Raw genomic sequence first — 142,864 nt, forward strand, 5'->3', positions numbered from 1 at the left:
AGCTATCGCACGGAGGGAAAGAACTTTGGGAGATGGGGGAGGCAGGACATAGGGTAATCCAGGAGAAAGCTATAGCAAGCTTGGGAAAGAACTTTTGGAGATCAGAGGAGGCAGGACAGAGGGGAATCCAGTTGGGAGCATCACAAGATGGGGCAAGAAGTTTGGGAGATGGGGGAGGCAGGACAGAGGGGAATCTAGGAGAAATTTATAGCAAGCTGGGGAAAGAACTTTGGGAAATCGGAGTAGGCAGGACAGAGGGGAATCCAGGAGAAAGCTGTTGCACGCTGGGGAAAGAACTTTGGGAGATCGCAGTAGGCAGGACAGAGGGGAATCCAGGAGAAATCTATCGCACGCTGGAGAAAGAACTTTGGGAGATCGGAGGAGGCAGGACAGAGGGGAATCCAGGAGAAAGCTGTTGCACGCTGGGGAAAGAACTTTGGGAGATCTGAGGAGGCAGGACAGAGGGGAATCAAGGAGAAATCTATCGCAAGCTGTGGAAAGAACTTTGGGAGATGGGGGAGGCAGGACAGAGGGGAATCCAGGAGAAAGCTGTTGCACGCTGGAGAAAGAACTTTGGGAGATCTGAGGAGGCAGGACAGAGGGGAATCCAGGAGAAAGCTATCGCAAGCTGGGGAAAGAACTTTGGGAGGTCGCAGTAGGCAGGACAGAGGGGAATCCAGGAGAAAGCTATAGCAAGCTGGGGAAAGAACTTTGGGAAATCGGAGGAGGCAGGGCAGAGGGGAATCCAGGAGAAAGCTGTTGCACGCTGGGGAAAGAACTTTGGGAGATCTGAGGAGGCAGGACAGAGGGGAATCCAGGAGAAAGCTGTTGCACGCTGGGGAAAGAACTTTGGGAGATCTGAGGAGGCAGGACAGAGGGGAATCAAGGAGAAAGCTATCACACGGAGGGAAAGAACTTTGGGAGATCGGAGTAGGCAGGACAGAGGGGAATCCAGGAGAAATCTATCGCAAGCTGGGGAAAGAACTTTGGGAGATGGGGGAGGCAGGACAGAGGGTAATCCAGGAGAAAGCTATAGCAAACTGGGGAAAGAACTTTGGGAGGTCGGAGGAGGCAGGACAGAGGGGAAATAAATAGAAAGCTATCACACGCTAGGGAAAGAACTTTGGGAGATCGGAGTAGGCAGGACAGAGGGGAATCCAGGAGAAAGCTATAGCAAGCTGGGGAAAGAACTTTGGGAAATTGGAGGAGGCAGGACAGAGGGGAATCCAATAGAAAGCTATCACACACTGGGGGAAAGAAGTTTGGGAGATGGGGGAGGCAGGACAGAGGGGAATCCAGGAGAAAGCTATAGCAAACTGGGGAAAGAACTTTGGGAAATCGGAGGAGGCAGGACAGAGGGGAATCCAGGAGAAAGCTATAGCAAGCTGGGGAAAGAACTTTGGGAGATGGGGGAGGCAGGACAGAGGGGAATCCAATAGAAAGCTATCGTACTCTAGGGAAAGAACTTTCGGAGATCTGAGGAGGCAGGACAGAGGGGAATCCAGTTGGGAGCATCGCAAGATGGGGAAAGAAGTTTGGGAGATGGGGGAGGCAGGACAGAGGGGAATCCAGGAGAAAGCTATAGCAAACTGGGGAAAGAACTTTGGGAAATCGGAGGAGGCAGGACAGAGGGGAATCCAATAGAAAGCTATCGTACTCTAGGGAAAGTACTTTCGGAGATCTGAGGAGGCAGGACAGAGGGGAATCCAGTAGGGAGCATCACAAGATGGGGAAAGAACTTTGGGAAATCGCAGTAGGCAGGACAGAGGGGAATCCAGTAGAAAGCTATCGCATGCTGGGGAAAGGACCTTGGGAGAGGGCAAGACAGAGGGGAATCCAGTAGAAAACTATCGCACGCTGGGGGAGGGAGGTTGGGATATCGGAGAGGGCAAGACAGAGGGGAATCCAGTAGAAAACTATCGCACGCTGGGGGAGGGAGGTTGGGATATCGGAGAGGGCAAGACAGAGGGGAATCCAGGAGAAAGCTATAGCAAACTGGAGAAAGAACTTTGGGAAATCGGAGGAGGCAGGACAGAGGGGAAATCAATAGAAAGCTATCGTACTCTAGGGAAAGAACTTCGGGAGATCTGAGGACTCAGGACGGAGGGGAATTCAGGCGAAAGCTATAACACACTGGGGGGAAAGAAGTTTGGGAGATGGGGGAGGCAGGACAAAGGGGAATCCAGGAGAAATCTATCAAGGAGAAATCTATCCACGCTAGGGAAAGAACTTTGGGAGATCGGAGTAGGCAGGACAGAGGGGAATCCAGGAGAAAGCTATAGCAAACTGGGGAAAGAACTTTGGGAAATCGGAGGAGGCAAGATAGAGGGGAAATCAATAGAAAGCTATTACACGCTGGGGAAAGAACTTTGGGAGATGAGAGAGGCAGGACAGAGGGGAATCCAGGAGAAAGCTATTGCACGCTGGGGAAAGAACTTTGGGAGGTCGGAGGAGGCAGGACAGAGGGGAATCCAGAAGAAATCTATCGCAAGCTGTGGAAAGAACTTTGGGAGATGGGGGAGGCAGGACAGAGGGGAAATCAATAGAAAGCTATCGCACAGTAGGGAAAGAACTTTGGGAGGTGGGGGAGGCAGAACAGAGGGGAATCCAGGAGAAAGCTATCGCAAGCTTGGGAAAGAACTTTCGGAGATCAGAGGAGGCAGGACAGAGGGGAATCCAGTTGGGAGCATCACAAGATGGGGAAAGAAGTTTGGGAGATGGGGGAGGCAGGACAGAGTGGAATCTCGGAGAAAGCTATAGCAAACTGGGGAAAGAACTTTGGGAGATCGGAGTAGGCAGGACAGAGGGGAATCCAGGAGAAAGCTATAGCAAGCTGGGGAAAGAACTTTGGGAAATCGGAGTAGGCAGGACAGAGGGGAATCCAGGAGAAATCTATCGCACGCTGGAGAAAGAACTTTGGGAGATTGGAGGAGGCAGGACAGAGGGGAATCCAGGAGAAAGCTGTTGCACGCTGGGGAAAGAACTTTGGGAAATCTGAGGAGGTAGGACAGAGGGGAATCCAGGAGAAATCTATCCAGGAGAAATCTATCGCATGCTAGGGAAAGAACTTTGGGAGATCGCAGTAGGCAGGACGGAGGGGAATCCAGGAGAAATCTATCGCACGCTAGGGAAAGAACTTTGGGAGATCAGAGGAGGCAGGACGGAGGGGAATTCAGGCGAAAGCTATCACACACTGGGGGAAAGAAGTTTGGGAGATGGGGGAGGCAGGACAGAGGGGAATGCAGGAGAAAGCTATAGCAAACTGAGGAAAGAACTTTGGGAAATCGGAGGAGGCAGGACAGAGGGGAATCCAATAGAAAGCTATCACACACTAGGGAAAGAACTTCGGGAGATCTGAGGACTCAGGACGGAGGGGAATTCAGGCGAAAGCTATCACACACTGGGGGAAAGAAGTTTGGGAGATGGGGGAGGCAGGACAGAGGGGAATCCAGGAGAAAGCTATAGCAAACTGGGGAAAGAACTTTGGGAAATCGGAGGAGGCAGGACAGAGGGGAAATAAATAGAAAGCTATCACACGCTAGGGAAAGAACTTTGGGAGATCGGAGTAGGCAGGACAGAGGGGAATCCAGGAGAAAGCTATAGCAAGCTGGGGAAAGAACTTTGGGAAATTGGAGGAGGCAGGACAGAGGGGAATCCAATAGAAAGCTATCACACGCTAGGGAAAGAACTTTTGGAGATGGGGGAGGCAGGACAGAGGGGAATCCAGGAGAAAGCTATAGCAAACTGGGGAAAGAACTTTGGGAAATTGGAGGAGGCAGGACAGAGGGGAATCCAGGAGAAAGCTATAGCAAACTGGGGGAAAACCCTTGGGAGGCCTGAGGAGGTAGAACAGAGGCGAATTCAGAAGAAAGCTATTGCAACGCTGGGGGAAAGAACTTTGGGAGATGGGGGAGGCAGGACAGAGGGGAATCCAGGAGGGAGCATCACAAGATGGGGAAAGAACTTTGGGAGATGGGGGAGGCAGGACATAGGGTAATCCAGGAGAAAGCTATCGCAAGCTTGGGAAAGAACTTTCGGAGATCAGAGGAGGCAGGACAGAGGGGAATCCAGTTGGGAGCATCACAAGATGGGGCAAGAAGTTTGGGAGATGGGGGAGGCAGGACAGAGGGGAAATCAATAGAAAGCTATCGCACAGTAGGGAAAGAACTTTGGGAGGTGGGGGAGGCAGAAAAGAGGGGAATCCAATAGAAAGCTATCACACTCTAGGGAAAGAACTTTCGGAGATCTGAGGAGGCAGGACAGAGGGGAATCCAGGAGAAAGCTATCGCACGGTAGGGAAAGAAGTTTGGGAGATGGGGGAGGCAGGACAGAGGGGAATCTAGGAGAAAGCTATAGCAAACTGGGGAAAGAACTTTGGGAAATCAGAGGAGGCTGGACAGAGGGGAAATCAATAGAAACCTATCGCACTCTAGGGAAAGAACTTTCGGAGATCTGAGGAGGCACGACAGAGGGGAATCCAGTTGGGAGCATCGCAAGATGGGGAAAGAACTTTGGGAAATCGGAGGAGGCAGGACAAAGGGGAATCCAGGAGAAATCTATCGCACGCTAGGGAAAGAACTTTGGGAGATCGGAGTAGGCAGGACAGAGGGGAATCCAGGAGAAATCTATCGCACGCTAGGGAAAGAACTTTGGGAAATCGGAGGAGGCAGGACAGAGGGGAATCCAGGAGAAATCTATCCAGGAGAAATCTATCGCACGCTAGGGAAAGAACTTTGGGAGATCGCAGTAGGCAGGACAGAGGGGAATCCAGGAGAAATCTATCGCACGCTGGAGAAAGAACTTTGGGAGATCGGAGGAGGCAGGACAGAGGGGAATCCAGGAGAAAGCTGTTGCACGCTGGGGAAAGAACTTTGGGAGATCTGAGGAGGCAGGACAGAGGGGAATCCAGGAGAAAGCTATCGCACGGAGGGAAAGAACTTTGGGAGATCGGAGTAGGCAGGACAGAGGGGAATCCAGGAGAAATCTATCGCAAGCTGGGGAAAGAACTTTGGGAGATGGGGGAGGCAGGACAGAGGGGAATCCAGGAGGGAGCATCACAGGATGGCGAAAGAACTTTGGGAGATGGGGGAGGCAGGACTGTGGGGAATTAAGAAGAATGCTATCGCAGGCTGGGGGAAAATCTTTGGGAGACCTGAGGAGATAGAACAGAGGGGAATTGAGAAGAAAGCTATTGAAACGCTGGGGAAAGAACTTTGGGAGATGGGGGAGGCAGGACAGAGGGTAATCCAGAAGAAATCTATCGCAAGCTGGGGAAAGAACTTTGGGAGATCTGAGGAGGCAGGACAGAGGGGAATCCAGGAGGGAGCATCACAGGATGGGCAAAGAACTTTGGGAGATGGGGGAGGCAGGACAGAGGGGAATCCAGTTGGGAGCATCGCAAGATGGGGAAAGAAGTTTGGGAGATGGGGGAGGCAGGACAGAGGGGAATCCAGGAGAAAGCTATAGCAAACTGGGGAAAGAACTTTGGGAAATCGGAGGAGGCAGGACAGAGGGGAATCCAGGAGAAAGCTATCATACACTGGGGAAAGAACTTTCGGAGATGGGGGAGGCAGGACAGAGGGGAATCTAGGAGAAAGCTATAGCAAGCTGGGGAAATAACTTTGGGAAATTGGAGGAGGCAGGACAGAGGGGAATCCAATAGAAAGCTATCGTACTCTAGGGAAAGTACTTTCGGAGATCTGAGGAGGCAGGACAGAGGGGAATCCAGTAGGGAGCATCACAAGATGGGGAAAGAACTTTGGGAAATCGCAGTAGGCAGGACAGAGGGGAATCCAGGAGAAATCTATCGAACGCTGGAGAAAGAACGGAGGAGGCAGGACAGAGGGGAATCCAGGAGAAAGCTGTTGCACGCTGGGGAAAGAACTTTGGGAGATCTGAGGAGGTAGGACAGAGGGGAATCCCGGAGAAAGCTATCGCACGGAGGGAAAGAACTTTGGGAGATGGGGGAGGCAGGACATAGGGTAATCCAGGAGAAAGCTATAGCAAGCTTGGGAAAGAACTTTTGGAGATCAGAGGAGGCAGGACAGAGGGGAATCCAGTTGGGAGCATCACAAGATGGGGCAAGAAGTTTGGGAGATGGGGGAGGCAGGACAGAGGGGAATCTAGGAGAAATTTATAGCAAGCTGGGGAAAGAACTTTGGGAAATCGGAGTAGGCAGGACAGAGGGGAATCCAGGAGAAATCTATCGCACGCTAGGGAAAGAACTTTGGGAGATCGCAGTAGGCAGGACAGAGGGGAATCCAGGAGAAATCTATCGCACGCTGGAGAAAGAACTTTGGGAGATCGGAGGAGGCAGGACAGAGGGGAATCCAGGAGAAAGCTGTTGCACGCTGGGGAAAGAACTTTGGGAGATCTGAGGAGGCAGGACAGAGGGGAATCAAGGAGAAATCTATCGCAAGCTGTGGAAAGAACTTTGGGAGATGGGGGAGGCAGGACAGAGGGGAATCCAGGAGAAAGCTGTTGCACGCTGGAGAAAGAACTTTGGGAGATCTGAGGAGGCAGGACAGAGGGGAATCCAGGAGAAAGCTATCGCAAGCTGGGGAAAGAACTTTGGGAGATCTGAGGAGGCAGGACAGAGGGGAATCCAGGAGAAAGCTGTTGCACGCTGGAGAAAGAACTTTGGGAGATCTGAGGAGGCAGGACAGAGGGGAATCCAGGAGAAAGCTATCGCAAGCTGGGGAAAGAACTTTGGGAGATCTGAGGAGGCAGGACAGAGGGGAATCCAGGAGGGAGCATCACAGGATGGGGAAAGAAGTTTGGGAGATGGGGGAGGCAGGACAGAGGGGAATCCAGGAGAAAGCTATAGCAAACTGGGGAAAGAACTTTGGGAAATCGGAGGAGGCAGGACAGAGGGGAAATCAATAGAAAGCTATCACACGCTAGGGAAAGAACTTTGGGAGATCGGAGTAGGCAGGACAGAGGGGAATCTAGGAGAAAGCTATAGCAAACTGGGGAAAGAACTTTGGGAAATCGGAGGAGGCAGGACAGAGGGGAATCCAATAGAAAGCTATAGTACTCTAGGGAAAGAACTTTCGGAGATATGAGGAGGCAGGACAGAGGGGAATCCAGGAGAAAGCTATAGCAAACTGGGGGGAAATCCTTGGGAGGCCTGAGGAGGTAGAACAGAGGCGAATTCAGAAGAAAGCTATTGCAACGCTGGGGGAAAGAACTTTGGGAGATGGGGGAGGCAGGACAGAGGGGAATCCAGGAGGGAGCATCACAAGATGGGGAAAGAACTTTGGGAGATGGGGGAGGCAGGACAGAGAGTAATCCAGGAGAAAGCTATCGCAAGCTGGGGAAAGAACTTTGGGAAATCGGAGGAGGCAAGATAGAGGGGAAATCAATAGAAAGCTATCACACACTGGGGAAAGAACTTTGGGAGATGAGAGAGGCAGGACAGAGGGGAATCCAGGAGAAAGCTATTGCACGCTGCGGAAAGAACTTTGGGAGGTCGGAGGAGGCAGGACAGAGGGTAATCCAGGAGGGAGCATCACATGCTGGGGGAAAGAACTTTGGGAGATGGGGGAGGCAGGACAGAGGGGAATCCAGGAGAAAGCTATAGCAAACTGGGGAAAGAACTTTGGGAGATCTGAGGAGGCAGGACAGAGGGGAATCCAGGAGGGAGCATCACAGGATGGCTAAAGAACTTTGGGAGATGGGGGAGGCAGGACTGTGGGGAATTCAGAAGAAAGCTATCGCAGGCTGGGGGAAAATCTTTGGGAGACCTGAGGAGATAGAACAGAGGGGAATTCAGAAGAAAGCTATTGAAACGCTGGGGAAAGAACTTTGGGAGATGGGGGAGGCAGGACAGAGGGTAATCCAGAAGAAATCTATCGCAAGCTGGGGAAAGAACTTTGGGAGATCTGAGGAGGCAGGACAGAGGGGAATCCAGGAGGGAGCATCACAAGATGGGGAAAGAACTTTGGGAGATGGGGGAGGCAGGACAGAGGGGAATCCAGTTGGGAGCATCGCAAGATGGGGAAAGAAGTTTGGGAGATATGAGGAGGCAGGACAGAGGGGAATCCAGGAGAAAGCTATAGCAAACTGGGGAAAGAACTTTGGGAAATCGGAGGAGGCAGGACAGAGGGGAATCCAGGAGAAAGCTATAGCAAGCTGGGGAAAGAACTTTGGGAGATGGGGGAGGCAGGACAGAGGGGAATCCAATAGAAAGCTATCGTACTCTAGGGAAAGAACTTTCGGAGATCTGAGGAGGCAGGACAGAGGGGAATCCAGTTGGGAGCATCGCAAGATGGGGAAAGAAGTTTGGGAGATGGGGGAGGCAGGACAGAGGGGAATCCAGGAGAAAGCTATAGCAAACTGGGGAAAGAACTTTGGGAAATCGGAGGAGGCAGGACAGAGGGGAATCCAATAGAAAGCTATCGTACTCTAGGGAAAGTACTTTCGGAGATCTGAGGAGGCAGGACAGAGGGGAATCCAGTAGGGAGCATCACAAGATGGGGAAAGAACTTTGGGAAATCGCAGTAGGCAGGACAGAGGGGAATCCAGTAGAAAGCTATCGCATGCTGGGGAAAGGACCTTGGGAGAGGGCAAGACAGAGGGGAATCCAGTAGAAAACTATCGCACGCTGGGGGAGGGAGGTTGGGATATCGGAGAGGGCAAGACAGAGGGGAATCCAGTAGAAAACTATCGCACGCTGGGGGAGGGAGGTTGGGATATCGGAGAGGGCAAGACAGAGGGGAATCCAGGAGAAAGCTATAGCAAACTGGGGAAAGAACTTTGGGAAATCGGAGGAGGCAGGACAGAGGGGAAATCAATAGAAAGCTATCGTACTCTAGGGAAAGAACTTCGGGAGATCTGAGGACTCAGGACGGAGGGGAATTCAGGCGAAAGCTATAACACACTGGGGGGAAAGAAGTTTGGGAGATGGGGGAGGCAGGACAAAGGGGAATCCAGGAGAAATCTATCAAGGAGAAATCTATCCACGCTAGGGAAAGAACTTTGGGAGATCGGAGTAGGCAGGACAGAGGGGAATCCAGGAGAAAGCTATAGCAAACTGGGGAAAGAACTTTGGGAAATCGGAGGAGGCAAGATAGAGGGGAAATCAATAGAAAGCTATTACACGCTGGGGAAAGAACTTTGGGAGATGAGAGAGGCAGGACAGAGGGGAATCCAGGAGAAAGCTATTGCACGCTGGGGAAAGAACTTTGGGAGGTCGGAGGAGGCAGGACAGAGGGGAATCCAGAAGAAATCTATCGCAAGCTGTGGAAAGAACTTTGGGAGATGGGGGAGGCAGGACAGAGGGGAAATCAATAGAAAGCTATCGCACAGTAGGGAAAGAACTTTGGGAGGTGGGGGAGGCAGAACAGAGGGGAATCCAGGAGAAAGCTATCGCAAGCTTGGGAAAGAACTTTCGGAGATCAGAGGAGGCAGGACAGAGGGGAATCCAGTTGGGAGCATCACAAGATGGGGAAAGAAGTTTGGGAGATGGGGGAGGCAGGACAGAGTGGAATCTCGGAGAAAGCTATAGCAAACTGGGGAAAGAACTTTGGGAGATCGGAGTAGGCAGGACAGAGGGGAATCCAGGAGAAAGCTATAGCAAGCTGGGGAAAGAACTTTGGGAAATCGGAGTAGGCAGGACAGAGGGGAATCCAGGAGAAATCTATCGCACGCTGGAGAAAGAACTTTGGGAGATTGGAGGAGGCAGGACAGAGGGGAATCCAGGAGAAAGCTGTTGCACGCTGGGGAAAGAACTTTGGGAAATCTGAGGAGGTAGGACAGAGGGGAATCCAGGAGAAATCTATCCCGGAGAAATCTATCGCATGCTAGGGAAAGAACTTTGGGAGATCGCAGTAGGCAGGACGGAGGGGAATCCAGGAGAAATCTATCGCACGCTAGGGAAAGAACTTTGGGAGATCAGAGGAGGCAGGACGGAGGGGAATTCAGGCGAAAGCTATCACACACTGGGGGAAAGAAGTTTGGGAGATGGGGGAGGCAGGACAGAGGGGAATGCAGGAGAAAGCTATAGCAAACTGAGGAAAGAACTTTGGGAAATCGGAGGAGGCAGGACAGAGGGGAATCCAATAGAAAGCTATCACACACTAGGGAAAGAACTTCGGGAGATCTGAGGACTCAGGACGGAGGGGAATTCAGGCGAAAGCTATCACACACTGGGGGAAAGAAGTTTGGGAGATGGGGGAGGCAGGACAGAGGGGAATCCAGGAGAAAGCTATAGCAAACTGGGAAAGAACTTTGGGAAATCGGAGGAGGCAGGACAGAGGGGAAATAAATAGAAAGCTATCACACGCTAGGGAAAGAACTTTGGGAGATCGGAGTAGGCAGGACAGAGGGGAATCCAGGAGAAAGCTATAGCAAGCTGGGGAAAGAACTTTGGGAAATTGGAGGAGGCAGGATAGAGGGGAATCCAATAGAAAGCTATCACACGCTAGGGAAAGAACTTTGGGAGATGGGGGAGGCAGGACAGAGGGGAATCCAGGAGAAAGCTATAGCAAACTGGGGAAAGAACTTTGGGAAATTGGAGGAGGCAGGACAGAGGGGAATCCAGGAGAAAGCTATAGCAAACTGGGGGAAAACCCTTGGGAGGCCTGAGGAGGTAGAACAGAGGCGAATTCAGAAGAAAGCTATTGCAACGCTGGGGGAAAGAACTTTGGGAGATGGGGGAGGCAGGACAGAGGGGAATCCAGGAGGGAGCATCACAAGATGGGGAAAGAACTTTGGGAGATGGGGGAGGCAGGACATAGGGTAATCCAGGAGAAAGCTATCGCAAGCTTGGGAAAGAACTTTCGGAGATCAGAGGAGGCAGGACAGAGGGGAATCCAGTTGGGAGCATCACAAGATGGGGCAAGAAGTTTGGGAGATGGGGGAGGCAGGACAGAGGGGAAATCAATAGAAAGCTATCGCACAGTAGGGAAAGAACTTTGGGAGGTGGGGGAGGCAGAAAAGAGGGGAATCCAATAGAAAGCTATCACACTCTAGGGAAAGAACTTTCGGAGATCTGAGGAGGCAGGACAGAGGGGAATCCAGGAGAAAGCTATCGCACGGTAGGGAAAGAAGTTTGGGAGATGGGGGAGGCAGGACAGAGGGGAATCTAGGAGAAAGCTATAGCAAACTGGGGAAAGAACTTTGGGAAATCAGAGGAGGCTGGACAGAGGGGAAATCAATAGAAACCTATCGCACTCTAGGGAAAGAACTTTCGGAGATCTGAGGAGGCACGACAGAGGGGAATCCAGTTGGGAGCATCGCAAGATGGGGAAAGAACTTTGGGAAATCGGAGGAGGCAGGACAAAGGGGAATCCAGGAGAAATCTATCGCACGCTAGGGAAAGAACTTTGGGAGATCGGAGTAGGCAGGACAGAGGGGAATCCAGTAGGGAGCATCACAAGATGGGGAAAGAAGTTTGGGAGATGGGGGAGGCAGGACAGAGGGTAATCCAGGAGAAAGCTATTGCAAGCTTGGGAAAGAACTTTCGGAGATCAGAGGAGGCAGGACAGAGGGGAATCCAGTTGGGAGCATCACAAGATGGGGAAAGAAGTTTGGGAGATGGGGGAGGCAGGACAGAGTGGAATCTCGGAGAAAGCTATAGCAAACTGGGGAAAGAACTTTGGGAGATCGGAGTAGGCAGGACAGAGGGGAATCCAGGAGAAAGCTATAGCAAGCTGGGGAAAGAACTTTGGGAAATCGGAGTAGGCAGGACAGAGGGGAATCCAGGAGAAATCTATCGCACGCTGGAGAAAGAACTTTGGGAGATTGGAGGCGGCAGGACAGAGGGGAATCCAGGAGAAAGCTGTTGCACGCTGGGGAAAGAACTTTGGGAAATCTGAGGAGGTAGGACAGAGGGGAATCCAGGAGAAATCTATCCAGGAGAAATCTATCGCATGCTAGGGAAAGAACTTTGGGAGATCGCAGTAGGCAGGACGGAGGGGAATCCAGGAGAAATCTATCGCACGCTAGGGAAAGAACTTTGGGAGATCAGAGGAGGCAGGACGGAGGGGAATTCAGGCGAAAGCTATCACACACTGGGGGAAAGAAGTTTGGGAGATGGGGGAGGCAGGACAGAGGGGAATGCAGGAGAAAGCTATAGCAAACTGAGGAAAGAACTTTGGGAAATCGGAGGAGGCAGGACAGAGGGGAATCCAATAGAAAGCTATCACACACTAGGGAAAGAACTTCGGGAGATCTGAGGACTCAGGACGGAGGGGAATTCAGGCGAAAGCTATAACACACTGGGGGGAAAGAAGTTTGGGAGATGGGGGAGGCAGGACAAAGGGGAATCCAGGAGAAATCTATCAAGGAGAAATCTATCCACGCTAGGGAAAGAACTTTGGGAGATCGGAGTAGGCAGGACAGAGGGGAATCCAGGAGAAAGCTATAGCAAACTGGGGAAAGAACTTTGGGAAATCGGAGGAGGCAAGATAGAGGGGAAATCAATAGAAAGCTATTACACGCTGGGGAAAGAACTTTGGGAGATGAGAGAGGCAGGACAGAGGGGAATCCAGGAGAAAGCTATTGCACGCTGGGGAAAGAACTTTGGGAGGTCGGAGGAGGCAGGACAGAGGGGAATCCAGAAGAAATCTATCGCAAGCTGTGGAAAGAACTTTGGGAGATGGGGGAGGCAGGACAGAGGGGAAATCAATAGAAAGCTATCGCACAGTAGGGAAAGAACTTTGGGAGGTGGGGGAGGCAGAACAGAGGGGAATCCAATAGAAAGCTATCACACTCTAGGGAAAGAACTTTCGGAGATCTGAGGAGGCAGGACAGAGGGGAATCCAGGCGAAAGCTATCACACACTGGGGGAAAGAAGTTTGGGAGATGGGGGAGGCAGTACAGAGGGGAATCCAGGAGAAAGCTATAGCAAACTGGGGAAAGAACTTTGGGAAATCGGAGGAGACAGGACTGAGGGGAAATCAATAGAAAGCTATCGTACTCTAGGGAAAGAACTTCGGGAGATCTGAGGACTCAGGACGGAGGGGAATTCAGGCGAAAGCTATAACACACTGGGGGGAAAGAAGTTTGGGAGATGGGGGAGGCAGGACAAAGGGGAATCCAGGAGAAATCTATCCATGCTAGGGAAAGAACTTTGGGAGATCGGAGTAGGCAGGACAGAGGGGAATCCAGGAGGGAGCATCACACGCTGGGGGAAAGAACTTTGGGAGATGGGGGAGGCAGGACAGAGGGGAATCCAGGAGGGAGCATCACAAGATGGGGAAAGAACTTTGGGAGATGGGGGAGGCAGGACAGAGGGGAATCCAATAGAAAGCTATCGTACTCTAGGGAAAGAACTTTCGGAGATATTAGGAGGCAGGACAGAGGGGAATCCAGGAGAAAGCTATAGCAAACTGGGGAAAGAACTTTGGGAAATCGGAGGAGGCAAGTTAGAGGGGAAATCAATAGAAAGCTATCACACACTGGGGAAAGAACTTTGGGAGATGAGAGAGGCAGGACAGAGGGGAATCCAGGAGAAAGCTATTGCACGCTGGGGAAAGAACTTTGGGAGGTCGGAGGAGGCAGGACAGAGGGGAATCCAGGAGGGAGCATCACGTGCTGGGGGAAAGAACTTTGGGAGATGGGGGAGGCAGGACAGAGGGGAAATCAATAGAAAGCTATCGCACGGTAGAGAAAGAACTTTGGGAGGTGGGGGAGGCAGAACAGAGGGGAATCCAATAGAAAGCTATCACACTCTAGGGAAAGAACTTTCGGAGATCAGAGGAGGCAGGACAGAGGGGAATCCAGTAGGGAGCATCACAAGATGGGGAAAGAACTTTGGGAGATGGGGGAGGCAGGACATAGGGTAATCCAGGAGAAAGCTATAGCAAGCTTGCGAAAGAACTTTTGGAGATCAGAGGAGGCAGGACAGAGGGGAATCCAGTTGGGAGCATCACAAGATGGGGCAAGAAGTTTGGGAGATGGGGGAGGCAGGACAAAGGGGAATCCAGGAGAAAACTATCAAGGAGAAATCTATCCATGCTAGGGAAAGAACTTTGGGAGATCGGAGTAGGCAGGACAGAGGGGAATCCAGGAGAAAGGTATAGCAAACTGGGGAAAGAACTTTGGGAAATCGGAGGAGGCAAGATAGAGGGGAAATCAATAGAAAGCTATCACACACTGGGGAAAGAACTTTGGGAGATGAGAGAGGCAGGACAGAGGGGAATCCAGGAGAAAGCTATTGCACGCTGGGGAAAGAACTTTGGGAGGTCGGAGGAGGCAGGACAGAGGGGAATCCAGGAGAAAGCTATAGCAAACTGGGGAAAGAACTTTGGGAAATCGGAGGAGGCAGGACAGAGGGAAAATCAATAGAAAGCTATCACACGCTAGGGAAAGAACTTTGGGAGATCGGAGTAGGCAGGACAGAGGGGAATCCAGGAGAAAGCTATAGCAAGCTGGGGAAAGAACTTTGGGAAATCGGAGGAGGCAGGACAGAGGGGAATCCAGGAGAAATCTATCCAGGAGAAATCTATCGCACTCTAGGGAAAGAACTTTGGGAGATCGCAGTAGGCAGGACAGAGGGGAATCCAGGAGAAATCTATCGCACGCTGGAGAAAGAACTTTGGGAGATCTGAGGAGGCAGGACAGAGGGGAAATCAATAGAAACCTATCGCACTCTAGGGAAAGAACTTTCGGAGATCAGAGGAGGCAGGGCAGAGGGGAATACAGTTGGGAGCATCACAAGATGGGGCAAGAAGTTTGGGAGATGGGGGAGGCAGGACAGAGGGGAATCGAGGAGAAATTTATAGCAAGCTGGGGAAAGAACTTTGGGAAATCGGAGTAGGCAGGACAGAGGGGAATCCAGGAGAAATCTATCGCACGCTAGGGAAAGAACTTTGGGAGATCGCAGTAGGCAGGACAGAGGGGAATCCAGGAGAAAGCTATAGCAAGCTGGGGAAAGAACTTTGGGAAATCGGAGGAGGCAGGGCAGAGGGGAATCCAGGAGAAAGCTGTTGCACGCTGGGGAAAGAACTTTGGGAGATCTGAGGAGGCAGGACAGAGGGGAATCCAGGAGAAAGCTGTTGCACGCTGGGGAAAGAACTTTGGGAGATCTGAGGAGGCAGGACAGAGGGGAATCAAGGAGAAAGCTATCACACGGAGGGAAAGAACTTTGGGAGATCGGAGTAGGCAGGACAGAGGGGAATCCAGGAGAAATCTATCGCAAGCTGGGGAAAGAACTTTGGGAGATGGGGGAGGCAGGACAGAGGGTAATCCAGGAGAAAGCTATAGCAAACTGGGGAAAGAACTTTGGGAGGTCGGAGGAGGCAGGACAGAGGGTAATCCAGGAGAAAGCTATCGCAAGCTGGGGAAAGAACTTTGGGAGATCTGAGGTGGCAGGACAGAGGGGAATCCAGGTGGGAGCATCACAGGATGGCGAAAGAACTTTGGGAGATGGGGGAGGCAGGACTGTGGGGAATTCAGAAGAAAGCTATCGCAGGCTGGGGGAAAATCTTTGGGAGACCTGAGGAGATAGAACAGAGGGGAATTCAAAAGAAAGCTATTGAAACGCTGGGGAAAGAACTTTGGGAGATGGGGGAGGCAGGACAGAGGGAAATCCAGGAGAAAGCTATAGCAAGCTGGGGAAAGAACTTTGGGAAATCGGAGGAGGCAGGACAGAGGGGAAATCAATAGAAAGCTATCACACGCTAGGGAAAGAACTTTTGGAGATCGGAGTAGGCAGGACAGAGGGGAATCCAGGAGAAAGCTATAGCAAACTGGGGAAAGAACTTTGGGAAATCGGAGGAGGCAGGACAGAGGGGAATCCAATAGAAAGCTATCGTACTCTAGGGAAAGTACTTTCGGAGATCTGAGGAGGCAGGACAGAGGGGAATCCAGTAGGGAGCATCACAAGATGGGGAAAGAACTTTGGGAAATCGCAGTAGGCAGGACAGAGGGGAATCCAGTAGAAAGCTATCGCATGCTGGGGAAAGGACCTTGGGAGAGGGCAAGACAGAGGGGAATCCAGTAGAAAACTATCGCACGCTGGGGGAGGGAGGTTGGGATATCGGAGAGGGCAAGACAGAGGGGAATCCAGTAGAAAACTATCGCACGCTGGGGGAGGGAGGTTGGGATATCGGAGAGGGCAAGACAGAGGGGAATCCAGGAGAAAGCTATAGCAAACTGGGGAAAGAACTTTGGGAAATCGGAGGAGGCAGGACAGAGGGGAAATCAATAGAAAGCTATCGTACTCTAGGGAAAGAACTTCGGGAGATCTGAGGACTCAGGACGGAGGGGAATTCAGGCGAAAGCTATAACACACTGGGGGGAAAGAAGTTTGGGAGATGGGGAAGGCAGGACAAAGGGGAATCCAGGAGAAATCTATCCATGCTAGGGAAAGAACTTTGGGAGATCGGAGTAGGCAGGACAGAGGGGAATCCAGGAGGGAGCATCACACGCTGGGGGAAAGAACTTTGGGAGATGGGGGAGGCAGGACAGAGGGGAATCCAGGAGAAATCTATCAGGGAGAAATCTATCCACGCTAGGGAAAGAACTTTGGGAGATCGGAGTAGGCAGGACAGAGGGGAATCCAGGAGAAAGCTATAGCAAACTGGGGAAAGAACTTTGGGAAATCGGAGGAGGCAAGATAGAGGGGAAATCAATAGAAAGCTATTACACGCTGGGGAAAGAACTTTGGGAGATGAGAGAGGCAGGACAGAGGGGAATCCAGGAGAAAGCTATTGCACGCTGGGGAAAGAACTTTGGGAGGTCCGAGGAGGCAGGACAGAGGGGAATCCAGAAGAAATCTATCGCAAGCTGTGGAAAGAACTTTGGGAGATGGGGGAGGCAGGACAGAGGGGAAATCAATAGAAAGCTATCGCACAGTAGGGAAAGAACTTTGGGAGGTGGGGGAGGCAGAACAGAGGGGAATCCAGGAGAAAGCTATCGCAAGCTTGGGAAAGAACTTTCGGAGATCAGAGGAGGCAGGACAGAGGGGAATCCAGTTGGGAGCATCACAAGATGGGGAAAGAAGTTTGGGAGATGGGGGAGGCAGGACAGAGTGGAATCTCGGAGAAAGCTATAGCAAACTGGGGAAAGAACTTTGGGAAATCGGAGTAGGCAGGACAGAGGGGAATCCAGGAGAAATCTATCGCACGCTGGAGAAAGAACTTTGGGAGATTGGAGGAGGCAGGACAGAGGGGAATCCAGGAGAAAGCTGTTGCACGCTGGGGAAAGAACTTTGGGAAATCTGAGGAGGTAGGACAGAGGGGAATCCAGGAGAAATCTATCCAGGAGAAATCTATCGCATGCTAGGGAAAGAACTTTGGGAGATCGCAGTAGGCAGGACGGAGGGGAATCCAGGAGAAATCTATCGCACGCTAGGGAAAGAACTTTGGGAGATCAGAGGAGGCAGGACGGAGGGGAATTCAGGCGAAAGCTATCACACACTGGGGGAAAGAAGTTTGGGAGATGGGGGAGGCAGGACAGAGGGGAATGCAGGAGAAAGCTATAGCAAACTGAGGAAAGAACTTTGGGAAATCGGAGGAGGCAGGACAGAGGGGAATCCAATAGAAAGCTATCACACACTAGGGAAAGAACTTCGGGAGATCTGAGGACTCAGGACGGAGGGGAATTCAGGCGAAAGCTATCACACACTGGGGGAAAGAAGTTTGGGAGATGGGGGAGGCAGGACAGAGGGGAATCCAGGAGAAAGCTATAGCAAACTGGGGAAAGAACTTTGGGAAATCGGAGGAGGCAGGACAGAGGGGAAATAAATAGAAAGCTATCACACGCTAGGGAAAGAACTTTGGGAGATCGGAGTAGGCAGGACAGAGGGGAATCCAGGAGAAAGCTATAGCAAGCTGGGGAAAGAACTTTGGGAAATTGGAGGAGGCAGGACAGAGGGGAATCCAATAGAAAGCTATCACACGCTAGGGAAAGAACTTTGGGAGATGGGGGAGGCAGGACAGAGGGGAATCCAGGAGAAAGCTATAGCAAACTGGGGAAAGAACTTTGGGAAATTGGAGGAGGCAGGACAGAGGGGAATCCAGGAGAAAGCTATAGCAAACTGGGGGAAAACCCTTGGGAGGCCTGAGGAGGTAGAACAGAGGCGAATTCAGAAGAAAGCTATTGCAACGCTGGGGGAAAGAACTTTGGGAGATGGGGGAGGCAGGACAGAGGGGAATCTAGGAGAAATTTATAGCAAGCTGGGGAAAGAACTTTGGGAAATCGGAGTAGGCAGGACAGAGGGGAATCCAGGAGAAAGCTGTTGCACGCTGGGGAAAGAACTTTGGGAGATCGCAGTAGGCAGGACAGAGGGGAATCCAGGAGAAATCTATCGCACGCTGGAGAAAGAACTTTGGGAGATCGGAGGAGGCAGGACAGAGGGGAATCCAGGAGAAAGCTGTTGCACGCTGGGGAAAGAACTTTGGGAGATCTGAGGAGGCAGGACAGAGGGGAATCAAGGAGAAATCTATCGCAAGCTGTGGAAAGAACTTTGGGAGATGGGGGAGGCAGGACAGAGGGGAATCCAGGAGAAAGCTGTTGCAGGCTGGAGAAAGAACTTTGGGAGATCTGAGGAGGCAGGACAGAGGGGAATCCAGGAGAAAACTATCGCAAGCTGGGGAAAGAACTTTGGGAGATCTGAGGAGGCAGGACAGAGGGGAATCCAGGAGAAAGCTGTTGCACGCTGGAGAAAGAACTTTGGGAGATCTGAGGAGGCAGGACAGAGGGGAATCCAGGAGAAAGCTATCGCAAGCTGGGGAAAGAACTTTGGGAGATCTGAGGAGGCAGGACAGAGGGGAATCCAGGAGGGAGCATCACAGGATGGGGAAAGAAGTTTGGGAGATGGGGGAGGCAGGACAGAGGGGAATCCAGGAGAAAGCTATAGCAAACTGGGGAAAGAACTTTGGGAAATCGGAGGAGGCAGGACAGAGGGGAAATCAATAGAAAGCTATCACCCGCTAGGGAAAGAACTTTGGGAGATCGGAGTAGGCAGGACAGAGGGGAATCTAGGAGAAAGCTATAGCAAACTGGGGAAAGAACTTTGGGAAATCGGAGGAGGCAGGACAGAGGGGAATCCAATAGAAAGCTATAGTACTCTAGGGAAAGAACTTTCGGAGATATGAGGAGGCAGGACAGAGGGGAATCCAGGAGAAAGCTATAGCAAACTGGGGGCAAATCCTTGGGAGGCCTGAGGAGGTAGAACAGAGGCGAATTCAGAAGAAAGCTATTGCAACGCTGGGGGAAAGAACTTTGGGAGATGGGGGAGGCAGGACAGAGGGGAATCCAGGAGGGAGCATCACAAGATGGGGAAAGAACTTTGGGAGATGGGGGAGGCAGGACAGAGAGTAATCCAGGAGAAGGCTATCGCAAGCTGGGGAAAGAACTTTGGGAAATCGGAGGAGGCAAGATAGAGGGGAAATCAATAGAAAGCTATCACACACTGGGGAAAGAACTTTGGGAGATGAGAGAGGCAGGACAGAGGGGAATCCAGGAGAAAGCTATTGCACGCTGCGGAAAGAACTTTGGGAGGTCGGAGGAGGCAGGACAGAGGGGAATCCAGGAGGGAGCATCACATGCTGGGGGAAAGAACTTTGGGAGATGGGGGAGGCAGGACAGAGGGGAATCCAGGAGAAAGCTATAGCAAACTGGGGAAAGAACTTTGGGAGATCTGAGGAGGCAGGACAGAGGGGAATCCAGGAGGGAGCATCACAGGATGGCTAAAGAACTTTGGGAGATGGGGGAGGCAGGACTGTGGGGAATTCAGAAGAAAGCTATCGCAGGCTGGGGGAAAATCTTTGGGAGACCTGAGGAGATAGAACAGAGGGGAATTCAGAAGAAAGCTATTGAAACGCTGGGGAAAGAACTTTGGGAGATGGGGGAGGCAGGACAGAGGGTAATCCAGAAGAAATCTATCGCAAGCTGGGGAAAGAACTTTGGGAGATCTGAGGAGGCAGGACAGAGGGGAATCCAGGAGGGAGCATCACAAGATGGGGAAAGAACTTTGGGAGATGGGGGAGGCAGGACAGAGGGGAATCCAGTTGGGAGCATCGCAAGATGGGGAAAGAAGTTTGGGAGATATGAGGAGGCAGGACAGAGGGGAATCCAGGAGAAAGCTATAGCAAACTGGGGAAAGAACTTTGGGAAATCGGAGGAGGCAGGACAGAGGGGAATCCAGGAGAAACCTATAGCAAGCTGGGGAAAGAACTTTGGGAGATGGGGGAGGCAGGACAGAGGGGAATCCAATAGAAAGCTATCGTACTCTAGGGAAAGAACTTTCGGAGATCTGAGGAGGCAGGACAGAGGGGAATCCAGTTGGGAGCATCGCAAGATGGGGAAAGAAGTTTGGGAGATGGGGGAGGCAGGACAGAGGGGAATCCAGGAGAAAGCTATAGCAAACTGGGGAAAGAACTTTGGGAAATCGGAGGAGGCAGGACAGAGGGGAAATAAATAGAAAGCTATCACACGCTAGGGAAAGAACTTTGGGAGATCAGAGTAGGCAGGACAGAGGGGAATCCAGGAGAAAGCTATAGCAAGCTGGGGAAAGAACTTTGGGAAATTGGAGGAGGCAGGACAGAGGGGAATCCAATAGAAAGCTATCACACGCTAGGGAAAGAACTTTGGGAGATGGGGGAGGCAGGACAGAGGGGAATCCAGGAGAAAGCTATAGCAAACTGGGGAAAGAACTTTGGGAAATTGGAGGAGGCAGGACAGAGGGGAATCCAATAGAAAGCTATCGTACTCTAGGGAAAGAACTTTCGGAGATATGAGGAGGCAGGACAGAGGGGAATCCAGGAGAAAGCTATAGCAAACTGGGGGAAAACCCTTGGGAGGCCTGAGGAGGTAGAACAGAGGCGAATTCATAAGAAAGCTATTGCAACGCTGGGGGAAAGAACTTTGGGAGATGGGGGAGGCAGGACAGAGGGGAATCCAATAGAAAGCTATCGTACTCTAGGGAAAGAACTTTCGGAGATATGAGGAGGCAGGACAGACGGGAATCCAGGAGAAAGCTATAGCAAACTGGGGAAAGAACTTTGGGAAATCGGAGGAGGCAAGATAGAGGGAAAATCAATAGAAAGCTATCTCACACTGGGGAAAGAACTTTGGGAGGTCGGAGGAGGCAGGACAGAGGGGAATCCAGGAGGGAGCATCACATGCTGGGGGAAAGAACTTTGGGAGATGGGGGAGGCAGGACAGAGGGGAAATCAATAGAAAGCTATCGCACGGTAGGGAAAGAACTTTGGGAGGTGGGGGAGGCAGAACAGAGGGGAATCCAATAGAAAGCTATCACACTCTAGGGAAAGAACTTTCGGAGATCAGAGGAGGCAGGACAGAGGGGAATCCAGTAGGGAGCATCACAAGATGGGGAAAGAACTTTGGGAGATGGGGGAGGCAGGACAGAGGGGAATCCAATAGAAAGCTATCACACTCTAGGGAAAGAACTTTAGGAGATCAGAGGAGGCAGGACAGAGGGGAATCCAGTTGGGAGCATCACAAGATGGGGCAAGAACTTTGGGAGATCGGAGTAGGCAGGACAGGGGGAATCCAGGAGAAAGCTATAGCAAACTGGGGAAAGAACTTTGGGAAATCGGAGGAGGCAAGATAGAGGGAAAATCAATAGAAAGCTATCTCACACTGGGGAAAGAACTTTGGGAGATGAGAGAGGCAGGACAGAGGGGAATCCAGGAGAAAGCTATTGCACGCTGGGGAAAGAACTTTGGGAGGTCGGAAAGAGGCAGGACAGAGGGGAATCCAGGAGGGAGCATCACATGCTGGGGGAAAGAACTTTGGGAGATGGGGGAGGCAGGACAGAGGGGAAATCAATAGAAAGCTATCGCACGGTAGGGAAAGAACTTTGGGAGGTGGGGGAGGCAGAACAGAGGGGAATCCAATAGAAAGCTATCACACTCTAGGGAAAGAACTTTCGGAGATCAGAGGAGGCAGGACAGAGGGGAATCCAGTAGGGAGCATCACAAGATGGGGAAAGAACTTTGGGAGATGGGGGAGGCAGGACAGAGGGGAATCCAGGAGAAATCTATCGCAAGCTGGGGATAGAACTTTGGGAGATGGGGGAGGCAGGACAGAGGGGAATCCAGGAGAAATCTATCGCAAGCTGGGGATAGAACTTTGGGAGATGGGGGAGGCAGGACAAAGGGGAATCCAGGAGAAAACTATCAAGGAGAAATCTATCCATGCTAGGGAAAGAACTTTGGGAGATGAGAGAGGCAGGACAGAGGGGAATCCAGGAGAAAGCTATTGCACGCTGGGGAAAGAACTTTGGGAGGTCGGAGGAGGCAGGACAGAGGGGAATCCAGGAGGGAGCATCACACGCTGGGGGAAAGAACTTTGGGAGATGGGGGAGGCAGGACAGAGGGGAATCCAATAGAAAGCTATCGTACTCTAGGGAAAGAACTTTCGGAGATCAGAGGAGGCAGGACAGAGGGGAATCCAGTAGGGAGCATCACAAGATGGGGAAAGAACTTTGGGAAATCGCAGTAGGCAGGACAGAGGGGAATCCAGGAGAAAGCTATAGCAAGCTGGGGAAAGAACTTTGGGAAATCGGAGGAGGCAGGACAGAGGGGAATCCAGGAGAAATCTATCCAGGAGAAATCTATCGCACGCTAGGGAAAGAACTTTGGGAGATCGCAGTAGGCAGGACAGAGGGGAATCCAGGAGAAATCTATCGCACGCTGGAGAAAGAACTTTGGGAGATCGGAGGAGGCAGGACAGAGGGGAATCCAGGAGAAAGCTGTTGCACGCTGGGGAAAGAACTTTGGGAGATCTGAGGAGGCAGGACAGAGGGGAATCCAGGAGAAAGCTATCGCACGGAGGGAAAGAACTTTGGGAGATCGGAGTAGGCAGGACAGAGGGGAATCCAGGAGAAATCTATCGCAAGCTGGGGAAAGAACTTTGGGAGATGGGGGAGGCAGGACAGAGGGGAATCCAGGAGAAAGCTATAGCAAACTGGGGAAAGAACTTTGGGAGATGAGAGAGGCAGGACAGAGGGTAATCCAGGAGAAAGCTATCGGAAGCTGGGGAAAGAATTTTGGGAGATCTGAGGAGGCAGGACAGAGGGGAATCCAGGAGGGAGCATCACAGGATGGCGAAAGAACTTTGGGAGATGGGGGAGGCAGGACTGTGGGGAATTAAGAAGAATGCTATCGCAGGCTGGGGGAAAATCTTTGGGAGACCTGAGGAGATAGAACAGAGGGGAATTCAGAAGAAAGCTATTGAAACGCTGGGGAAAGAACTTTGGGAGATGGGGGAGGCAGGACAGAGGGTAATCCAGAAGAAATCTATCGCAAGCTGGGGAAAGAACTTTGGGAGATCTGAGGAGGCAGGACAGAGGGGAATCCAGGAGGGAGCATCACAGGATGGGCAAAGAACTTTGGGAGATGGGGGAGGCAGGACAGAGGGGAATCCAGTTGGGAGCATCGCAAGATGGGGAAAGAAGTTTGGGAGATGGGGGAGGCAGGACAGAGGGGAATCCAGGAGAAAGCTGTTGCACGCTGGAGAAAGAACTTTGGGAGATCTGAGGAGGCAGGACAGAGGGGAATCCAGGAGAAAGCTATCGCAAGCTGGGGAAAGAACTTTGGGAGATCTGAGGAGGCAGGACAGAGGGGAATCCAGGAGGGAGCATCACAGGATGTGGAAAGAAGTTTGGGAGATGGGGGAGGCAGGACAGAGGGGAATCCAGGAGAAAGCTATAGCAAACTGGGGAAAGAACTTTGGGAAATCGGAGGAGGCAGGACAGAGGGGAAATCAATAGAAAGCTATCACACGCTAGGGAAAGAACTTTGGGAGATCGGAGTAGGCAGGACAGAGGGGAATCTAGGAGAAAGCTATAGCAAACTGGGGAAAGAACTTTGGGAAATCGGAGGAGGCAGGACAGAGGGGAATCCAATAGAAAGCTATAGTACTCTAGGGAAAGAACTTTCGGAGATATGAGGAGGCAGGACAGAGGGGAATCCAGGAGAAAGCTATAGCAAACTGGGGGGAAATCCTTGGGAGGCCTGAGGAGGTAGAACAGAGGCGAATTCAGAAGAAAGCTATTGCAACGCTGGGGGAAAGAACTTTGGGAGATGGGGGAGGCAGGACAGAGGGGAATCCAGGAGGGAGCATCACAAGATGGGGAAAGAACTTTGGGAGATGGGGGAGGCAGGACAGAGAGTAATCCAGGAGAAAGCTATCCCAAGCTGGGGAAAGAACTTTGGGAAATCGGAGGAGGCAAGATAGAGGGGAAATCAATAGAAAGCTATCACACACTGGGGAAAGAACTTTGGGAGATGAGAGAGGCAGGACAGAGGGGAATCCAGGAGAAAGCTATTGCACGCTGTGGAAAGAACTTTGGGAGGTCGGAGGAGGCAGGACAGAGGGGAATCCAGGAGGGAGCATCACATGCTGGGGGAAAGAACTTTGGGAGATGGGGGAGGCAGGACAGAGGGGAATCCAGGAGAAAGCTATAGCAAACTGGGGAAAGAACTTTGGGAGATCTGAGGAGGCAGGACAGAGGGGAATCCAGGAGGGAGCATCACAGGATGGCTAAAGAACTTTGGGAGAGGGGGGAGGCAGGACTGTGGGGAATTCAGAAGAAAGCTATCGCAGGCTGGGGGAAAATCTTTGGGAGACCTGAGGAGATAGAACAGAGGGGAATTCAGAAGAAAGCTATTGAAACGCTGGGGAAAGAACTTTGGGAGATGGGGGAGGCAGGACAGAGGGTAATCCAGAAGAAATCTATCGCAAGCTGGGGAAAGAACTTTGGGAGATCTGAGGAGGCAGGACAGAGGGGAATCCAGGAGGGAGCATCACAAGATGGGGAAAGAACTTTGGGAGATGGGTGAGGCAGGACAGAGGGGAATCCAGTTGGGAGCATCGCAAGATGGGGAAAGAAGTTTGGGAGATATGAGGAGGCAGGACAGAGGGGAATCCAGGAGAAAGCTATAGCAAACTGGGGAAAGAACTTTGGGAAATCGGAGGAGGCAGGACAGATGGGAATCCAGGAGAAAGCTATAGCAAGCTGGGGAAAGAACTTTGGGAGATGGGGGAGGCAGGACAGAGGGGAATCCAATAGAAAGCTATCGTACTCTAGGGAAAGAACTTTCGGAGATCTGAGGAGGCAGGACAGAGGGGAATCCAGTTGGGAGCATCGCAAGATGGGGAAAGAAGTTTGGGAGATGGGGGAGGCAGGACAGAGGGGAATCCAGGAGAAAGCTATAGCAAACTGGGGAAAGAACTTTGGGAGGTCGGAGGAGGCAGGACAGAGAGTAATCCAGGAGAAAGCTATCGCAAGATGGGGAAAGAACTTTGGGAAATCGGAGGAGGCAGGACAAAGGGGAATCCAGGAGAAATCTATCGCACGCTAGGGAAAGAACTTTGGGAGATCGGAGTAGGCAGGACAGAGGGGAATCCAGGAGAAATCTATCGCACGCTAGGGAAAGAACTTTGGGAAATCGGAGGAGGCAGGACAGAGGGGAAATAAATAGAAAGCTATCACACGCTAGGGAAAGAACTTTGGGAGATCAGAGTAGGCAGGACAGAGGGGAATCCAGGAGAAAGCTATAGCAAGCTGGGGAAAGAACTTTGGGAAATTGGAGGAGGCAGGACAGAGGGGAATCCAATAGAAAGCTATCACACGCTAGGGAAAGAACTTTGGGAGATGGGGGAGGCAGGACAGAGGGGAATCCAGGAGAAAGCTATAGCAAACTGGGGAAAGAACTTTGGGAAATTGGAGGAGGCAGGACAGAGGGGAATCCAATAGAAAGCTATCGTACTCTAGGGAAAGAACTTTCGGAGATATGAGGAGGCAGGACAGAGGGGAATCCAGGAGAAAGCTATAGCAAACTGGGGGAAAACCCTTGGGAGGCCTGAGGAGGTAGAACAGAGGCGAATTCATAAGAAAGCTATTGCAACGCTGGGGGAAAGAACTTTGGGAGATGGGGGAGGCAGGACAGAGGGGAATCCAGGAGGGAGCATCACAAGATGGGGAAAGAACTTTGGGAGATGGGGGAGGCAGGACAGAGAGTAATCCAGGAGAAAGCTATCGCAAGCTGGGGAAAGAACTTTGGGAAATTGGAGGAGGCAGGACAGAGGGGAATCCAATAGAAAGCTATCGTACTCTAGGGAAAGAACTTTCGGAGATATGAGGAGGCAGGACAGACGGGAATCCAGGAGAAAGCTATAGCAAACTGGGGAAAGAACTTTGGGAAATCGGAGGAGGCAAGATAGAGGGAAAATCAATAGAAAGCTATCTCACACTGGGGAAAGAACTTTGGGAGGTCGGAGGAGGCAGGACAGAGGGGAATCCAGGAGGGAGCATCACATGCTGGGGGAAAGAACTTTGGGAGATGGGGGAGGCAGGACAGAGGGGAAATCAATAGAAAGCTATCACACTCTAGGGAAAGAACTTTCGGAGATCAGAGGAGGCAGGACAGAGGGGAATCCAGTAGGGAGCATCACAAGATGGGGAAAGAACTTTGGGAGATGGGGGAGGCAGGACAGAGGGGAATCCAGTTGGGAGCATCACAAGATGGGGCAAGAACTTTGGGAGATCGGAGTAGGCAGGACAGAGGGGAATCCAGGAGAAAGCTATAGCAAACTGGGGAAAGAACTTTGGGAAATCGGAGGAGGCAAGATAGAGGGAAAATCAATAGAAAGCTATCTCACACTGGGGAAAGAACTTTGGGAGATGAGAGAGGCAGGACAGAGGGGAATCCAGGAGAAAGCTATTGCACGCTGGGGAAAGAACTTTGGGAGGTCGGAGGAGGCAGGACAGAGGGGAATCCAGGAGGGAGCATCACATGCTGGGGGAAAGAACTTTGGGAGATGGGGGAGGCAGGACAGAGGGGAAATCAATAGAAAGCTATCGCACGGTAGGGAAAGAACTTTCGGAGGTGGGGGAGGCAGAACAGAGGGGAATCCAATAGAAAGCTATCACACTCTAGGGAAAGAACTTTCGGAGATCAGAGGAGGCAGGACAGAGGGGAATCCAGTAGGGAGCATCACAAGATGGAGAAAGAACTTTGGGAGATGGGGGAGGCAGGACAGAGGGGAATCCAGGAGAAAGCTATCGCAAGCTTGGGAAAGAACTTTCGGAGATCAGAGGAGGCAGGACAGAGGGGAATCCAGTTGGGAGCATCACAAGATGGGGCAAGAAGTTTGGGAGATGGGGGAGGCAGGACAAAGGGGAATCCAGGAGAAAACTATCAAGGAGAAATCTATCCATGCTAGGGAAAGAACTTTGGGAGATCGGAGTAGGCAGGACAGAGGGGAATCCAGGAGAAAGCTATAGCAAACTGGGGAAAGAACTTTGGGAGGTCGGAGGAGGCAAGATAGAGGGAAAATCAATAGAAAGCTATCTCACACTGGGGAAAGAACTTTGGGAGGTCGGAGGAGGCAGGACAGAGGGGAATCCAGGAGGGAGCATCACATGCTGGGGGAAAGAACTTTGGGAGATGGGGGAGGCAGGACAGAGGGGAAATCAATAGAAAGCTATCACACTCTAGGGAAAGAACTTTCGGAGATCAGAGGAGGCAGGACAGAGGGGAATCCAGTAGGGAGCATCACAAGATGGGGAAAGAACTTTGGGAGATGGGGGAGGCAGGACAGAGGGGAATCCAGTTGGGAGCATCACAAGATGGGGCAAGAACTTTGGGAGATCGGAGTAGGCAGGACAGAGGGGAATCCAGGAGAAAGCTATAGCAAACTGGGGAAAGAACTTTGGGAAATCGGAGGAGGCAAGATAGAGGGAAAATCAATAGAAAGCTATCTCACACTGGGGAAAGAACTTTGGGAGATGAGAGAGGCAGGACAGAGGGGAATCCAGGAGAAAGCTATTGCACGCTGGGGAAAGAACTTTGGGAGGTCGGAGGAGGCAGGACAGAGGGGAATCCAGGAGGGAGCATCACATGCTGGGGGAAAGAACTTTGGGAGATGGGGGAGGCAGGACAGAGGGGAAATCAATAGAAAGCTATCGCACGGTAGGGAAAGAACTTTCGGAGGTGGGGGAGGCAGAACAGAGGGGAATCCAATAGAAAGCTATCACACTCTAGGGAAAGAACTTTCGGAGATCAGAGGAGGCAGGACAGAGGGGAATCCAGTAGGGAGCATCACAAGATGGAGAAAGAACTTTGGGAGATGGGGGAGGCAGGACAGAGGGGAATCCAGGAGAAAGCTATCGCAAGCTTGGGAAAGAACTTTCGGAGATCAGAGGAGGCAGGACAGAGGGGAATCCAGTTGGGAGCATCACAAGATGGGGCAAGAAGTTTGGGAGATGGGGGAGGCAGGACAAAGGGGAATCCAGGAGAAAACTATCAAGGAGAAATCTATCCATGCTAGGGAAAGAACTTTGGGAGATCGGAGTAGGCAGGACAGAGGGGAATCCAGGAGAAAGCTATAGCAAACTGGGGAAAGAACTTTGGGAGGTCGGAGGAGGCAGGACAGAGGGGAATCCAGGAGGGAGCATCACATGCTGGGGGAAAGAACTTTGGGAGATGGGGGAGGCAGGACAGAGGGGAAATCAATAGAAAGCTATCGCACGGTAGGGAAAGAACTTTCGGAGGTGGGGGAGGCAGAACAGAGGGGAATCCAATAGAAAGCTATCACACTCTAGGGAAAGAACTTTCGGAGATCAGAGGAGGCAGGACAGAGGGGAATCCAGTAGGGAGCATCACAAGATGGGGAAAGAACTTTGGGAGATGGGGGAGGCAGGACATAGGGTAATCCAGGAGAAATCTATCGCAAGCTGGGGATAGAACTTTGGGAGATGGGGGAGGCAGGACAGAGGGGAATCCAGGAGAAAGCTATCGCAAGCTTGGGAAAGAACTTTCGGAGATCAGAGGAGGCAGGACAGAGGGGAATCCAGTTGGGAGCATCACAAGATGGGGCAAGAAGTTTGGGAGATGGGGGAGGCAGGACAAAGGGGAATCCAGGAGAAAACTATCAAGGAGAAATCTATCCATGCTAGGGAAAGAACTTTGGGAGATGAGAGAGGCAGGACAGAGGGGAATCCAGGAGAAAGCTATTGCACGCTGGGGAAAGAACTTTGGGAGGTCGGAGGAGGCAGGACAGAGGGGAATCCAGGAGGGAGCATCACACGCTGGGGGAAAGAACTTTGGGAGATGGGGGAGGCAGGACAGAGGGGAATCCAATAGAAAGCTATCGTACTCTAGGGAAAGAACTTTCGGAGATCAGAGGAGGCAGGACAGAGGGGAATCCAGTAGGGAGCATCACAAGATGGGGAAAGAACTTTGGGAAATCGCAGTAGGCAGGACAGAGGGGAATCCAGGAGAAATCTATAGAAAGCTGGAGAAAGAACGGAGGAGGCAGGACAGAGGGGAATCCAGGAGAAAGCTATAGCAAACTGGGGAAAGAACTTTGGGAGGTCGGAGGAGGCAGGACAGAGGGTAATCCAGAAGAAATCTATCGCAAGCTGGGGAAAGAACTTTGGGAGATCTGAGGAGGCAGGACAGAGGGGAATCCAGGAGGGAGCATCACAGGATGGGGAAAGAACTTTGGGAGATGGGGGAGGCAGGACAGAGGGGAATCCAGGAGAAAGCTATAGCAAACTGGGGAAAGAACTTTGGGAAATCGGAGGAGGCAGGACAGAGGGGAATCCAATAGAAAGCTATCGTACTCTAGGGAAAGTACTTTCGGAGATCTGAGGAGGCAGGACAGAGGGGAATCCAGGAGGGAGCATCACAAGATGGGGAAAGAACTTTGGGAAATCGCAGTAGGCAGGACAGAGGGGAATCCAGGAGAAATCTATCGAACGCTGGAGAAAGAACGGAGGAGGCAGGACAGAGGGGAATCCAGGAGAAAGCTGTTGCACGCTGGGGAAAGAACTTTGGGAGATCTGAGGAGGTAGGACAGAGGGGAATCCAGGAGAAAGCTATCGCACGGAGGGAAAGAACTTTGGGAGATCGGAGTAGGCAGGACAGAGGGGAATCCAGGAGAAATCTACCGCAAGCTGGGGAAAGAACTTTGGGAGATGGGGGAGGCAGGACAGAGGGGAATCCAGTTGGGAGCATCACAAGATGGGGCAAGAAGTTTGGGAGATGGGGGAGGCAGGACAGAGGGGAATCGAGGAGAAAGCTATAGCAAACTGGGGAAAGAACTTTGGGAAATCAGAGGAGGCTGGACAGAGGGGAAATCAATAGAAACCTATCGCACTCTAGGGAAAGAACTTTCGGAGATCTGAGGAGGCAGGACAAAGGGGAATCCAGGAGAAATCTATCAAGGAGAAATCTATCGCACGCTAGGGAAAGAACTTTGGGAGATCGGAGGAGGCAGGACAAAGGGGAATCCAGGAGAAATCTATCAAGGAGAAATCTATCGCACGCTAGGGAAAGAACTTTGGGAGATCGGAGTAGGCAGGACAGAGGGGAATCCAGGAGAAATTTATAGCAAGCTGGGGAAAGAACTTTGGGAAATCGGAGTAGGCAGGACAGAGGGGAATCCCGGAGAAATCTATCGCACGCTGGAGAAAGAACTTTGGGAGATCGGTGGAGGCAGGACAGAGGGGAATCCAGGAGAAAGCTGTTGCACGCTGGGGAAAGAACTTTGGGAGATCTGAGGAGGCAGGACAGAGGGGAATCCAGGAGAAATTTATAGCAAGCTGGGGAAAGAACTTTGGGAGATCTGAGGAGGCAGGACAGAGGGGAATCCAGGAGAAAGCTATCGCACGGAGGGAAAGAACTTTGGGAGATCGGAGTAGGCAGGACAGAGGGGAATCCAGGAGAAATCTATCGCAAGCTGGGGATAGAACTTTGGGAGATGGGGGAGGCAGGACAGAGCGGAATCCAGGAGAAAGCTATAGCAAACTGGGGAAAGAACTTTGGGAGATGGGGGAGGCAGGACAGAGGGGAATCCAGGAGAAAGCTATAGCAAACTGGGGAAAGAACTTTGGGAAATTGGAGGAGGCAGGACAGAGGGGAATCCAGGAGAAAGCTATAGCAAACTGGGGGAAAACCCTTGGGAGGCCTGAGGAGGTAGAACAGAGGCGAATTCAGAAGAAAGCTATTGCAACGCTGGGGGAAAGAACTTTGGGAGATGGGGGAGGCAGGACAGAGGGGAATCCAGGAGGGAGCATCACAAGATGGGGAAAGAACTTTGGGAGATGGGGGAGGCAGGACATAGGGTAATCCAGGAGAAAGCTATCGCAAGCTTGGGAAAGAACTTTCGGAGATCAGAGGAGGCAGGACAGAGGGGAATCCAGTTGGGAGCATCACAAGATGGGGCAAGAAGTTTGGGAGATGGGGGAGGCAGGACAGAGGGGAAATCAATAGAAAGCTATCGCACAGTAGGGAAAGAACTTTGGGAGGTGGGGGAGGCAGAAAAGAGGGGAATCCAATAGAAAGCTATCACACTCTAGGGAAAGAACTTTCGGAGATCTGAGGAGGCAGGACAGAGGGGAATCCAGGAGAAAGCTATCGCACGGTAGGGAAAGAAGTTTGGGAGATGGGGGAGGCAGGACAGAGGGGAATCTAGGAGAAAGCTATAGCAAACTGGGGAAAGAACTTTGGGAAATCAGAGGAGGCTGGACAGAGGGGAAATCAATAGAAACCTATCGCACTCTAGGGAAAGAACTTTCGGAGATCTGAGGAGGCAGGACAGAGGGGAATCCAGTTGGGAGCATCGCAAGATGGGGAAAGAACTTTGGGAAATCGGAGGAGGCAGGACAAAGGGGAATCCAGGAGAAATCTATCGCACGCTAGGGAAAGAACTTTGGGAGATCGGAGTAGGCAGGACAGAGGGGAATCCAGGAGAAATCTATCGCACGCTAGGGAAAGAACTTTGGGAAATCGGAGGAGGCAGGACAGAGGGGAAATCAATAGAAAGCTATCACACGCTAGGGAAAGAACTTTTGGAGATCGGAGTAGGCAGGACAGAGGGGAATCCAGGAGAAAGCTATAGCAAGCTGGGGAAAGAACTTTGGGAAATCGGAGGAGGCAGGACAGAGGGGAATCCAGGAGAAATCTATCCAGGAGAAATCTATCGCACGCTAGGGAAAGAACTTTGGGAAATTGGAGGAGGCAGGACAGAGGGGAATCCAATAGAAAGCTATCACACGCTAGGGAAAGAACTTTGGGAGATGGGGGAGGCAGGACAGAGGGGAATCCAGGAGAAAGCTATAGCAAACTGGGGAAAGAACTTTGGGAAATTGGAGGAGGCAGGACAGAGGGGAATCCAATAGAAAGCTATCGTACTCTAGGGAAAGAACTTTCGGAGATATGAGGAGGCAGGACAGAGGGGAATCCAGGAGAAAGCTATAGCAAACTGGGGGAAAACCCTTGGGAGGCCTGAGGAGGTAGAACAGAGGCGAATTCATAAGAAAGCTATTGCAACGCTGGGGGAAAGAACTTTGGGAGATGGGGGAGGCAGGACAGAGGGGAATCCAGGAGGGAGCATCACAAGATGGGGAAAGAACTTTGGGAGATGGGGGAGGCAGGACAGAGAGTAATCCAGGAGAAAGCTATCGCAAGCTGGGGAAAGAACTTTGGGAAATTGGAGGAGGCAGGACAGAGGGGAATCCAATAGAAAGCTATCGTACTCTAGGGAAAGAACTTTCGGAGATATGAGGAGGCAGGACAGACGGGAATCCAGGAGAAAGCTATAGCAAACTGGGGAAAGAACTTTGGGAAATCGGAGGAGGCAAGATAGAGGGAAAATCAATAGAAAGCTATCTCACACTGGGGAAAGAACTTTGGGAGGTCGGAGGAGGCAGGACAGAGGGGAATCCAGGAGGGAGCATCACATGCTGGGGGAAAGAACTTTGGGAGATGGGGGAGGCAGGACAGAGGGGAAATCAATAGAAAGCTATCGCACGGTAGGGAAAGAACTTTGGGAGGTGGGGGAGGCAGAACAGAGGGGAATCCAATAGAAAGCTATCACACTCTAGGGAAAGAACTTTCGGAGATCAGAGGAGGCAGGACAGAGGGGAATCCAGTAGGGAGCATCACAAGATGGGGAAAGAACTTTGGGAGATGGGGGAGGCAGGACAGAGGGGAATCCAATAGAAAGCTATCACACTCTAGGGAAAGAACTTTAGGAGATCAGAGGAGGCAGGACAGAGGGGAATCCAGTTGGGAGCATCACAAGATGGGGCAAGAACTTTGGGAGATCGGAGTAGGCAGGACAGAGGGGAATCCAGGAGAAAGCTATAGCAAACTGGGGAAAGAACTTTGGGAAATCGGAGGAGGCAAGATAGAGGGAAAATCAATAGAAAGCTATATCACACTGGGGAAAGAACTTTGGGAGATGAGAGAGGCAGGACAGAGGGGAATCCAGGAGAAAGCTATTGCACGCTGGGGAAAGAACTTTGGGAGGTCGGAGGAGGCAGGACAGAGGGGAATCCAGGAGAAAGCTATAGCAAACTGGGGAAAGAACTTTGGGAAATCCGAGGAGGCAGGACAGAGGGGAAATCAATAGAAAGCTATCACACGCTAGGGAAAGAACTTTGGGAGATCGGAGTAGGCAGGACAGAGGGGAATCCAGGAGAAATCTATAGCACGCTAGGGAAAGAACTTTGGGAGATCGCAGTAGGCAGGACAGAGGGGAATCCAGGAGAAATCTATCGCACGCTGGAGAAAGAACTTTGGGAGATCGGAGGAGGCAGGACAGAGGGGAATCCAGGAGGAAGCTGTTGCACGCTGGGGAAAGAACTTTGGGAGATCTGAGGAGGCAGGACAGAGGGGAATCCAGGAGAAAGCTATCGCAAGCTGGGGAAAGAACTTTGGGAGGTCGGAGGAGGCAGGACAGAGGGTAATGCAGGAGAAAGCTATCGCAAGCTGGGGAAAGAACTTTGGGAGATCTGAGGAGGCAGGACAGAGGGGAATCCAGGAGGGAGCATCACAGGATGGGGAAAGAACTTTGGGAGATGGGGGAGGCAGGACAGAGGGGAATCCAATAGAAAGCTATCGTACTCTAGGGAAAGAACTTTCGGAGATATGAGGAGGCAGGACAGAGGGGAATCCAGGAGAAAGCTATAGCAAACTGGGGAAAGAACTTTGGGAAATCGGAGGAGGCAAGATAGAGGGGAAATCAATAGAAAGCTATCACACACTGGGGAAAGAACTTTGGGAGATGAGAGAGGCAGGACAGAGGGGAATCCAGGAGAAAGCTATTGCACGCTGGGGAAAGAACTTTGGGAGATGGGGGAGGCAGGACAGAGGGGAATCCAGGAGGGAGCATCACACGCTGGGGGAAAGAACTTTGGGAGATGGGGGAGGCAGGACAGAGGGGAAATCAATAGAAAGCTATCGCACGGTAGGGAAAGAACTTTGGGAGGTGGGGGAGGCAGGACAGAGGGGAATCCAGTTGGGAGCATCACAAGATGGGGCAAGAAGTTTGGGAGATGGGGGAGGCAGGACAGAGGGGAATCGAGGAGAAAGCTATAGCAAACTGGGGAAAGAACTTTGGGAAATCAGAGGAGGCTGGACAGAGGGGAATCCAATAGAAAGCTATCGTACTCTAGGGAAAGAACTTTCGGAGATCAGAGGAGGCAGGACAGAGGGGAATCCAGTAGGGAGCATCACAAGATGGGGAAAGAACTTTGGGAAATCGCAGTAGGCAGGACAGAGGGGAATCCAGGAGAAATCTATCGAAAGCTGGAGAAAGAACGGAGGAGGCAGGACAGAGGGGAATCCAGGAGAAAGCTGTTGCACGCTGGGGAAAGAACTTTGGGAGATGGGGGAGGCAGGACAGAGGGGAATCCAGTTGGGAGCATCACAAGATGGGGAAAGAAGTTTGGGAGATGGGGGAGGCAGGACAGAGGGGAATGGAGGAGAAAGCTATAGCAAACTGGGGAAAGAACTTTGGGAAATCAGAGGAGGCTGGACAGAGGGGAAATCAATAGAAACCTATCGCACTCTAGGGAAAGAACTTTCGGAGATCTGAGGAGGCAGGACAGAGCGGAATCCAGGAGAAAGCTATAGCAAACTGGGGAAAGAACTTTGGGAGGTCGGAGGAGGCAGGACAGAGGGTAATCCAGAAGAAATCTATCGCAAGCTGGGGAAAGAACTTTGGGAGATCTGAGGAGGCAGGACAAAGGGGAATCCAGGAGGGAGCATCACAGGATGTTGAAAGAACTTTGGGAGATGGGGGAGGCAGGACAGAGGGGAATCCAGGAGAAAGCTATAGCAAACTGGGGAAAGAACTTTGGGAAATCGGAGGAGGCAGGACAGAGGGGAATCCAATAGAAAGCTATCGTACTCTAGGGAAAGTACTTTCGGAGATCTGAGGAGGCAGGACAGAGGGGAATCCAGGAGGGAGCATCACAAGATGGGGAAAGAACTTTGGGAAATCGCAGTAGGCAGGACAGAGGGGAATCCAGGAGAAATCTATCGAACGCTGGAGAAAGAACGGAGGAGGCAGGACAGAGGGGAATCCAGGAGAAAGCTGTTGCACGCTGGGGAAAGAACTTTGGGAGATCTGAGGAGGTAGGACAGAGGGGAATCCAGGAGAAATTTATAGCAAGCTGGGGAAAGAACTTTCGGAGATCTGAGGAGGCAGGACAAAGGGGAATCCAGGAGAAATCTATCAAGGAGAAATCTATCGCACGCTAGGGAAAGAACTTTGGGAGATCGGAGGAGGCAGGACAAAGGGGAATCCAGGAGAAATCTATCAAGGAGAAATCTATCGCACGCTAGGGAAAGAACTTTGGGAGATCGGAGTAGGCAGGACAGAGGGGAATCCAGGAGAAATTTATAGCAAGCTGGGGAAAGAACTTTGGGAAATCGGAGTAGGCAGGACAGAGGGGAATCCCGGAGAAATCTATCGCACGCTGGAGAAAGAACTTTGGGAGATCGGTGGAGGCAGGACAGAGGGGAATCCAGGAGAAAGCTGTTGCACGCTGGGGAAAGAACTTTGGGAGATCTGAGGAGGCAGGACAGAGGGGAATCCAGGAGAAATTTATAGCAAGCTGGGGAAAGAACTTTGGGAGATCTGAGGAGGCAGGACAGAGGGGAATCCAGGAGAAAGCTATCGCACGGAGGGAAAGAACTTTGGGAGATCGGAGTAGGCAGGACAGAGGGGAATCCAGGAGAAATCTATCGCAAGCTGGGGATAGAACTTTGGGAGATGGGGGAGGCAGGACAGAGCGGAATCCAGGAGAAAGCTATAGCAAACTGGGGAAAGAACTTTGGGAGATGGGGGAGGCAGGACAGAGGGGAATCCAGGAGAAAGCTATAGCAAACTGGGGAAAGAACTTTGGGAAATTGGAGGAGGCAGGACAGAGGGGAATCCAGGAGAAAGCTATAGCAAACTGGGGGAAAACCCTTGGGAGGCCTGAGGAGGTAGAACAGAGGCGAATTCAGAAGAAAGCTATTGCAACGCTGGGGGAAAGAACTTTGGGAGGTGGGGGAGGCAGGACAGAGGGGAATCCAGGAGGGAGCATCACAAGATGGGGAAAGAACTTTGGGAGATGGGGGAGGCAGGACATAGGGTAATCCAGGAGAAAGCTATCGCAAGCTTGGGAAAGAACTTTCGGAGATCAGAGGAGGCAGGACAGAGGGGAATCCAGTTGGGAGCATCACAAGATGGGGCAAGAAGTTTGGGAGATGGGGGAGGCAGGACAGAGGGGAAATCAATAGAAAGCTATCGCACAGTAGGGAAAGAACTTTGGGAGGTGGGGGAGGCAGAAAAGAGGGGAATCCAATAGAAAGCTATCACACTCTAGGGAAAGAACTTTCGGAGATCTGAGGAGGCAGGACAGAGGGGAATCCAGGAGAAAGCTATCGCACGGTAGGGAAAGAAGTTTGGGAGATGGGGGAGGCAGGACAGAGGGGAATCCAGGAGAAAGCTATAGCAAACTGGGGAAAGAACTTTGGGAAATCAGAGGAGGCTGGACAGAGGGGAAATCAATAGAAACCTATCGCACTCTAGGGAAAGAACTTTCGGAGATCTGAGGAGGCAGGACAGAGGGGAATCCAGGAGAAATCTATCGCACGCTAGGGAAAGAACTTTGGGAGATCGGAGTAGGCAGGACAGAGGGGAATCCAGGAGAAATCTATCGCACGCTAGGGAAAGAACTTTGGGAAATCGGAGGAGGCAGGACAGAGAGGAAATCAATAGAAAGCTATCACACGCTAGGGAAAGAACTTTTGGAGATCGGAGTAGGCAGGACAGAGGGGAATCCAGGAGAAAGCTATAGCAAGCTGGGGAAAGAACTTTGGGAAATCGGAGGAGGCAGGACAGAGGGGAATCCAGGAGAAATCTATCCAGGAGAAATCTATCGCACGCTAGGGAAAGAACTTTGGGAGATCGCAGTAGGCAGGACAGAGGGGAATCCAGGAGAAATCTATCGCACGCTGGAGAAAGAACTTTGGGAAATCGGAGGAGGCAGGACAAAGGGGAATCCAGGAGAAATCTATCGCACGCTAGGGAAAGAACTTTGGGAAATTGGAGGAGGCAGGACAGAGGGGAATCCAATAGAAAGCTATCACACGCTAGGGAAAGAACTTTGGGAGATGGGGGAGGCAGGACAGAGGGGAATCCAGGAGAAAGCTATAGCAAACTGGGGAAAGAACTTTGGGAAATTGGAGGAGGCAGGACAGAGGGGAATCCAATAGAAAGCTATCGTACTCTAGGGAAAGAACTTTCGGAGATATGAGGAGGCAGGACAGAGGGGAATCCAGGAGAAAGCTATAGCAAACTGGGGGAAAACCCTTGGGAGGCCTGAGGAGGTAGAACAGAGGCGAATTCATAAGAAAGCTATTGCAACGCTGGGGGAAAGAACTTTGGGAGATGGGGGAGGCAGGACAGAGGGGAATCCAGGAGGGAGCATCACAAGATGGGGAAAGAACTTTGGGAGATGGGGGAGGCAGGACAGAGAGTAATCCAGGAGAAAGCTATCGCAAGCTGGGGAAAGAACTTTGGGAAATTGGAGGAGGCAGGACAGAGGGGAATCCAATAGAAAGCTATCGTACTCTAGGGAAAGAACTTTCGGAGATATGAGGAGGCAGGACAGACGGGAATCCAGGAGAAAGCTATAGCAAACTGGGGAAAGAACTTTGGGAAATCGGAGGAGGCAAGATAGAGGGAAAATCAATAGAAAGCTATCTCACACTGGGGAAAGAACTTTGGGAGGTCGGAGGAGGCAGGACAGAGGGGAATCCAGGAGGGAGCATCACATGCTGGGGGAAAGAACTTTGGGAGATGGGGGAGGCAGGACAGATGGGAAATCAATAGAAAGCTATCGCACGGTAGGGAAAGAACTTTGGGAGGTGGGGGAGGCAGAACAGAGGGGAATCCAATAGAAAGCTATCACACTCTAGGGAAAGAACTTTCGGAGATCAGAGGAGGCAGGACAGAGGGGAATCCAGTAGGGAGCATCACAAGATGGGGAAAGAACTTTGGGAGATGGGGGAGGCAGGACAGAGGGGAATCCAATAGAAAGCTATCACACTCTAGGGAAAGAACTTTAGGAGATCAGAGGAGGCAGGACAGAGGGGAATCCAGTTGGGAGCATCACAAGATGGGGCAAGAACTTTGGGAGATCGGAGTAGGCAGGACAGAGGGGAATCCAGGAGAAAGCTATAGCAAACTGGGGAAAGAACTTTGGGAAATCGGAGGAGGCAAGATAGAGGGAAAATCAATAGAAAGCTATCTCACACTGGGGAAAGAACTTTGGGAGATGAGAGAGGCAGGACAGAGGGGAATCCAGGAGAAAGCTATTGCACGCTGTGGAAAGAACTTTGGGAGGTCGGAGGAGGCAGGACAGAGGGGAATCCAGGAGGGAGCATCACAAGATGGGGAAAGAACTTTGGGAGATGGGGGAGGCAGGACAGAGGGGAATCCAGGAGAAAGCTATAGCAAACTGGGGAAAGAACTTTGGGAAATCGGAGGAGGCAGGACAGAGGGGAAATCAATAGAAAGCTATCACACGCTAGGGAAAGAACTTTGGGAGATCGGAGTAGGCAGGACAGAGGGGAATCCAGGAGAAATCTATCGCACGCTGGAGAAAGAACTTTGGGAGATCGGAGGAGGCAGGACAGAGGGGAATCCAGGAGGAAGCTGTTGCACGCTGGGGAAAGAACTTTGGGAGATCTGAGGAGGCAGGACAGAGGGGAATCCAGGAGAAAGCTATCGCACGGAGGGAAAGAACTTTGGGAGATCGGAGTAGGCAGGACAGAGGGGAATCCAGGAGAAATCTATCGCAAGCTGGGGAAAGAACTTTGGGAGGTCGGAGGAGGCAGGACAGAGGGTAATGCAGGAGAAAGCTATCGCAAGCTGGGGAAAGAACTTTGGGAGATCTGAGGAGGCAGGACAGAGGGGAATCCAGGAGGGAGCATCACAGGATGGGGAAAGAACTTTGGGAGATGGGGGAGGCAGGACAGAGGGGAATCCAATAGAAAGCTATCGTACTCTAGGGAAAGAACTTTCGGAGATATGAGGAGGCAGGACAGAGGGGAATCCAGGAGAAAGCTATAGCAAACTGGGGAAAGAACTTTGGGAAATCGGAGGAGGCAAGATAGAGGGGAAATCAATAGAAAGCTATCACACACTGGGGAAAGAACTTTGGGAGATGAGAGAGGCAGGACAGAGGGGAATCCAGGAGAAAGCTATTGCACGCTGGGGAAAGAACTTTGGGAGATGGGGGAGGCAGGACAGAGGGGAATCCAGGAAGGAGCATCACACGCTGGGGGAAAGAACTTTGGGAGATGGGGGAGGCAGGACAGAGGGGAAATCAATAGAAAGCTATCGCACGGTAGGGAAAGAACTTTGGGAGGTGGGGGAGGCAGAACAGAGGGGAATCCAATAGAAAGCTATCACACTCTAGGGAAAGAACTTTCGGAGATCAGAGGAGGCAGGACAGAGGGGAATCCAGTAGGGAGCATCACAAGATGGGGAAAGAACTTTGGGAGATGGGGGAGGCAGGACAGAGGGGAATCCAGTTGGGAGCATCACAAGATGGGGCAAGAACTTTGGGAGATGGGGGAGGCAGGACAGAGGGGAATCCAGGAGAAAGCTATAGCAAACTGGGGAAAGAACTTGGGGAAATCGGAGGAGGCAGGACAGAGGGGAAATCAATAGAAAGCTATCACACGCTAGGGAAAGAACTTTGGGAGATCGGAGGAGGCAGGACAGAGGGGAATCCAGGAGAAATCTATCCAGGAGAAATCTATCACACGCTAGGGAAAGAACTTTGGGAGATCGTAGTAGGCAGGACAGTGGGGAATCCAGGAGAAATCTACCGCACGCTGGAGAAAGAACTTTGGGAGATCGGAGTAGGCAGGACAGAGGGGAATCCACGAGAAAGCTATAGCAAACTGGGGAAAGAACTTTGGGAAATCGGAGAAGGCAAGATAGAGGGAAAATCAATAGAAAGCTATCTCACACTGGGGAAAGAACTTTGGGAGGTCGGAGGAGGCAGGACAGAGGGGAATCCAGGAGGGAGCATCACATGCTGGGGGAAAGAACTTTGGGAGATGGGGGAGGCAGGACAGAGGGGAAATCAATAGAAAGCTATCGCACGGTAGGGAAAGAACTTTGGGAGGTGGGGGAGGCAGAACAGAGGGGAATCCAATAGAAAGCTATCACACTCTAGGGAAAGAACTTTCGGAGATCTGAGGAGGCAGGACAGAGGGGAATCCAGGAGGGAGCATCACAAGATGGGGAAAGAACTTTGGGAAATCGCAGTAGGCAGGACAGAGGGGAATCCAGGAGAAATCTATCGAACGCTGGAGAAAGAACGGAGGAGGGAGGACAGAGGGGAATCCAGGAGAAAGCTGTTGCACGCTGGGGAAAGAACTTTGGGAGATCTGAGGAGGTAGGACAGAGGGGAATCCAGGAGAAAGCTATCGCACGGAGGGAAAGAACTTTGGGAGATCGGAGTAGGCAGGACAGAGGGGAATCCAGGACAAATCTACCGCAAGCTGGGGAAAGAACTTTGGGAGATGGGGGAGGCAGGACAGAGGGGAATCCAGTTGGGAGCATCACAAGATGGGGCAAGAAGTTTGGGAGATGGGGGAGGCAGGACAGAGGGGAATCGAGGAGAAAGCTATAGCAAACTGGGGAAAGAACTTTGGGAAATCAGAGGAGGCTGGACAGAGGGGAAATCAATAGAAACCTATCGCACTCTAGGGAAAGAACTTTCGGAGATCTGAGGAGGCAGGACAGAGGGGAATCCAGTTGGGAGCATCGCAAGATGGGGAAAGAACTTTGGGAAATCGGAGGAGGCAGGACAAAGGGGAATCCAGGAGAAATCTATCAAGGAGAAATCTATCGCACGCTAGGGAAAGAACTTTGGGAGATCGGAGTAGGCAGGACAGAGGGGAATCCAGGAGAAATCTATCGCACGCTAGGGAAAGAACTTTGGGAAATTGGAGGAGGCAGGACAGAGGGGAATCCAATAGAAAGCTATCACACGCTAGGGAAAGAACTTTGGGAGATGGGGGAGGCAGGACAGAGGGGAATCCAGGAGAAAGCTATAGCAAACTGGGGAAAGAACTTTGGGAAATTGGAGGAGGCAGGACAGAGGGGAATCCAATAGAAAGCTATCGTACTCTAGGGAAAGAACTTTCGGAGATATGAGGAGGCAGGACAGAGGGGAATCCAGGAGAAAGCTATAGCAAACTGGGGGAAAACCCTTGGGAGGCCTGAGGAGGTAGAACAGAGGCGAATTCATAAGAAAGCTATTGCAACGCTGGGGGAAAGAACTTTGGGAGATGGGGGAGGCAGGACAGAGGGGAATCCAGGAGGGAGCATCACAAGATGGGGAAAGAACTTTGGGAGATGGGGGAGGCAGGACAGAGAGTAATCCAGGAGAAAGCTATCGCAAGCTGGGGAAAGAACTTTGGGAAATTGGAGGAGGCAGGACAGAGGGGAATCCAATAGAAAGCTATCGTACTCTAGGGAAAGAACTTTCGGAGATATGAGGAGGCAGGACAGACGGGAATCCAGGAGAAAGCTATAGCAAACTGGGGAAAGAACTTTGGGAAATCGGAGGAGGCAAGATAGAGGGAAAATCAATAGAAAGCTATCTCACACTGGGGAAAGAACTTTGGGAGGTCGGAGGAGGCAGGACAGAGGGGAATCCAGGAGGGAGCATCACATGCTGGGGGAAAGAACTTTGGGAGATGGGGGAGGCAGGACAGAGGGGAATCCAGGAGGGAGCATCACATGCTGGGGGAAAGAACTTTGGGAGATGGGGGAGGCAGGACAGAGGGGAAATCAATAGAAAGCTATCACACTCTAGGGAAAGAACTTTCGGAGATCTGAGGAGGCAGGACAGAGGGGAATCCAGTTGGGAGCATCACAAGATGGGGCAAGAAGTTTGGGAGATGGGGGAGGCAGGACAGAGTGGAATCTCGGAGAAAGCTATAGCAAACTGGGGAAAGAACTTTGGGAAATCGGAGGAGGCAGGACAGAGGGGAAATCAATAGAAAGCTATCGCACGGTAGGGAAAGAACTTTGGGATGTGGGGGAGGCAGGACAGAGGGTAATCCAGGAGAAAGCTATCGCAAGCTTGGGAAAGAACTTTCGGAGATCTGAGGAGGCAGGACAGAGGGGAATCCAGTTGGGAGCATCGCAAGATGGGGAAAGAAGTATGGGAGATGGGGGAGGCAGGAAAGAGGGGAATCCAGGAGAAAGTTATAGCAAACGGGAAAGAACTTTGGGAAATCGGAGGAGGCAGGACAGAGGGGAATCCAGGAGAAAGCTATCATACACTGGGGAAAGAACTTTCGGAGATGGGGGAGGCAGGACAGAGGGGAATCTTGGAGAAAGCTATAGCAAGCTGGGGAAATAACTTTGGGAAATTGGAGGAGGCAGGACAGTGGGGAATCCAATAGAAAGCTATCGTACTCTAGGGAAAGTACTTTCGGAGATCTGAGGAGGCAGGACAGAGGGGAATCCAGTAGGGAGCATCACAAGATGGGGAAAGAACTTTGGGAAATCGGAGGAGGCAAGACAAAGGGGAATCCAGGAGAAATCTATCAAGGAGAAATCTATCGCACGCTAGGGAAAGAACTTTGGGAGATCGGAGTAGGCAGGACAGAGGGGAATCCAGGAGAAAGCTATAGCAAGCTGGGGAAAGAACTTTGGGAAATCGGAGTAGGCAGGACAGAGGGGAATCCAGGAGAAATCTATCGCACGCTGGAGAAAGAACTTTGGCAGGACAGAGGGGAATCCAATAGAAAGCTATCACACACTAGGGAAAGAACTTCGGGAGATCTGAGGACTCAGGACGGAGGGGAATTCAGGCGAAAGCTATCACACACTGGGGGAAAGAAGTTTGGGAGATGGGGGAGGCAGGACAGAGGGGAAATCAATAGAAAGCTATCGCACGGTAGGGAAAGAACTTTGGGAGGTGGGGGAGGCAGAACAGAGGGGAATCCAATAGAAAGCTATCACACTCTAGGGAAAGAACTTTCGGAGATCTGAGGAGGCAGGACAGAGGGGAATCCAGGAGAAAGCTATCGCAAGCTTGGGAAAGAACTTTCGGAGATCAGAGGAGGCAGGACAGAGGGAAATCCAGGAGAAAGCTATCGCAAGCTTGGGAAAGAACTTTCGGAGATCAGAGGAGGCAGGACAGAGGGAAATCCAGGAGAAAGCTATCATATACTGGGGAAAGAACTTTCGGAGATGGGGGAGGCAGGACAGAGGGGAATCTAGGAGAAAGCTATAGCAAGCTGGGGAAATAACTTTGGGAAATTGGAGGAGGCAGGACAGTGAGGAATCCAATAGAAAGCTATCGTACTCTAGGGAAAGTACTTTCGGAGATCTGAGGAGGCAGGACAGAGGGGAATCCAGTAGGGAGCATCACAAGATGGGGAAAGAACTTTGGGAAATCGGAGGAGGAAAGACAAAGGGGAATCCAGGAGAAATCTATCAAGGAGAAATCTATCGCAAGGCACGCTAGGGAAAGAACTTTGGGAGATCGGAGTAGGCAGGACAGAGGGGAATCCAGGAGAAAGCTATAGCAAGCTGGGGAAAGAACTTTGGGAGATCGCAGTAGGTAGGATAAAGGGGAATCCAGGAGAAATCTATCGCACGCTGGAGAAAGAACTTTGGGAGATCGGAGGAGGCAGGACAGAGGGGAATCCAGGAGAAAGCTATCGCATGGAGGGAAAGAACTTTGGGAGATGGGCGAGGCAGGACAGAGGGGAATCCAGGAGAAAGCTATTGCACGCTGGGGAAAGAACTTTGGGAGGTCGGAGGAGGCAGGACAGAGGGTAATGCAGGAGAAAGGTATCGCAAGCTGGGGAAAGAACTTTGGGAGATCTGAGGAGGCAGGACAGAGGGGAATCCAATAGAAAGCTATCACACACTAGGGAAAGAACTTCGGGAGATCTGAGGACTCAGGACGGAGGGGAATTCAGGCGAAAGCTATCACATAAAATTGGGGAAAGAAGTTTGGGAGATGGGGGAGGCAGGACAGAGGGGAATCCAGGAGAAAGCTATCATATACTGGGGAAAGAACTTTCGGAGATGGGGGAGGCAGGACAGTGGGGAATCCAATAGAAAGCTATCGTACTCTAGGGAAAGTACTTTCGGAGATCTGAGGAGGCAGGACAGAGGGGAATCCAGTAGGGAGCATCACAAGATGGGGAAAGAACTTTGGGAAATCGGAGGAGGAAAGACAAAGGGGAATCCAGGAGAAATCTATCAAGGAGAAATCTATCGCAAAGCAAGCTAGGGAAAGAACTTTGGGAGATCGGAGTAGGCAGGACAGAGGGGAATCCAGGAGAAAGCTATTGCACGCTGGGGAAAGAACTTTGGGAGGTCGGAGGAGGCAGGACAGAGGGGAATCCAATAGAAAGCTATCACACACTAGGGAAAGAACTTTGGGAGATCTGAGGAGGCAGGACAGAGGGGAATTCAGAAGAAAGCTATCGCAGGCTCGGGGAAAATCTTTTGTAGACCTGAGGAGGTAGAGCAGAGGGGAATTCAGAAGAAAGCTATTGAAACGCTGGGGAAAGAACTTTGGGAGATGGGGGAGGCAGGACAGAGGGGAATCCAGTTGGGAGCATCACAAGATGGGGAAAGAAGTTTGGGAGATGGGGGAGGCAGGACAGAGGGTAATCCAGGAGAAAGCTATAGCAAACTGGGGAAAGAACTTTGGGAGATCTGAGGAGGCAGGACAGAGGGGAATTCAGAAGAAAGCTATCGCAGGCTCGGGGAAAATCTTTTGTAGACCTGAGGAGGTAGAACAGAGGGGAATTCAGAAGAAAGCTATTGAAACGCTGGGGAAAGAACTTTGGGAGATGGGGGAGGCAGGACAGAGGGGAATCCAGTTGGGAGCATCACAAGATGGGGAAAGAAGTTTGGGAGATGGGGGAGGCAGGACAGAGGGTAATCCAGGAGAAAGCTATCGCAAGCTGGGGAAAGAACTTTGGGAGATCTGAGGAGGCAGGACAGAGGGGAATCCAGGAGGGAGCATCACAGGATGTGGAAAGAACTTTGGGAGATGGGGGAGGCAGGACAGAGGGGAATCCAGGAGGGAGCATCACAGGATGGGGAAAGAACTTTGGGAGATGGGGGAGGCAGGACTGTGTGGAATTCAGAAGAAAGCTATAGCAAACTGGGGAAAGAACTTTGGGAGATGAGAGAGGTAGGACAGAGGGGAAATCAATAGAAAGCTATCACACGCTAGGGAAAGAACTTTTGGAGATCAGAGGAGGCAGGGCAGAGGGGAATCCAGTTGGGAGCATCACAAGATGGGGAAAGAAGTTTGGGAGATGGGGGAGGCAGGACAGAGGGGAATGCAGGAGAAAGCTATAGCAAGCTGGGGAAAGAACTTTGGGAGATCGCAGTAGGCAGGATAAAGGGGAATCCAGGAGAAATCTATCGCATGGAGGGAAAGAACTTTGGGAGATGGGGGAGGCAGGACAGAGGGGAATGCAGGAGAAAGCTATAGCAAGCTGGAGAAAGAACTTTGGGAGATCGGAGGAGGCAGGACAGAGGGGAATCCAGGAGAAAGCTATCGCATGGAGGGAAAGAACTTTGGGAGATGGGCGAGGCAGGACAGAGGGGAATCCAGGAGAAAGCTATTGCACGCTGGGGAAAGAACTTTGGGAGATCTGAGGAGGCAGGACAGAGGGGAATTCAGAAGAAAGCTATCGCAGGCTCGGGGAAAATCTTTTGTAGACCTGAGGAGGTAGAACAGAGGGGAATTCAGAAGAAAGCTATTGAAACGCTGGGGAAAGAACTTTGGGAGATGGGGGAGGCAGGACAGAGGGGAATCCAGTTGGGAGCATCACAAGATGGGGAAAGAAGTTTGGGAGATGGGGGAGGCAGGACAGAGGGTAATCCAGGAGAAAGCTATCGCAAGCTGGGGAAAGAACTTTGGGAGATCTGAGGAGGCAGGACAGAGGGGAATCCAGGAGGGAGCATCACAGGATGTGGAAAGAACTTTGGGAGATGGGGGAGGCAGGACAGAGGGGAATCCAGGAGGGAGCATCACAGGATGGGGAAAGAACTTTGGGAGATGGGGGAGGCAGGACTGTGTGGAATTCAGAAGAAAGCTATAGCAAACTGGGGAAAGAACTTTGGGAGATGAGAGAGGTAGGACAGAGGGGAAATCAATAGAAAGCTATCACACGCTAGGGAAAGAACTTTTGGAGATCAGAGGAGGCAGGGCAGAGGGGAATCCAGTTGGGAGCATCACAAGATGGGGAAAGAAGTTTGGGAGATGGGGGAGGCAGGACAGAGGGGAATGCAGGAGAAAGCTATAGCAAGCTGGGGAAAGAACTTTGGGAGATCGCAGTAGGCAGGATAAAGGGGAATCCAGGAGAAATCTATCGCATGGAGGGAAAGAACTTTGGGAGATGGGGGAGGCAGGACAGAGGGGAATGCAGGAGAAAGCTATAGCAAGCTGGAGAAAGAACTTTGGGAGATCGGAGGAGGCAGGACAGAGGGGAATCCAGGAGAAAGCTATCGCATGGAGGGAAAGAACTTTGGGAGATGGGCGAGGCAGGACAGAGGGGAATCCAGGAGAAAGCTATTGCACGCTGGGGAAAGAACTTTGGGAGGTCGGAGGAGGCAGGACAGAGGGTAATGCAGGAGAAAGCTATCGCAAGCTGGGGAAAGAACTTTGGGAGATCTGAGGAGGCAGGACAGAGGGGAATCCAATAGAAAGCTATCACACACTAGGGAAAGAACTTCGGGAGATCTGAGGACTCAGGACGGAGGGGAATTCAGGCGAAAGCTATCACACAAAATTGGGGAAAGAAGTTTGGGTGATGGGGGAGGCAGGACAGAGGGGAATCCAGGAGAAAGCTATCATATACTGGGGAAAGAACTTTCGGAGATGGGGGAGGCAGGACAGTGGGGAATCCAATAGAAAGCTATCGTACTCTAGGGAAAGTACTTTCGGAGATCTGAGGAGGCAGGACAGAGGGGAATCCAGTAGGGAGCATCACAAGATGGGGAAAGAACTTTGGGAAATCGGAGGAGGAAAGACAAAGGGGAATCCAGGAGAAATCTATCAAGGAGAAATCTATCGCAAGGCACGCTAGGGAAAGAACTTTGGGAGATCGGAGTAGGCAGGACAGAGGGGAATCCAGGAGAAAGCTATTGCACGCTGGGGAAAGAACTTTGGGAGGTCGGAGGAGGCAGGACAGAGGGGAATCCAATAGAAAGCTATCACACACTAGGGAAAGAACTTTGGGAGATCTGAGGAGGCAGGACAGAGGGGAATTCAGAAGAAAGCTATCGCAGGCTCGGGGAAAATCTTTTGTAGACCTGAGGAGGTAGAACAGAGGGGAATTCAGAAGAAAGCTATTGAAACGCTGGGGAAAGAACTTTGGGAGATGGGGGAGGCAGGACAGAGGGGAATCCAGTTGGGAGCATCACAAGATGGGGAAAGAAGTTTGGGAGATGGGGGAGGCAGGACAGAGGGTAATCCAGGAGAAAGCTATCGCAAGCTGTGGAAAGAACTTTGGGAGATCTGAGGAGGCAGGACAGAGGGGAATCCAGGAGGGAGCATCACAGGATGGGGAAAGAACTTTGGGAGATGGGGGAGGCAGGACAGAGGGGAATCCAGGAGAAAGCTATCGCAAGCTGGGGAAAGAACTTTGGGAGATCTGAGGAGGCAGGACAGAGGGGAATCCAGGAGGGAGCATCACAGGATGGGGAAAGAACTTTGGGAGATGGGGGAGGCAGGACTGTGTGGAATTCAGAAGAAAGCTATAGCAAACTGGGGAAAGAACTTTGGGAGATGAGAGAGGTAGGACAGAGGGGAAATCAATAGAAAGCTATCACACGCTAGGGAAAGAACTTTTGGAGATCAGAGGAGGCAGGGCAGAGGGGAATCCAGTTGGGAGCATCACAAGATGGGGAAAGAAGTTTGGGAGATGGGGGAGGCAGGACAGAGGGGAATGCAGGAGAAAGCTATAGCAAGCTGGGGAAAGAACTTTGGGAAATCGGAGGAGGCAGGACAGAGGGGAATCCAGGAGAAAGCTATCATACACTGGGGAAAGAACTTTCGGAGATGGGGGAGGCAGGACAGAGGGGAATCTTGGAGAAAGCTATAGCAAGCTGGGGAAATAACTTTGGGAAATTGGAGGAGGCAGGACAGTGGGGAATCCAATAGAAAGCTATCGTACTCTAGGGAAAGTACTTTCGGAGATCTGAGGAGGCAGGACAGAGGGGAATCCAGTAGGGAGCATCACAAGATGGGGAAAGAACTTTGGGAAATCGGAGGAGGCAAGACAAAGGGGAATCCAGGAGAAATCTATCAAGGAGAAATCTATCGCACGCTAGGGAAAGAACTTTGGGAGATCGGAGTAGGCAGGACAGAGGGGAATCCAGGAGAAAGCTATAGCAAGCTGGGGAAAATCTTTTGTAGACCTGAGGAGGTAGAACAGAGGGGAATTCAGAAGAAAGCTATTGCAACGCTGGGGGAAAGAACTTTGGGAGATGGGGGAGGCAGGACAAAGGGGAATCCAGGAGAAAACTATCAAGGAGAAATCTATCCATGCTAGGGAAAGAACTTTGGGAGATCGAAGTAGGCAGGACAGAGGGGAATCCAGGAGAAAGCTATAGCAAACTGGGGAAAAAACTTTGGGAAATCGGAGGAGGGAAGATAGAGGGGAAATCAATAGAAAGCTATCTCACACTGGGGAAAGAACTTTGGGAGATGAGAGAGGTAGGACGGAGGGGAATCCAGGAGGGAGCATCACACGCTGGGGGAAAGAACTATGGGAGATGGGGGACGCAGGACAGAGGGGAAATCAATAGAAAGCTATCGCACGGTAGGGAAAGAACTTTGGGAGGTGGGGGGGGGCAGAACAGAGGGGAATCCAATAGAAAGCTATCACACTCTAGGGAAAGAACTTTCGGAGATCAGAGGAGGCAGGACAGAGGGGAATCCAGTAGGGAGCATCACAAGATGGGAAAGAACTTTGGGAGATGGGGGAGGCAGGACATAGGGTAATCCAGGAGAAAGCTATCGCAAGCTTGGGAAAGAACTTTCGGAGATCAGAGGAGGCAGGACAGAGGGGAATCCAGTTGGGAGCATCACAAGATGGGGCAAGAACTTTGGGAGATGGGGGAGGCAGGACAGAGGGGAATCCAGGAGAAAGCTATAGCAAACTGGGGAAAGAACTTTGGGAAATCGGAGGAGGCAGGACAGAGGGGAAATCAATAGAAAGCTATCACACGCTAGGGAAAGAACTTTGGGAGATCGGAGTAGGCAGGACAGAGGGGAATCCAGGAGAAATCTATCGCACGCTAGGGAAAGAACTTTGGGAGATCGCAGTAGGCAGGACAGAGGGGAATCCAGGAGAAATCTATCGCACGCTGGAGAAAGAACTTTGGGAGATCGGAGGAGGCAGGACAGAGGGGAATCCAGGAGAAAGCTGTTGCACGCTGGGGAAAGAACTTTGGGAGATCTGAGGAGGCAGGACAGAGGGGAATCCAGGAGAAATCTATCGCAAGCTGGGGAAAGAACTTTGGGAGGTCGGAGGAGGCAGGACAGAGGGTAATGCAGGAGAAAGCTATCGCAAGCTGGGGAAAGAACTTTGGGAGATCTGAAGAGGCAGGACAGAGGGGAATCCAGGAGGGAGCATCACAGGATGGGGAAAGGACTTTGGGAGATGGGGGAGGCAGGACAGAGGGCAATCCAATAGAAAGCTATCGTACTCTAGGGAAAGAACTTTCGGAGATATGAGGAGGCAGGACAGACGGGAATCCAGGAGAAAGCTATAGCAAACTGGGGAAAGAACTTTGGGAAATCGGAGGAGGCAAGATAGAGGGGAAATCAATAGAAAGCTATCACACACTGGGGAAAGAACTTTGGGAGATGAGAGAGGCAGGACAGAGGGGAATCCAGGAGAAAGCTATTGCACGCTGGGGAAAGAACTTTGGGAGGTCGGAGGGGGCAGGACAGAGGGTAATCCAGGAGGGAGCATCACACGCTGGGGGAAAGAACTTTGGGAGATGGGGGAGGCAGGACAGAGGGGAAATCAATAGAAAGCTATCGCACGGTAGGGAAAGAACTTTGGGATGTGGGGGAGGCAGAACAGAGGGGAATTCAATAGAAAGCTATCACACTCTAGGGAAAGAACTTTTGGAGATCTGAGGAGGCAGGACAGAGGGGAATCCAGTAGGGAGCATCACAAGATGGGGAAAGAAGTTTGGGAGATGGGGGAGGGAGGACAGAGGGTAATCCAGGAGAAAGCTATCGCAAGCTTGGGAAAGAACTTTCGGAGATCAGAGGAGGCAGGACAGAGGGGAATCCAGTTGGGAGCATCACAAGATGGGGAAAGAAGTTTGGGAGATGGGGGAGGCAGGACAGAGTGGAATCTCGGAGAAAGCTATAGCAAACTGGGGAAAGAACTTTGGGAAATCGGAGGAGGCAGGACAGAGGGGAAATCAATAGAAAGCTATCGCACGGTAGGGAAAGAACTTTGGGATGTGGGGGAGGCAGGACAGAGGGTAATCCAGGAGAAAGCTATCGGAAGCTGGGGAAAGAATTTTGGGAGATCTGAGGAGGCAGGACAGAGGGGAATCCAGTTGGGAGCATCGCAAGATGGGGAAAGAAGTATGGGAGATGGGGGAGGCAGGAAAGAGGGGAATCCAGGAGAAAGTTATAGCAAACGGGAAAGAACTTTGGGAAATCGGAGGAGGCAGGACAGAGGGGAAATCAATAGAAAGCTATCACACGCTAGAGAAAGAACTTTCGGAGATCAGAGGAGGCAGGACAGAGGGGAATCCAGTTGGGAGCATCACAAGATGGGGAAAGAAGTTTGGGAGATGGGGGAGGCAGGACAGAGGGGAATGCAGGAGAAAGCTATAGCAAGCTGGGGAAAGAACTTTGGGAAATCGGAGGAGGCAGGACAGAGGGGAATCCAATAGAAAGCTATCACACACTAGGGAAAGAACTTCGGGAGATCTGAGGACTCAGGACGGAGGGGAATTCAGGCGAAAGCTATCACACACTGGGGGAAAGAAGTTTGGGAGATGGGGGAGGCAGGACAGAGGGGAATCCAGGAGAAAGCTATAGCAAACTGGGGAAAGAACTTTGGGAAATCTGAGGAGGCAGGACAGAGGGGAAATCAATAGAAAGCTATCACACGCTAGGGAAAGAACTTTTGGAGATCAGAGGAGGCAGGACTGAGGGGAATCCAGTAGGGAGCATCACAAGATGGGGAAAGAAGTTTGGGAGATGGGGGAGGCAGGACAGTGGGGAATCCAGGAGAAAGCTATCGCAGGCTGGGGGAAAATCCTTGGGAGGCCTGAGGAGGTAGAACAGAGGGGAATTCAGAAGAAAACTATTGCAACGCTGGGGGAAAGAACTTTGGGAGATGGGGGAGGCAGGACAAAGGGGAATCCAGGAGAAAACTATCAAGGAGAAATCTATCCATGCTAGGGAAAGAACTTTGGGAGGTCGGAGGAGGCAGGACAGAGGGGAATCCACGAGAAAGCTATAGCAAACTGGGGAAAGAACTTTGGGAAATCGGAGGAGGCAAGATAGAGGGGAAATAATTAGAAAGCTATCACACACTGGGGAAAGAACTTTGGGAGATGAGAGAGGCAGCACAGAGGGGAATCCAGGAGAAAGCTATTGCACGCTGGGGAAAGAACTTTGGGAGGTCGGAGGGGGCAGGACAGAGGGGAATCCAGGAGGGAGCATCACACGCTGGGGGAAAGAACTTTGGGAGATGGGGGAGGCAGGACAGAGGGGAAATCAATAGAAAGCTATCACACGCTAGGGAAAGAACTTTCGGAGATCAGAGGAGGCAGGACAGAGGGGAATCCAGTTGGGAGCATCACAAGATGGGGAAAGAAGTTTGGGAGATGGGGGAGGCAGGACAGAGGGGAATCTCGGAGAAAGCTATAGCAAGCTGGGGAAAGAACTTTGGGAAATCGGAGGAGGCAGGACAGAGGGGAATCCAATAGAAAGCTATCACACACTAGGGAAAGAACTTCGGGAGATCTGAGGACTCAGGAAGGAGGGGAATTCAGGCGAAAGCTATCACACACTGGGGGAAAGAACTTTGGGAGATGGGGGAGGCAGGACAGAGGGGAATCCAGGAGAAAGCTATAGCAAACTCGGGAAAGAACTTTGGGAAATCTGAGGAGGCAGGACAGAGGGGAAATCAATAGAAAGCTATCACACGCTAGGGAAAGAACTTTTGGAGATCAGTGGAGGCAGGACAGAGGGGAATCCAGTTGGGAGCATCACAAGATGGGGAAAGAAGTTTGGGAGATGGGGGAGGCAGGACAGTGGGGAATCCAGGAGAAAGCTATCGCAGGCTGGGGGAAAATCCTTGGGAGGCCTGAGGAGGTAGAACAGAGGGGAATTCAGAAGAAAGCTATTGCAACGCTGGGGGAAAGAACTTTGGGAGATGGGGGAGGCAGGACAAAGGGGAATCCAGGAGAAAACTATCAAGGAGAAATCTATCCATGCTAGGGAAAGAACTTTGGGAGATCGGAGTAGGCAGGACAGAGGGGAATCCACGAGAAAGCTATAGCAAACTGGGGAAAGAACTTTGGGAAATCGGAGGAGGCAAGATAGAGGGGAAATAATTAGAAAGCTATCACACACTGGGGAAAGAACTTTGGGAGATGAGAGAGGCAGCACAGAGGGGAATCCAGGAGAAAGCTATTGCACGCTGGGGAAAGAACTTTGGGAAATCGGAGGAGGCAAGATAGAGGGGAAATAATTAGAAAGCTATCACACACTGGGGAAAGAACTTTGGGAGATGAGAGAGGCAGCACAGAGGGGAATCCAGGAGAAAGCTATTGCACGCTGGGGAAAGAACTTTGGGAGGTCGGAGGGGGCAGGACAGAGGGTAATCCAGGAGGGAGCATCACACGCTGGGGGAAAGAACTTTGGGAGATGGGGGAGGCAGGACAGAGGGGAAATCAATAGAAAGCTATCGCACGGTAGGGAAAGAACTTTGGGATGTGGGGGAGGCAGAACAGAGGGGAATTCAATAGAAAGCTATCACACTCTAGGGAAAGAACTTTTGGAGATCTGAGGAGGCAGGACAGAGGGGAATCCAGTAGGGAGCATCACAAGATGGGGAAAGAAGTTTGGGAGATGGGGGAGGCAGGACAGAGGGGAATCCAGGAGAAAGCTATCACACTCTAGGGAAAGAACTTTTGGAGATCTGAGGAGGCAGGACAGAGGGGAATCCAGTAGGGAGCATCACAAGATGGGGAAAGAAGTTTGGGAGATGGGGGAGGCAGGACAGAGGGTAATCCAGGAGAAAGCTATCGCAAGCTTGGGAAAGAACTTTCGGAGATCAGAGGAGGCAGGACAGAGGGGAATCCAGTTGGGAGCATCACAAGATGGGGAAAGAAGTTTGGGAGATGCGGGAGGGAGGACAGAGTGGAATCTCGGAGAAAGCTATAGCAAACTGGGGAAAGAACTTTGGGAAATCGGAGGAGGCAGGACAGAGGGGAAATCAATAGAAAGCTATCGCACGGTAGGGAAAGAACTTTGGGATGTGGGGGAGGCAGGACAGAGGGTAATCCAGGAGAAAGCTATCGCAAGCTTGGGAAAGAACTTTCGGAGAATGAGGAGGCAGGACAGAGGGGAATCCAGTTGGGAGCATCGCAAGATGGGGAAAGAAGTATGGGAGATGGGGGAGGCAGGAAAGAGGGGAATCCAGGAGAAAGTTATAGCAAACGGGAAAGAACTTTGGGAAATCGGAGGAGGCAGGACAGAGGGGAAATCTATAGAAAGCTATCACACGCTAGGGAAAGAACTTTCGGAGATCAGAGGAGGCAGGACAGAGGGGAATCCAGTTGGGAGCATCACAAGATGGGGAAAGAAGTTTTGTGATGCTCCCTACTGGATTTCCCCTCTTGTGATGATCTTGTGATGCTCCCTACTGGATTTCCCCTCTGTCCTGCCTCCTCCGATCTCCCAAAGTTCTTTCCCTAGCGTGCGATAGATTTCTCCTGGATTCCCCTCTGTCCTGCCTCCTCCGATTTCCCAAAATTCTTTCCCCAGCTTGCTATAAATTTCTCCTGGATTCCCCTCTGTCCTGCCTACTCCGATCTCCCAAACTTCTTGCCCCATCTTGTGATGCTCCCAACTGGATTCCCCTCTGTCCTGCCTCCTCTGATCTCCGAAAGTTCGTTCCCAAGCTTGCGATAGCTTTCTCCTGGATTACCCTATGTCCTGCCTCCCCCATCTCCCAAAGTTCTTTCCCCATCTTGTGATGCTCCCTACTGGATTCCCCTCTGCCCTGCCTCCACTGATCTCCGAAAGTTCTTTCCCTAGAGTGTGATAGCTTTCTATTGGATTCCCCTCTGTTCTGCCTCCCCCACCTCCCAAAGTTCTTTCCCTACCGTGCGATAGCTTTCTATTGATTTCCCCTCTGTCCTGCCTCCCCAATCTCCCAAAGTTCTTTCCCCCAGCGTGTGATGCTCCCTCCTGGATTCCCCTCTGTCCTGCCTACTCCGATCTCCCAAACTTCTTGCCCCATCTTGTGATGCTCCCAACTGGATTCCCCTCTGTCCTGCCTCCTCTGATCTCCGAAAGTTCGTTCCCAAGCTTGCGATAGCTTTCTCCTGGATTACCCTATGTCCTGCCTCCCCCATCTCCCAAAGTTCTTTCGAAATCTATCGCACGCTGGAGAAAGAACTTTGGGAGATCGGAGTAGGCAGGACAGAGGGGAATCCAGGAGACATCTATCGCAAGCTGGGGAAAGAACTTTGGGAAATCGGAGGAGGCAAGATAGAGGGGAAATAATTAGAAAGCTATCACACACTGGGGAAAGAACTTTGGGAGATGAGAGAGGCAGCACAGAGGGGAATCCAGGAGAAAGCTATTGCACGCTGGGGAAAGAACTTTGGGAGGTCGGAGGGGGCAGGACAGAGGGTAATCCAGGAGGGAGCATCACACGCTGGGGGAAAGAACTTTGGGAGATGGGGGAGGCAGGACAGAGGGGAAATCAATAGAAAGCTATCGCACGGTAGGGAAAGAACTTTGGGATGTGGGGGAGGCAGAACAGAGGGGAATTCAATAGAAAGCTATCACACTCTAGGGAAAGAACTTTTGGAGATCTGAGGAGGCAGGACAGAGGGGAATCCAGTAGGGAGCATCACAAGATGGGGAAAGAAGTTTGGGAGATGGGGGAGGGAGGACAGAGGGTAATCCAGGAGAAAGCTATCGCAAGCTTGGGAAAGAACTTTCGGAGATCAGAGGAGGCAGGACAGAGGGGAATCCAGTTGGGAGCATCACAAGATGGGGAAAGAAGTTTGGGAGATGGGGGAGGCAGGACAGAGTGGAATCTCGGAGAAAGCTATAGCAAACTGGGGAAAGAACTTTGGGAAATCGGAGGAGGCAGGACAGAGGGGAAATCAATAGAAAGCTATCGCACGGTAGGGAAAGAACTTTGGGATGTGGGGGAGGCAGGACAGAGGGTAATCCAGGAGAAAGCTATCGGAAGCTGGGGAAAGAATTTTGGGAGATCTGAGGAGGCAGGACAGAGGGGAATCCAGTTGGGAGCATCGCAAGATGGGGAAAGAAGTATGGGAGATGGGGGAGGCAGGAAAGAGGGGAATCCAGGAGAAAGTTATAGCAAACGGGAAAGAACTTTGGGAAATCGGAGGAGGCAGGACAGAGGGGAAATCAATAGAAAGCTATCACACGCTAGAGAAAGAACTTTCGGAGATCAGAGGAGGCAGGACAGAGGGGAATCCAGTTGGGAGCATCACAAGATGGGGAAAGAAGTTTGGGAGATGGGGGAGGCAGGACAGAGGGGAATGCAGGAGAAAGCTATAGCAAGCTGGGGAAAGAACTTTGGGAAATCGGAGGAGGCAGGACAGAGGGGAATCCAATAGAAAGCTATCACACACTAGGGAAAGAACTTCGGGAGATCTGAGGACTCAGGACGGAGGGGAATTCAGGCGAAAGCTATCACACACTGGGGGAAAGAAGTTTGGGAGATGGGGGAGGCAGGACAGAGGGGAATCCAGGAGAAAGCTATAGCAAACTGGGGAAAGAACTTTGGGAAATCTGAGGAGGCAGGACAGAGGGGAAATCAATAGAAAGCTATCACACGCTAGGGAAAGAACTTTTGGAGATCAGAGGAGGCAGGACTGAGGGGAATCCAGTAGGGAGCATCACAAGATGGGGAAAGAAGTTTGGGAGATGGGGGAGGCAGGACAGTGGGGAATCCAGGAGAAAGCTATCGCAGGCTGGGGGAAAATCCTTGGGAGGCCTGAGGAGGTAGAACAGAGGGGAATTCAGAAGAAAACTATTGCAACGCTGGGGGAAAGAACTTTGGGAGATGGGGGAGGCAGGACAAAGGGGAATCCAGGAGAAAACTATCAAGGAGAAATCTATCCATGCTAGGGAAAGAACTTTGGGAGATCGGAGTAGGCAGGACAGAGGGGAATCCAGGAGAAAGCTATAGCAAACTGGGGAAAGAACTTTGGGAGGTCGGAGGAGGCAGGACAGAGGGGAATCCACGAGAAAGCTATAGCAAACTGGGGAAAGAACTTTGGGAAATCGGAGGAGGCAAGATAGAGGGGAAATAATTAGAAAGCTATCACACACTGGGGAAAGAACTTTGGGAGATGAGAGAGGCAGCACAGAGGGGAATCCAGGAGAAAGCTATTGCACGCTGGGGAAAGAACTTTGGGAGGTCGGAGGGGGCAGGACAGAGGGGAATCCAGGAGGGAGCATCACACGCTGGGGGAAAGAACTTTGGGAGATGGGGGAGGCAGGACAGAGGGGAAATCAATAGAAAGCTATCACACGCTAGGGAAAGAACTTTCGGAGATCAGAGGAGGCAGGACAGAGGGGAATCCAGTTGGGAGCATCACAAGATGGGGAAAGAAGTTTGGGAGATGGGGGAGGCAGGACAGAGGGGAATCTCGGAGAAAGCTATAGCAAGCTGGGGAAAGAACTTTGGGAAATCGGAGGAGGCAGGACAGAGGGGAATCCAATAGAAAGCTATCACACACTAGGGAAAGAACTTCGGGAGATCTGAGGACTCAGGAAGGAGGGGAATTCAGGCGAAAGCTATCACACACTGGGGGAAAGAACTTTGGGAGATGGGGGAGGCAGGACAGAGGGGAATCCAGGAGAAAGCTATAGCAAACTCGGGAAAGAACTTTGGGAAATCTGAGGAGGCAGGACAGAGGGGAAATCAATAGAAAGCTATCACACGCTAGGGAAAGAACTTTTGGAGATCAGTGGAGGCAGGACAGAGGGGAATCCAGTTGGGAGCATCACAAGATGGGGAAAGAAGTTTGGGAGATGGGGGAGGCAGGACAGTGGGGAATCCAGGAGAAAGCTATCGCAGGCTGGGGGAAAATCCTTGGGAGGCCTGAGGAGGTAGAACAGAGGGGAATTCAGAAGAAAGCTATTGCAACGCTGGGGGAAAGAACTTTGGGAGATGGGGGAGGCAGGACAAAGGGGAATCCAGGAGAAAACTATCAAGGAGAAATCTATCCATGCTAGGGAAAGAACTTTGGGAGATCGGAGTAGGCAGGACAGAGGGGAATCCACGAGAAAGCTATAGCAAACTGGGGAAAGAACTTTGGGAAATCGGAGGAGGCAAGATAGAGGGGAAATAATTAGAAAGCTATCACACACTGGGGAAAGAACTTTGGGAGATGAGAGAGGCAGCACAGAGGGGAATCCAGGAGAAAGCTATCGCAAGCTTGGGAAAGAACTTTCGGAGAATGAGGAGGCAGGACAGAGGGGAATCCAGTTGGGAGCATCACAAGATGGGGAAAGAAGTTTTGTGATGCTCCCTACTGGATTTCCCCTCTTGTGATGATCTTGTGATGCTCCCTACTGGATTTCCCCTCTGTCCTGCCTCCTCCGATCTCCCAAAGTTCTTTCCCTAGCGTGCGATAGATTTCTCCTGGATTCCCCTCTGTCCTGCCTCCTCCGATTTCCCAAAATTCTTTCCCCAGCTTGCTATAAATTTCTCCTGGATTCCCCTCTGTCCTGCCTACTCCGATCTCCCAAACTTCTTGCCCCATCTTGTGATGCTCCCAACTGGATTCCCCTCTGTCCTGCCTCCTCTGATCTCCGAAAGTTCGTTCCCAAGCTTGCGATAGCTTTCTCCTGGATTACCCTATGTCCTGCCTCCCCCATCTCCCAAAGTTCTTTCCCCATCTTGTGATGCTCCCTACTGGATTCCCCTCTGCCCTGCCTCCACTGATCTCCGAAAGTTCTTTCCCTAGAGTGTGATAGCTTTCTATTGGATTCCCCTCTGTTCTGCCTCCCCCACCTCCCAAAGTTCTTTCCCTACCGTGCGATAGCTTTCTATTGATTTCCCCTCTGTCCTGCCTCCCCAATCTCCCAAAGTTCTTTCCCCCAGCGTGTGATGCTCCCTCCTGGATTCCCCTCTGTCCTGCCTACTCCGATCTCCCAAACTTCTTGCCCCATCTTGTGATGCTCCCAACTGGATTCCCCTCTGTCCTGCCTCCTCTGATCTCCGAAAGTTCGTTCCCAAGCTTGCGATAGCTTTCTCCTGGATTACCCTATGTCCTGCCTCCCCCATCTCCCAAAGTTCTTTCGAAATCTATCGCACGCTGGAGAAAGAACTTTGGGAGATCGGAGTAGGCAGGACAGAGGGGAATCCAGGAGACATCTATCGCAAGCTGGGGAAAGAACTTTGGGAAATCGGAGGAGGCAAGATAGAGGGGAAATAATTAGAAAGCTATCACACACTGGGGAAAGAACTTTGGGAGATGAGAGAGGCAGCACAGAGGGGAATCCAGGAGAAAGCTATTGCACGCTGGGGAAAGAACTTTGGGAGGTCGGAGGGGGCAGGACAGAGGGTAATCCAGGAGGGAGCATCACACGCTGGGGGAAAGAACTTTGGGAGATGGGGGAGGCAGGACAGAGGGGAAATCAATAGAAAGCTATCGCACGGTAGGGAAAGAACTTTGGGATGTGGGGGAGGCAGAACAGAGGGGAATTCAATAGAAAGCTATCACACTCTAGGGAAAGAACTTTTGGAGATCTGAGGAGGCAGGACAGAGGGGAATCCAGTAGGGAGCATCACAAGATGGGGAAAGAAGTTTGGGAGATGGGGGAGGGAGGACAGAGGGTAATCCAGGAGAAAGCTATCGCAAGCTTGGGAAAGAACTTTCGGAGATCAGAGGAGGCAGGACAGAGGGGAATCCAGTTGGGAGCATCACAAGATGGGGAAAGAAGTTTGGGAGATGGGGGAGGCAGGACAGAGTGGAATCTCGGAGAAAGCTATAGCAAACTGGGGAAAGAACTTTGGGAAATCGGAGGAGGCAGGACAGAGGGGAAATCAATAGAAAGCTATCGCACGGTAGGGAAAGAACTTTGGGATGTGGGGGAGGCAGGACAGAGGGTAATCCAGGAGAAAGCTATCGGAAGCTGGGGAAAGAATTTTGGGAGATCTGAGGAGGCAGGACAGAGGGGAATCCAGTTGGGAGCATCGCAAGATGGGGAAAGAAGTATGGGAGATGGGGGAGGCAGGAAAGAGGGGAATCCAGGAGAAAGTTATAGCAAACGGGAAAGAACTTTGGGAAATCGGAGGAGGCAGGACAGAGGGGAAATCAATAGAAAGCTATCACACGCTAGAGAAAGAACTTTCGGAGATCAGAGGAGGCAGGACAGAGGGGAATCCAGTTGGGAGCATCACAAGATGGGGAAAGAAGTTTGGGAGATGGGGGAGGCAGGACAGAGGGGAATGCAGGAGAAAGCTATAGCAAGCTGGGGAAAGAACTTTGGGAAATCGGAGGAGGCAGGACAGAGGGGAATCCAATAGAAAGCTATCACACACTAGGGAAAGAACTTCGGGAGATCTGAGGACTCAGGACGGAGGGGAATTCAGGCGAAAGCTATCACACACTGGGGAAAGAAGTTTGGGAGATGGGGGAGGCAGGACAGAGGGGAATCCAGGAGAAAGCTATAGCAAACTGGGGAAAGAACTTTGGGAAATCTGAGGAGGCAGGACAGAGGGGAAATCAATAGAAAGCTATCACACGCTAGGGAAAGAACTTTTGGAGATCAGAGGAGGCAGGACTGAGGGGAATCCAGTAGGGAGCATCACAAGATGGGGAAAGAAGTTTGGGAGATGGGGGAGGCAGGACAGTGGGGAATCCAGGAGAAAGCTATCGCAGGCTGGGGGAAAATCCTTGGGAGGCCTGAGGAGGTAGAACAGAGGGGAATTCAGAAGAAAACTATTGCAACGCTGGGGGAAAGAACTTTGGGAGATGGGGGAGGCAGGACAAAGGGGAATCCAGGAGAAAACTATCAAGGAGAAATCTATCCATGCTAGGGAAAGAACTTTGGGAGATCGGAGTAGGCAGGACAGAGGGGAATCCAGGAGAAAGCTATAGCAAACTGGGGAAAGAACTTTGGGAGGTCGGAGGAGGCAGGACAGAGGGGAATCCACGAGAAAGCTATAGCAAACTGGGGAAAGAACTTTGGGAAATCGGAGGAGGCAAGATAGAGGGGAAATAATTAGAAAGCTATCACACACTGGGGAAAGAACTTTGGGAGATGAGAGAGGCAGCACAGAGGGGAATCCAGGAGAAAGCTATTGCACGCTGGGGAAAGAACTTTGGGAGGTCGGAGGGGGCAGGACAGAGGGGAATCCAGGAGGGAGCATCACACGCTGGGGGAAAGAACTTTGGGAGATGGGGGAGGCAGGACAGAGGGGAAATCAATAGAAAGCTATCACACGCTAGGGAAAGAACTTTCGGAGATCAGAGGAGGCAGGACAGAGGGGAATCCAGTTGGGAGCATCACAAGATGGGGAAAGAAGTTTGGGAGATGGGGGAGGCAGGACAGAGGGGAATCTCGGAGAAAGCTATAGCAAGCTGGGGAAAGAACTTTGGGAAATCGGAGGAGGCAGGACAGAGGGGAATCCAATAGAAAGCTATCACACACTAGGGAAAGAACTTCGGGAGATCTGAGGACTCAGGAAGGAGGGGAATTCAGGCGAAAGCTATCACACACTGGGGGAAAGAAGTTTGGGAGATGGGGGAGGCAGGACAGAGGGGAATCCAGGAGAAAGCTATAGCAAACTGGGGAAAGAACTTTGGGAAATCTGAGGAGGCAGGACAGAGGGGAAATCAATAGAAAGCTATCACACGCTAGGGAAAGAACTTTTGGAGATCAGAGGAGGCAGGACTGAGGGGAATCCAGTAGGGAGCATCACAAGATGGGGAAAGAAGTTTGGGAGATGGGGGAGGCAGGACAGTGGGGAATCCAGGAGAAAGCTATCGCAGGCTGGGGGAAAATCCTTGGGAGGCCTGAGGAGGTAGAACAGAGGGGAATTCAGAAGAAAACTATTGCAACGCTGGGGGAAAGAACTTTGGGAGATGGGGGAGGCAGGACAAAGGGGAATCCAGGAGAAAACTATCAAGGAGAAATCTATCCATGCTAGGGAAAGAACTTTGGGAGATCGGAGTAGGCAGGACAGAGGGGAATCCAGGAGAAAGCTATAGCAAACTGGGGAAAGAACTTTGGGAGGTCGGAGGAGGCAGGACAGAGGGGAATCCACGAGAAAGCTATAGCAAACTGGGGAAAGAACTTTGGGAAATCGGAGGAGGCAAGATAGAGGGGAAATAATTAGAAAGCTATCACACACTGGGGAAAGAACTTTGGGAGATGAGAGAGGCAGCACAGAGGGGAATCCAGGAGAAAGCTATTGCACGCTGGGGAAAGAACTTTGGGAGGTCGGAGGGGGCAGGACAGAGGGGAATCCAGGAGGGAGCATCACACGCTGGGGGAAAGAACTTTGGGAGATGGGGGAGGCAGGACAGAGGGGAAATCAATAGAAAGCTATCACACGCTAGGGAAAGAACTTTCGGAGATCAGAGGAGGCAGGACAGAGGGGAATCCAGTTGGGAGCATCACAAGATGGGGAAAGAAGTTTGGGAGATGGGGGAGGCAGGACAGAGGGGAATCTCGGAGAAAGCTATAGCAAGCTGGGGAAAGAACTTTGGGAAATCGGAGGAGGCAGGACAGAGGGGAATCCAATAGAAAGCTATCACACACTAGGGAAAGAACTTCGGGAGATCTGAGGACTCAGGAAGGAGGGGAATTCAGGCGAAAGCTATCACACACTGGGGGAAAGAACTTTGGGAGATGGGGGAGGCAGGACAGAGGGGAATCCAGGAGAAAGCTATAGCAAACTCGGGAAAGAACTTTGGGAAATCTGAGGAGGCAGGACAGAGGGGAAATCAATAGAAAGCTATCACACGCTAGGGAAAGAACTTTTGGAGATCAGTGGAGGCAGGACAGAGGGGAATCCAGTTGGGAGCATCACAAGATGGGGAAAGAAGTTTGGGAGATGGGGGAGGCAGGACAGTGGGGAATCCAGGAGAAAGCTATCGCAGGCTGGGGGAAAATCCTTGGGAGGCCTGAGGAGGTAGAACAGAGGGGAATTCAGAAGAAAGCTATTGCAACGCTGGGGGAAAGAACTTTGGGAGATGGGGGAGGCAGGACAAAGGGGAATCCAGGAGAAAACTATCAAGGAGAAATCTATCCATGCTAGGGAAAGAACTTTGGGAGATCGGAGTAGGCAGGACAGAGGGGAATCCACGAGAAAGCTATAGCAAACTGGGGAAAGAACTTTGGGAAATCGGAGGAGGCAAGATAGAGGGGAAATAATTAGAAAGCTATCACACACTGGGGAAAGAACTTTGGGAGATGAGAGAGGCAGCACAGAGGGGAATCCAGGAGAAAGCTATTGCACGCTGGGGAAAGAACTTTGGGAAATCGGAGGAGGCAAGATAGAGGGGAAATAATTAGAAAGCTATCACACACTGGGGAAAGAACTTTGGGAGATGAGAGAGGCAGCACAGAGGGGAATCCAGGAGAAAGCTATTGCACGCTGGGGAAAGAACTTTGGGAGGTCGGAGGGGGCAGGACAGAGGGTAATCCAGGAGGGAGCATCACACGCTGGGGGAAAGAACTTTGGGAGATGGGGGAGGCAGGACAGAGGGGAAATCAATAGAAAGCTATCGCACGGTAGGGAAAGAACTTTGGGATGTGGGGGAGGCAGAACAGAGGGGAATTCAATAGAAAGCTATCACACTCTAGGGAAAGAACTTTTGGAGATCTGAGGAGGCAGGACAGAGGGGAATCCAGTAGGGAGCATCACAAGATGGGGAAAGAAGTTTGGGAGATGGGGGAGGCAGGACAGAGGGTAATCCAGGAGAAAGCTATCGCAAGCTTGGGAAAGAACTTTCGGAGATCAGAGGAGGCAGGACAGAGGGGAATCCAGTTGGGAGCATCACAAGATGGGGAAAGAAGTTTGGGAGATGCGGGAGGGAGGACAGAGTGGAATCTCGGAGAAAGCTATAGCAAACTGGGGAAAGAACTTTGGGAAATCGGAGGAGGCAGGACAGAGGGGAAATCAATAGAAAGCTATCGCACGGTAGGGAAAGAACTTTGGGATGTGGGGGAGGCAGGACAGAGGGTAATCCAGGAGAAAGCTATCGCAAGCTTGGGAAAGAACTTTCGGAGAATGAGGAGGCAGGACAGAGGGGAATCCAGTTGGGAGCATCGCAAGATGGGGAAAGAAGTATGGGAGATGGGGGAGGCAGGAAAGAGGGGAATCCAGGAGAAAGTTATAGCAAACGGGAAAGAACTTTGGGAAATCGGAGGAGGCAGGACAGAGGGGAAATCTATAGAAAGCTATCACACGCTAGGGAAAGAACTTTCGGAGATCAGAGGAGGCAGGACAGAGGGGAATCCAGTTGGGAGCATCACAAGATGGGGAAAGAAGTTTGGGAGATGGGGGAGGCAGGACAGAGGGGAGTGCAGGAGAAAGCTATAGCAAGCTGGGGAAAGAACTTTGGGAAATCGGAGGAGGCAGGACAGAGGGGAATCCAATAGAAAGCTATCACACACTAGGGAAAGAACTTCGGGAGATCTGAGGACTCAGGACGGAGGGGAATTCAGGCGAAAGCTATCACACACTGGGGGAAAGAAGTTTGGGAGATGGGGGAGGCAGGACAGAGGGGAATCCAGGAGAAAGCTATAGCAAACTGGGGAAAGAACTTTGGGAAATCTGAGGAGGCAGGACAGATGGGAAATCAATAGAAAGCTATCACACGCTAGGGAAAGAACTTTTGGAGATCAGAGAAGGCAGGACAGAGGGGAATCCAGTTGGGAGCATCACAAGATGGGGAAAGAAGTTTGGGAGATGGGGGAGGCAGGACAGTGGGGAATCCAGGAGAAAGCTATCGCAGGCTGGGGGAAAATCCTTGGGAGGCCTGAGGAGGTAGAACAGAGGGGAATTCAGAAGAAAGCTATTGCAACGCTGGGGGAAAGAACTTTGGGAGATGGGGGAGGCAGGACAAAGGGGAATCCAGGAGAAAACTATCAAGGAGAAATCTATCCATGCTAGGGAAAGAACTTTGGGAGATCGGAGTAGGCAGGACAGAGGGGAATCCACGAGAAAGCTATAGCAAACTGGGGAAAGAACTTTGGGAAATCGGAGGAGGCAAGATAGAGGGGAAATAATTAGAAAGCTATCACACACTGGGGAAAGAACTTTGGGAGATGAGAGAGGCAGCACAGAGGGGAATCCAGGAGAAAGCTATTGCACGCTGGGGAAAGAACTTTGGGAGGTCGGAGGGGGCAGGACAGAGGGTAATCCAGGAGGGAGCATCACACGCTGGGGGAAAGAACTTTGGGAGATGGGGGAGGCAGGACAGAGGGGAAATCAATAGAAAGCTATCGCACGGTAGGGAAAGAACTTTGGGATGTGGGGGAGGCAGAACAGAGGGGAATTCAATAGAAAGCTATCACACTCTAGGGAAAGAACTTTTGGAGATCTGAGGAGGCAGGACAGAGGGGAATCCAGTAGGGAGCATCACAAGATGGGGAAAGAAGTTTGGGAGATGGGGGAGGCAGGACAGAGGGTAATCCAGGAGAAAGCTATCGCAAGCTTGGGAAAGAACTTTCGGAGATCAGAGGAGGCAGGACAGAGGGGAATCCAGTTGGGAGCATCACAAGATGGGGAAAGAAGTTTGGGAGATGGGGGAGGCAGGACAGAGTGGAATCTCGGAGAAAGCTATAGCAAACTGGGGAAAGAACTTTGGGAGATCGGAGTAGGCAGGACAGAGGGGAGTCCAGGAGAAAGCTATAGCAAGCTGGGGAAAGAACTTTGGGAAATCGGAGTAGGCAGGACAGAGGGGAATCCAGGAGAAATCTATCGCACGCTGGAGAAAGAACTTTGGGAGATTGGAGGAGGCAGGACAGAGGGGAATCCAGGAGAAAGCTGTTGCACGCTGGGGAAAGAACTTTGGGAAATCTGAGGAGGTAGGACAGAGGGGAATCCAGGAGAAATCTATCCAGGAGAAATCTATCGCATGCTAGGGAAAGAACTTTGGGAGATCGCAGTAGGCAGGACGGAGGGGAATCCAGGAGAAATCTATCGCACGCTAGGGAAAGAACTTTGGGAGATCAGAGGAGGCAGGACGGAGGGGAATTCAGGCGAAAGCTATCACACACTGGGGGAAAGAAGTTTGGGAGATGGGGGAGGCAGGACAGAGGGGAATGCAGGAGAAAGCTATAGCAAACTGAGGAAAGAACTTTGGGAAATCGGAGGAGGCAGGACAGAGGGGAATCCAATAGAAAGCTATCACACACTAGGGAAAGAACTTCGGGAGATCTGAGGACTCAGGACGGAGGGGAATTCAGGCGAAAGCTATCACACACTGGGGGAAAGAAGTTTGGGAGATGGGGGAGGCAGGACAGAGGGGAATCCTGGAGAAATCTATAGCAAACTGGCTAAAGAACTTTGGGAAATCGGAGGAGACAGGACAGAGGGGAAATCAATAGAAAGCTATCGTACTCTAGGGAAAGAACTTCGGGAGATCTGAGGACTCAGGACGGAGGGGAATTCAGGCGAAAGCTATAACACACTGGGGGGAAAGAAGTTTGGGAGATGGGGGAGGCAGGACAAAGGGGAATCCAGGAGAAATCTATCAAGGAGAAATCTATCCACGCTAGGGAAAGAACTTTGGGAGATCGGAGTAGGCAGGACAGAGGGGAATCCAGGAGAAAGCTATAGCAAACTGGGGAAAGAACTTTGGGAAATCGGAGGAGGCAAGATAGAGGGGAAATCAATAGAAAGCTATTACACGCTGGGGAAAGAACTTTGGGAGATGAGAGAGGCAGGACAGAGGGGAATCCAGGAGAAAGCTATTGCACGCTGGGGAAAGAACTTTGGGAGGTCGGAGGAGGCAGGACAGAGGGGAATCCAGAAGAAATCTATCGCAAGCTGTGGAAAGAACTTTGGGAGATGGGGGAGGCAGGACAGAGGGGAAATCAATAGAAAGCTATCGCACATTAGGGAAAGAACTTTGGGAGGTGGGGGAGGCAGAACAGAGGGGAATCCAATAGAAAGCTATCACACTCTAGGGAAAGAACTTTGGGAGATCTGAGGAGGCAGGACAGAGGGGAATCCAGGCGAAAGCTATCACACACTGGGGGAAAGAAGTTTGGGAGATGGGGGAGGCAGTACAGAGGGGAATCCAGGAGAAAGCTATAGCAAACTGGGGAAAGAACTTTGGGAAATCGGAGGAGACAGGACAGAGGGGAAATCAATAGAAAGCTATCGTACTCTAGGGAAAGAACTTCGGGAGATCTGAGGACTCAGGACGGAGGGGAATTCAGGCGAAAGCTATAACACACTGGGGGGAAAGAAGTTTGGGAGATGGGGGAGGCAGGACAAAGGGGAATCCAGGAGAAATCTATCCATGCTAGGGAAAGAACTTTGGGAGATCGGAGTAGGCAGGACAGAGGGGAATCCAGGAGGGAGCATCACACGCTGGGGGAAAGAACTTTGGGAGATGGGGGAGGCAGGACAGAGGGGAATCCAGGAGGGAGCATCACAAGATGGGGAAAGAACTTTGGGAGATGGGGGAGGCAGGACAGAGGGGAATCCAATAGAAAGCTATCGTACTCTAGGGAAAGAACTTTCGGAGATATTAGGAGGCAGGACAGAGGGGAATCCAGGAGAAAGCTATAGCAAACTGGGGAAAGAACTTTGGGAAATCGGAGGAGGCAAGTTAGAGGGGAAATCAATAGAAAGCTATCACACACTGGGGAAAGAACTTTGGGAGATGAGAGAGGCAGGACAGAGGGGAATCCAGGAGAAAGCTATTGCACGCTGGGGAAAGAACTTTGGGAGGTCGGAGGAGGCAGGACAGAGGGGAATCCAGGAGGGAGCATCACGTGCTGGGGGAAAGAACTTTGGGAGATGGGGGAGGCAGGACAGAGGGGAAATCAATAGAAAGCTATCGCACGGTAGAGAAAGAACTTTGGGAGGTGGGGGAGGCAGAACAGAGGGGAATCCAATAGAAAGCTATCACACTCTAGGGAAAGAACTTTCGGAGATCAGAGGAGGCAGGACAGAGGGGAATCCAGTAGGGAGCATCACAAGATGGGGAAAGAACTTTGGGAGATGGGGGAGGCAGGACATAGGGTAATCCAGGAGAAAGCTATAGCAAGCTTGGGAAAGAACTTTTGGAGATCAGAGGAGGCAGGACAGAGGGGAATCCAGTTGGGAGCATCACAAGATGGGGCAAGAAGTTTGGGAGATGGGGGAGGCAGGACAAAGGGGAATCCAGGAGAAAACTATCAAGGAGAAATCTATCCATGCTAGGGAAAGAACTTTGGGAGATCGGAGTAGGCAGGACAGAGGGGAATCCAGGAGAAAGCTATAGCAAACTGGGGAAAGAACTTTGGGAAATCGGAGGAGGCAAGATAGAGGGGAAATCAATAGAAAGCTATCACACACTGGGGAAAGAACTTTGGGAGATGAGAGAGGCAGGACAGAGGGGAATCCAGGAGAAAGCTATTGCACGCTGGGGAAAGAACTTTGGGAGGTCGGAGGAGGCAGGACAGAGGGGAATCCAGGAGAAAGCTATAGCAAACTGGGGAAAGAACTTTGGGAAATCGGAGGAGGCAGGACAGAGGGAAAATCAATAGAAAGCTATCACACGCTAGGGAAAGAACTTTGGGAGATCGGAGTAGGCAGGACAGAGGGGAATCCAGGAGAAAGCTATAGCAAGCTGGGGAAAGAACTTTGGGAAATCGGAGGAGGCAGGACAGAGGGGAATCCAGGAGAAATCTATCCAGGAGAAATCTATCGCACTCTAGGGAAAGAACTTTGGGAGATCGCAGTAGGCAGGACAGAGGGGAATCCAGGAGAAATCTATCGCACGCTGGAGAAAGAACTTTGGGAGATCTGAGGAGGCAGGACAGAGGGGAAATCAATAGAAACCTATCGCACTCTAGGGAAAGAACTTTCGGAGATCAGAGGAGGCAGGACAGAGGGGAATCCAGTTGGGAGCATCACAAGATGGGGCAAGAAGTTTGGGAGATGGGGGAGGCAGGACAGAGGGGAATCGAGGAGAAATTTATAGCAAGCTGGGGAAAGAACTTTGGGAAATCGGAGTAGGCAGGACAGAGGGGAATCCAATAGAAAGCTATCACACACTAGGGAAAGAACTTTGGGATGTGGGGGAGGCAGGACAGAGGGTAATCCAGGAGAAAGCTATCGCAAGCTTGGGAAAGAACTTTCGGAGAATGAGGAGGCAGGACAGAGGGGAATCCAGTTGGGAGCATCGCAAGATGGGGAAAGAAGTATGGGAGATGGGGGAGGCAGGAAAGAGGGGAATCCAGGAGAAAGTTATAGCAAACGGGAAAGAACTTTGGGAAATCGTAGGAGGCAGGACAGAGGGGAAATCTATAGAAAGCTATCACACGCTAGGGAAAGAACTTTCGGAGATCAGAGGAGGCAGGACAGAGGGGAATCCAGTTGGGAGCATCACAAGATGGGGAAAGAAGTTTGGGAGATGGGGGAGGCAGGACAGAGGGGAGTGCAGGAGAAAGCTATAGCAAGCTGGGGAAAGAACTTTGGGAAATCGGAGGAGGCAGGACAGAGGGGAATCCAATAGAAAGCTATCACACACTAGGGAAAGAACTTCGGGAGATCTGAGGACTCAGGACGGAGGGGAATTCAGGCGAAAGCTATCACACACTGGGGGAAAGAAGTTTGGGAGATGGGGGAGGCAGGACAGAGGGGAATCCAGGAGAAAGCTATAGCAAACTGGGGAAAGAACTTTGGGAAATCTGAGGAGGCAGGACAGATGGGAAATCAATAGAAAGCTATCACACGCTAGGGAAAGAACTTTTGGAGATCAGAGGAGGCAGGACAGAGGGGAATCCAGTTGGGAGCATCACAAGATGGGGAAAGAAGTTTGGGAGATGGGGGAGGCAGGACAGTGGGGAATCCAGGAGAAAGCTATCGCAGGCTGGGGGAAAATCCTTGGGAGGCCTGAGGAGGTAGAACAGAGGGGAATTCAGAAGAAAGCTATTGCAACGCTGGGGGAAAGAACTTTGGGAGATGGGGGAGGCAGGACAAAGGGGAATCCAGGAGAAAACTATCAAGGAGAAATCTATCCATGCTAGGGAAAGAACTTTGGGAGATCGGAGTAGGCAGGACAGAGGGGAATCCACGAGAAAGCTATAGCAAACTGGGGAAAGAACTTTGGGAAATCGGAGGAGGCAAGATAGAGGGGAAATAATTAGAAAGCTATCACACACTGGGGAAAGAACTTTGGGAGATGAGAGAGGCAGCACAGAGGGGAATCCAGGAGAAAGCTATTGCACGCTGGGGAAAGAACTTTGGGAGGTCGGAGGGGGCAGGACAGAGGGTAATCCAGGAGGGAGCATCACACGCTGGGGGAAAGAACTTTGGGAGATGGGGGAGGCAGGACAGAGGGGAAATCAATAGAAAGCTATCGCACGGTAGGGAAAGAACTTTGGGATGTGGGGGAGGCAGAACAGAGGGGAATTCAATAGAAAGCTATCACACTCTAGGGAAAGAACTTTTGGAGATCTGAGGAGGCAGGACAGAGGGGAATCCAGTAGGGAGCATCACAAGATGGGGAAAGAAGTTTGGGAGATGGGGGAGGCAGGACAGAGGGTAATCCAGGAGAAAGCTATCGCAAGCTTGGGAAAGAACTTTCGGAGATCAGAGGAGGCAGGACAGAGGGGAATCCAGTTGGGAGCATCACAAGATGGGGAAAGAAGTTTGGGAGATGGGGGAGGCAGGACAGAGTGGAATCTCGGAGAAAGCTATAGCAAACTGGGGAAAGAACTTTGGGAGATCGGAGTAGGCAGGACAGAGGGGAGTCCAGGAGAAAGCTATAGCAAGCTGGGGAAAGAACTTTGGGAAATCGGAGTAGGCAGGACAGAGGGGAATCCAGGAGAAATCTATCGCACGCTGGAGAAAGAACTTTGGGAGATTGGAGGAGGCAGGACAGAGGGGAATCCAGGAGAAAGCTGTTGCACGCTGGGGAAAGAACTTTGGGAAATCTGAGGAGGTAGGACAGAGGGGAATCCAGGAGAAATCTATCCAGGAGAAATCTATCGCATGCTAGGGAAAGAACTTTGGGAGATCGCAGTAGGCAGGACGGAGGGGAATCCAGGAGAAATCTATCGCACGCTAGGGAAAGAACTTTGGGAGATCAGAGGAGGCAGGACGGAGGGGAATTCAGGCGAAAGCTATCACACACTGGGGGAAAGAAGTTTGGGAGATGGGGGAGGCAGGACAGAGGGGAATGCAGGAGAAAGCTATAGCAAACTGAGGAAAGAACTTTGGGAAATCGGAGGAGGCAGGACAGAGGGGAATCCAATAGAAAGCTATCACACACTAGGGAAAGAACTTCGGGAGATCTGAGGACTCAGGACGGAGGGGAATTCAGGCGAAAGCTATCACACACTGGGGGAAAGAAGTTTGGGAGATGGGGGAGGCAGGACAGAGGGGAATCCAGGAGAAATCTATAGCAAACTGGCTAAAGAACTTTGGGAAATCGGAGGAGACAGGACAGAGGGGAAATCAATAGAAAGCTATCGTACTCTAGGGAAAGAACTTCGGGAGATCTGAGGACTCAGGACGGAGGGGAATTCAGGCGAAAGCTATAACACACTGGGGGGAAAGAAGTTTGGGAGATGGGGGAGGCAGGACAAAGGGGAATCCAGGAGAAATCTATCAAGGAGAAATCTATCCACGCTAGGGAAAGAACTTTGGGAGATCGGAGTAGGCAGGACAGAGGGGAATCCAGGAGAAAGCTATAGCAAACTGGGGAAAGAACTTTGGGAAATCGGAGGAGGCAAGATAGAGGGGAAATCAATAGAAAGCTATTACACGCTGGGGAAAGAACTTTGGGAGATGAGAGAGGCAGGACAGAGGGGAATCCAGGAGAAAGCTATTGCACGCTGGGGAAAGAACTTTGGGAGGTCGGAGGAGGCAGGACAGAGGGGAATCCAGAAGAAATCTATCGCAAGCTGTGGAAAGAACTTTGGGAGATGGGGGAGGCAGGACAGAGGGGAAATCAATAGAAAGCTATCGCACATTAGGGAAAGAACTTTGGGAGGTGGGGGAGGCAGAACAGAGGGGAATCCAATAGAAAGCTATCACACTCTAGGGAAAGAACTTTCGGAGATCAGAGGAGGCAGGACAGAGGGGAATCCAGTAGGGAGCATCACAAGATGGGGAAAGAACTTTGGGAGATGGGGGAGGCAGGACATAGGGTAATCCAGGAGAAAGCTATAGCAAGCTTGGGAAAGAACTTTTGGAGATCAGAGGAGGCAGGACAGAGGGGAATCCAGTTGGGAGCATCACAAGATGGGGCAAGAAGTTTGGGAGATGGGGGAGGCAGGACAAAGGGGAATCCAGGAGAAAACTATCAAGGAGAAATCTATCCATGCTAGGGAAAGAACTTTGGGAGATCGGAGTAGGCAGGACAGAGGGGAATCCAGGAGAAAGCTATAGCAAACTGGGGAAAGAACTTTGGGAAATCGGAGGAGGCAAGATAGAGGGGAAATCAATAGAAAGCTATCACACACTGGGGAAAGAACTTTGGGAGATGAGAGAGGCAGGACAGAGGGGAATCCAGGAGAAAGCTATTGCACGCTGGGGAAAGAACTTTGGGAGGTCGGAGGAGGCAGGACAGAGGGGAATCCAGGAGAAAGCTATAGCAAACTGGGGAAAGAACTTTGGGAAATCGGAGGAGGCAGGACAGAGGGAAAATCAATAGAAAGCTATCACACGCTAGGGAAAGAACTTTGGGAGATCGGAGTAGGCAGGACAGAGGGGAATCCAGTAGAAAGCTATAGCAAGCTGGGGAAAGAACTTTGGGAAATCGGAGGAGGCAGGACAGAGGGGAATCCAGGAGAAATCTATCCAGGAGAAATCTATCGCACTCTAGGGAAAGAACTTTGGGAGATCGCAGTAGGCAGGACAGAGGGGAATCCAGGAGAAATCTATCGCACGCTGGAGAAAGAACTTTGGGAGATCTGAGGAGGCAGGACAGAGGGGAAATCAATAGAAACCTATCGCACTCTAGGGAAAGAACTTTCGGAGATCAGAGGAGGCAGGACAGAGGGGAATCCAGTTGGGAGCATCACAAGATGGGGCAAGAAGTTTGGGAGATGGGGGAGGCAGGACAGAGGGGAATCGAGGAGAAATTTATAGCAAGCTGGGGAAAGAACTTTGGGAAATCGGAGTAGGCAGGACAGAGGGGAATCCAATAGAAAGCTATCACACACTAGGGAAAGAACTTTGGGATGTGGGGGAGGCAGGACAGAGGGTAATCCAGGAGAAAGCTATCGCAAGCTTGGGAAAGAACTTTCGGAGAATGAGGAGGCAGGACAGAGGGGAATCCAGTTGGGAGCATCGCAAGATGGGGAAAGAAGTATGGGAGATGGGGGAGGCAGGAAAGAGGGGAATCCAGGAGAAAGTTATAGCAAACGGGAAAGAACTTTGGGAAATCGGAGGAGGCAGGACAGAGGGGAAATCTATAGAAAGCTATCACACGCTAGGGAAAGAACTTTCGGAGATCAGAGGAGGCAGGACAGAGGGGAATCCAGTTGGGAGCATCACAAGATGGGGAAAGAAGTTTGGGAGATGGGGGAGGCAGGACAGAGGGGAGTGCAGGAGAAAGCTATAGCAAGCTGGGGAAAGAACTTTGGGAAATCGGAGGAGGCAGGACAGAGGGGAATCCAATAGAAAGCTATCACACACTAGGGAAAGAACTTCGGGAGATCTGAGGACTCAGGACGGAGGGGAATTCAGGCGAAAGCTATCACACACTGGGGGAAAGAAGTTTGGGAGATGGGGGAGGCAGGACAGAGGGGAATCCAGGAGAAAGCTATAGCAAACTGGGGAAAGAACTTTGGGAAATCTGAGGAGGCAGGACAGATGGGAAATCAATAGAAAGCTATCACACGCTAGGGAAAGAACTTTTGGAGATCAGAGGAGGCAGGACAGAGGGGAATCCAGTTGGGAGCATCACAAGATGGGGAAAGAAGTTTGGGAGATGGGGGAGGCAGGACAGTGGGGAATCCAGGAGAAAGCTATCGCAGGCTGGGGGAAAATCCTTGGGAGGCCTGAGGAGGTAGAACAGAGGGGAATTCAGAAGAAAGCTATTGCAACGCTGGGGGAAAGAACTTTGGGAGATGGGGGAGGCAGGACAAAGGGGAATCCAGGAGAAAACTATCAAGGAGAAATCTATCCATGCTAGGGAAAGAACTTTGGGAGATCGGAGTAGGCAGGACAGAGGGGAATCCACGAGAAAGCTATAGCAAACTGGGGAAAGAACTTTGGGAAATCGGAGGAGGCAAGATAGAGGGGAAATAATTAGAAAGCTATCACACACTGGGGAAAGAACTTTGGGAGATGAGAGAGGCAGCACAGAGGGGAATCCAGGAGAAAGCTATTGCACGCTGGGGAAAGAACTTTGGGAGGTCGGAGGGGGCAGGACAGAGGGTAATCCAGGAGGGAGCATCACACGCTGGGGGAAAGAACTTTGGGAGATGGGGGAGGCAGGACAGAGGGGAAATCAATAGAAAGCTATCGCACGGTAGGGAAAGAACTTTGGGATGTGGGGGAGGCAGAACAGAGGGGAATTCAATAGAAAGCTATCACACTCTAGGGAAAGAACTTTTGGAGATCTGAGGAGGCAGGACAGAGGGGAATCCAGTAGGGAGCATCACAAGATGGGGAAAGAAGTTTGGGAGATGGGGGAGGCAGGACAGAGGGTAATCCAGGAGAAAGCTATCGCAAGCTTGGGAAAGAACTTTCGGAGATCAGAGGAGGCAGGACAGAGGGGAATCCAGTTGGGAGCATCACAAGATGGGGAAAGAAGTTTGGGAGATGGGGGAGGCAGGACAGAGTGGAATCTCGGAGAAAGCTATAGCAAACTGGGGAAAGAACTTTGGGAGATCGGAGTAGGCAGGACAGAGGGGAGTCCAGGAGAAAGCTATAGCAAGCTGGGGAAAGAACTTTGGGAAATCGGAGTAGGCAGGACAGAGGGGAATCCAGGAGAAATCTATCGCACGCTGGAGAAAGAACTTTGGGAGATTGGAGGAGGCAGGACAGAGGGGAATCCAGGAGAAAGCTGTTGCACGCTGGGGAAAGAACTTTGGGAAATCTGAGGAGGTAGGACAGAGGGGAATCCAGGAGAAATCTATCCAGGAGAAATCTATCGCATGCTAGGGAAAGAACTTTGGGAGATCGCAGTAGGCAGGACGGAGGGGAATCCAGGAGAAATCTATCGCACGCTAGGGAAAGAACTTTGGGAGATCAGAGGAGGCAGGACGGAGGGGAATTCAGGCGAAAGCTATCACACACTGGGGGAAAGAAGTTTGGGAGATGGGGGAGGCAGGACAGAGGGGAATGCAGGAGAAAGCTATAGCAAACTGAGGAAAGAACTTTGGGAAATCGGAGGAGGCAGGACAGAGGGGAATCCAATAGAAAGCTATCACACACTAGGGAAAGAACTTCGGGAGATCTGAGGACTCAGGACGGAGGGGAATTCAGGCGAAAGCTATCACACACTGGGGGAAAGAAGTTTGGGAGATGGGGGAGGCAGGACAGAGGGGAATCCAGGAGAAATCTATAGCAAACTGGCTAAAGAACTTTGGGAAATCGGAGGAGACAGGACAGAGGGGAAATCAATAGAAAGCTATCGTACTCTAGGGAAAGAACTTCGGGAGATCTGAGGACTCAGGACGGAGGGGAATTCAGGCGAAAGCTATAACACACTGGGGGGAAAGAAGTTTGGGAGATGGGGGAGGCAGGACAAAGGGGAATCCAGGAGAAATCTATCAAGGAGAAATCTATCCACGCTAGGGAAAGAACTTTGGGAGATCGGAGTAGGCAGGACAGAGGGGAATCCAGGAGAAAGCTATAGCAAACTGGGGAAAGAACTTTGGGAAATCGGAGGAGGCAAGATAGAGGGGAAATCAATAGAAAGCTATTACACGCTGGGGAAAGAACTTTGGGAGATGAGAGAGGCAGGACAGAGGGGAATCCAGGAGAAAGCTATTGCACGCTGGGGAAAGAACTTTGGGAGGTCGGAGGAGGCAGGACAGAGGGGAATCCAGAAGAAATCTATCGCAAGCTGTGGAAAGAACTTTGGGAGATGGGGGAGGCAGGACAGAGGGGAAATCAATAGAAAGCTATCGCACATTAGGGAAAGAACTTTGGGAGGTGGGGGAGGCAGAACAGAGGGGAATCCAATAGAAAGCTATCACACTCTAGGGAAAGAACTTTGGGAGATCTGAGGAGGCAGGACAGAGGGGAATCCAGGCGAAAGCTATCACACACTGGGGGAAAGAAGTTTGGGAGATGGGGGAGGCAGTACAGAGGGGAATCCAGGAGAAAGCTATAGCAAACTGGGGAAAGAACTTTGGGAAATCGGAGGAGACAGGACAGAGGGGAAATCAATAGAAAGCTATCATACTCTAGGGAAAGAACTTCGGGAGATCTGAGGACTCAGGACGGAGGGGAATTCAGGCGAAAGCTATAACACACTGGGGGGAAAGAAGTTTGGGAGATGGGGGAGGCAGGACAAAGGGGAATCCAGGAGAAATCTATCCATGCTAGGGAAAGAACTTTGGGAGATCGGAGTAGGCAGGACAGAGGGGAATCCAGGAGGGAGCATCACACGCTGGGGGAAAGAACTTTGGGAGATGGGGGAGGCAGGACAGAGGGGAATCCAGGAGGGAGCATCACAAGATGGGGAAAGAACTTTGGGAGATGGGGGAGGCAGGACAGAGGGGAATCCAATAGAAAGCTATCGTACTCTAGGGAAAGAACTTTCGGAGATATTAGGAGGCAGGACAGAGGGGAATCCAGGAGAAAGCTATAGCAAACTGGGGAAAGAACTTTGGGAAATCGGAGGAGGCAAGTTAGAGGGGAAATCAATAGAAAGCTATCACACACTGGGGAAAGAACTTTGGGAGATGAGAGAGGCAGGACAGAGGGGAATCCAGGAGAAAGCTATTGCACGCTGGGGAAAGAACTTTGGGAGGTCGGAGGAGGCAGGACAGAGGGGAATCCAGGAGGGAGCATCACGTGCTGGGGGAAAGAACTTTGGGAGATGGGGGAGGCAGGACAGAGGGGAAATCAATAGAAAGCTATCGCACGGTAGAGAAAGAACTTTGGGAGGTGGGGGAGGCAGAACAGAGGGGAATCCAATAGAAAGCTATCACACTCTAGGGAAAGAACTTTCGGAGATCAGAGGAGGCAGGACAGAGGGGAATCCAGTAGGGAGCATCACAAGATGGGGAAAGAACTTTGGGAGATGGGGGAGGCAGGACATAGGGTAATCCAGGAGAAAGCTATAGCAAGCTTGGGAAAGAACTTTTGGAGATCAGAGGAGGCAGGACAGAGGGGAATCCAGTTGGGAGCATCACAAGATGGGGCAAGAAGTTTGGGAGATGGGGGAGGCAGGACAAAGGGGAATCCAGGAGAAAACTATCAAGGAGAAATCTATCCATGCTAGGGAAAGAACTTTGGGAGATCGGAGTAGGCAGGACAGAGGGGAATCCAGGAGAAAGCTATAGCAAACTGGGGAAAGAACTTTGGGAAATCGGAGGAGGCAAGATAGAGGGGAAATCAATAGAAAGCTATCACACACTGGGGAAAGAACTTTGGGAGATGAGAGAGGCAGGACAGAGGGGAATCCAGGAGAAAGCTATTGCACGCTGGGGAAAGAACTTTGGGAGGTCGGAGGAGGCAGGACAGAGGGGAATCCAGGAGAAAGCTATAGCAAACTGGGGAAAGAACTTTGGGAAATCGGAGGAGGCAGGACAGAGGGAAAATCAATAGAAAGCTATCACACGCTAGGGAAAGAACTTTGGGAGATCGGAGTAGGCAGGACAGAGGGGAATCCAGGAGAAAGCTATAGCAAGCTGGGGAAAGAACTTTGGGAAATCGGAGGAGGCAGGACAGAGGGGAATCCAGGAGAAATCTATCCAGGAGAAATCTATCGCACTCTAGGGAAAGAACTTTGGGAGATCGCAGTAGGCAGGACAGAGGGGAATCCAGGAGAAATCTATCGCACGCTGGAGAAAGAACTTTGGGAGATCTGAGGAGGCAGGACAGAGGGGAAATCAATAGAAACATATCGCACTCTAGGGAAAGAACTTTCGGAGATCAGAGGAGGCAGGACAGAGGGGAATCCAGTTGGGAGCATCACAAGATGGGGCAAGAAGTTTGGGAGATGGGGGAGGCAGGACAGAGGGGAATCGAGGAGAAATTTATAGCAAGCTGGGGAAAGAACTTTGGGAAATCGGAGTAGGCAGGACAGAGGGGAATCCAGGAGAAATCTATCGCACGCTAGGGAAAGAACTTTGGGAGATCGCAGTAGGCAGGACAGAGGGGAATCCAGGAGAAAGCTATAGCAAGCTGGGGAAAGAACTTTGGGAAATCGGAGGAGGCAGGGCAGAGGGGAATCCAGGAGAAAGCTGTTGCACGCTGGGGAAAGAACTTTGGGAGATCTGAGGAGGCAGGACAGAGGGGAATCCAGGAGAAAGCTGTTGCACGCTGGGGAAAGAACTTTGGGAGATCTGAGGAGGCAGGACAGAGGGGAATCAAGGAGAAAGCTATCACACGGAGGGAAAGAACTTTGGGAGATCGGAGTAGGCAGGACAGAGGGGAATCCAGGAGAAATCTATCGCAAGCTGGGGAAAGAACTTTGGGAGATGGGGGAGACAGGACAGAGGGTAATCCAGGAGAAAGCTATCGCAAGCTGGGGAAAGAACTTTGGGAGATCTGAGGTGGCAGGACAGAGGGGAATCCAGGTGGGAGCATCACAGGATGGCGAAAGAACTTTGGGAGATGGGGGAGGCAGGACTGTGGGGAATTCAGAAGAAAGCTATCGCAGGCTGGGGGAAAATCTTTGGGAGACCTGAGGAGATAGAACAGAGGGGAATTCAAAAGAAAGCTATTGAAACGCTGGGGAAAGAACTTTGGGAGATGGGGGAGGCAGGACAGAGGGAAATCCAGGAGAAAGCTATAGCAAACTGGGGAAAGAACTTTGGGAGGTCGGAGGAGGCAGGACAGAGGGTAATGCAGGAGAAAGCTATCGCAAGCTGGGGAAAGAACTTTGGGAGATCTGAGGAGGCAGGACAGAGGGGAATCCAGGAGGGAGCATCACAGGATGGGGAAAGAACTTTGGGAGATGGGGGAGGCAGGACAGAGGGGAATCCAGTTGGGAGCATCGCAAGATGGGGAAAGAAGTTTGGGAGATGGGGGAGGCAGGACAGAGGGGAATCCAGGAGAAAGCTATAGCAAACTGGGGAAAGAACTTTGGGAAATCGGAGGAGGCAGGACAGAGGGGAAATAAATAGAAAGCTATCACACGCTAGGGAAAGAACTTTGGGAGATCGGAGTAGGCAGGACAGAGGGGAATCCAGGAGAAAGCTATAGCAAGCTGGGGAAAGAACTTTGGGAAATTGGAGGAGGCAGGACAGAGGGGAATCCAATAGAAAGCTATCACACGCTAGGGAAAGAACTTTGGGAGATCGGAGTAGGCAGGACAGAGGGGAATCCAGGAGAAATCTATCGCAAGCTGGGGAAAGAACTTTGGGAGATGGGGGAGGCAGGACTGTGGGGAATTCAGAAGAAAGCTATCGCAGGCTGGGGGAAAATCTTTGGGAGACCTGAGGAGATAGAAAAGAGGGGAATTCAGAAGAAAGCTATTGAAACGCTGGGGAAAGAACTTTGGGAGATGGGGGAGGCAGGACAGAGGGTAATCCAGAAGAAATCTATCGCAAGCTGGGGAAAGAACTTTGGGAGATCTGAGGAGGCAGGACAGAGGGGAATCCAGGAGGGAGCATCACAAGATGGGGAAAGAACTTTGGGAGATGGGGGAGGCAGGACAGAGGGGAATCCAGGAGGGAGCATCACAAGATGGGGAAAGAACTTTGGGAGATGGGGGAGGCAGGACATAGGGTAATCCAGGAGAAAGCTATCGCAAGCTTGGGAAAGAACTTTCGGAGATCAGAGGAGGCAGGACAGAGGGGAATCCAGTTGGGAGCATCACAAGATGGGGCAAGAAGTTTGGGAGATGGGGGAGGCAGGACAGAGGGGAAATCAATAGAAAGCTATCGCACAGTAGGGAAAGAACTTTGGGAGGTGGGGGAGGCAGAAAAGAGGGGAATCCAATAGAAAGCTATCACACTCTAGGGAAAGAACTTTCGGAGATCTGAGGAGGCAGGACAGAGGGGAATCCAGGAGAAAGCTATCGCACGGTAGGGAAAGAAGTTTGGGAGATGGGGGAGGCAGGACAGAGGGGAATCTAGGAGAAAGCTATAGCAAACTGGGGAAAGAACTTTGGGAAATCAGAGGAGGCTGGACAGAGGGGAAATCAATAGAAACCTATCGCACTCTAGGGAAAGAACTTTCGGAGATCTGAGGAGGCAGGACAGAGGGGAATCCAGTTGGGAGCATCACAAGATGGGGCAAGAAGTTTGGGAGATGGGGGAGGCAGGACAGAGGGGAATCGAGGAGAAATTTATAGCAAGCTGGGGAAAGAACTTTGGGAAATCGGAGTAGGCAGGACAGAGGGGAATCCAGGAGAAATCTATCGCACGCTAGGGAAAGAACTTTGGGAGATCGCAGTAGGCAGGACAGAGGGGAATCCAGGAGAAAGCTATAGCAAGCTGGGGAAAGAACTTTGGGAAATCGGAGGAGGCAGGGCAGAGGGGAATCCAGGAGGGAGCATCACAGGATGGGGAAAGAAGTTTGGGAGATGGGGGAGGCAGGACAGAGGGGAATCCAGGAGAAAGCTATAGCAAACTGGGGAAAGAACTTTGGGAAATCGGAGGAGGCAGGACAGAGGGGAAATCAATAGAAAGCTATCACACGCTAGGGAAAGAACTTTGGGAGATCGGAGTAGGCAGGACAGAGGGGAATCTAGGAGAAAGCTATAGCAAACTGGGGAAAGAACTTTGGGAAATCGGAGGAGGCAGGACAGAGGGGAATCCAATAGAAAGCTATAGTACTCTAGGGAAAGAACTTTCGGAGATATGAGGAGGCAGGACAGAGGGGAATCCAGGAGAAAGCTATAGCAAACTGGGGGGAAATCCTTGGGAGGCCTGAGGAGGTAGAACAGAGGCGAATTCAGAAGAAAGCTATTGCAACGCTGGGGGAAAGAACTTTGGGAGATGGGGGAGGCAGGACAGAGGGGAATCCAGGAGGGAGCATCACAAGATGGGGAAAGAACTTTGGGAGATGGGGGAGGCAGGACAGAGAGTAATCCAGGAGAAAGCTATCGCAAGCTGGGGAAAGAACTTTGGGAAATCGGAGGAGGCAAGATAGAGGGGAAATCAATAGAAAGCTATCACACACTGGGGAAAGAACTTTGGGAGATGAGAGAGGCAGGACAGAGGGGAATCCAGGAGAAAGCTATAGCAAACTGGGGAAAGAACTTTGGGAGATCTGAGGAGGCAGGACAGAGGGGAATCCAGGAGGGAGCATCACAGGATGGCTAAAGAACTTTGGGAGATGGGGGAGGCAGGACTGTGGGGAATTCAGAAGAAAGCTATCGCAGGCTGGGGGAAAATCTTTGGGAGACCTGAGGAGATAGAACAGAGGGGAATTCAGAAGAAAGCTATTGAAACGCTGGGGAAAGAACTTTGGGAGATGGGGGAGGCAGGACAGAGGGTAATCCAGAAGAAATCTATCGCAAGCTGGGGAAAGAACTTTGGGAGATCTGAGGAGGCAGGACAGAGGGGAATCCAGGAGGGAGCATCACAAGATGGGGAAAGAACTTTGGGAGATGGGGGAGGCAGGACAGAGGGGAATCCAGTTGGGAGCATCGCAAGATGGGGAAAGAAGTTTGGGAGATATGAGGAGGCAGGACAGAGGGGAATCCAGGAGAAAGCTATAGCAAACTGGGGAAAGAACTTTGGGAAATCGGAGGAGGCAGGACAGAGGGGAATCCAGGAGAAACCTATAGCAAGCTGGGGAAAGAACTTTGGGAGATGGGGGAGGCAGGACAGAGGGGAATCCAATAGAAAGCTATCGTACTCTAGGGAAAGAACTTTCGGAGATCTGAGGAGGCAGGACAGAGGGGAATCCAGTTGGGAGCATCGCAAGATGGGGAAAGAAGTTTGGGAGATGGGGGAGGCAGGACAGAGGGGAATCCAGGAGAAAGCTATAGCAAACTGGGGAAAGAACTTTGGGAAATCGGAGGAGGCAGGACAGAGGGGAAATAAATAGAAAGCTATCACACGCTAGGGAAAGAACTTTGGGAGATCAGAGTAGGCAGGACAGAGGGGAATCCAGGAGAAAGCTATAGCAAGCTGGGGAAAGAACTTTGGGAAATTGGAGGAGGCAGGACAGAGGGGAATCCAATAGAAAGCTATCACACGCTAGGGAAAGAACTTTGGGAGATGGGGGAGGCAGGACAGAGGGGAATCCAGGAGAAAGCTATAGCAAACTGGGGAAAGAACTTTGGGAAATTGGAGGAGGCAGGACAGAGGGGAATCCAATAGAAAGCTATCGTACTCTAGGGAAAGAACTTTCGGAGATATGAGGAGGCAGGACAGAGGGGAATCCAGGAGAAAGCTATAGCAAACTGGGGGAAAACCCTTGGGAGGCCTGAGGAGGTAGAACAGAGGCGAATTCATAAGAAAGCTATTGCAACGCTGGGGGAAAGAACTTTGGGAGATGGGGGAGGCAGGACAGAGGGGAATCCAATAGAAAGCTATCGTACTCTAGGGAAAGAACTTTCGGAGATATGAGGAGGCAGGACAGACGGGAATCCAGGAGAAAGCTATAGCAATCTGGGGAAAGAACTTTGGGAAATCGGAGGAGGCAAGATAGAGGGAAAATCAATAGAAAGCTATCTCACACTGGGGAAAGAACTTTGGGAGGTCGGAGGAGGCAGGACAGAGGGGAATCCAGGAGGGAGCATCACATGCTGGGGGAAAGAACTTTGGGAGATGGGGGAGGCAGGACAGAGGGGAAATCAATAGAAAGCTATCGCACGGTAGGGAAAGAACTTTCGGAGATCTGAGGAGGCAGGACAGAGGGGAATCCAGGAGAAAGCTATCGCACGGTAGGGAAAGAAGTTTGGGAGATGGGGGAGGCAGGACAGAGGGGAATCTAGGAGAAAGCTATAGCAAACTGGGGAAAGAACTTTGGGAAATCGGAGGAGGCAGGACAGAGGGGAAATCAATAGAAAGCTATCACACGCTAGGGAAAGAACTTTGGGAGATCGGAGTAGGCAGGACAGAGGGGAATCTAGGAGAAAGCTATAGCAAACTGGGGAAAGAACTTTGGGAAATCGGAGGAGGCAGGACAGAGGGGAATCCAATAGAAAGCTATAGTACTCTAGGGAAAGAACTTTCGGAGATATGAGGAGGCAGGACAGAGGGGAATCCAGGAGAAAGCTATAGCAAACTGGGGGGAAATCCTTGGGAGGCCTGAGGAGGTAGAACAGAGGCGAATTCAGAAGAAAGCTATTGCAACGCTGGGGGAAAGAACTTTGGGAGATGGGGGAGGCAGGACAGAGGGGAATCCAGGAGGGAGCATCACAAGATGGGGAAAGAACTTTGGGAGATGGGGGAGGCAGGACAGAGAGTAATCCAGGAGAAAGCTATCGCAAGCTGGGGAAAGAACTTTGGGAAATCGGAGGAGGCAAGATAGAGGGGAAATCAATAGAAAGCTATCACACACTGGGGAAAGAACTTTGGGAGATGAGAGAGGCAGGACAGAGGGGAATCCAGGAGAAAGCTATTGCACGCTGCGGAAAGAACTTTGGGAGGTCGGAGGAGGCAGGACAGAGGGGAATCCAGGAGGGAGCATCACATGCTGGGGGAAAGAACTTTGGGAGATGGGGGAGGCAGGACAGAGGGGAATCCAGGAGGGAGCATCACAGGATGGCTAAAGAACTTTGGGAGATGGGGGAGGCAGGACTGTGGGGAATTCAGAAGAAAGCTATCGCAGGCTGGGGGAAAATCTTTGGGAGACCTGAGGAGATAGAACAGAGGGGAATTCAGAAGAAAGCTATTGAAACGCTGGGGAAAGAACTTTGGGAGATGGGGGAGGCAGGACAGAGGGGAATCCAGGAGGGAGCATCACAAGATGGGGAAAGAACTTTGGGAGATGGGGGAGGCAGGACAGAGGGGAATCCAGTTGGGAGCATCGCAAGATGGGGAAAGAAGTTTGGGAGATATGAGGAGGCAGGACAGAGGGGAATCCAGGAGAAAGCTATAGCAAACTGGGGAAAGAACTTTGGGAAATCGGAGGAGGCAGGACAGAGGGGAATCCAGGAGAAACCTATAGCAAGCTGGGGAAAGAACTTTGGGAGATGGGGGAGGCAGGACAGAGGGGAATCCAATAGAAAGCTATCGTACTCTAGGGAAAGAACTGTCGGAGATCTGAGGAGGCAGGACAGAGGGGAATCCAGTTGGGAGCATCGCAAGATGGGGAAAGAAGTTTGGGAGATGGGGGAGGCAGGACAGAGGGGAATCCAGGAGAAAGCTATAGCAAACTGGGGAAAGAACTTTGGGAAATCGGAGGAGGCAGGACAGAGGGGAAATAAATAGAAAGCTATCACACGCTAGGGAAAGAACTTTGGGAGATCAGAGTAGGCAGGACAGAGGGGAATCCAGGAGAAAGCTATAGCAAGCTGGGGAAAGAACTTTGGGAAATTGGAGGAGGCAGGACAGAGGGGAATCCAATAGAAAGCTATCACACGCTAGGGAAAGAACTTTGGGAGATGGGGGAGGCAGGACAGAGGGGAATCCAGGAGAAAGCTATAGCAAACTGGGGAAAGAACTTTGGGAAATTGGAGGAGGCAGGACAGAGGGGAAATCAATAGAAAGCTATCACACACTGGGGAAAGAACTTTGGGAGATGAGAGAGGCAGGACAGAGGGGAATCCAGGAGAAAGCTATTGCACGCTGCGGAAAGAACTTTGGGAGGTCGGAGGAGGCAGGACAGAGGGGAATCCAGGAGGGAGCATCACATGCTGGGGGAAAGAACTTTGGGAGATGGGGGAGGCAGGACAGAGGGGAATCCAGGAGGGAGCATCACAGGATGGCTAAAGAACTTTGGGAGATGGGGGAGGCAGGACTGTGGGGAATTCAGAAGAAAGCTATCGCAGGCTGGGGGAAAATCTTTGGGAGACCTGAGGAGATAGAACAGAGGGGAATTCAGAAGAAAGCTATTGAAACGCTGGGGAAAGAACTTTGGGAGATGGGGGAGGCAGGACAGAGGGGAATCCAGGAGGGAGCATCACAAGATGGGGAAAGAACTTTGGGAGATGGGGGAGGCAGGACAGAGGGGAATCCAGTTGGGAGCATCGCAAGATGGGGAAAGAAGTTTGGGAGATATGAGGAGGCAGGACAGAGGGGAATCCAGGAGAAAGCTATAGCAAACTGGGGAAAGAACTTTGGGAAATCGGAGGAGGCAGGACAGAGGGGAATCCAGGAGAAACCTATAGCAAGCTGGGGAAAGAACTTTGGGAGATGGGGGAGGCAGGACAGAGGGGAATCCAATAGAAAGCTATCGTACTCTAGGGAAAGAACTGTCGGAGATCTGAGGAGGCAGGACAGAGGGGAATCCAGTTGGGAGCATCGCAAGATGGGGAAAGAAGTTTGGGAGATGGGGGAGGCAGGACAGAGGGGAATCCAGGAGAAAGCTATAGCAAACTGGGGAAAGAACTTTGGGAAATCGGAGGAGGCAGGACAGAGGGGAAATAAATAGAAAGCTATCACACGCTAGGGAAAGAACTTTGGGAGATCAGAGTAGGCAGGACAGAGGGGAATCCAGGAGAAAGCTATAGCAAGCTGGGGAAAGAACTTTGGGAAATTGGAGGAGGCAGGACAGAGGGGAATCCAATAGAAAGCTATCACACGCTAGGGAAAGAACTTTGGGAGATGGGGGAGGCAGGACAGAGGGGAATCCAGGAGAAAGCTATAGCAAACTGGGGAAAGAACTTTGGGAAATTGGAGGAGGCAGGACAGAGGGGAATCCAATAGAAAGCTATCGTACTCTAGGGAAAGAACTTTCGGAGATATGAGGAGGCAGGACAGAGGGGAATCCAGGAGAAAGCTATAGCAAACTGGGGGAAAACCCTTGGGAGGCCTGAGGAGGTAGAACAGAGGCGAATTCATAAGAAAGCTATTGCAACGCTGGGGGAAAGAACTTTGGGAGATGGGGGAGGCAGGACAGAGGGGAATCCAATAGAAAGCTATCGTACTCTAGGGAAAGAACTTTCGGAGATATGAGGAGGCAGGACAGACGGGAATCCAGGAGAAAGCTATAGCAATCTGGGGAAAGAACTTTGGGAAATCGGAGGAGGCAAGATAGAGGGAAAATCAATAGAAAGCTATCTCACACTGGGGAAAGAACTTTGGGAGGTCGGAGGAGGCAGGACAGAGGGGAATCCAGGAGGGAGCATCACATGCTGGGGGAAAGAACTTTGGGAGATGGGGGAGGCAGGACAGAGGGGAAATCAATAGAAAGCTATCGCACGGTAGGGAAAGAACTTTCGGAGATCTGAGGAGGCAGGACAGAGGGGAATCCAGGAGAAAGCTATCGCACGGTAGGGAAAGAAGTTTGGGAGATGGGGGAGGCAGGACAGAGGGGAATCTAGGAGAAAGCTATAGCAAACTGGGGAAAGAACTTTGGGAAATCAGAGGAGGCTGGACAGAGGGGAAATCAATAGAAACCTATCGCACTCTAGGGAAAGAACTTTCGGAGATCTGAGGAGGCAGGACAGAGGGGAATCCAGTTGGGAGCATCACAAGATGGGGCAAGAAGTTTGGGAGATGGGGGAGGCAGGACAGAGGGGAATCGAGGAGAAATCTACCGCACGCTAGGGAAAGAACTTTGGGAGATCGCAGTAGGCAGGACAGAGGGGAATCCAGGAGAAAGCTATAGCAAGCTGGGGAAAGAACTTTGGGAAATCGGAGGAGGCAGGGCAGAGGGGAATCCAGGAGGGAGCATCACAGGATGGGGAAAGAAGTTTGGGAGATGGGGGAGGCAGGACAGAGGGGAATCCAGGAGAAAGCTATAGCAAACTGGGGAAAGAACTTTGGGAAATCGGAGGAGGCAGGACAGAGGGGAAATCAATAGAAAGCTATCACACGCTAGGGAAAGAACTTTGGGAGATCGGAGTAGGCAGGACAGAGGGGAATCTAGGAGAAAGCTATAGCAAACTGGGGAAAGAACTTTGGGAAATCGGAGGAGGCAGGACAGAGGGGAATCCAATAGAAAGCTATAGTACTCTAGGGAAAGAACTTTCGGAGATATGAGGAGGCAGGACAGAGGGGAATCCAGGAGAAAGCTATAGCAAACTGGGGGGAAATCCTTGGGAGGCCTGAGGAGGTAGAACAGAGGCGAATTCAGAAGAAAGCTATTGCAACGCTGGGGGAAAGAACTTTGGGAGATGGGGGAGGCAGGACAGAGGGGAATCCAGGAGGGAGCATCACAAGATGGGGAAAGAACTTTGGGAGATGGGGGAGGCAGGACAGAGAGTAATCCAGGAGAAAGCTATCGCAAGCTGGGGAAAGAACTTTGGGAAATCGGAGGAGGCAAGATAGAGGGGAAATCAATAGAAAGCTATCACACACTGGGGAAAGAACTTTGGGAGATGAGAGAGGCAGGACAGAGGGGAATCCAGGAGAAAGCTATTGCACGCTGCGGAAAGAACTTTGGGAGGTCGGAGGAGGCAGGACAGAGGGGAATCCAGGAGGGAGCATCACATGCTGGGGGAAAGAACTTTGGGAGATGGGGGAGGCAGGACAGAGGGGAATCCAGGAGAAAGCTATAGCAAACTGGGGAAAGAACTTTGGGAGATCTGAGGAGGCAGGACAGAGGGGAATCCAGGAGGGAGCATCACAGGATGGCTAAAGAACTTTGGGAGATGGGGGAGGCAGGACTGTGGGGAATTCAGAAGAAAGCTATCGCAGGCTGGGGGAAAATCTTTGGGAGACCTGAGGAGATAGAACAGAGGGGAATTCAGAAGAAAGCTATTGAAACGCTGGGGAAAGAACTTTGGGAGATGGGGGAGGCAGGACAGAGGGTAATCCAGAAGAAATCTATCGCAAGCTGGGGAAAGAACTTTGGGAGATCTGAGGAGGCAGGACAGAGGGGAATCCAGGAGGGAGCATCACAAGATGGGGAAAGAACTTTGGGAGATGGGTGAGGCAGGACAGAGGGGAATCCAGTTGGGAGCATCGCAAGATGGGGAAAGAAGTTTGGGAGATATGAGGAGGCAGGACAGAGGGGAATCCAGGAGAAAGCTATAGCAAACTGGGGAAAGAACTTTGGGAAATCGGAGGAGGCAGGACAGAGGGGAATCCAGGAGAAAGCTATAGCAAGCTGGGGAAAGAACTTTGGGAGATGGGGGAGGCAGGACAGAGGGGAATCCAATAGAAAGCTATCGTACTCTAGGGAAAGAACTTTCGGAGATCTGAGGAGGCAGGACAGAGGGGAATCCAGTTGGGAGCATCGCAAGATGGGGAAAGAAGTTTGGGAGATGGGGGAGGCAGGACAGAGGGGAATCCAAGAGAAAGCTATAGCAAACTGGGGAAAGAACTTTGGGAAATCGGAGGAGGCAGGACAGAGGGGAAATAAATAGAAAGCTATCACACGCTAGGGAAAGAACTTTGGGAGATCAGAGTAGGCAGGACAGAGGGGAATCCAGGAGAAAGCTATAGCAAGCTGGGGAAAGAACTTTGGGAAATTGGAGGAGGCAGGACAGAGGGGAATCCAATAGAAAGCTATCACACGCTAGGGAAAGAACTTTGGGAGATGGGGGAGGCAGGACAGAGGGGAATCCAGGAGAAAGCTATAGCAAACTGGGGAAAGAACTTTGGGAAATTGGAGGAGGCAGGACAGAGGGGAATCCAATAGAAAGCTATCGTACTCTAGGGAAAGAACTTTCGGAGATATGAGGAGGCAGGACAGAGGGGAATCCAGGAGAAAGCTATAGCAAACTGGGGGAAAACCCTTGGGAGGCCTGAGGAGGTAGAACAGAGGCTAATTCATAAGAAAGCTATTGCAACGCTGGGGGAAAGAACTTTGGGAGATGGGGGAGGCAGGACAGAGGGGAATCCAATAGAAAGCTATCGTACTCTAGGGAAAGAACTTTCGGAGATATGAGGAGGCAGGACAGACGGGAATCCAGGAGAAAGCTATAGCAATCTGGGGAAAGAACTTTGGGAAATCGGAGGAGGCAAGATAGAGGGAAAATCAATAGAAAGCTATCTCACACTGGGGAAAGAACTTTGGGAGGTCGGAGGAGGCAGGACAGAGGGGAATCCAGGAGGGAGCATCACATGCTGGGGGAAAGAACTTTGGGAGATGGGGGAGGCAGGACAGAGGGGAAATCAATAGAAAGCTATCGCACGGTAGGGAAAGAACTTTGGGAGGTGGGGGAGGCAGAACAGAGGGGAATCCAATAGAAAGCTATCACACTCTAGGGAAAGAACTTTCGGAGATCAGAGGAGGCAGGACAGAGGGGAATCCAGTTGGGAGCATCACAAGATGGGGCAAGAACTTTGGGAGATCGGAGTAGGCAGGACAGAGGGGAATCCAGGAGAAAGCTATAGCAAACTGGGGAAAGAACTTTGGGAAATCGGAGGAGGCAAGATAGAGGGAAAATCAATAGAAAGCTATCTCACACTGGGGAAAGAACTTTGGGAGATGAGAGAGGCAGGACAGAGGGGAATCCAGGAGAAAGCTATTGCACGCTGGGGAAAGAACTTTGGGAGGTCGGAAAGAGGCAGGACAGAGGGGAATCCAGGAGGGAGCATCACATGCTGGGGGAAAGAACTTTGGGAGATGGGGGAGGCAGGACAGAGGGGAAATCAATAGAAAGCTATCGCACGGTAGGGAAAGAACTTTCGGAGGTGGGGGAGGCAGAACAGAGGGGAATCCAATAGAAAGCTATCACACTCTAGGGAAAGAACTTTCGGAGATCAGAGGAGGCAGGACAGAGGGGAATCCAGTAGGGAGCATCACAAGATGGGGAAAGAACTTTGGGAGATGGGGGAGGCAGGACAGAGGGGAATCCAGGAGAAATCTATCGCAAGCTGGGGATAGAACTTTGGGAGATGGGGGAGGCAGGACAGAGGGGAATCCAGGAGAAATCTATCGCAAGCTGGGGATAGAACTTTGGGAGATGGGGGAGGCAGGACAAAGGGGAATCCAGGAGAAAACTATCAAGGAGAAATCTATCCATGCTAGGGAAAGAACTTTGGGAGATGAGAGAGGCAGGACAGAGGGGAATCCAGGAGAAAGCTATTGCACGCTGGGGAAAGAACTTTGGGAGGTCGGAGGAGGCAGGACAGAGGGGAATCCAGGAGGGAGCATCACACGCTGGGGGAAAGAACTTTGGGAGATGGGGGAGGCAGGACAGAGGGGAATCCAATAGAAAGCTATCGTACTCTAGGGAAAGAACTTTCGGAGATCAGAGGAGGCAGGACAGAGGGGAATCCAGTAGGGAGCATCACAAGATGGGGAAAGAACTTTGGGAAATCGCAGTAGGCAGGACAGAGGGGAATCCAGGAGAAAGCTATAGCAAGCTGGGGAAAGAACTTTGGGAAATCGGAGGAGGTCGGACAGAGGGGAATCCAGGAGAAATCTATCCAGGAGAAATCTATCGCACGCTAGGGAAAGAACTTTGGGAGATCGCAGTAGGCAGGACAGAGGGGAATCCAGGAGAAATCTATCGCACGCTGGAGAAAGAACTTTGGGAGATCGGAGGAGGCAGGACAGAGGGGAATCCAGGAGAAAGCTGTTGCACGCTGGGGAAAGAACTTTGGGAGATCTGAGGAGGCAGGACAGAGGGGAATCCAGGAGAAAGCTATCGCACGGAGGGAAAGAACTTTGGGAGATCGGAGTAGGCAGGACAGAGGGGAATCCAGGAGAAATCTATCGCAAGCTGGGGAAAGAACTTTGGGAGATGAGAGAGGCAGGACAGAGGGTAATCCAGGAGAAAGCTATCGGAAGCTGGGGAAAGAATTTTGGGAGATCTGAGGAGGCAGGACAGAGGGGAATCCAGGAGGGAGCATCACAGGATGGCGAAAGAACTTTGGGAGATGGGGGAGGCAGGACTGTGGGGAATTAAGAAGAATGCTATCGCAGGCTGGGGGAAAATCTTTGGGAGACCTGAGGAGATAGAACAGAGGGGAATTCAGAAGAAAGCTATTGAAACGCTGGGGAAAGAACTTTGGGAGATGGGGGAGGCAGGACAGAGGGTAATCCAGAAGAAATCTATCGCAAGCTGGGGAAAGAACTTTGGGAGATCTGAGGAGGCAGGACAGAGGGGAATCCAGGAGGGAGCATCACAGGATGGGCAAAGAACTTTGGGAGATGAGGGAGGCAGGACAGAGGGGAATCCAGTTGGGAGCATCGCAAGATGGGGAAAGAAGTTTGGGAGATGGGGGAGGCAGGACAGAGGGGAATCCAGGAGAAAGCTATAGCAAACTGGGGAAAGAACTTTGGGAAATCGGAGGAGGCAGGACAGAGGGGAATCCAGGAGAAAGCTATCATACACTGGGGAAAGAACTTTCGGAGATGGGGGAGGCAGGACAGAGGGGAATCTAGGAGAAAGCTATAGCAAGCTGGGGAAATAACTTTGGGAAATTGGAGGAGGCAGGACAGAGGGGAATCCAATAGAAAGCTATCGTACTCTAGGGAAAGTACTTTCGGAGATCTGAGGAGGCAGGACAGAGGGGAATCCAGTAGGGAGCATCACAAGATGGGGAAAGAACTTTGGGAAATCGCAGTAGGCAGGACAGAGGGGAATCCAGGAGAAAGCTGTTGCACGCTGGGGAAAGAACTTTGGGAGATCTGAGGAGGTAGGACAGAGGGGAATCCCGGAGAAAGCTATCGCACGGAGGGAAAGAACTTTGGGAGATGGGGGAGGCAGGACATAGCGTAATCCAGGAGAAAGCTATAGCAAGCTTGGGAAAGAACTTTTGGAGATCAGAGGAGGCAGGACAGAGGGGAATCCAGTTGGGAGCATCACAAGATGGGGCAAGAAGTTTGGGAGATGGGGGAGGCAGGACAGAGGGGAATCTAGGAGAAATTTATAGCAAGCTGGGGAAAGAACTTTGGGAAATCGGAGTAGGCAGGACAGAGGGGAATCCAGGAGAAAGCTGTTGCACGCTGGGGAAAGAACTTTGGGAGATCGCAGTAGGCAGGACAGAGGGGAATCCAGGAGAAATCTATCGCACGCTGGAGAAAGAACTTTGGGAGATCGGAGGAGGCAGGACAGAGGGGAATCCAGGAGAAAGCTGTTGCACGCTGGGGAAAGAACTTTGGGAGATCGCAGTAGGCAGGACAGAGGGGAATCAAGGAGAAATCTACCGCAAGCTGTGGAAAGAACTTTGGGAGATGGGGGAGGCAGGACAGAGGGGAATCCAGCTGAAAGCTGTTGCACGCTGGAGAAAGAACTTTGGGAGATCTGAGGAGGCAGGACAGAGGGGAATCCAGGAGAAAGCTATCGCAAGCTGGGGAAAGAACTTTGGGAGATCTGAGGAGGCAGGACAGAGGGGAATCCAGGAGAAAGCTGTTGCACGCTGGAGAAAGAACTTTGGGAGATCTGAGGAGGCAGGACAGAGGGGAATCCAGGAGAAAGCTATCGCAAGCTGGGGAAAGAACTTTGGGAGATCTGAGGAGGCAGGACAGAGGGGAATCCAGGAGGGAGCATCACAGGATGTGGAAAGAAGTTTGGGAGATGGGGGAGGCAGGACAGAGGGGAATCCAGGAGAAAGCTATAGCAAACTGGGGAAAGAACTTTGGGAAATCGGAGGAGGCAGGACAGAGGGGAAATCAATAGAAAGCTATCACACGCTAGGGAAAGAACTTTCGGAGATATGAGGAGGCAGGACAGAGGGGAATCCAGGAGAAAGCTATAGCAAACTGGGGGGAAATCCTTGGGAGGCCTGAGGAGGTAGAACAGAGGCGAATTCAGAAGAAAGCTATTGCAACGCTGGGGGAAAGAACTTTGGGAGATGGGGGAGGCAGGACAGAGGGGAATCCAGGAGGGAGCATCACAAGATGGGGAAAGAACTTTGGGAGATGGGGGAGGCAGGACAGAGAGTAATCCAGGAGAAAGCTATCCCAAGCTGGGGAAAGAACTTTGGGAAATCGAAGGAGGCAAGATAGAGGGGAAATCAATAGAAAGCTATCACACACTGGGGAAAGAACTTTGGGAGATGAGAGAGGCAGGACAGAGGGGAATCCAGGAGAAAGCTATTGCACGCTGGGGAAAGAACTTTGGGAAATCGGAGGAGGCAGGACAGAGAGTAATCCAGGAGAAAGCTATCGCAAGATGGGGAAAGAACTTTGGGAAATCGGAGGAGGCAGGACAAAGGGGAATCCAGGAGAAATCTATCGCACGCTAGGGAAAGAACTTTGGGAGATCGGAGTAGGCAGGACAGAGGGGAATCCAGGAGAAATCTATCACACGCTAGGGAAAGAACTTTGGGAAATCGGAGGAGGCAGGACAGAGGGGAAATAAATAGAAAGCTATCACACGCTAGGGAAAGAACTTTGGGAGATCAGAGTAGGCAGGACAGAGGGGAATCCAGGAGAAAGCTATAGCAAGCTGGGGAAAGAACTTTGGGAAATTGGAGGAGGCAGGACAGAGGGGAATCCAATAGAAAGCTATCACACGCTAGGGAAAGAACTTTGGGAGATGGGGGAGGCAGGACAGAGGGGAATCCAGGAGAAAGCTATAGCAAACTGGGGAAAGAACTTTGGGAAATTGGAGGAGGCAGGACAGAGGGGAATCCAATAGAAAGCTATCGTACTCTAGGGAAAGAACTTTGGGAGATCGGAGGAGGCAGGACAGAGGGGAATCCAGGAGAAAGCTGTTGCACGCTGGGGAAAGAACTTTGGGAGATCGCAGTAGGCAGGACAGAGGGGAATCAAGGAGAAATCTACCGCAAGCTGTGGAAAGAACTTTGGGAGATGGGGGAGGCAGGACAGAGGGGAATCCAGCTGAAAGCTGTTGCACGCTGGAGAAAGAACTTTGGGAGATCTGAGGAGGCAGGACAGAGGGGAATCCAGGAGAAAGCTATCGCAAGCTGGGGAAAGAACTTTGGGAGATCTGAGGAGGCAGGACAGAGGGGAATCCAGGAGAAAGCTGTTGCACGCTGGAGAAAGAACTTTGGGAGATCTGAGGAGGCAGGACAGAGGGGAATCCAGGAGAAAGCTATCGCAAGCTGGGGAAAGAACTTTGGGAGATCTGAGGAGGCAGGACAGAGGGGAATCCAGGAGGGAGCATCACAGGATGTGGAAAGAAGTTTGGGAGATGGGGGAGGCAGGACAGAGGGGAATCCAGGAGAAAGCTATAGCAAACTGGGGAAAGAACTTTGGGAAATCGGAGGAGGCAGGACAGAGGGGAAATCAATAGAAAGCTATCACACGCTAGGGAAAGAACTTTCGGAGATATGAGGAGGCAGGACAGAGGGGAATCCAGGAGAAAGCTATAGCAAACTGGGGGGAAATCCTTGGGAGGCCTGAGGAGGTAGAACAGAGGCGAATTCAGAAGAAAGCTATTGCAACGCTGGGGGAAAGAACTTTGGGAGATGGGGGAGGCAGGACAGAGGGGAATCCAGGAGGGAGCATCACAAGATGGGGAAAGAACTTTGGGAGATGGGGGAGGCAGGACAGAGAGTAATCCAGGAGAAAGCTATCCCAAGCTGGGGAAAGAACTTTGGGAAATCGAAGGAGGCAAGATAGAGGGGAAATCAATAGAAAGCTATCACACACTGGGGAAAGAACTTTGGGAGATGAGAGAGGCAGGACAGAGGGGAATCCAGGAGAAAGCTATTGCACGCTGGGGAAAGAACTTTGGGAAATCGGAGGAGGCAGGACAGAGAGTAATCCAGGAGAAAGCTATCGCAAGATGGGGAAAGAACTTTGGGAAATCGGAGGAGGCAGGACAAAGGGGAATCCAGGAGAAATCTATCGCACGCTAGGGAAAGAACTTTGGGAGATCGGAGTAGGCAGGACAGAGGGGAATCCAGGAGAAATCTATCACACGCTAGGGAAAGAACTTTGGGAAATCGGAGGAGGCAGGACAGAGGGGAAATAAATAGAAAGCTATCACACGCTAGGGAAAGAACTTTGGGAGATCAGAGTAGGCAGGACAGAGGGGAATCCAGGAGAAAGCTATAGCAAGCTGGGGAAAGAACTTTGGGAAATTGGAGGAGGCAGGACAGAGGGGAATCCAATAGAAAGCTATCACACGCTAGGGAAAGAACTTTGGGAGATGGGGGAGGCAGGACAGAGGGGAATCCAGGAGAAAGCTATAGCAAACTGGGGAAAGAACTTTGGGAAATTGGAGGAGGCAGGACAGAGGGGAATCCAATAGAAAGCTATCGTACTCTAGGGAAAGAACTTTCGGAGATATGAGGAGGCAGGACAGAGGGGAATCCAGGAGAAAGCTATAGCAAACTGGGGGAAAACCCTTGGGAGGCCTGAGGAGGTAGAACAGAGGCGAATTCATAAGAAAGCTATTGCAACGCTGGGGGAAAGAACTTTGGGAGATGGGGGAGGCAGGACAGAGGGGAATCCAGGAGGGAGCATCACAAGATGGGGAAAGAACTTTGGGAGATGGGGGAGGCAGGACAGAGAGTAATCCAGGAGAAAGCTATCGCAAGCTGGGGAAAGAACTTTGGGAAATTGGAGGAGGCAGGACAGAGGGGAATCCAATAGAAAGCTATCGTACTCTAGGGAAAGAACTTTCGGAGATATGAGGAGGCAGGACAGACGGGAATCCAGGAGAAAGCTATAGCAAACTGGGGAAAGAACTTTGGGAAATCGGAGGAGGCAAGATAGAGGGAAAATCAATAGAAAGCTATCTCACACTGGGGAAAGAACTTTGGGAGGTCGGAGGAGGCAGGACAGAGGGGAATCCAGGAGGGAGCATCACATGCTGGGGGAAAGAACTTTGGGAGATGGGGGAGGCAGGACAGAGGGGAAATCAATAGAAAGCTATCACACTCTAGGGAAAGAACTTTCGGAGATCAGAGGAGGCAGGACAGAGGGGAATCCAGTAGGGAGCATCACAAGATGGGGAAAGAACTTTGGGAGATGGGGGAGGCAGGACAGAGGGGAATCCAGTTGGGAGCATCACAAGATGGGGCAAGAACTTTGGGAGATCGGAGTAGGCAGGACAGAGGGGAATCCAGGAGAAAGCTATAGCAAACTGGGGAAAGAACTTTGGGAAATCGGAGGAGGCAAGATAGAGGGAAAATCAATAGAAAGCTATCTCACACTGGGGAAAGAACTTTGGGAGATGAAAGAGGCAGGACAGAGGGGAATCCAGGAGAAAGCTATTGCACGCTGGGGAAAGAACTTTGGGAGGTCGGAGGAGGCAGGACAGAGGGGAATCCAGGAGGGAGCATCACATGCTGGGGGAAAGAACTTTGGGAGATGGGGGAGGCAGGACAGAGGGGAAATCAATAGAAAGCTATCGCACGGTAGGGAAAGAACTTTCGGAGGTGGGGGAGGCAGAACAGAGGGGAATCCAATAGAAAGCTATCACACTCTAGGGAAAGAACTTTCGGAGATCAGAGGAGGCAGGACAGAGGGGAATCCAGTAGGGAGCATCACAAGATGGAGAAAGAACTTTGGGAGATGGGGGAGGCAGGACAGAGGGGAATCCAGGAGAAAGCTATCGCAAGCTTGGGAAAGAACTTTCGGAGATCAGAGGAGGCAGGACAGAGGGGAATCCAGTTGGGAGCATCACAAGATGGGGCAAGAAGTTTGGGAGATGGGGGAGGCAGGACAAAGGGGAATCCAGGAGAAAACTATCAAGGAGAAATCTATCCATGCTAGGGAAAGAACTTTGGGAGATCGGAGTAGGCAGGACAGAGGGGAATCCAGGAGAAAGCTATAGCAAACTGGGGAAAGAACTTTGGGAGGTCGGAGGAGGCAAGATAGAGGGAAAATCAATAGAAAGCTATCTCACACTGGGGAAAGAACTTTGGGAGGTCGGAGGAGGCAGGACAGAGGGGAATCCAGGAGGGAGCATCACATGCTGGGGGAAAGAACTTTGGGAGATGGGGGAGGCAGGACAGAGGGGAAATCAATAGAAAGCTATCACACTCTAGGGAAAGAACTTTCGGAGATCAGAGGAGGCAGGACAGAGGGGAATCCAGTAGGGAGCATCACAAGATGGGGAAAGAACTTTGGGAGATGGGGGAGGCAGGACAGAGGGGAATCCAGTTGGGAGCATCACAAGATGGGGCAAGAACTTTGGGAGATCGGAGTAGGCAGGACAGAGGGGAATCCAGGAGAAAGCTATAGCAAACTGGGGAAAGAACTTTGGGAAATCGGAGGAGGCAAGATAGAGGGAAAATCAATAGAAAGCTATCTCACACTGGGGAAAGAACTTTGGGAGATGAGAGAGGCAGGACAGAGGGGAATCCAGGAGAAAGCTATTGCACGCTGGGGAAAGAACTTTGGGAGGTCGGAGGAGGCAGGACAGAGGGGAATCCAGGAGGGAGCATCACATGCTGGGGGAAAGAACTTTGGGAGATGGGGGAGGCAGGACAGAGGGGAAATCAATAGAAAGCTATCACACTCTAGGGAAAGAACTTTCGGAGATCAGAGGAGGCAGGACAGAGGGGAATCCAGTAGGGAGCATCACAAGATGGAGAAAGAACTTTGGGAGATGGGGGAGGCAGGACAGAGGGGAATCCAGGAGAAAGCTATCGCAAGCTTGGGAAAGAACTTTCGGAGATCAGAGGAGGCAGGACAGAGGGGAATCCAGTTGGGAGCATCACAAGATGGGGCAAGAAGTTTGGGAGATGGGGGAGGCAGGACAAAGGGGAATCCAGGAGAAAACTATCAAGGAGAAATCTATCCATGCTAGGGAAAGAACTTTGGGAGATGAGAGAGGCAGGACAGAGGGGAATCCAGGAGAAAGCTATTGCACGCTGGGGAAAGAACTTTGGGAGGTCGGAGGAGGCAGGACAGAGGGGAATCCAGGAGGGAGCATCACACGCTGGGGGAAAGAACTTTGGGAGATGGGGGAGGCAGGACAGAGGGGAATCCAATAGAAAGCTATCGTACTCTAGGGAAAGAACTTTCGGAGATCAGAGGAGGCAGGACAGAGGGGAATCCAGTAGGGAGCATCACAAGATGGGGAAAGAACTTTGGGAAATCGCAGTAGGCAGGACAGAGGGGAATCCAGGAGAAATCTATCGAAAGCTGGAGAAAGAACGGAGGAGGCAGGACAGAGGGGAATCCAGGAGAAAGCTGTTGCACGCTGGGGAAAGAACTTTGGGAGATGGGGGAGGCAGGACAGAGGGGAATCCAGTTGAGAGCATCACAAGATGGGGAAAGAAGTTTGGGAGATGGGGGAGGCAGGACAGAGGGGAATCGAGGAGAAAGCTATAGCAAACTGGGGAAAGAACTTTGGGAAATCAGAGGAGGCTGGACAGAGGGGAAATCAATAGAAACCTATCGCACTCTAGGGAAAGAACTTTCGGAGATCTGAGGAGGCAGGACAGAGCGGAATCCAGGAGAAAGCTATAGCAAACTGGGGAAAGAACTTTGGGAGGTCGGAGGAGGCAGGACAGAGGGTAATCCAGAAGAAATCTATCGCAAGCTGGGGAAAGAACTTTGGGAGATCTGAGGAGGCAGGACAGAGGGGAATCCAGGAGGGAGCATCACAGGATGGGGAAAGAACTTTGGGAGATGGGGGAGGCAGGACAGAGGGGAATCCAGGAGAAAGCTATAGCAAACTGGGGAAAGAACTTTGGGAAATCGGAGGAGGCAGGACAGAGGGGAATCCAATAGAAAGCTATCGTACTCTAGGGAAAGTACTTTCGGAGATCTGAGGAGGCAGGACAGAGGGGAATCCAGGAGGGAGCATCACAAGATGGGGAAAGAACTTTGGGAAATCGCAGTAGGCAGGACAGAGGGGAATCCAGGAGAAATCTATCGAACGCTGGAGAAAGAACGGAGGAGGCAGGACAGAGGGGAATCCAGGAGAAAGCTGTTGCACGCTGGGGAAAGAACTTTGGGAGATCTGAGGAGGTAGGACAGAGGGGAATCCAGGAGAAAGCTATCGCACGGAGGGAAAGAACTTTGGGAGATCGGAGTAGGCAGGACAGAGGGGAATCCAGGAGAAATCTACCGCAAGCTGGGGAAAGAACTTTGGGAGATGGGGGAGGCAGGACAGAGGGGAATCCAGTTGGGAGCATCACAAGATGGGGCAAGAAGTTTGGGAGATGGGGGAGGCAGGACAGAGGGGAATCGAGGAGAAAGCTATAGCAAACTGGGGAAAGAACTTTGGGAAATCAGAGGAGGCTGGACAGAGGGGAAATCAATAGAAACCTATCGCACTCTAGGGAAAGAACTTTCGGAGATCTGAGGAGGCAGGACAAAGGGGAATCCAGGAGAAATCTATCAAGGAGAAATCTATCGCACGCTAGGGAAAGAACTTTGGGAGATCGGAGGAGGCAGGACAAAGGGGAATCCAGGAGAAATCTATCAAGGAGAAATCTATCGCACGCTAGGGAAAGAACTTTGGGAGATCGGAGTAGGCAGGACAGAGGGGAATCCAGGAGAAATTTATAGCAAGCTGGGGAAAGAACTTTGGGAAATCGGAGTAGGCAGGACAGAGGGGAATCCCGGAGAAATCTATCGCACGCTGGAGAAAGAACTTTGGGAGATCGGTGGAGGCAGGACAGAGGGGAATCCAGGAGAAAGCTGTTGCACGCTGGGGAAAGAACTTTGGGAGATCTGAGGAGGCAGGACAGAGGGGAATCCAGGAGAAATTTATAGCAAGCTGGGGAAAGAACTTTGGGAGATCTGAGGAGGCAGGACAGAGGGGAATCCAGGAGAAAGCTATCGCACGGAGGGAAAGAACTTTGGGAGATCGGAGTAGGCAGGACAGAGGGGAATCCAGGAGAAATCTATCGCAAGCTGGGGATAGAACTTTGGGAGATGGGGGAGGCAGGACAGAGCGGAATCCAGGAGAAAGCTATAGCAAACTGGGGAAAGAACTTTGGGAGATGGGGGAGGCAGGACAGAGGGGAATCCAGGAGAAAGCTATAGCAAACTGGGGAAAGAACTTTGGGAAATTGGAGGAGGCAGGACAGAGGGGAATCCAGGAGAAAGCTATAGCAAACTGGGGGAAAACCCTTGGGAGGCCTGAGGAGGTAGAACAGAGGCGAATTCAGAAGAAAGCTATTGCAACGCTGGGGGAAAGAACTTTGGGAGGTGGGGGAGGCAGGACAGAGGGGAATCCAGGAGGGAGCATCACAAGATGGGGAAAGAACTTTGGGAGATGGGGGAGGCAGGACATAGGGTAATCCAGGAGAAAGCTATCGCAAGCTTGGGAAAGAACTTTCGGAGATCAGAGGAGGCAGGACAGAGGGGAATCCAGTTGGGAGCATCACAAGATGGGGCAAGAAGTTTGGGAGATGGGGGAGGCAGGACAGAGGGGAAATCAATAGAAAGCTATCGCACAGTAGGGAAAGAACTTTGGGAGGTGGGGGAGGCAGAAAAGAGGGGAATCCAATAGAAAGCTATCACACTCTAGGGAAAGAACTTTCGGAGATCTGAGGAGGCAGGACAGAGGGGAATCCAGGAGAAAGCTATCGCACGGTAGGGAAAGAAGTTTGGGAGATGGGGGAGGCAGGACAGAGGGGAATCTAGGAGAAAGCTATAGCAAACTGGGGAAAGAACTTTGGGAAATCAGAGGAGGCTGGACAGAGGGGAAATCAATAGAAACCTATCGCACTCTAGGGAAAGAACTTTCGGAGATCTGAGGAGGCAGGACAGAGGGGAATACAGTTGGGAGCATCGCAAGATGGGGAAAGAACTTTGGGAAATCGGAGGAGGCAGGACAAAGGGGAATCCAGGAGAAATCTATCGCACGCTAGGGAAAGAACTTTGGGAGATCGGAGTAGGCAGGACAGAGGGGAATCCAGGAGAAATCTATCGCACGCTAGGGAAAGAACTTTGGGAAATCGGAGGAGGCAGGACAGAGGGGAAATCAATAGAAAGCTATCACACGCTAGGGAAAGAACTTTTGGAGATCGGAGTAGGCAGGACAGAGGGGAATCCAGGAGAAAGCTATAGCAAGCTGGGGAAAGAACTTTGGGAAATCGGAGGAGGCAGGACAGAGGGGAATCCAGGAGAAATCTATCCAGGAGAAATCTATCGCACGCTAGGGAAAGAACTTTGGGAGATCGCAGTAGGCAGGACAGAGGGGAATCCAGGAGAAATCTATCGCACGCTGGAGAAAGAACTTTGGGAAATCGGAGGAGGCAGGACAAAGGGGAATCCAGGAGAAATCTATCGCACGCTAGGGAAAGAACTTTGGGAGATCGGAGTAGGCAGGACAGAGGGGAATCCAGGAGAAATCTACCTCACGCTAGGGAAAGAACTTTGGGAAATTGGAGGAGGCAGGACAGAGGGGAATCCAATAGAAAGCTATCACACGCTAGGGAAAGAACTTTGGGAGATGGGGGAGGCAGGACAGAGGGGAATCCAGGAGAAAGCTATAGCAAACTGGGGAAAGAACTTTGGGAAATTGGAGGAGGCAGGACAGAGGGGAATCCAATAGAAAGCTATCGTACTCTAGGGAAAGAACTTTCGGAGATATGAGGAGGCAGGACAGAGGGGAATCCAGGAGAAAGCTATAGCAAACTGGGGGAAAACCCTTGGGAGGCCTGAGGAGGTAGAACAGAGGCGAATTCATAAGAAAGCTATTGCAACGCTGGGGGAAAGAACTTTGGGAGATGGGGGAGGCAGGACAGAGGGGAATCCAGGAGGGAGCATCACAAGATGGGGAAAGAACTTTGGGAGATGGGGGAGGCAGGACAGAGAGTAATCCAGGAGAAAGCTATCGCAAGCTGGGGAAAGAACTTTGGGAAATTGGAGGAGGCAGGACAGAGGGGAATCCAATAGAAAGCTATCGTACTCTAGGGAAAGAACTTTCGGAGATATGAGGAGGCAGGACAGACGGGAATCCAGGAGAAAGCTATAGCAAACTGGGGAAAGAACTTTGGGAAATCGGAGGAGGCAAGATAGAGGGAAAATCAATAGAAAGCTATCTCACACTGGGGAAAGAACTTTGGGAGGTCGGAGGAGGCAGGACAGAGGGGAATCCAGGAGGGAGCATCACATGCTGGGGGAAAGAACTTTGGGAGATGGGGGAGGCAGGACAGAGGGGAAATCAATAGAAAGCTATCGCACGGTAGGGAAAGAACTTTGGGAGGTGGGGGAGGCAGAACAGAGGGGAATCCAATAGAAAGCTATCACACTCTAGGGAAAGAACTTTCGGAGATCAGAGGAGGCAGGACAGAGGGGAATCCAGTAGGGAGCATCACAAGATGGGGAAAGAACTTTGGGAGATGGGGGAGGCAGGACAGAGGGGAATCCAATAGAAAGCTATCACACTCTAGGGAAAGAACTTTAGGAGATCAGAGGAGGCAGGACAGAGGGGAATCCAGTTGGGAGCATCACAAGATGGGGCAAGAACTTTGGGAGATCGGAGTAGGCAGGACAGAGGGGAATCCAGGAGAAAGCTATAGCAAACTGGGGAAAGAACTTTGGGAAATCGGAGGAGGCAAGATAGAGGGAAAATCAATAGAAAGCTATCTCACACTGGGGAAAGAACTTTGGGAGATGAGAGAGGCAGGACAGAGGGGAATCCAGGAGAAAGCTATTGCACGCTGGGGAAAGAACTTTGGGAGGTCGGAGGAGGCAGGACAGAGGGGAATCCAGGAGGGAGCATCACAAGATGGGGAAAGAACTTTGGGAGATGGGGGAGGCAGGACAGAGGGGAATCCAGGAGAAAGCTATAGCAAACTGGGGAAAGAACTTTGGGAAATCGGAGGAGGCAGGACAGAGGGGAAATCAATAGAAAGCTATCACACGCTAGGGAAAGAACTTTGGGAGATCGGAGTAGGCAGGACAGAGGGGAATCCAGGAGAAATCTATCGCACGCTAGGGAAAGAACTTTGGGAGATCGCAGTAGGCAGGACAGAGGGGAATCCAGGAGAAATCTATCGCACGCTGGAGAAAGAACTTTGGGAGATCGGAGGAGGCAGGACAGAGGGGAATCCAGGAGGAAGCTGTTGCACGCTGGGGAAAGAACTTTGGGAGATCTGAGGAGGCAGGACAGAGGGGAATCCAGGAGAAAGCTATCGCACGGAGGGAAAGAACTTTGGGAGATCGGAGTAGGCAGGACAGAGGGGAATCCAGGAGAAATCTATCGCAAGCTGGGGAAAGAACTTTGGGAGGTCGGAGGAGGCAGGACAGAGGGTAATGCAGGAGAAAGCTATCGCAAGCTGGGGAAAGAACTTTGGGAGATCTGAGGAGGCAGGACAGAGGGGAATCCAGGAGGGAGCATCACAGGATGGGGAAAGAACTTTGGGAGATGGGGGAGGCAGGACAGAGGGGAATCCAATAGAAAGCTATCGTACTCTAGGGAAAGAACTTTCGGAGATATGAGGAGGCAGGACAGAGGGGAATCCAGGAGAAAGCTATAGCAAACTGGGGAAAGAACTTTGGGAAATCGGAGGAGGCAAGATAGAGGGGAAATCAATAGAAAGCTATCTCACACTGGGGAAAGAACTTTGGGAGATGAGAGAGGCAGGACAGAGGGGAATCCAGGAGAAAGCTATTGCACGCTGGGGAAAGAACTTTGGGAGGTCGGAGGAGGCAGGACAGAGGGGAATCCAGGAGGGAGCATCACAAGATGGGGAAAGAACTTTGGGAGATGGGGGAGGCAGGACAGAGGGGAATCCAGGAGAAAGCTATAGCAAACTGGGGAAAGAACTTTGGGAAATCGGAGGAGGCAGGACAGAGGGGAAATCAATAGAAAGCTATCACACGCTAGGGAAAGAACTTTGGGAGATCGGAGTAGGCAGGACAGAGGGGAATCCAGGAGAAATCTATCGCACGCTAGGGAAAGAACTTTGGGAGATCGCAGTAGGCAGGACAGAGGGGAATCCAGGAGAAATCTATCGCACGCTGGAGAAAGAACTTTGGGAGATCGGAGGAGGCAGGACAGAGGGGAATCCAGGAGGAAGCTGTTGCACGCTGGGGAAAGAACTTTGGGAGATCTGAGGAGGCAGGACAGAGGGGAAATCAATAGAAAGCTATCACACGCTAGGGAAAGAACTTTGGGAGATCGGAGTAGGCAGGACAGAGGGGAATCCAGGAGAAATCTATCGCACGCTAGGGAAAGAACTTTGGGAGATCGGAGTAGGCAGGACAGAGGGGAATCCAGGAGAAATCTACCTCACGCTAGGGAAAGAACTTTGGGAAATTGGAGGAGGCAGGACAGAGGGGAATCCAATAGAAAGCTATCACACGCTAGGGAAAGAACTTTGGGAGATGGGGGAGGCAGGACAGAGGGGAATCCAGGAGAAAGCTATAGCAAACTGGGGAAAGAACTTTGGGAAATTGGAGGAGGCAGGACAGAGGGGAATCCAATAGAAAGCTATCGTACTCTAGGGAAAGAACTTTCGGAGATATGAGGAGGCAGGACAGAGGGGAATCCAGGAGAAAGCTATAGCAAACTGGGGGAAAACCCTTGGGAGGCCTGAGGAGGTAGAACAGAGGCGAATTCATAAGAAAGCTATTGCAACGCTGGGGGAAAGAACTTTGGGAGATGGGGGAGGCAGGACAGAGGGGAATCCAGGAGGGAGCATCACAAGATGGGGAAAGAACTTTGGGAGATGGGGGAGGCAGGACAGAGAGTAATCCAGGAGAAAGCTATCGCAAGCTGGGGAAAGAACTTTGGGAAATTGGAGGAGGCAGGACAGAGGGGAATCCAATAGAAAGCTATCGTACTCTAGGGAAAGAACTTTCGGAGATATGAGGAGGCAGGACAGACGGGAATCCAGGAGAAAGCTATAGCAAACTGGGGAAAGAACTTTGGGAAATCGGAGGAGGCAAGATAGAGGGAAAATCAATAGAAAGCTATCTCACACTGGGGAAAGAACTTTGGGAGGTCGGAGGAGGCAGGACAGAGGGGAATCCAGGAGGGAGCATCACATGCTGGGGGAAAGAACTTTGGGAGATGGGGGAGGCAGGACAGAGGGGAAATCAATAGAAAGCTATCGCACGGTAGGGAAAGAACTTTGGGAGGTGGGGGAGGCAGAACAGAGGGGAATCCAATAGAAAGCTATCACACTCTAGGGAAAGAACTTTCGGAGATCAGAGGAGGCAGGACAGAGGGGAATCCAGTAGGGAGCATCACAAGATGGGGAAAGAACTTTGGGAGATGGGGGAGGCAGGACAGAGGGGAATCCAATAGAAAGCTATCACACTCTAGGGAAAGAACTTTAGGAGATCAGAGGAGGCAGGACAGAGGGGAATCCAGTTGGGAGCATCACAAGATGGGGCAAGAACTTTGGGAGATCGGAGTAGGCAGGACAGAGGGGAATCCAGGAGAAAGCTATAGCAAACTGGGGAAAGAACTTTGGGAAATCGGAGGAGGCAAGATAGAGGGAAAATCAATAGAAAGCTATCTCACACTGGGGAAAGAACTTTGGGAGATGAGAGAGGCAGGACAGAGGGGAATCCAGGAGAAAGCTATTGCACGCTGGGGAAAGAACTTTGGGAGGTCGGAGGAGGCAGGACAGAGGGGAATCCAGGAGGGAGCATCACAAGATGGGGAAAGAACTTTGGGAGATGGGGGAGGCAGGACAGAGGGGAATCCAGGAGAAAGCTATAGCAAACTGGGGAAAGAACTTTGGGAAATCGGAGGAGGCAGGACAGAGGGGAAATCAATAGAAAGCTATCACACGCTAGGGAAAGAACTTTGGGAGATCGGAGTAGGCAGGACAGAGGGGAATCCAGGAGAAATCTATCGCACGCTAGGGAAAGAACTTTGGGAGATCGCAGTAGGCAGGACAGAGGGGAATCCAGGAGAAATCTATCGCACGCTGGAGAAAGAACTTTGGGAGATCGGAGGAGGCAGGACAGAGGGGAATCCAGGAGGAAGCTGTTGCACGCTGGGGAAAGAACTTTGGGAGATCTGAGGAGGCAGGACAGAGGGGAATCCAGGAGAAAGCTATCGCACGGAGGGAAAGAACTTTGGGAGATCGGAGTAGGCAGGACAGAGGGGAATCCAGGAGAAATCTATCGCAAGCTGGGGAAAGAACTTTGGGAGGTCGGAGGAGGCAGGACAGAGGGTAATGCAGGAGAAAGCTATCGCAAGCTGGGGAAAGAACTTTGGGAGATCTGAGGAGGCAGGACAGAGGGGAATCCAGGAGGGAGCATCACAGGATGGGGAAAGAACTTTGGGAGATGGGGGAGGCAGGACAGAGGGGAATCCAATAGAAAGCTATCGTACTCTAGGGAAAGAACTTTCGGAGATATGAGGAGGCAGGACAGAGGGGAATCCAGGAGAAAGCTATAGCAAACTGGGGAAAGAACTTTGGGAAATCGGAGGAGGCAAGATAGAGGGGAAATCAATAGAAAGCTATCTCACACTGGGGAAAGAACTTTGGGAGATGAGAGAGGCAGGACAGAGGGGAATCCAGGAGAAAGCTATTGCACGCTGGGGAAAGAACTTTGGGAGGTCGGAGGAGGCAGGACAGAGGGGAATCCAGGAGGGAGCATCACAAGATGGGGAAAGAACTTTGGGAGATGGGGGAGGCAGGACAGAGGGGAATCCAGGAGAAAGCTATAGCAAACTGGGGAAAGAACTTTGGGAAATCGGAGGAGGCAGGACAGAGGGGAAATCAATAGAAAGCTATCACACGCTAGGGAAAGAACTTTGGGAGATCGGAGTAGGCAGGACAGAGGGGAATCCAGGAGAAATCTATCGCACGCTAGGGAAAGAACTTTGGGAGATCGCAGTAGGCAGGACAGAGGGGAATCCAGGAGAAATCTATCGCACGCTGGAGAAAGAACTTTGGGAGATCGGAGGAGGCAGGACAGAGGGGAATCCAGGAGGAAGCTGTTGCACGCTGGGGAAAGAACTTTGGGAGATCTGAGGAGGCAGGACAGAGGGGAATCCAGGAGAAAGCTATCGCACGGAGGGAAAGAACTTTGGGAGATCGGAGTAGGCAGGACAGAGGGGAATCCAGGAGAAATCTATCGCAAGCTGGGGAAAGAACTTTGGGAGGTCGGAGGAGGCAGGACAGAGGGTAATGCAGGAGAAAGCTATCGCAAGCTGGGGAAAGAACTTTGGGAGATCTGAGGAGGCAGGACAGAGGGGAATCCAGGAGGGAGCATCACAGGATGGGGAAAGAACTTTGGGAGATGGGGGAGGCAGGACAGAGGGGAATCCAATAGAAAGCTATCGTACTCTAGGGAAAGAACTTTCGGAGATATGAGGAGGCAGGACAGAGGGGAATCCAGGAGAAAGCTATAGCAAACTGGGGAAAGAACTTTGGGAAATCGGAGGAGGCAAGATAGAGGGGAAATCAATAGAAAGCTATCACACACTGGGGAAAGAACTTTGGGAGATGAGAGAGGCAGGACAGAGGGGAATCCAGGAGAAAGCTATTGCACGCTGGGGAAAGAACTTTGGGAGATGGGGGAGGCAGGACAGAGGGGAATCCAATAGAAAGCTATCGTACTCTAGGGAAAGAACTTTCGGAGATATGAGGAGGCAGGACAGAGGGGAATCCAGGAGAAAGCTATAGCAAACTGGGGGAAAACCCTTGGGAGGCCTGAGGAGGTAGAACAGAGGCGAATTCATAAGAAAGCTATTGCAACGCTGGGGGAAAGAACTTTGGGAGATGGGGGAGGCAGGACAGAGGGGAATCCAGGAGGGAGCATCACAAGATGGGGAAAGAACTTTGGGAGATGGGGGAGGCAGGACAGAGAGTAATCCAGGAGAAAGCTATCGCAAGCTGGGGAAAGAACTTTGGGAAATTGGAGGAGGCAGGACAGAGGGGAATCCAATAGAAAGCTATCGTACTCTAGGGAAAGAACTTTCGGAGATATGAGGAGGCAGGACAGACGGGAATCCAGGAGAAAGCTATAGCAAACTGGGGAAAGAACTTTGGGAAATCGGAGGAGGCAAGATAGAGGGAAAATCAATAGAAAGCTATCTCACACTGGGGAAAGAACTTTGGGAGGTCGGAGGAGGCAGGACAGAGGGGAATCCAGGAGGGAGCATCACATGCTGGGGGAAAGAACTTTGGGAGATGGGGGAGGCAGGACAGAGGGGAAATCAATAGAAAGCTATCGCACGGTAGGGAAAGAACTTTGGGAGGTGGGGGAGGCAGAACAGAGGGGAATCCAATAGAAAGCTATCACACTCTAGGGAAAGAACTTTCGGAGATCAGAGGAGGCAGGACAGAGGGGAATCCAGTAGGGAGCATCACAAGATGGGGAAAGAACTTTGGGAGATGGGGGAGGCAGGACAGAGGGGAATCCAATAGAAAGCTATCACACTCTAGGGAAAGAACTTTAGGAGATCAGAGGAGGCAGGACAGAGGGGAATCCAGTTGGGAGCATCACAAGATGGGGCAAGAACTTTGGGAGATCGGAGTAGGCAGGACAGAGGGGAATCCAGGAGAAAGCTATAGCAAACTGGGGAAAGAACTTTGGGAAATCGGAGGAGGCAAGATAGAGGGAAAATCAATAGAAAGCTATCTCACACTGGGGAAAGAACTTTGGGAGATGAGAGAGGCAGGACAGAGGGGAATCCAGGAGAAAGCTATTGCACGCTGGGGAAAGAACTTTGGGAGGTCGGAGGAGGCAGGACAGAGGGGAATCCAGGAGGGAGCATCACAAGATGGGGAAAGAACTTTGGGAGATGGGGGAGGCAGGACAGAGGGGAATCCAGGAGAAAGCTATAGCAAACTGGGGAAAGAACTTTGGGAAATCGGAGGAGGCAGGACAGAGGGGAAATCAATAGAAAGCTATCACACGCTAGGGAAAGAACTTTGGGAGATCGGAGTAGGCAGGACAGAGGGGAATCCAGGAGAAATCTATCGCACGCTAGGGAAAGAACTTTGGGAGATCGCAGTAGGCAGGACAGAGGGGAATCCAGGAGAAATCTATCGCACGCTGGAGAAAGAACTTTGGGAGATCTGAGGAGGCAGGACAGAGGGGAATCCAGGAGGGAGCATCACAGGATGGGGAAAGAACTTTGGGAGATGGGGGAGGCAGGACAGAGGGGAATCCAGGAGGAAGCTGTTGCACGCTGGGGAAAGAACTTTGGGAGATCTGAGGAGGCAGGACAGAGGGGAATCCAGGAGAAAGCTATCGCACGGAGGGAAAGAACTTTGGGAGATCGGAGTAGGCAGGACAGAGGGGAATCCAGGAGAAATCTATCGCAAGCTGGGGAAAGAACTTTGGGAGGTCGGAGGAGGCAGGACAGAGGGTAATGCAGGAGAAAGCTATCGCAAGCTGGGGAAAGAACTTTGGGAGATCTGAGGAGGCAGGACAGAGGGGAATCCAGGAGGGAGCATCACAGGATGGGGAAAGAACTTTGGGAGATGGGGGAGGCAGGACAGAGGGGAATCCAATAGAAAGCTATCGTACTCTAGGGAAAGAACTTTCGGAGATATGAGGAGGCAGGACAGAGGGGAATCCAGGAGAAAGCTATAGCAAACTGGGGAAAGAACTTTGGGAAATCGGAGGAGGCAAGATAGAGGGGAAATCAATAGAAAGCTATCACACACTGGGGAAAGAACTTTGGGAGATGAGAGAGGCAGGACAGAGGGGAATCCAGGAGAAAGCTATTGCACGCTGGGGAAAGAACTTTGGGAGATGGGGGAGGCAGGACAGAGGGGAATCCAGGAGGGAGCATCACACGCTGGGGGAAAGAACTTTGGGAGATGGGGGAGGCAGGACAGAGGGGAAATCAATAGAAAGCTATCGCACGGTAGGGAAAGAACTTTGGGAGGTGGGGGAGGCAGAACAGAGGGGAATCCAATAGAAAGCTATCACACTCTAGGGAAAGAACTTTCGGAGATCAGAGGAGGCAGGACAGAGGGGAATCCAGTAGGGAGCATCACAAGATGGGGAAAGAACTTTGGGAGATGAGGGAGGCAGGACAGAGGGGAATCCAGTTGGGAGCATCACAAGATGGGGCAAGAACTTTGGGAGATGGGGGAGGCAGGACAGAGGGGAATACAGGAGAAAGCTATAGCAAACTGGGGAAAGAACTTGGGGAAATCGGAGGAGGCAGGACAGAGGGGAAATCAATAGAAAGCTATCACACGCTAGGGAAAGAACTTTGGGAGATCGGAGGAGGCAGGACAGAGGGGAATCCAGGAGAAATCTATCCAGGAGAAATCTATCACACGCTAGGGAAAGAACTTTGGGAGATCGTAGTAGGCAGGACAGTGGGGAATCCAGGAGAAATCTACCGCACGCTGGAGAAAGAACTTTGGGAGATCGGAGTAGGCAGGACAGAGGGGAATCCACGAGAAAGCTATAGCAAACTGGGGAAAGAACTTTGGGAGGTCGGAGGGGGCAGGACAGAGGGGAAATAATTAGAAAGCTATCACACACTGGGGAAATAACTTTGGGAGATGAGAGAGGCAGGACAGAGGGGAATCCAGGAGAAAGCTATTGCACGCTGGGGAAAGAACTTTGGGAGGTCGGAGGGGGCAGGACAGAGGGTAATCTAGGAGGGAGCATCACACGCTGGGGGAAAGAACTTTGGGAGATGGGGGAGGCAGGACAGAGGGGAAATCAATAGAAAGCTTTCGCACGGTAGGGAAAGAACTTTGGGATGTGGGGGAGGCAGAACAGAGGGGAATCCAATAGAAAGCTATAGCAAACTGGGGAAAGAACTTTGGGAAATCGGAGGAGGCAGGACAGAGGGGAATCCAATAGAAAGCTATCGTACTCTAGGGAAAGTACTTTCGGAGATCTGAGGAGGCAGGACAGAGGGGAATCCAGGAGGGAGCATCACAAGATGGGGAAAGAACTTTGGGAAATCGCAGTAGGCAGGACAGAGGGGAATCCAGGAGAAATCTATCGAACGCTGGAGAAAGAACGGAGGAGGGAGGACAGAGGGGAATCCAGGAGAAAGCTGTTGCACGCTGGGGAAAGAACTTTGGGAAATCGGAGGAGGCAGGACAAAGGGGAATCCAGGAGAAATCTATCAAGGAGAAATCTATCGCACGCTAGGGAAAGAACTTTGGGAGATCGGAGTAGGCAGGACAGAGGGGAATCCAGGAGAAATCTATCGCACGCTAGGGAAAGAACTTTGGGAAATTGGAGGAGGCAGGACAGAGGGGAATCCAATAGAAAGCTATCACACGCTAGGGAAAGAACTTTGGGAGATGGGGGAGGCAGGACAGAGGGGAATCCAGGAGAAAGCTATAGCAAACTGGGGAAAGAACTTTGGGAAATTGGAGGAGGCAGGACAGAGGGGAATCCAATAGAAAGCTATCGTACTCTAGGGAAAGAACTTTCGGAGATATGAGGAGGCAGGACAGAGGGGAATCCAGGAGAAAGCTATAGCAAACTGGGGGAAAACCCTTGGGAGGCCTGAGGAGGTAGAACAGAGGCGAATTCATAAGAAAGCTATTGCAACGCTGGGGGAAAGAACTTTGGGAGATGGGGGAGGCAGGACAGAGGGGAATCCAGGAGGGAGCATCACAAGATGGGGAAAGAACTTTGGGAGATGGGGGAGGCAGGACAGAGAGTAATCCAGGAGAAAGCTATAGCAAACTGGGGAAAGAACTTTGGGAAATCGGAGGAGGCAAGATAGAGGGAAAATCAATAGAAAGCTATCTCACACTGGGGAAAGAACTTTGGGAAATCGGAGGAGGCAAGACAAAGGGGAATCCAGGAGAAATCTATCAAGGAGAAATCTATCGCACGCTAGGGAAAGAACTTTGGGAGATCGGAGTAGGCAGGACAGAGGGGAATCCAGGAGAAAGCTATAGCAAGCTGGGGAAAGAACTTTGGGAAATCGGAGTAGGCAGGACAGAGGGGAATCCAGGAGAAATCTATCGCACGCTGGAGAAAGAACTTTGGCAGGACAGAGGGGAATCCAATAGAAAGCTATCACACACTAGGGAAAGAACTTCGGGAGATCTGAGGACTCAGGACGGAGGGGAATTCAGGCGAAAGCTATCACACACTGGGGGAAAGAAGTTTGGGAGATGGGGGAGGCAGGACAGAGGGGAAATCAATAGAAAGCTATCGCACGGTAGGGAAAGAACTTTGGGAGGTGGGGGAGGCAGAACAGAGGGGAATCCAATAGAAAGCTATCACACTCTAGGGAAAGAACTTTCGGAGATCTGAGGAGGCAGGACAGAGGGGAATCCAGGAGAAAGCTATCGCAAGCTTGGGAAAGAACTTTCGGAGATCAGAGGAGGCAGGACAGAGGGAAATCCAGGAGAAAGCTATCGCAAGCTTGGGAAAGAACTTTCGGAGATCAGAGGAGGCAGGACAGAGGGAAATCCAGGAGAAAGCTATCGCACGGAGGGAAAGAACTTTGGGAGATCGGAGTAGGCAGGACAGAGGGGAATCCAGGAGAAAGCTATCATATACTGGGGAAAGAACTTTCGGAGATGGGGGAGGCAGGACAGAGGGGAATCTAGGAGAAAGCTATAGCAAGCTGGGGAAATAACTTTGGGAAATTGGAGGAGGCAGGACAGTGAGGAATCCAATAGAAAGCTATCGTACTCTAGGGAAAGTACTTTCGGAGATCTGAGGAGGCAGGACAGAGGGGAATCCAGTAGGGAGCATCACAAGATGGGGAAAGAACTTTGGGAAATCGGAGGAGGAAAGACAAAGGGGAATCCAGGAGAAATCTATCAAGGAGAAATCTATCGCAAGGCACGCTAGGGAAAGAACTTTGGGAGATCGGAGTAGGCAGGACAGAGGGGAATCCAGGAGAAAGCTATAGCAAGCTGGGGAAAGAACTTTGGGAGATCGCAGTAGGCAGGATAAAGGGGAATCCAGGAGAAATCTATCGCACGCTGGAGAAAGAACTTTGGGAGATCGGAGGAGGCAGGACAGAGGGGAATCCAGGAGAAAGCTATCGCATGGAGGGAAAGAACTTTGGGAGATGGGCGAGGCAGGACAGAGGGGAATCCAGGAGAAAGCTATTGCACGCTGGGGAAAGAACTTTGGGAGGTCGGAGGAGGCAGGACAGAGGGTAATGCAGGAGAAAGCTATCGCAAGCTGGGGAAAGAACTTTGGGAGATCTGAGGAGGCAGGACAGAGGGGAATCCAATAGAAAGCTATCACACACTAGGGAAAGAACTTCGGGAGATCTGAGGACTCAGGACGGAGGGGAATTCAGGCGAAAGCTATCACATAAAATTGGGGAAAGAAGTTTGGGAGATGGGGGAGGCAGGACAGAGGGGAATCCAGGAGAAAGCTATCATATACTGGGGAAAGAACTTTCGGAGATGGGGGAGGCAGGACAGTGGGGAATCCAATAGAAAGCTATCGTACTCTAGGGAAAGTACTTTCGGAGATCTGAGGAGGCAGGACAGAGGGGAATCCAGTAGGGAGCATCACAAGATGGGGAAAGAACTTTGGGAAATCGGAGGAGGAAAGACAAAGGGGAATCCAGGAGAAATCTATCAAGGAGAAATCTATCGCAAGGCAAGCTAGGGAAAGAACTTTGGGAGATCGGAGTAGGCAGGACAGAGGGGAATCCAGGAGAAAGCTATTGCACGCTGGGGAAAGAACTTTGGGAGGTCGGAGGAGGCAGGACAGAGGGGAATCCAATAGAAAGCTATCACACACTAGGGAAAGAACTTTGGGAGATCTGAGGAGGCAGGACTGAGGGGAATTCAGAAGAAAGCTATCGCAGGCTCGGGGAAAATCTTTTGTAGACCTGAGGAGGTAGAGCAGAGGGGAATTCAGAAGAAAGCTATTGAAACGCTGGGGAAAGAACTTTGGGAGATGGGGGAGGCAGGACAGAGGGGAATCCAGTTGGGAGCATCACAAGATGGGGAAAGAAGTTTGGGAGATGGGGGAGGCAGGACAGAGGGTAATCCAGGAGAAAGCTATAGCAAACTGGGGAAAGAACTTTGGGAGATCTGAGGAGGCAGGACAGAGGGGAATTCAGAAGAAAGCTATCGCAGGCTCGGGGAAAATCTTTTGTAGACCTGAGGAGGTAGAACAGAGGGGAATTCAGAAGAAAGCTATTGAAACGCTGGGGAAAGAACTTTGGGAGATGGGGGAGGCAGGACAGAGGGGAATCCAGTTGGGAGCATCACAAGATGGGGAAAGAAGTTTGGGAGATGGGGGAGGCAGGACAGAGGGTAATCCAGGAGAAAGCTATCGCAAGCTGGGGAAAGAACTTTGGGAGATCTGAGGAGGCAGGACAGAGGGGAATCCAGGAGGGAGCATCACAGGATGGGGAAAGAACTTTGGGAGATGGGGGAGGCAGGACAGAGGGGAATCCAGGAGGGAGCATCACAGGATGGGGAAAGAACTTTGGGAGATGGGGGAGGCAGGACTGTGTGGAATTCAGAAGAAAGCTATAGCAAACTGGGGAAAGAACTTTGGGAGATGAGAGAGGTAGGACAGAGGGGAAATCAATAGAAAGCTATCACACGCTAGGGAAAGAACTTTTGGAGATCAGAGGAGGCAGGGCAGAGGGGAATCCAGTTGGGAGCATCACAAGATGGGGAAAGAAGTTTGGGAGATGGGGGAGGCAGGACAGAGGGGAATGCAGGAGAAAGCTATAGCAAGCTGGGGAAAGAACTTTGGGAGATCGCAGTAGGCAGGATAAAGGGGAATCCAGGAGAAATCTATCGCATGGAGGGAAAGAACTTTGGGAGATGGGGGAGGCAGGACAGAGGGGAATCCAGGAGAAAGCTATCGCATGGAGGGAAAGAACTTTGGGAGATGGGCGAGGCAGGACAGAGGGGAATCCAGGAGAAAGCTATTGCACGCTGGGGAAAGAACTTTGGGAGGTCGGAGGAGGCAGGACAGAGGGTAATGCAGGAGAAAGCTATCGCAAGCTGGGGAAAGAACTTTGGGAGATCTGAGGAGGCAGGACAGAGGGGAATCCAATAGAAAGCTATCACACACTAGGGAAAGAACTTCGGGAGATCTGAGGACTCAGGACGGAGGGGAATTCAGGCGAAAGCTATCACACAAAATTGGGGAAAGAAGTTTGGGTGATGGGGGAGGCAGGACAGAGGGGAATCCAGGAGAAAGCTATCATATACTGGGGAAAGAACTTTCGGAGATGGGGGAGGCAGGACAGTGGGGAATCCAATAGAAAGCTATCGTACTCTAGGGAAAGTACTTTCGGAGATCTGAGGAGGCAGGACAGAGGGGAATCCAGTAGGGAGCATCACAAGATGGGGAAAGAACTTTGGGAAATCGGAGGAGGCAAGACAAAGGGGAATCCAGGAGAAATCTATCAAGGAGAAATCTATCGCACGCTAGGGAAAGAACTTTGGGAGATCGGAGTAGGCAGGACAGAGGGGAATCCAGGAGAAAGCTATAGCAAGCTGGGGAAAATCTTTTGTAGACCTGAGGAGGTAGAACAGAGGGGAATTCAGAAGAAAGCTATTGCAACGCTGGGGGAAAGAACTTTGGGAGATGGGGGAGGCAGGACAAAGGGGAATCCAGGAGAAAACTATCAAGGAGAAATCTATCCATGCTAGGGAAAGAACTTTGGGAGATCGAAGTAGGCAGGACAGAGGGGAATCCAGGAGAAAGCTATAGCAAACTGGAGAAAAAACTTTGGGAAATCGGAGGAGGGAAGATAGAGGGGAAATCAATAGAAAGCTATCTCACACTGGGGAAAGAACTTTGGGAGATGAGAGAGGTAGGACGGAGGGGAATCCAGGAGGGAGCATCACACGCTGGGGGAAAGAACTATGGGAGATGGGGGACGCAGGACAGAGGGGAAATCAATAGAAAGCTATCGCACGGTAGGGAAAGAACTTTGGGAGGTGGGGGGGGGGCAGAACAGAGGGGAATCCAATAGAAAGCTATCACACTCTAGGGAAAGAACTTTCGGAGATCAGAGGAGGCAGGACAGAGGGGAATCCAGTAGGGAGCATCACAAGATGGGAAAGAACTTTGGGAGATGGGGGAGGCAGGACATAGGGTAATCCAGGAGAAAGCTATCGCAAGCTTGGGAAAGAACTTTCGGAGATCAGAGGAGGCAGGACAGAGGGGAATCCAGTTGGGAGCATCACAAGATGGGGCAAGAACTTTGGGAGATGGGGGAGGCAGGACAGAGGGGAATCCAGGAGAAAGCTATAGCAAACTGGGGAAAGAACTTTGGGAAATCGGAGGAGGCAGGACAGAGGGGAAATCAATAGAAAGCTATCACACGCTAGGGAAAGAACTTTGGGAGATCGGAGTAGGCAGGACAGAGGGGAATCCAGGAGAAATCTATCGCACGCTAGGGAAAGAACTTTGGGAGATCGCAGTAGGCAGGACAGAGGGGAATCCAGGAGAAATCTATAGCACGCTGGAGAAAGAACTTTGGGAGATCGGAGGAGGCAGGACAGAGGGGAATCCAGGAGAAAGCTGTTGCACGCTGGGGAAAGAACTTTGGGAGATCTGAGGAGGCAGGACAGAGGGGAATCCAGGAGAAATCTATCGCAAGCTGGGGAAAGAACTTTGGGAGGTCGGAGGAGGCAGGACAGAGGGTAATGCAGGAGAAAGCTATCGCAAGCTGGGGAAAGAACTTTGGGAGATCTGAAGAGGCAGGACAGAGGGGAATCCAGGAGGGAGCATCACAGGATGGGGAAAGGACTTTGGGAGATGGGGGAGGCAGGACAGAGGGCAATCCAATAGAAAGCTATCGTACTCTAGGGAAAGAACTTTCGGAGATATGAGGAGGCAGGACAGACGGGAATCCAGGAGAAAGCTATAGCAAACTGGGGAAAGAACTTTGGGAAATCGGAGGAGGCAAGATAGAGGGGAAATCAATAGAAAGCTATCACACACTGGGGAAAGAACTTTGGGAGATGAGAGATGCAGGACAGAGGGGAATCCAGGAGAAAGCTATTGCACGCTGGGGAAAGAACTTTGGGAGGTCGGAGGAGGCAGGACAGAGGGGAATCCAGGAGGGAGCATCACACGCTGGGGGAAAGAACTTTGGGAGATTGGGGAGGCAGGACAGAGGGGAAATCAATAGAAAGCTATCGCACGGTAGGGAAAGAACTTTGGGAGGTGGGGGAGGCAGAACAGAGGGGAATCCAATAGAAAGCTATCACACTCTAGGGAAAGAACTTTCGGAGATCAGTGGAGGCAGGACAGAGGGGAATCCAGTAGGGAGCATCACAAGATGGGGAAAGAACTTTGGGAGATGGGGGAGGCAGGACATAGGGTAATCCAGGAGAAAGCTATCGCAAGCTTGGGAACGAACTTTCGGAGATCAGAGGAGGCAGGACAGAGGGGAATCCAGTTGGGAGCATCACAAGATGGGGCAAGAAGTTTGGGAGATCGGAGTAGGCAGGACAGAGGGGAATCCAGGAGAAATTTATAGCAAGCTGGGGAAAGAACTTTGGGAAATCGGAGGAGGCAGGACAGAGGGGAATCCAGGAGAAATCTATCGCACGCTAGGGAAAGAACTTTGGGAGATCGGAGGAGGCAGGACAGAGGGGAATCCAGGAGAAATCTATCGCACGCTGGAGAAAGAACTTTGGGAGATCGCAGTAGGCAGGACAGAGGGGAATCCAGGAGAAATCTATCGCACGCTGGAGAAAGAACTTTGGGAGATCGGAGTAGGCAGGACAGAGGGGAATCCAGGAGACATCTATCGCAAGCTGGGGAAAGAACTTTGGGAAATCGGAGGAGGCAAGATAGAGGGGAAATAATTAGAAAGCTATCACACACTGGGGAAAGAACTTTGGGAGATGAGAGAGGCAGCACAGAGGGGAATCCAGGAGAAAGCTATTGCACGCTGGGGAAAGAACTTTGGGAGGTCGGAGTAGGCAGGACAGAGGGTAATCCAGGAGGGAGCATCACACGCTGGGGGAAAGAACTTTGGGAGATGGGGGAGGCAGGACAGAGGGGAAATCAATAGAAAGCTATCGCACGGTAGGGAAAGAACTTTGGGATGTGGGGGAGGCAGAACAGAGGGGAATTCAATAGAAAGCTATCACACTCTAGGGAAAGAACTTTTGGAGATCTGAGGAGGCAGGACAGAGGGGAATCCAGTAGGGAGCATCACAAGATGGGGAAAGAAGTTTGGGAGATGGGGGAGGGAGGACAGAGGGTAATCCAGGAGAAAGCTATCGCAAGCTTGGGAAAGAACTTTCGGAGATCAGAGGAGGCAGGACAGAGGGGAATCCAGTTGGGAGCATCACAAGATGGGGAAAGAAGTTTGGGAGATGGGGGAGGCAGGACAGAGTGGAATCTCGGAGAAAGCTATAGCAAACTGGGGAAAGAACTTTGGGAAATCGGAGGAGGCAGGACAGAGGGGAAATCAATAGAAAGCTATCGCACGGTAGGGAAAGAACTTTGGGATGTGGGGGAGGCAGGACAGAGGGTAATCCAGGAGAAAGCTATCGGAAGCTGGGGAAAGAATTTTGGGAGATCTGAGGAGGCAGGACAGAGGGGAATCCAGTTGGGAGCATCGCAAGATGGGGAAAGAAGTATGGGAGATGGGGGAGGCAGGAAAGAGGGGAATCCAGGAGAAAGTTATAGCAAACGGGAAAGAACTTTGGGAAATCGGAGGAGGCAGGACAGAGGGGAAATCAATAGAAAGCTATCACACGCTAGAGAAAGAACTTTCGGAGATCAGAGGAGGCAGGACAGAGGGGAATCCAGTTGGGAGCATCACAAGATGGGGAAAGAAGTTTGGGAGATGGGGGAGGCAGGACAGAGGGGAATGCAGGAGAAAGCTATAGCAAGCTGGGGAAAGAACTTTGGGAAATCGGAGGAGGCAGGACAGAGGGGAATCCAATAGAAAGCTATCACACACTAGGGAAAGAACTTCGGGAGATCTGAGGACTCAGGACGGAGGGGAATTCAGGCGAAAGCTATCACACACTGGGGGAAAGAAGTTTGGGAGATGGGGGAGGCAGGACAGAGGGGAATCCAGGAGAAAGCTATAGCAAACTGGGGAAAGAACTTTGGGAAATCTGAGGAGGCAGGACAGAGGGGAAATCAATAGAAAGCTATCACACGCTAGGGAAAGAACTTTTGGAGATCAGAGGAGGCAGGACTGAGGGGAATCCAGTAGGGAGCATCACAAGATGGGGAAAGAAGTTTGGGAGATGGGGGAGGCAGGACAGTGGGGAATCCAGGAGAAAGCTATCGCAGGCTGGGGGAAAATCCTTGGGAGGCCTGAGGAGGTAGAACAGAGGGGAATTCAGAAGAAAACTATTGCAACGCTGGGGGAAAGAACTTTGGGAGATGGGGGAGGCAGGACAAAGGGGAATCCAGGAGAAAACTATCAAGGAGAAATCTATCCATGCTAGGGAAAGAACTTTGGGAGATCGGAGTAGGCAGGACAGAGGGGAATCCAGGAGAAAGCTATAGCAAACTGGGGAAAGAACTTTGGGAGGTCGGAGGAGGCAGGACAGAGGGGAATCCACGAGAAAGCTATAGCAAACTGGGGAAAGAACTTTGGGAAATCGGAGGAGGCAAGATAGAGGGGAAATAATTAGAAAGCTATCACACACTGGGGAAAGAACTTTGGGAGATGAGAGAGGCAGCACAGAGGGGAATCCAGGAGAAAGCTATTGCAAGCTGGGGAAAGAACTTTGGGAGGTCGGAGGGGGCAGGACAGAGGGGAATCCAGGAGGGAGCATCACACGCTGGGGGAAAGAACTTTGGGAGATGGGGGAGGCAGGACAGAGGGGAAATCAATAGAAAGCTATCACACGCTAGGGAAAGAACTTTCGGAGATCAGAGGAGGCAGGACAGAGGGGAATCCAGTTGGGAGCATCACAAGATGGGGAAAGAAGTTTGGGAGATGGGGGAGGCAGGACAGAGGGGAATCTCGGAGAAAGCTATAGCAAGCTGGGGAAAGAACTTTGGGAAATCGGAGGAGGCAGGACAGAGGGGAATCCAATAGAAAGCTATCACACACTAGGGAAAGAACTTCGGGAGATCTGAGGACTCAGGAAGGAGGGGAATTCAGGCGAAAGCTATCACACACTGGGGGAAAGAACTTTGGGAGATGGGGGAGGCAGGACAGAGGGGAATCCAGGAGAAAGCTATAGCAAACTCGGGAAAGAACTTTGGGAAATCTGAGGAGGCAGGACAGAGGGGAAATCAATAGAAAGCTATCACACGCTAGGGAAAGAACTTTTGGAGATCAGAGGAGGCAGGACAGAGGGGAATCCAGTTGGGAGCATCACAAGATGGGGAAAGAAGTTTGGGAGATGGGGGAGGCAGGACAGTGGGGAATCCAGGAGAAAGCTATCGCAGGCTGGGGGAAAATCCTTGGGAGGCCTGAGGAGGTAGAACAGAGGGGAATTCAGAAGAAAGCTATTGCAACGCTGGGGGAAAGAACTTTGGGAGATGGGGGAGGCAGGACAAAGGGGAATCCAGGAGAAAACTATCAAGGAGAAATCTATCCATGCTAGGGAAAGAACTTTGGGAGATCGGAGTAGGCAGGACAGAGGGGAATCCACGAGAAAGCTATAGCAAACTGGGGAAAGAACTTTGGGAAATCGGAGGAGGCAAGATAGAGGGGAAATAATTAGAAAGCTATCACACACTGGGGAAAGAACTTTGGGAGATGAGAGAGGCAGCACAGAGGGGAATCCAGGAGAAAGCTATAGCAAACTGGGGAAAGAACTTTGGGAAATCGGAGGAGGCAAGATAGAGGGGAAATCAATAGAAAGCTATCACACACTGGGGAAAGAACTTTGGGAGATGAGAGAGGCAGCACAGAGGGGAATCCAGGAGAAAGCTATTGCACGCTGGGGAAAGAACTTTGGGAGGTCGGAGGGGGCAGGACAGAGGGTAATCCAGGAGGGAGCATCACACGCTGGGGGAAAGAACTTTGGGAGATGGGGGAGGCAGGACAGAGGGGAAATCAATAGAAAGCTATCGCACGGTAGGGAAAGAACTTTGGGATGTGGGGGAGGCAGAACAGAGGGGAATTCAATAGAAAGCTATCACACTCTAGGGAAAGAACTTTTGGAGATCTGAGGAGGCAGGACAGAGGGGAATCCAGTAGGGAGCATCACAAGATGGGGAAAGAAGTTTGGGAGATGGGGGAGGCAGGACAGAGGGTAATCCAGGAGAAAGCTATCGCAAGCTTGGGAAAGAACTTTCGGAGATCAGAGGAGGCAGGACAGAGGGGAATCCAGTTGGGAGCATCACAAGATGGGGAAAGAAGTTTGGGAGATGCGGGAGGGAGGACAGAGTGGAATCTCGGAGAAAGCTATAGCAAACTGGGGAAAGAACTTTGGGAAATCGGAGGAGGCAGGACAGAGGGGAAATCAATAGAAAGCTATCGCACGGTAGGGAAAGAACTTTGGGATGTGGGGGAGGCAGGACAGAGGGTAATCCAGGAGAAAGCTATCACACTCTAGGGAAAGAACTTTTGGAGATCTGAGGAGGCAGGACAGAGGGGAATCCAGTAGGGAGCATCACAAGATGGGGAAAGAAGTTTGGGAGATGGGGGAGGCAGGACAGAGGGTAATCCAGGAGAAAGCTATCGCAAGCTTGGGAAAGAACTTTCGGAGATCAGAGGAGGCAGGACAGAGGGGAATCCAGTTGGGAGCATCACAAGATGGGGAAAGAAGTTTGGGAGATGCGGGAGGGAGGACAGAGTGGAATCTCGGAGAAAGCTATAGCAAACTGGGGAAAGAACTTTGGGAAATCGGAGGAGGCAGGACAGAGGGGAAATCAATAGAAAGCTATCGCACGGTAGGGAAAGAACTTTGGGATGTGGGGGAGGCAGGACAGAGGGTAATCCAGGAGAAAGCTATCGCAAGCTGGGGAAAGAACTTTCGGAGAATGAGGAGGCAGGACAGAGGGGAATCCAGTTGGGAGCATCGCAAGATGGGGAAAGAAGTATGGGAGATGGGGGAGGCAGGAAAGAGGGGAATCCAGGAGAAAGTTATAGCAAACGGGAAAGAACTTTGGGAAATCGGAGGAGGCAGGACAGAGGGGAAATCTATAGAAAGCTATCACACGCTAGGGAAAGAACTTTGGGAGATGAGAGAGGCAGGACAGAGGGGAATCCAGGAGAAAGCTATTGCACGCTGGGGAAAGAACTTTGGGAGGTCGGAGGAGGCAGGACAGAGGGGAATCCAGAAGAAATCTATCGCAAGCTGTGGAAAGAACTTTGGGAGATGGGGGAGGCAGGACAGAGGGGAAATCAATAGAAAGCTATCGCACATTAGGGAAAGAACTTTGGGAGGTGGGGGAGGCAGAACAGAGGGGAATCCAATAGAAAGCTATCACACTCTAGGGAAAGAACTTTGGGAGATCTGAGGAGGCAGGACAGAGGGGAATCCAGGCGAAAGCTATCACACACTGGGGGAAAGAAGTTTGGGAGATGGGGGAGGCAGTACAGAGGGGAATCCAGGAGAAAGCTATAGCAAACTGGGGAAAGAACTTTGGGAAATCGGAGGAGACAGGACAGAGGGGAAATCAATAGAAAGCTATCGTACTCTAGGGAAAGAACTTCGGGAGATCTGAGGATTCAGGACGGAGGGGAATTCAGGCGAAAGCTATAACACACTGGGGGGAAAGAAGTTTGGGAGATGGGGGAGGCAGGACAAAGGGGAATCCAGGAGAAATCTATCCATGCTAGGGAAAGAACTTTGGGAGATCGGAGTAGGCAGGACAGAGGGGAATCCAGGAGGGAGCATCACACGCTGGGGGAAAGAACTTTGGGAGATGGGGGAGGCAGGACAGAGGGGAATCCAGGAGGGAGCATCACAAGATGGGGAAAGAACTTTGGGAGATGGGGGAGGCAGGACAGAGGGGAATCCAATAGAAAGCTATCGTACTCTAGGGAAAGAACTTTCGGAGATATTAGGAGGCAGGACAGAGGGGAATCCAGGAGAAAGCTATAGCAAACTGGGGAAAGAACTTTGGGAAATCGGAGGAGGCAAGTTAGAGGGGAAATCAATAGAAAGCTATCACACACTGGGGAAAGAACTTTGGGAGATGAGAGAGGCAGGACAGAGGGGAATCCAGGAGAAAGCTATTGCACGCTGGGGAAAGAACTTTGGGAGGTCGGAGGAGGCAGGACAGAGGGGAATCCAGGAGGGAGCATCACGTGCTGGGGGAAAGAACTTTGGGAGATGGGGGAGGCAGGACAGAGGGGAAATCAATAGAAAGCTATCGCACGGTAGAGAAAGAACTTTGGGAGGTGGGGGAGGCAGAACAGAGGGGAATCCAATAGAAAGCTATCACACTCTAGGGAAAGAACTTTCGGAGATCAGAGGAGGCAGGACAGAGGGGAATCCAGTAGGGAGCATCACAAGATGGGGAAAGAACTTTGGGAGATGGGGGAGGCAGGACATAGGGTAATCCAGGAGAAAGCTATAGCAAGCTTGGGAAAGAACTTTTGGAGATCAGAGGAGGCAGGACAGAGGGGAATCCAGTTGGGAGCATCACAAGATGGGGCAAGAAGTTTGGGAGATGGGGGAGGCAGGACAAAGGGGAATCCAGGAGAAAACTATCAAGGAGAAATCTATCCATGCTAGGGAAAGAACTTTGGGAGATCGGAGTAGGCAGGACAGAGGGGAATCCAGGAGAAAGCTATAGCAAACTGGGGAAAGAACTTTGGGAAATCGGAGGAGGCAAGATAGAGGGGAAATCAATAGAAAGCTATCACACACTGGGGAAAGAACTTTGGGAGATGAGAGAGGCAGGACAGAGGGGAATCCAGGAGAAAGCTATTGCACGCTGGGGAAAGAACTTTGGGAGGTCGGAGGAGGCAGGACAGAGGGGAATCCAGGAGAAAGCTATAGCAAACTGGGGAAAGAACTTTGGGAAATCGGAGGAGGCAGGACAGAGGGAAAATCAATAGAAAGCTATCACACGCTAGGGAAAGAACTTTGGGAGATCGGAGTAGGCAGGACAGAGGGGAATCCAGGAGAAAGCTATAGCAAGCTGGGGAAAGAACTTTGGGAAATCGGAGGAGGCAGGACAGAGGGGAATCCAGGAGAAATCTATCCAGGAGAAATCTATCGCACTCTAGGGAAAGAAGTTTGGGAGATCGCAGTAGGCAGGACAGAGGGGAATCCAGGAGAAATCTATCGCACGCTGGAGAAAGAACTTTGGGAGATCTGAGGAGGCAGGACAGAGGGGAAATCAATAGAAACCTATCGCACTCTAGGGAAAGAACTTTCGGAGATCAGAGGAGGCAGGACAGAGGGGAATCCAGTTGGGAGCATCACAAGATGGGGCAAGAAGTTTGGGAGATGGGGGAGGCAGGACAGAGGGGAATCGAGGAGAAATTTATAGCAAGCTGGGGAAAGAACTTTGGGAAATCGGAGTAGGCAGGACAGAGGGGAATCCAGGAGAAATGTATCGCACGCTAGGGAAAGAACTTTGGGAGATCGCAGTAGGCAGGACAGAGGGGAATCCAGGAGAAAGCTATAGCAAGCTGGGGAAAGAACTTTGGGAGATCTGAGGAGGCAGGACAGAGGGGAATCCAGGAGAAAGCTGTTGCACGCTGGGGAAAGAACTTTGGGAGATCTGAGGAGGCAGGACAGAGGGGAATCAAGGAGAAAGCTATCACACGGAGGGAAAGAACTTTGGGAGATCGGAGTAGGCAGGACAGAGGGGAATCCAGGAGAAATCTATAGCAAGCTGGGGAAAGAACTTTGGGAGATGGGGGAGGCAGGACAGAGGGTAATCCAGGAGAAAGCTATCGCAAGCTGGGGAAAGAACTTTGGGAGATCTGAGGTGGCAGGACAGAGGGGAATCCAGGTGGGAGCATCACAGGATGGCGAAAGAACTTTGGGAGATGGGGGAGGCAGGACTGTGGGGAATTCAGAAGAAAGCTATCGCAGGCTGGGGGAAAATCTTTGGGAGACCTGAGGAGATAGAACAGAGGGGAATTCAAAAGAAAGCTATTGAAACGCTGGGGAAAGAACTTTGGGAGATGGGGGAGGCAGGACAGAGGGAAATCCAGGAGAAAGCTATAGCAAACTGGGGAAAGAACTTTGGGAGGTCGGAGGAGGCAGGACAGAGGGTAATGCAGGAGAAAGCTATCGCAAGCTGGGGAAAGAACTTTGGGAGATCTGAGGAGGCAGGACAGAGGGGAATCCAGGAGGGAGCATCACAGGATGGGGAAAGAACTTTGGGAGATGGGGGAGGCAGGACAGAGGGGAATCCAGTTGGGAGCATCGCAAGATGGGGAAAGAAGTTTGGGAGATGGGGGAGGCAGGACAGAGGGGAATCCAGGAGAAAGCTATAGCAAACTGTGGAAAGAACTTTGGGAAATCGGAGGAGGCAGGACAGAGGGGAAATAAATAGAAAGCTATCACACGCTAGGGAAAGAACTTTGGGAGATCGGAGTAGGCAGGACAGAGGGGAATCCAGGAGAAAGCTATAGCAAGCTGGGGAAAGAACTTTGGGAAATTGGAGGAGGCAGGACAGAGGGGAATCCAATAGAAAGCTATCACACGCTAGGGAAAGAACTTTGGGAGATGGGGGAGGCAGGACAGAGGGGAATCCAGGAGAAAGCTATAGCAAACTGGGGAAAGAACTTTGGGAGATCTGAGGAGGCAGGACAGAGGGGAATCCAGGAGAAAGCTATCGCACGGAGGGAAAGAACTTTGGGAGATCGGAGTAGGCAGGACAGAGGGGAATCCAGGAGAAATCTATCGCAAGCTGGGGAAAGAACTTTGGGAGATGGGGGAGGCAGGACTGTGGGGAATTCAGAAGAAAGCTATCGCAGGCTGGGGGAAAATCTTTGGGAGACCTGAGGAGATAGAACAGAGGGGAATTCAGAAGAAAGCTATTGAAACGCTGGGGAAAGAACTTTGGGAGATGGGGGAGGCAGGACAGAGGGTAATCCAGAAGAAATCTATCGCAAGCTGGGGAAAGAACTTTGGGAGATCTGAGGAGGCAGGACAGAGGGGAATCCAGGAGGGAGCATCACAAGATGGGGAAAGAACTTTGGGAGATGGGGGAGGCAGGACAGAGGGGAATCCAGGAGGGAGCATCACAAGATGGGGAAAGAACTTTGGGAGATGGGGGAGGCAGGACATAGGGTAATCCAGGAGAAAGCTATCGCAAGCTTGGGAAAGAACTTTCGGAGATCAGAGGAGGCAGGACAGAGGGGAATCCAGTTGGGAGCATCACAAGATGGGGCAAGAAGTTTGGGAGATGGGGGAGGCAGGACAGAGGGGAAATCAATAGAAAGCTATCGCACAGTAGGGAAAGAACTTTGGGAGGTGGGGGAGGCAGAAAAGAGGGGAATCCAATAGAAAGCTATCACACTCTATGGAAAGAACTTTCGGAGATCTGAGGAGGCAGGACAGAGGGGAATCCAGGAGAAAGCTATCGCACGGTAGGGAAAGAAGTTTGGGAGATGGGGGAGGCAGGACAGAGGGGAATCTAGGAGAAAGCTATAGCAAACTGGGGAAAGAACTTTGGGAAATCAGAGGAGGCTGGACAGAGGGGAAATCAATAGAAACCTATCGCACTCTAGGGAAAGAACTTTCGGAGATCTGAGGAGGCAGGACAGAGGGGAATCCAGTTGGGAGCATCACAAGATGGGGCAAGAAGTTTGGGAGATGGGGGAGGCAGGACAGAGGGGAATCGAGGAGAAATTTATAGCAAGCTGGGGAAAGAACTTTGGGAAATCGGAGTAGGCAGGACAGAGGGGAATCCAGGAGAAATCTATCGCACGCTAGGGAAAGAACTTTGGGAGATCGCAGTAGGCAGGACAGAGGGGAATCCAGGAGAAAGCTATAGCAAGCTGGGGAAAGAACTTTGGGAAATCGGAGGAGGCAGGGCAGAGGGGAATCCAGGAGAAAGCTGTTGCACGCTGGGGAAAGAACTTTGGGAGATCTGAGGAGGCAGGACAGAGGGGAATCCAGGAGAAAGCTGTTGCACGCTGGGGAAAGAACTTTGGGAGATCTGAGGAGGCAGGACAGAGGGGAATCAAGGAGAAAGCTATCACACGGAGGGAAAGAACTTTGGGAGATCGGAGTAGGCAGGACAGAGGGGAATCCAGGAGAAATCTATCGCAAGCTGGGGAAAGAACTTTGGGAGATGGGGGAGGCAGGACAGAGGGTAATCCAGGAGAAAGCTATAGCAAACTGGGGAAAGAACTTTGGGAGGTCGGAGGAGGCAGGACAGAGGGTAATCCAGGAGAAAGCTATCGCAAGCTGGGGAAAGAACTTTGGGAGATCTGAGGTGGCAGGACAGAGGGGAATCCAGGTGGGAGCATCACAGGATGGCGAAAGAACTTTGGGAGATGGGGGAGGCAGGACTGTGGGGAATTCAGAAGAAAGCTATCGCAGGCTGGGGGAAAATCTTTGGGAGACCTGAGGAGATAGAACAGAGGGGAATTCAAAAGAAAGCTATTGAAACGCTGGGGAAAGAACTTTGGGAGATGGGGGAGGCAGGACAGAGGGAAATCCAGGAGAAAGCTACAGCAAACTGGGGAAAGAACTTTGGGAGGTCGGAGGAGGCAGGACAGAGGGTAATGCAGGAGAAAGCTATCGCAAGCTGGGGAAAGAACTTTGGGAGATCTGAGGAGGCAGGACAGAGGGGAATCCAGGAGGGAGCATCACAGGATGGGGAAAGAACTTTGGGAGATGGGGGAGGCAGGACAGAGGGGAATCCAGTTGGGAGCATCGCAAGATGGGGAAAGAAGTTTGGGAGATGGGGGAGGCAGGACAGAGGGGAATCCAGGAGAAAGCTATAGCAAACTGGGGAAAGAACTTTGGGAAATCGGAGGAGGCAGGACAGAGGGGAAATAAATAGAAAGCTATCACACGCTAGGGAAAGAACTTTGGGAGATCGGAGTAGGCAGGACAGAGGGGAATCCAGGAGAAAGCTATAGCAAGCTGGGGAAAGAACTTTGGGAAATTGGAGGAGGCAGGACAGAGGGGAATCCAATAGAAAGCTATCACACGCTAGGGAAAGAACTTTGGGAGATGGGGGAGGCAGGACAGAGGGGAATCCAGGAGAAAGCTATAGCAAACTGGGGAAAGAACTTTGGGAAATTGGAGGAGGCAGGACAGAGGGGAATCCAGGAGAAAGCTATAGCAAACTGGGGGAAAACCCTTGGGAGGCCTGAGGAGGTAGAACAGAGGCGAATTCAGAAGAAAGCTATTGCAACGCTGGGGGAAAGAACTTTGGGAGATGGGGGAGGCAGGACAGAGGGGAATCCAGGAGGGAGCATCACAAGATGGGGAAAGAACTTTGGGAGATGGGGGAGGCAGGACATAGGGTAATCCAGGAGAAAGCTATCGCAAGCTTGGGAAAGAACTTTCGGAGATCAGAGGAGGCAGGACAGAGGGGAATCCAGTTGGGAGCATCACAAGATGGGGCAAGAAGTTTGGGAGATGGGGGAGGCAGGACAGAGGAGAAATCAATAGAAAGCTATCGCACAGTAGGGAAAGAACTTTGGGAGGTGGGGGAGGCAGAAAAGAGGGGAATCCAATAGAAAGCTATCACACTCTAGGGAAAGAACTTTCGGAGATCTGAGGAGGCAGGACAGAGGGGAATCCAGGAGAAAGCTATCGCACGGTAGGGAAAGAAGTTTGGGAGATGGGGGAGGCAGGACAGAGGGGAATCTAGGAGAAAGCTATAGCAAACTGGGGAAAGAACTTTGGGAAATCAGAGGAGGCTGGACAGAGGGGAAATCAATAGAAACCTATCGCACTCTAGGGAAAGAACTTTCGGAGATCTGAGGAGGCAGGACAGAGGGGAATCCAGTTGGGAGCATCGCAAGATGGGGAAAGAACTTTGGGAAATCGGAGGAGGCAGGACAAAGGGGAATCCAGGAGAAATCTATCGCACGCTAGGGAAAGAACTTTGGGAGATCGGAGTAGGCAGGACAGAGGGGAATCCAGGAGAAATCTATCGCACGCTAGGGAAAGAACTTTGGGAAATCGGAGGAGGCAGGACAGAGGGGAAATCAATAGAAAGCTATCACACGCTAGGGAAAGAACTTTGGGAGATCGGAGTAGGCAGGACAGAGGGGAATCCAGGAGAAAGCTATAGCAAGCTGGGGAAAGAACTTTGGGAAATCGGAGGAGGCAGGACAGAGGGGAATCCAGGAGAAATCTATCCAGGAGAAATCTATCGCACGCTAGGGAAAGAACTTTGGGAGATCGCAGTAGGCAGGACAGAGGGGAATCCAGGAGAAATCTATCGAACGCTGGAGAAAGAACGGAGGAGGCAGGACAGAGGGGAATCCAGGAGAAAGCTGTTGCACGCTGGGGAAAGAACTTTGGGAGATCTGAGGAGGTAGGACAGAGGGGAATCCCGGAGAAAGCTATCGCACGGAGGGAAAGAACTTTGGGAGATGGGGGAGGCAGGACATAGGGTAATCCAGGAGAAAGCTATAGCAAGCTTGGGAAAGAACTTTTGGAGATCAGAGGAGGCAGGACAGAGGGGAATCCAGTTGGGAGCATCACAAGATGGGGCAAGAAGTTTGGGAGATGGGGGAGGCAGGACAGAGGGGAATCTAGGAGAAATTTATAGCAAGCTGGGGAAAGAACTTTGGGAAATCGGAGTAGGCAGGACAGAGGGGAATCCAGGAGAAAGCTGTTGCACGCTGGGGAAAGAACTTTGGGAGATCGCAGTAGGCAGGACAGAGGGGAATCCAGGAGAAATCTATCGCACGCTGGAGAAAGAACTTTGGGAGATCGGAGGAGGCAGGACAGAGGGGAATCCAGGAGAAAGCTGTTGCACGCTGGGGAAAGAACTTTGGGAGATCTGAGGAGGCAGGACAGAGGGGAATCAAGGAGAAAGCTATCGCAAGCTGGGGAAAGAACTTTGGGAGATCTGAGGAGGCAGGACAGAGGGGAATCCAGGAGAAAGCTGTTGCACGCTGGAGAAAGAACTTTGGGAGATCTGAGGAGGCAGGACAGAGGGGAATCCAGGAGAAACCTATCGCAAGCTGGGGAAAGAACTTTGGGAGATCTGAGGAGGCAGGACAGAGGGGAATCCAGGAGGGAGCATCACAGGATGGCGAAAGAACTTTGGGAGATGGGGGAGGCAGGACTGTGGGGAATTCAGAAGAAAACTATCGCAGGCTGGGGGGAAATCTTTGGGAGACCTGAGGAGATAGAACAGAGGGGAATTTAGAAGAAAGCTATTGAAACGCTGGGGAAAGAACTTTGGGAGATGGGGGAGGCAGGACAGAGGGGAATCCAGGAGAAAGCTGTTGCACGCTGGAGAAAGAACTTTGGGAGATCTGAGGAGGCAGGACAGAGGGGAATCCAGGAGAAAGCTATCGCAAGCTGGGGAAAGAACTTTGGGAGATCTGAGGAGGCAGGACAGAGGGGAATCCAGGAGGGAGCATCACAGGATGGCGAAAGAACTTTGGGAGATGGGGGAGGCAGGACTGTGGGGAATTCAGAAGAAAGCTATCGCAGGCTGGGGGGAAATCTTTGGGAGACCTGAGGAGATAGAACAGAGGGGAATTTAGAAGAAAGCTATTGAAACGCTGGGGAAAGAACTTTGGGAGATGGGGGAGGCAGGACAGAGGGTAATCCAGAAGAAATCTATCGCAAGCTGGGGAAAGAACTTTGGGAGATCTGAGGAGGCAGGACAGAGGGGAATCCAGGAGGGAGCATCAAAGGATGGGGAAAGAAGTTTGGGAGATGGGGGAGGCAGGACAGAGGGGAATCCAGGAGAAAGCTATAGCAAACTGGGGAAAGAACTTTGGGAAATCGGAGGAGGCAGGACAGAGGGGAAATCAATAGAAAGCTATCACACGCTAGGGAAAGAACTTTGGGAGATCGGAGTAGGCAGGACAGAGGGGAATCTAGGAGAAAGCTATAGCAAACTGGGGAAAGAACTTTGGGAAATCGGAGGAGGCAGGACAGAGGGGAATCCAATAGAAAGCTATAGTACTCTAGGGAAAGAACTTTCGGAGATATGAGGAGGCAGGACAGAGGGGAATCCAGGAGAAAGCTATAGCAAACTGGGGGGAAATCCTTGGGAGGCCTGAGGAGGTAGAACAGAGGCGAATTCAGAAGAAAGCTATTGCAACGCTGGGGGAAAGAACTTTGGGAGATGGGGGAGGCAGGACACAGGGGAATCCAGGAGGGAGCATCACAAGATGGGGAAAGAACTTTGGGAGATGGGGGAGGCAGGACAGAGAGTAATCCAAGAGAAAGCTATCGCAAGCTGGGGAAAGAACTTTGGGAAATCGGAGGAGGCAAGATAGAGGGGAAATCAATAGAAAGCTATCACACACTGGGGAAAGAACTTTGGGAGATGAGAGAGGCAGGACAGAGGGGAATCCAGGAGAAAGCTATTGCACGCTGGGGAAAGAACTTTGGGAGGTCGGAGGAGGCAGGACAGAGGGGAATCCAGGAGGGAGCATCACATGCTGGGGGAAAGAACTTTGGGAGATGGGGGAGGCAGGACAGAGGGGAATCCAGGAGAAAGCTATAGCAAACTGGGGAAAGAACTTTGGGAGATCTGAGGAGGCAGGACAGAGGGGAATCCAGGAGGGAGCATCACAGGATGGCTAAAGAACTTTGGGAGATGGGGGAGGCAGGACTGTGGGGAATTCAGAAGAAAGCTATCGCAGGCTGGGGGAAAATCTTTGGGAGACCTGAGGAGATAGAACAGAGGGGAATTCAGAAGAAAGCTATTGAAACGCTGGGGAAAGAACTTTGGGAGATGGGGGAGGCAGGACAGAGGGTAATCCAGAAGAAATCTATCGCAAGCTGGGGAAAGAACTTTGGGAGATCTGAGGAGGCAGGACAGAGGGGAATCCAGGAGGGAGCATCACAAGATGGGGAAAGAACTTTGGGAGATGGGGGAGGCAGGACAGAGGGGAATCCAGGAGGGAGCATCACAAGATGGGGAAAGAACTTTGGGAGATGGGGGAGGCAGGACATAGGGTAATCCAGGAGAAAGCTATAGCAAGCTGGGGAAAGAACTTTGGGAGATGGGGGAGGCAGGACAGAGGGGAATCCAACAGAAAGCTATCGTACTCTAGGGAAAGAACTTTCGGAGATCTGAGGAGGCAGGACAGAGGGGAATCCAGTTGGGAGCATCGCAAGATGGGGAAAGAAGTTTGGGAGATGGGGGAGGCAGGACAGAGGGGAATCCAGGAGAAAGCTATAGCAAACTGGGGAAAGAACTTTGGGAAATCGGAGGAGGCAGGACAGAGGGGAAATAAATAGAAAGCTATCACACGCTAGGGAAAGAACTTTGGGAGATCGGAGTAGGCAGGACAGAGGGGAATCCAGGAGAAAGCTATAGCAAGCTGGGGAAAGAACTTTGGGAAATTGGAGGAGGCAGGACAGAGGGGAATCCAATAGAAAGCTATCACACGCTAGGGAAAGAACTTTGGGAGATGGGGGAGGCAGGACAGAGGGCAATCCTGGAGAAAGCTATAGCAAACTGGGGAAAGAACTTTGGGAAATTGGAGGAGGCAGGACAGAGGGGAATCCAATAGAAAGCTATCGTACTCTAGGGAAAGAACTTTCGGAGATATGAGGAGGCAGGACAGAGGGGAATCCAGGAGAAAGCTATAGCAAACTGGGGGGAAACCCTTGGGAGGCCTGAGGAGGTAGAACAGAGGCGAATTCATAAGAAAGCTATTGCAACGCTGGGGGAAAGAACTTTGGGAGATGGGGGAGGCAGGACAGAGGGGAATCCAGGAGGGAGCATCACAAGATGGGGAAAGAACTTTGGGAGATGGGGGAGGCAGGACAGAGAGTAATCCAGGAGAAAGCTATCGCAAGCTGGGGAAAGAACTTTGGGAAATTGGAGGAGGCAGGACAGAGGGGAATCCAATAGAAAGCTATCGTACTCTAGGGAAAGAACTTTCGGAGATATGAGGAGGCAGGACAGACGGGAATCCAGGAGAAAGCTATAGCAAACTGGGGAAAGAACTTTGGGAAATCGGAGGAGGCAAGATAGAGGGAAAATCAATAGAAAGCTATCTCACACTGGGGAAAGAACTTTGGGAGGTCGGAGGAGGCAGGACAGAGGGGAATCCAGGAGGGAGCATCACATGCTGGGGGAAAGAACTTTGGGAGATGGGGGAGGCAGGACAGAGGGGAAATCAATAGAAAGCTATCGCACGGTAGGGAAAGAACTTTGGGAGGTGGGTGAGGCAGAACAGAGGGGAATCCAATAGAAAGCTATCACACTCTAGGGAAAGAACTTTCGGAGATCAGAGGAGGCAGGACAGAGGGGAATCCAGTAGGGAGCATCACAAGATGGGGAAAGAACTTTGGAAGATGGGGGAGGCAGGACAGAGGGGAATCCAATAGAAAGCTATCACACTCTAGGGAAAGAACTTTAGGAGATCAGAGGAGGCAGGACAGAGGGGAATCCAGTTGGGAGCATCACAAGATGGGGCAAGAACTTTGGGAGATCGGAGTAGGCAGGACAGAGGGGAATCCAGGAGAAAGCTATAGCAAACTGGGGAAAGAACTTTGGGAAATCGGAGGAGGCAAGATAGAGGGAAAATCAATAGAAAGCTATCTCACACTGGGGAAAGAACTTTGGGAGATGAGAGAGGCAGGACAGAGGGGAATCCAGGAGAAAGCTATTGCACGCTGGGGAAAGAACTATGGGAGGTCGGAGGAGGCAGGACAGAGGGGAATCCAGGAGGGAGCATCACATGCTGGGGGAAAGAACTTTGGGAGATGGGGGAGGCAGGACAGAGGGGAAATCAATAGAAAGCTATCGCACGGTAGGGAAAGAACTTTCGGAGGTGGGGGAGGCAGAACAGAGGGGAATCCAATAGAAAGCTATCACACTCTAGGGAAAGAACTTTCGGAGATCAGAGGAGGCAGGACAGAGGGGAATCCAGTAGGGAGCATCACAAGATGGGGAAAGAACTTTGGGAGATGGGGGAGGCAGGACATAGGGTAATCCAGGAGAAATCTATCGCAAGCTGGGGATAGAACTTTGGGAGATGGGGGAGGCAGGACAGAGGGGAATCCAGTTGGGAGCATCACAAGATGGGGCAAGAAGTTTGGGAGATGGGGGAGGCAGGACAAAGGGGAATCCAGGAGAAAACTATCAAGGAGAAATCTATCCATGCTAGGGAAAGAACTTTGGGAGATGAGAGAGGCAGGACAGAGGGGAATCCAGGAGAAAGCTATTGCACGCTGGGGAAAGAACTTTGGGAGGTCGGAGGAGGCAGGACAGAGGGGAATCCAGGAGGGAGCATCACACGCTGGGGGAAAGAACTTTGGGAGATGGGGGAGGCAGGACAGAGGGGAATCCAATAGAAAGCTATCGTACTCTAGGGAAAGAACTTTCGGAGATCAGAGGAGGCAGGACAGAGGGGAATCCAGTAGGGAGCATCACAAGATGGGGAAAGAACTTTGGGAAATCGCAGTAGGCAGGACAGAGGGGAATCCAGGAGAAATCTATCGAACGCTGGAGAAAGAACGGAGGAGGCAGGACAGAGGGGAATCCAGGAGAAAGCTGTTGCACGCTGGGGAAAGATCTTTGGGAGATGGGGGAGGCAGGACAGAGGGGAATCCAGTTGGGAGCATCACAAGATGGGGAAAGAAGTTTGGGAGATGGGGGAGGCAGGACAGAGGGGAATCGAGGAGAAAGCTATAGCAAACTGGGGAAAGAACTTTGGGAAATCAGAGGAGGCTGGACAGAGGGGAAATCAATAGAAACCTATGGCACTCTAGGGAAAGAACTTTCGGAGATCTGAGGAGGCAGGACAGAGGGGAATCCAGTTGGGAGCATCGCAAGATGGGGAAAGAACTTTGGGAAATCGGAGGAGGCAGGACAAAGGGGAATCCAGGAGAAATCTATCAAGGAGAAATCTATCGCACGCTAGGGAAAGAACTTTGGGAGATCGGAGTAGGCAGGACAGAGGGGAATCCAGGAGAAATTTATAGCAAGCTGGGGAAAGAACTTTGGGAGATCGCAGTAGGCAGGACAGAGGGGAATCCAGGAGAAATCTATCGCACGCTGGAGAAAGAACTTTGGGAGATCGGTGGAGGCAGGACAGAGGGGAATCCAGGAGAAAGCTGTTGCACGCTGGGGAAAGAAATTTGGGAGATCTGAGGAGGCAGGACAGAGGGGAATCCAGGAGAAAGCTATCGCAAGCTGGGGATAGAACTTTGGGAGATGGGGGAGGCAGGACAGAGCGGAATCCAGAAGAAAGCTATAGCAAACTGGGGAAAGAACTTTGGGAGGTCGGAGGAGGCAGGACAGAGGGTAATCCAGAAGAAATCTATCGCAAGCTGGGGAAAGAACTTTGGGAGACCTGAGGAGGCAGGACAGAGGGGAATCCAGGAGGGAGCATCACAGGATGGGGAAAGAACTTTGGGAGATGGGGGAGGCAGGACAGAGGGGAATCTAGTTGGGAGCATCGCAAGATGGGGAAAGAACTTTGGGAGGTCGGAGGAGGCAGGACAGAGGGGAATCCAGGAGAAAGCTATAGCAAACTGGGGAAAGAACTTTGGGAAATCGGAGGAGGCAGGACAGAGGGGAATCCAATAGAAAGCTATCGTACTCTAGGGAAAGTACTTTCGGAGATCTGAGGAGGCAGGACAGAGGGGAATCCAGGAGGGAGCATCACAAGATGGGGAAAGAACTTTGGGAAATCGCAGTAGGCAGGACAGAGGGGAATCCAGGAGAAATCTATCGAACGCTGGAGAAAGAACGGAGGAGGCAGGACAGAGGGGAATCCAGGAGAAAGCTGTTGCACGCTGGGGAAAGAACTTTGGGAGATCTGAGGAGGTAGGACAGAGGGGAATCCAGGAGAAAGCTATCGCACGGAGGGAAAGAACTTTGGGAGATCGGAGTAGGCAGGACAGAGGGGAATCCAGGAGAAATCTACCGCAAGCTGGGGAAAGAACTTTGGGAGATGGGGGAGGCAGGACAGAGGGGAATCCAGTTGGGAGCATCACAAGATGGGGCAAGAAGTTTGGGAGATGGGGGAGGCAGGACAGAGGGGAATCGAGGAGAAAGCTATAGCAAACTGGGGAAAGAACTTTGGGAAATCAGAGGAGGCTGGACGGAGGGGAAATCAATAGAAACCTATCGCACTCTAGGGAAAGAACTTTCGGAGATCTGAGGAGGCAGGACAGAGGGGAATCCAGTTGGGAGCATCGCAAGATGGGGAAAGAACTTTGGGAAATCGGAGGAGGCAGGACAAAGGGGAATCCAGGAGAAATCTATCAAGGAGAAATCTATCGCACGCTAGGGAAAGAACTTTGGGAGATCGGAGTAGGCAGGACAGAGGGGAATCCAGGAGAAATTTATAGCAAGCTGGGGAAAGAACTTTGGGAAATCGGAGTAGGCAGAACAGAGGGGAATCCAGGAGAAATCTATCGCACGCTGGAGAAAGAACTTTGGGAGATCGGTGGAGGCAGGACAGAGGGGAATCCAGGAGAAAGCTGTTGCACGCTGGGGAAAGAACTTTGGGAGATCTGAGGAGGCAGGACAGAGGGGAATCCAGGAGAAAGCTATCGCACGGAGGGAAAGAACTTTGGGAGATCGGAGTAGGCAGGACAGAGGGGAATCCAGGAGAAATCTATCGCAAGCTGGGGATAGAACTTTGGGAGATGGGGGAGGCAGGACAGAGCGGAATCCAGGAGAAAGCTATAGCAAACTGGGGAAAGAACTTTGGGAGGTCGGAGGAGGCAGGACAGAGGGTAATCCAGGAGGGAGCATCACAGGATGGGGAAAGAACTTTGGGAGATGGGGGAGGCAGGACAGAGGGGAATCCAGGAGAAAGCTATAGCAAACTGGGGAAAGAACTTTGGGAAATCGGAGGAGGCAGGACAGAGGGGAATCCAATAGAAAGCTATCGTACTCTAGGGAAAGTACTTTCGGAGATCTGAGGAGGCAGGACAGAGGGGAATCCAGGAGGGAGCATCACAAGATGGGGAAAGAACTTTGGGAAATCGCAGTAGGCAGGACATAGGGGAATCCAGGAGAAATCTATCGAACGCTGGAGAAAGAACGGAGGAGGCAGGACAGAGGGGAATCCAGGAGAAAGCTGTTGCACGCTGGGGAAAGAACTTTGGGAGATCTGAGGAGGTAGGACAGAGGGGAATCCAGGAGAAAGCTATCGCACGGAGGGAAAGAACTTTGGGAGATCGGAGTAGGCAGGACAGAGGGGAATCCAGGAGAAATCTACCGCAAGCTGGGGAAAGAACTTTGGGAGATGGGGGAGGCAGGACAGAGGGGAATCCAGTTGGGAGCATCACAAGATGGGGCAAGAAGTTTGGGAGATGGGGGAGGCAGGACAGAGGGGAATCGAGGAGAAAGCTATAGCAAACTGGGGAAAGAACTTTGGGAAATCAGAGGAGGCTGGACAGAGGGGAAATCAATAGAAACCTATCGCACTCTAGGGAAAGAACTTTCGGAGATCTGAGGAGGCAGGACAGAGGGGAATCCAGTTGGGAGCATCGCAAGATGGGGAAAGAACTTTGGGAAATCGGAGGAGGCAGGACAAAGGGGAATCCAGGAGAAATCTATCAAGGAGAAATCTATCGCACGCTAGGGAAAGAACTTTGGGAGATCGGAGTAGGCAGGACAGAGGGGAATCCAGGAGAAATTTATAGCAAGCTGGGGAAAGAACTTTGGGAGATCGCAGTAGGCAGGACAGAGGGGAATCCAGGAGAAATCTATCGCACGCTGGAGAAAGAACTTTGGGAGATCGGTGGAGGCAGGACAGAGGGGAATCCAGGAGAAAGCTATCGCAAGCTGGGGATAGAACTTTGGGAGATGGGGGAGGCAGGACAGAGCGGAATCCAGAAGAAAGCTATAGCAAACTGGGGAAAGAACTTTGGGAGGTCGGAGGAGGCAGGACAGAGGGTAATCCAGAAGAAATCTATCGCAAGCTGGGGAAAGAACTTTGGGAGACCTGAGGAGGCAGGACAGAGGGGAATCCAGGAGGGAGCATCACAGGATGTGGAAAGAACTTTGGGAGATGGGGGAGGCAGGACAGAGGGGAATCTAGTTGGGAGCATCGCAAGATGGGGAAAGAACTTTGGGAGGTCGGAGGAGGCAGGACAGAGGGGAATCCAGGAGAAATTTATAGCAAGCTGGGGAAAGAACTTTGGGAAATCGGAGTAGGCAGGACAGAGGGGAATCCAGGAGAAATCTATCGAACGCTGGAGAAAGAACGGAGGAGGCAGGACAGAGGGGAATCCAGGAGAAAGCTGTTGCACGCTGGGGAAAGAACTTTGGGAGATCTGAGGAGGTAGGACAGAGGGGAATCCAGGAGAAAGCTATCGCACGGAGGGAAAGAACTTTGGGAGATCGGAGTAGGCAGGACAGAGGGGAATCCAGGAGAAATCTACCGCAAGCTGGGGAAAGAACTTTGGGAGATGGGGGAGGCAGGACAGAGGGGAATCCAGTTGGGAGCATCACAAGATGGGGCAAGAAGTTTGGGAGATGGGGGAGGCAGGACAGAGGGGAATCGAGGAGAAAGCTATAGCAAACTGGGGAAAGAACTTTGGGAAATCAGAGGAGGCTGGACAGAGGGGAAATCAATAGAAACCTATCGCACTCTAGGGAAAGAACTTTCGGAGATCTGAGGAGGCAGGACAGAGGGGAATCCAGTTGGGAGCATCGCAAGATGGGGAAAGAACTTTGGGAAATCGGAGGAGGCAGGACAAAGGGGAATCCAGGAGAAATCTATCAAGGAGAAATCTATCGCACGCTAGGGAAAGAACTTTGGGAGATCGGAGTAGGCAGGACAGAGGGGAATCCAGGAGAAATTTATAGCAAGCTGGGGAAAGAACTTTGGGAAATCGGAGTAGGCAGGACAGAGGGGAATCCAGGAGAAATCTATCGCACGCTGGAGAAAGAACTTTGGGAGATCGGTGGAGGCAGGACAGAGGGGAATCCAGGAGAAAGCTGTTGCACGCTGGGGAAAGAACTTTGGGAGATCTGAGGAGGCAGGACAGAGGGGAATCCAGGAGAAAGCTATCGGAAGCTGGGGATAGAACTTTGGGAGATGGGGGAGGCAGGACAGAGCGGAATCCAGGAGAAAGCTATAGCAAACTGGGGAAAGAACTTTGGGAGGTCGGAGGAGGCAGGACAGAGGGTAATCCAGAAGAAATCTATCGCAAGCTGGGGAAAGAACTTTGGGAGATCGGAGTAGGCAGGACAGAGGGGAATCCAGGAGAAATCTATCGCAAGCTGGGGATAGAACTTTGGGAGATGGGGGAGGCAGGACAGAGCGGAATCCAGGAGAAAGCTATAGCAAACTGGGGAAAGAACTTTGGGAGGTCGGAGGAGGCAGGACAGAGGGTAATCCAGAAGAAATCTATCGCAAGCTGGGGAAAGAACTTTGGGAGATCTGAGGAGGCAGGACAGAGGGGAATCCAGGAGGGAGCATCACAGGATGGGGAAAGAACTTTGGGAGATGGGGGAGGCAGGACAGAGGGGAATCCAGTTGGGAGCATCGCAAGATGGGGAAAGAAGTTTGGGAGATGGGGGAGGCAGGACAGAGGGGAATCCAGGAGAAAGCTATAGCAAACTGGGGAAAGAACTTTGGGAAATCGGAGGAGGCAGGACAGAGGGGAATCCAATAGAAAGCTATCGTACTCTAGGGAAAGTACTTTCGGAGATCTGAGGAGGCAGGACAGAGGGGAATCCAGGAGGGAGCATCACAAGATGGGGAAAGAACTTTGGGAAATCGCAGTAGGCAGGACAGAGGGGAATCCAGGAGAAATCTATCGAACGCTGGAGAAAGAACGGAGGAGGCAGGACAGAGGGGAATCCAGGAGAAAGCTGTTGCACGCTGGGGAAAGAACTTTGGGAGATCTGAGGAGGTAGGACAGAGGGGAATCCAGGAGAAAGCTATCGCACGGAGGGAAAGAACTTTGGGAGATCGGAGTAGGCAGGACAGAGGGGAATCCAGGAGAAATCTACCGCAAGCTGGGGAAAGAACTTTGGGAGATGGGGGAGGCAGGACAGAGGGGAATCCAGTTGGGAGCATCACAAGATGGGGCAAGAAGTTTGGGAGATGGGGGAGGCAGGACAGAGGGGAATCGAGGAGAAAGCTATAGCAAACTGGGGAAAGAACTTTGGGAAATCAGAGGAGGCTGGACAGAGGGGAAATCAATAGAAACCTATCGCACTCTAGGGAAAGAACTTTCGGAGATCTGAGGAGGCAGGACAGAGGGGAATCCAGTTGGGAGCATCGCAAGATGGGGAAAGAACTTTGGGAAATCGGAGGAGGCAGGACAAAGGGGAATCCAGGAGAAATCTATCAAGGAGAAATCTATCGCACGCTAGGGAAAGAACTTTGGGAGATCGGAGTAGGCAGGACAGAGGGGAATCCAGGAGAAATTTATAGCAAGCTGGGGAAAGAACTTTGGGAAATCGGAGTAGGCAGGACAGAGGGGAATCCAGGAGAAATCTATCGCACGCTGGAGAAAGAACTTTGGGAGATCGGTGGAGGCAGGTCAGAGGGGAATCCAGGAGAAAGCTGTTGCACGCTGGGGAAAGAACTTTGGGAGATCTGAGGAGGCAGGACAGAGGGGAATCCAGGAGAAAGCTATCGCACGGAGGGAAAGAACTTTGGGAGATCGGAGTAGGCAGGACAGAGGGGAATCCAGGAGAAATCTATCGCAAGCTGGGGATAGAACTTTGGGAGATGGGGGAGGCAGGACAGAGCGGAATCCAGGAGAAAGCTATAGCAAACTGGGGAAAGAACTTTGGGAGGTCGGAGGAGGCAGGACAGAGGGTAATCCAGAAGAAATCTATCGCAAGCTGGGGAAAGAACTTTGGGAGATCTGAGGAGGCAGGACAGAGGGGAATCCAGGAGGGAGCATCACAGGATGGGGAAAGAACTTTGGGAGATGGGGGAGGCAGGACAGAGGGGAATCCAGTTGGGAGCATCGCAAGATGGGGAAAGAAGTTTGGGAGATGGGGGAGGCAGGACAGAGGGGAATCCAGGAGAAAGCTATAGCAAACTGGGGAAAGAACTTTGGGAAATCGGAGGAGGCAGGACAGAGGGGAATCCAATAGAAAGCTATCGTACTCTAGGGAAAGTACTTTCGGAGATCTGAGGAGGCAGGACAGAGGGGAATCCAGTAGGGAGCATCACAAGATGGGGAAAGAACTTTGGGAAATCGCAGTAGGCAGGACAGAGGGGAATCCAGTAGAAAGCTATCGCATGCTGGGGAAAGGACCTTGGGAGAGGGCAAGACAGAGGGGAATCCAGTAGAAAACTATCGCACGCTGGGGGAGGGAGGTTGGGATATCGGAGAGGGCAAGACAGAGGGGAATCCAGTAGAAAACTATCGCACGCTGGGGGAGGGAGGTTGGTATATCGGAGAGGGCAAGACAGAGGGGAATCCAGTAGAAAGCTATCGCACGCTGGGGAAAGGACCTTGGGGGACCGGAGGGGGCAAGACAGAGAGGAATCCAGTAGAAAGCTATCGCATGCTGGGGAAAGGACCTTGGGAGAGGGCAAGACAGAGGGGAATCCAGTAGAAAACTATTGCACGCTGGGGAGGGAGGTTGGGATATCGGAGAGGGCAAGACAGAAAGGAATCCAGTAGAAAGCTATCGCACGCTGGGGAAAGGACCTTGGGAGACCAGAGGGGGCAGGACAGAGGGGAATGCAGTAGAAAGCTATAGCACGCTGGGGGAGAGAGGTTGGGATACCGGAGAGGGCAAGACAGAGGGGAATCCAGTAGAAAGCTATCGCAAGCTGGGGGAGGGACCTTGGGAGACTGGAGGGGGCAAGACAGAAAGGAATCCAGTAGAAAGCTATCGCAAGCTGGGGGAGGGACCTTGGGAGACTGGAGGGGGCAAGACAGAAAGGAATCCAGTAGAAAGCTATCGCATGCTGGGGAAAGGACCTTGGGAGAGGGCAAGACAGAGGGGAATCCAGTAGAAAACTATCGCACGCTGGGGGAGGGAGGTTGGGATATCGGAGAGGGCAAGACAGAGGGGAATCCAGTAGAAAACTATCGCACGCTGGGGGAGGGAGGTTGGTATATCGGAGAGGGCAAGACAGAGGGGAATCCAGTAGAAAGCTATCGCACGCTGGGGAAAGGACCTTGGGGGACTGGAGGGGGCAAGACAGAGAGGAATCCAGTAGAAAGCTATCGCATGCTGGGGAAAGGACCTTGGGAGAGGGCAAGACAGAGGGGAATCCAGTAGAAAACTATCGCACGCTGGGGGAGGGAGGTTGGGATATCGGAGAGGGTAAGACAGAAAGGAATCCAGTAGAAAGCTATCGCACGCTGGGGAAAGGACCTTGGGAGACCAGAGGGGGCAGGACAGAGGGGAATGCAGTAGAAAGCTATAGCACGCTGGGGGAGAGAGGTTGGGATACCGGAGAGGGCAAGACAGAGGGGAATCCAGTAGAAAGCTATCGCAAGCTGGGGGAGGGACCTTGGGAGACTGGAGGGGGCAAGACAGAAAGGAATCCAGTAGAAAGCTATCGCAAGCTGGGGGAGGGACCTTGGGAGACTGGAGGGGGCAAGACAGAAAGGAATCCAGTAGAAAGCTATCGCATGCTGGGGAAAGGACCTTGGGAGAGGGCAAGACAGAGGGGAATCCAGTAGAAAACTATCGCACGCTGGGGGAGGGAGGTTGGGATATCGGAGAGGGCAAGACAGAGGGGAATCCAGTAGAAAACTATCGCACGCTGGGGGAGGGAGGTTGGTATATCGGAGAGGGCAAGACAGAGGGGAATCCAGTAGAAAGCTATCGCACGCTGGGGAAAGGACCTTGGGGGACCGGAGGGGGCAAGACAGAGAGGAATCCAGTAGAAAGCTATCGCATGCTGGGGAAAGGACCTTGGGAGAGGGCAAGACAGAGGGGAATCCAGTAGAAAACTATCGCACGCTGGGGGAGGGAGGTTGGGATATCGGAGAGGGTAAGACAGAAAGGAATCCAGTAGAAAGCTATCGCACGCTGGGGAAAGGACCTTGGGAGACCAGAGGGGGCAGGACAGAGGGGAATGCAGTAGAAAGCTATAGCACGCTGGGGGAGAGAGGTTGGGATATCGGAGAGGGCAAGACAGAGGGGAATCCAGTAGAAAGCTATCGCAAGCTGGGGGAGGGACCTTGGGAGACTGGAGGGGGCAAGACAGAAAGGAATCCAGTAGAAAGCTATCGCACGCTGGGGAAAGGACCTTGGGAGACCAGAGGGGGCAGGACAGAGGGGAATCCAGTAGAAAGCTATTGCACGCTGGGGGAGGGAGGTTGGGATATCGGAGAGGGCAAGACAGAGGGGAATCCAGTAGAAAGCTATCGCACGCTGGGGGAGGGAGGTTGGCAGACTGG

The sequence above is a fragment of the Natrix helvetica genome (genome assembly GCF_964273705.1).
Source record: "Natrix helvetica genome assembly, chromosome: W".
Taxonomy (NCBI): Eukaryota; Metazoa; Chordata; class Lepidosauria; order Squamata; family Natricidae; genus Natrix; species Natrix helvetica.